The 144,179-nt window shown below is 46.7% G+C and overlaps 1 protein-coding gene across 6 annotated transcripts; it reads left to right on the plus strand.

Moving 5' to 3' along the window:
- The first annotated feature begins 5,801 nt into the window (after positions 1–5,801).
- On the plus strand, positions 5,802–70,604 carry LIN28A (lin-28 homolog A). 6 transcript variants are annotated; one of them, XM_069224038.1, is made up of 4 exons: positions 5,802–6,062; positions 11,828–12,012; positions 50,365–50,549; positions 64,195–70,604. In XM_069224038.1, exons 1-4 carry the CDS (start codon positions 6,053–6,055, stop codon positions 64,409–64,411), a joined length of 597 nt encoding a protein of 198 aa, XP_069080139.1. In that variant the 5' UTR covers positions 5,802–6,052; the 3' UTR covers positions 64,412–70,604. The 6 variants fall into 6 exon arrangements, with proteins under 6 accessions (XP_069080139.1, XP_069080140.1, XP_069080134.1 ...); XM_069224039.1 differs by having other exon boundaries at positions 11,831–12,012; XM_069224033.1 differs by lacking the exon at positions 5,802–6,062 and adding an exon at positions 6,511–6,738.
- The last annotated feature ends 73,575 nt before the right edge of the window (positions 70,605–144,179 follow it).

A 144,179-nucleotide genomic window follows, 5' to 3' on the forward strand; every position in this document is an offset into this window, starting at 1 on the left:
ACTTTCATTCTGCTCATGGGCTTGCCTTTCAAAAATCCCTTGTCATCTGTAAATGCTTTATGTTTGTCCCTTTTTTGGGGCAGATTTGTTACCGCCTTGGCCATCGACCCTGTTACATGGATAATTGCACATTTGCTGATACATTTGAAATCGAGCAAACTTTTTTGTTTTGTATCTCCCCTTCATGCTCAAGGCAGCCATGGCGCATTGAATTGGCTTGCTTATGTCAACTTTTTTCCTTTTCATTTTCAATTTAAGTGGCAAGAAAGGTCCAATTAGGAATTTACAACGCTAATAGCTCTAACTTGAGCAAACGAGAGACCAATTGCATTGCAAATGCTTGTTTGTCAATGTTTTCATTATACAAATAGTGAATATCATTCACTATTTGTGTAATAAAAAATGGAATACAATTTGCTGGAATATGACTATCTGGCAGCTAGGGTATGTAAAAAAATGCTTTCAAGTTTATGTGGCAAGCATGTTTGTGGTGAAAGGGTATGTGAGAGTGTGAATGTTTGTTTATGTAAGCATGTGTGTGTGAATCACATTGAAGGTCACATGGCATGTGATCTAACTTCTGCTACTCCTGGTATTTTGGTGAATTGATGCCCATAACTGATTTCCCCATATGCCTCTAGCTATCTTTCCTGTGTCTCCAATTATTTCTGTAGGGTCTGTGATCTGGGCTGCCTTCCCTGTACATTCAGTGATCTTTCATGCTCCTCAAGGGAGAGGATGTGGCACAAAGGCCAGAGCTGCCGACCTAGGAGGTGGGGAACCAGCAGTGCTTAATTTGTGCTTGTTGTTTCCGGTGCAGAACACTAGCACTTACTTTTCTGCCTCAAGCATTTACTGCGAGCACAAGACACACTTGGGAAAGACGGAGGAAGAGAAAAATGAAAAAGCGTCACAATATGAGAAAGCAGAAATCTGCAAGAGTGAGCTTAATGGGCAGGAAGTGGCTGTAAATCGATTCAAGAGGCCCGAGATGGCTTCAGGATTATGGTGCCTCAGTGTTCCCTGTTTGAACATTTAATTGTAGCAGTTGCATGTTTAAGAGGGGGGGCTTTGGGCACTGGCACATTTGTATTTGCAAACTAAGCACTGGGTACTAGGGTCGAGCATGGGCGTCTGCTTAGCATCATGTGATTCTGGGCAAATCACTTAATCTCCCCCGCCTACTAAAAAAATTATTGTGTGGGAGAAGAGCGTGAATGCTTCTTCCACCCCTTGGCAGAAGCAGAGCCACCTTTGTAAGGCAAGGCATGTTTCCTCTCCTTAAATGCCTTGAAACGCATGGAAGGCAAATGATCACTAAACAAACTACGCCCTTCAAAAGGCAGTCTCAGGAGAGCAGATTTCTCCCCAGGATCCGCCTTCCATGACTTCAACCAGAGGGACCTCCGAGCCCCAATCAAAGTTCCCGATGCCAGAGTCGAAGTACGGACCACATCAGAAGACACGTCAGCCAGCAACCTGGCCTGCTGCTCCATGACAGCCAGAAGTTCTGAGCACTCTGAACCTTCCTGAACAGCCACCACCAGATTGTCAAAATCCTGCACCAAAGATTGGGCAAAACAAGCCGAATATATACCCGCTCTGAGGGCCAGATTCTCTGCCGCAAAAGCCCTCTTGAGACCAGAATCCACCTTACGGTCAGTGGCATCTGCAGGCACAAAATCCTCCGGATTGACCGCCGTCTTGCCAATCAGTGTGGCCAAAATGGAATCCAGACGAACAGAGGGAGGTAACACATCCTCCCCTTCCAGTAAGTAAAGTTTCTGAAGGAATTGCGGCACTTGAGCCTTATCCACATCTTTCCATTCCCGAAACACCATATCCTTCACAGGTCCCTGAAAAGGCATGGCAAACTTCGAAGGCGTTTGATACTGAGGGAACAAATGCAAATCCAAACCCACAGGCTGAAACACAGGAAAACCTAAATTGTCCTGGACATGGGACATCACTTCCCACATCTCTTCCCTGGAGACATATTTCCCACCAGAAGAAGTAGATGGAGCGTCATCATCCTCATCTCCCAAAGAGGACCTCTCCGCAGTCCAAGGAGGACGGGCCCCCTGAGAACGACCAGGCCTGCCCACCCCTGCCTGGAGAGCCCGAGAGACAGCCACCTCAATCATGTCCTGAACCTCTTCTCTGGACATGAGTGGCGCAGAAGCCCCTCCCGGAACCTGACGACCCCCAGGCATAGAAACAGGAGCATCACCCTCCTCCCCTGATGAGGAGGAAGAAGAAACAATCCTGCGACGTTTAGCAGGTACCTTCGGCATGATATCCTAACATAAATGCCATCTACAGGACCCCAACCCATTTAAATACCAGAGAAAGGGCCTCCTTCTGAAAAAGAACCAGCAAATGAAAACACTCAAACAATTACTAAAATGAGTTAAAAATGTGGGCAGAACGCCCGTCCTACCTCCCGATTTGCCGAAAATTCAAACCGGCACCTCAGCGCGGCTCCGCGAGCTGAAGAACCAGAATCTGTAGCCCCAGCCGCAAAGAGCCTACTGACCTCGTCAGTCGACTCCTAGTACGCGTCTCCAAGGCAGCCCCGCCCGCCTCTCAAAGACGCGACCGTCAGGAGCCCTCCCCGAGGAGCTCCGTGCCTCGAGGAGGGCAGAACCGAAGACCCCCAGGCCCCGCCGTGGAGGAAGGTAGAAGGTAAGTCTTAGCGGGGCTAGACAAAAAAGAACAGGAGGTGGTGGGGGTGGGGGGAGTTTAAGGGGAAGGGAGGGTCTATGGGGAGGCAGGAAGCCTCATTGGTTTAAAGGAAGGCGAGGGAGGGGTGAAAGGTAATGAACTGAATACCCACCACGTCACCCTTACTTGTTGCAAGAGAAAAAAAGTCTAGTTTCATTCACAAAAAGAAATAGCAAGAAAAATAATAGCAGCTGAGACCCCTGGCACTTCCTTTGCGACCCCTGGCATCAGAGGTGGCAAAATCAGTCCCCAGAACACAGGGGTAACTTGTCCTAATGGGCATCAGTTGGGGCTCCACTTACCTGCTTTTTAGGTCGAGCGTGCAAGCGCTTTGGCCTGTTGTTACAATCGTGGGCTTTTAACCACGCCCACCACTTTCATTCTGCTCATAGGCTTGCCTTTCAAAAATCCCTTGTCATCAGTAAATGCTTTATGTTTGTCCCTTTTTTGGGGCAGATTTGTTACCGCCTTGGCCATCGACCCTGTTACATGGATAATTGCACATTTGCTGATACATTTGAAAGCGAGCAAACTTTTTTGTTTTATATCTCCCCTTCATGCTCAAGGCAGCCATGGCGCTTTGAATTGGCTTGCTTATGTCAACTTTTTTCCTTTTCATTTTCAATTTAATTGGCAAGAAAGGTCCAATTAGGAATTTACAACGCTAATAGCTCTAACTTGAGCAAACGAGAGACCAATTGCATTGCAAATGCTTGTTTGTCAATGTTTTCATTATACTAATAGTGAATATCATTCACTATTTGTGTAATAAAAAATAGAATACAATTTGCTGGAATATGACTATCTGGCAGCTAGGGTATGTAAAAAAATGCTTTCAAGTTTATGTGGCAAGCATGTTCGTGGTGAAAGGGTATGTGAGAGAGAGTGTGAATGTGTGTTTATGTAAGCATGTGTGTGTGAATCACATTGAAGGTCACATGGCATGTGATCTAACTTCTTCTACCCCTGGCATTTTGGTGAATTGATGTCCATAACTGATTTCCCCATATGCCTCTAGCTATCTTTCCTGTGTCTCCAAATATTTCTGTAGGGTCTGTGTTCTGGGCTGCCTTCCCTGTACATTCAGTGATCTTTCATGCTCCTCAAGGGAGAGGATGTGGCACAAAGGCCAGAGCTGCCGACCTAGGAGGTGGGGAACCAGCAGTGCTTAATTTGTGCTTGTTGTTTTCGGTGCAGAGCACTGGCACTTACTTTTCTGCCTCAAGCATTTACTGCGAGCACAAGACACATATGGGAAAGAAGGAGGAAGAGAAAAATGAAAAAGCGTCACAATAGGAGAAAGCAGAAATCTGCAAGAGTGAGCTTAAGGGGCAGGAAGTGGCTGTAAATGGACTCAAGAGGCCCGAGATGGCTTCAGGATTATGGTGCCTCAGTGTTCCCTGTTCGAACATTTAATTGTATCAGTCGCGTGTTTAAGAGGGGGGCTTTGGGCACAAGCCCATTTGTATTTGCAAACTAAGCACTGGGTACTAGGGTCGAGCATGGGCGTCTGCTCAGCATCATGTGATTCTGGGCAAATCACTTAATCTCCCCCTGCCTACTAAAAAATGATTATGTTCTTGTGTAACGTAACTGGTGCTAGTGTAAGCGCCCCAGAATCCTCGGGTCTAGTTTGCGCTACATAAAACTGCAAACCAAAAATGTGAACTCTTCTAAACTATTTTACATTCCCAGGTGCTAGATGCAGGCTCTCCTGTTTCCCTCGTTCCGATGGACATTCATTTCCTGTCCCTCCCGAGATATGGGTTCAGCGAACGCTTCCGGGAGGTCTCTCTGTTTGCCCCGCCCCTTCATTGGTCGCCCCCTCGTGCCACCGGAGATCCTACCTGTATTCCCCTGCGATTTCTGCTGTTTCCCTTTTGTCTCTATTGGTCAACCCTGTGCTTCCGGCGTTGCCTTATGCTTTCCCCCCGTACCTCTGCTGATCTCTACATCCCCGTTGTCTCGCAATTGGTGTTGCCAGGCGACCTCTGTGACCTGCACTGGATTTCCTGTGCATCCAGATATGCCGCCTGTATTTCCGTCCTTTTTGTGATTTTTCCTGTACCTTCAGTGGGCTTCCTTGTTATTACCCCTTGTCAGCCATGATCCCTCTGTTGATAATAGTATGTTTTCTTTGACCACTCCTGTATTGACCCTGTGTCCGCGGAGATCCTGGGAATCTCCACTGACCCCAGGGGTCTCCATTAGTTTGCCCGTTGCTTCCGGTAAATTTTCCTGTACCCCTCCCATGCCTCTTGCGATGCTTGCCCTGTATGTACCTCGTCTGACCCCACCTTTATTTACTCTGTGCTTCTAGAGATGTCTGGGTATGTCCAGAAGACGCCCCTCTCCCCCCGGCCTCCATGGGCTTCCCTTGAGCGGTTTCCTCATTGCCTCTAAATAATTGGCCTGTGCCTCCAGAAATCACGCCTATGTCCCCAGCTGCCTCTTCTGATGTTTGCCCTGGGCCTCCAGTGGTCTCACCCCTACAACCCTTGTGTCTACAGTGGTTTTGCCCGCAATCCCCTTCTGCCCGTTTATTTATAATGCGCTTCTAGTCTCCTCTCCAGTATTTACTCCGGTGATTTCTCCTGTACTTCCCGTGCGTCTGGCGGAGGTCCCCCAGTGTTTCGCGAAGATAATAACTCTCTGCCTTTTTCTCCAACGTCCCCACCCCGCCCATTGCCTGTCTTGTGCTGTGGCCCAGGATGCAGACCTCCATAAAAGCATCCTTTGTGCAGCTGATCCGTCACCTGGATCTGCAGCCATTAATGGCCTCTTGTGTGAGTGATTAAGGCCCGTCTGCGGCTCCCACTGAGCCCGGCGCTGACAAGTGAGCACACAGCACTGTTATCTGTCCTCTCCTCTCCCTCCAGATAAGACCCCCCACCCAGGGCAAGCCTGCCTGCAAAAAAAAAAAAACACTTTCCCAGCCCAAAAAGCTGTGAGCCCTTTCATGTCCACTGCCTCCGAGGGGGAGGGGCAGGTCATGTCAGGCTGGTCAGTTTGCAGCCAAATTGGCCAGGGAAGGAAGGAGCCATGGGGGAGGGGGCTAGGAAGGGAGGGGTAATCCATTTCTGCCTTGACAGGTAGCCTCTGCCCCCTGATTGGCCGGTCCAGGCCCCCACCCAGAGGAACCCCAAACCCCTGGAATGTGAGATTATTCCCAGGACCGGCATCACGTGCCTTTGACCGACAGGGAAAGGCACGAGGCGTGGGAGACCCAGGATATGAAGATGCCCAATGTCCATGGGGGCCTGCGTGTTAAGGCGTCTGCCAGAGGCTCCTGAGCTGAAGAGAGCAAAGAAGCCTCAAGGGGGGCATCATGGCAGAAGGTGACTGTTCATGGGGCCAGCATCTCAGAAGGGGGGATCTATTGGGAGAGGAGGCAGCCGGATAGAAGGCTGTTTTTTGGGGGGTGAGTTTGGGAAGACAACATTTCCTGTAGGTCAGGGTGCTTTTCAAGAACGATAAGCACGTATTGCAGTTACTCGGGTGGGGGTACACATTTACAGGTACGTCGTCTGTGCAGAAGGATTGGAAGGCATGTAAAGATCATATGAAACGGGTGCATCCAACCACGCGGGGTTCCCGACTGGTTGGGGTCTTCTATATCAGGAAGGGACCATTTGAAATCAGCATTGTTGAGGTGTCAGCAAGTTCTGGGTGTGGCGGGGTCCGAGGACGAATTGTGGAATGTGCGGGGCTCCCGAGGCTTCTTCACGGGTGGGTGGGGGTCTCCCTGGTCCAGGAAGGGGCGGGAGGCGGAAGCATGGGCCTGCCATTGTCTTGCAGAATTTAGGATCCTTTCAGAGCCGGGCCCTCCCCCCTCCATTGTGCCAGTAGAGATGTGATCAGGACGGGCCTGGGGTTTTCAGTGGAGAAGGGTGGAGCGCTGGGAGAGCCCGTAGGCTGTGAAGGGGGAGAGCTGGAAAAGGCCCGGGCTGTGGAGGGCTCAGGACCCCGGGCTGAAGAGGGCCAGGATGGGCTCTGTCTCCAACCAACGCACAGGTGAGGGTCTCTGACCTCTTGGGGGTACGTGGGGAGATACTGTCTGTTTAGGGTGGGGCTTTGTATGTATCCAATGGGAGGTATATGGGTTCTTGTGGTAAGGACCGAACTGAAGTCCTAGATGTACTAGATAAGAATGTGTACTTCCTGTACAGGAGTAAAGAGCCCTATCTGAGCATTCTTGGGGACGTGTTAGACTGCATTGGGGGAGGGGTGTTCTAATCACGCATGTGTTTGCTTTTTGGGGCCTGGGGCATAAAAGCAGCTTTAAGTAAAAAGGGTCAACTGTGGCAGTGTGAACACAGTATTAATGTTGCGGTTTATGAATGTTCCTGCAGTGGGTTGGGGGGTACCTTTTCGGGGATATTGGAGTGTCCTGGGTCGGACCGTCTGCTGATAAAGAGGGTGGCCTTTGCTGAAAAGTAGGCAAAGGTAGCGGCTGCTTCTTGGCCGGCGCGATTCCAGAGGCACGCCTATGTAAATTGGAGTCAAAGGGGGAGCATGGGATTTGGGGTAGAGTTACGTATGAAGAGATGCATGGGTAGCTGTATATCGTACGTTAGCAGTAATTGGCAGTGTCGGGCCGGGCAATCTTCTCCTGGCTGGGCTGCTGAGACGTGGACTTGGATCTTCGGGGTGCAGTAGCGCGCCCCCTGTTTGAAACCAGCGTCCAGACGGGTTCCACCCCACTGTTGGTGTCTTTGTCGGCGATGCGCCTTTTGGTGTAGGGAGACTTGCCAGTACGGGGCTTTGCCTAGCACACTAGTGCATTCTGGGACTCATAGTCTTGGGAGACTATCGCGTCAGCACTGCACACCTGAGGGCAATGATGGGAGGAAGGGAAGCCTTGGACTGGAGGCTGGTGTCCCATTGATCTGGAGCACTGGGTTCTGGCTGAAGACAGTTTGGTTGCAGCAGAGCAAGGCACAGTGGTCCCGGGCCAGAGAGTCCGCACATATGGAGCTCGGACTTACCAAGGCCCAAGGTATGCAAACTAGTGGTGGCGGCCCTTAGTGGGCTTCGGAAAGCGGGGTTTATAGGTTGCTTGCTACCTTCAGCGCCCTGGCGCATGAGTTTATCGTCCTGTTAAAGAGAAGGGCGAACGAATTCGATGGGATCTCCTTAAGAGAGGGAGTTGATCAGTTAGTGTAAGTAAGGAATCTAGGTCAGTTTGGCGCCGTTACAGTGTGGGAATTGAAGGGTATTTATTTTTTGACAGATGTTCGAACCACTGGATAGAAAGGTGCACTTTTATCACGAAGAAGTACAGTCAGTGGCAGTGGAGGCGTTAACCAGCAGGGCTGACATTACCCGGGAGTGTGGATTGGCAAGGGTCTAAACCTGGGAGAATGGTAGGTAGCTGAGGGCAGTACGTAGCCGGTAAGTTAATGTCATGGGCTTCTAGACAACCGAACGATAGTTTGTAGTTTCATCTTTTACATTGTCAGGGTGGGCTCAAAGTGAAAATGCTGACTGAAGGTGTCACACGTGACGCGAGACAGCACTGGTCGCGCGCTTTTATTTATATTTCCGGGTTCAACGGCGTGCTAGGCTGTGGGGTGCGGAGGCCATGGAATGCCACCACCCCTGCATGATTAAGAGCTTTAAAATACGCTGGATAAAACTTTGGCCTTCCTTGGACCCCTGCGCTCAGGTAATACTCCTCACCTGCCACACTGCGGTACTCCTCTTCTATTTATTGCCCCTGGTTATTATATATCTTTGCTCTAGGTAACCCTGGGGTCAGGGCCACTGGAATTATGGATTAGATGAGGACCACTTTATGGGGCAATGTTAACTTAATTATGCGTCAGGAAAAGCCAAATAACGCGGCTTAATGCGCAACATTTAGTGTTAGCATTACTTCGTTGTTTTGCAATGTTTACACGTTAACACAATCTGGGCAAGAGTTTCACCTCGTTTGTATCACTTTGACATCGCCTCCAACCAAATACAGAAATAAGTAACAGAAAGATGACAAGCCAACCTTTACGAAGGGCCTTCCACTGCGCACTGCACGGCAGCGCTTAGATGCCGCATTTTTTGTCACATTTGATCTGTTTGACCTAGAAACATTTTTTGCTGAAATCTACATCTGATTATGTGGCACATGAAGCAAATACATAATAATGTGCTAAATGCCGCGGCTGCAAAAGTCGCATAATTCCAGCGGCCCCGTTTATGGTGCTGTTCCCGTTTTGTAACTTGAGAGATACAGCGCTGAACATGCCCTCGTGGGTAATTTGACAAGGCACAGAAGAACATAAGATTTGCCTCATATCACACAAAATGAAAAATAGGAAAGGGAAGCCAAGATCGGACCACAGCTCTCCCAGTTCTTTACGGAGCAGTTTAACAATATGGCCACGTTTCCCACACGAGGAATTCACCTCTCTCGGTGGGCTCAACCTCTGCAGTCTCGGATGTCTGACATATAGATTGGGTTGTTTCTGACAAATAGTTAAGGGCCTTTCCTTATTTCGTATATAGCAGATCTGTTGTCGCATGCAGATAGTGGGGGCGAGCCTCCTTTCTTACCATGTAGATTGTGGTTTTATTTCGAGTCGTGCGCTAAGCATTACATCTCCCACATTTCTCCCCTGTTACATTTTGGCAGGTCAAACCAGACAAAACCTCCAGTAACTAGGACTGTGTGTATTTAGGTACTGTAAACATTAAATCCCGCATTCCATGGCCCACTGTGACACAAGTAATTGTAATTGGGTGCTATTTCTCCCACCTGACAAATTCCCATCCCTTTGGTGTCATATCCGGAGTAATAAATATTACACCATTTTGGGGCATTCGTAGGGGCCACAGATGGCAGATATGTTGCCATATGAGACTGTTTCTTCTTAGCCGATATGCTGAGGATATTTATTAACAGTAGACTGGAGGCATCCGATCACCCTAAAATTGGAACCCCTCCACCAAACTTAGGGCTGGAGGTCTTCGCTCTACCGGTAGGGTGTGAACCACATCCAGTCAAATGAAGAAAATCTATTGCTACAACATACATACATACATACATACAAGCACATTGCAAGGTACAATCTAAAAAGGAGTGTGGGCAAGGGCAGAGTTAGTAGGATGTTCCTGGACTACAGAAGAGTATTGGGTAAGTCCGAGAAGCGGCGAGGAGCTAGGTGTTTATTTAATGTTGGGTTAGACATTATTTTATTCTTCTCTTGACCATGATGAATAAAGGTGCCTTCATTTCTAGGGGACTGTTGTTCCAAATCTTCTGTGCTGTCGTAGAGAATGACTAGCGCAAATGGTTTTTTTCTTCTTCTTCATTGTGTTGTGGAATTTCAAGCATCTACCCTTCTTTGTTTCAGGAAATTAAATTCCCCTGGGATATGGAGTTGAGCTAAGTAACTTGGCATGCTGTGGAGTAGTTATATAGGTTACGCATGCCATCCTAGGTGTGCCATGTTTTATCAATGGGGAGCCAGTTTAAAGACCTCGGGTTGGGCAAGATTTGCTTGTGTTCTTTGCAAGTAGTTGGAGGACCTAGGGCATGGGTACTCACAAACTTTTTCTCGCAGCCAAAATTGCAGTATGGTTTGCGGCCAAGGGCCGCACTGAAGTGACAGCGGGGGGGGGGGCTTATAGGGAGCACAACCACCCCGCCCCCTTTTTCAAAACATTGCTAAACAATGCTGCATTTTGAATCCAGGTGTAACTACAAACCTACCCCAGAAACACACACAGTGCACACACACACAGCGCCATCTGCTCTCACCCCTACCCCAGTAACACACACAGCGCGCACACACAGTGCCATCTGCTCTCACCCCTACCCCAGTAACACACACACAGTGCACACACACAGCGTCTTCTGCTCTCACCCCTACCCCAGTAACACACACAGCGCCATCTGCACACAGCGCCGTCTGCTCTCACCCCACCCCAGTAACACACACAGCGCCATTAGCTCTCACCCCTACCCCAGTAACACACACTACATTAAAAACAAATAAATAAATAACCAAAGAGCCTTACCTGCCTTAATAAAGCACTGTAAAGATGCCACAAATGTACAACGGCATGGCAGGCGGGCGGGCGGGCGGCAGACGTGGAGACGGTGACAGGAAGCAGACAAAAAAGCCCTGTAAAAGTTAGCTGCAAGCGCTAACTTTTGATGGGCTTTGGCTTCCCACCACTAGCCAGGATCGTCATTGAAACGCCATAACTAATGGCTGCCTTAGGTAAACATAGAGGAGGGCCGCGGGAGCATGCGCGAAGTAGCCACTATTGCGCATGCTCCCGCGGCCCTCTTCTATGTTTATGTACTGTGGCCATTATTATATGGCGTTTCTCGGATGTCCGCGGGCCGCCAAGATAGGCCCGTGGGGCCTCTGGCGGCCCGCGGGCCGTACTTTGAGTAACGTCGACCTAGGGGATAGTGATTTTCTATTGATCATTGTGGAGAAACTGGAAGTAGAGCTTGTGCCACAACCAACCTGCAGGCCTCATCTCACCCTTTTTCACCACTGCACACATCACCCCCAGCCAAGCACTTGGTCTTACCTCCTTGTGACCTCTCCCACACCTTGTCTTCCAGACACTTCTCCAACTTTACAATTAGACCACATCACCATATTAACTGCTAGAAAGTACCACCCCACCCCCAAAGCAATCATAAGACCACATACTCACATTAACCAAAATCTTGGTAATAGCTACTCAACTTATTAAACTTAATCATTAGAGACAGCGCCCCAGTGTAGTTTTACCAGACCGCATCTCCATGGTAACTACCAACCCGCATTGCCAAGTTAACCACAATGTTCACACATCACCTTCAAGTAACCACAAGACACATCTCCAGCTTTACTATATACATCACACCAAATGTAATCACTCTACACTTGTCCATACTAACACCAGACGCATCACTGAAAAGCGACCATTGTCTTCAACATAGCCACCACAATACACCTCATCCTAGGTGCATCACCAATGTAACAATTGGGTACATGTTTAAACTGACTACTTTGCTATGTCTCTTTGTACACTGGTAAAGGCATTGTAGCCTGAAGTTGGTTATGCACCCTCAGACCTGACTGATATCCTCTTTCCTCAGCAGGAGGCTGCGTGAAGTCCCTCGATGAGCCAGAAGACGCACCAGAGGGTGAAGATGAGGAGCCCCTGTCGCGGGGCTCGGGCATCTGCAAGTGGTTCAATGTCCGCATGGGATTTGGTTTCTTGGCAATGACCAGCAGCGATGGGGCTGGCCTGGACCCACCAGTCGACGTCTTTGTGCACCAGGTAGGACTAGTGGTCAGTGGTTCTAAGGGAATTAGGAGGTGTGAGACAGGGGGCTTGTGCTTGATCATTAAGTTGGTGGGGCAGCTCTGTATCCAGCATACCAGATTCTCTGCGCTTCTCGACAAGGATATGTAGTCTTTGACTACATCTTCTTTAGAGGAGCTCACCTTAAAACCGACCATACCGTTCCTTCGTGTCCCTTACGCTTAACACCATATTAATTCAATGGTCATTTTGAATTGTGTTTTTTTTTTCCCCTCATTTCATTGTCTTTTGTGTTTTATCCATTCTTTTTGTTTGTTTTTGTGTTTTTTTTTGTTACAGAACCTCTCAGATGAGGTTCAGAAATTTATTAGAGAGCCCTTTTCTGTGGTGTGGAGAGGCTAAGCCATTGGGAATCTTGATGGCCATTCCTGCGAAGAAGGGTTGCTACTACATTTTACTTGATTTGTGGGTGCCGGCTGTGTATTGCATTTTCTCTATTTCCAAAGGATTTGTGAAAAGAGCTAGAGAAATGCAGTGGCTTAGATGCCCGTTTCCCTGCAGAGAAACTGTAACCACCACCCTGCGCATCTCGCGGGCCCTTTTTACACCTTCTGGACTACTGTCCGTGTTGCAGCAGCCTCGCTCATATTGATTGGTAATTTGATAGTTTCCCACGATAGTCTAACCACAGTGCACTGCCGGTGAAAAGAAATCATATTTAAACCAGACTGCAGGCTGTCTGTGTCGCAGCTTGGTTAATGTTCCAAGGCGGTGAGCTGAAGGAGGAGACTCGGCCGCTTTTCAGTATTTGCCCATTGTGCGCCACACATGGGGGCAGTACGGAAGCAGTGCTCGGGTGGCTAAACCATCCCTCACAGCCCGAGGGGCGAGATCTTCTGCTTCAGTCCCTCTGCTGTTCGAACCACCGGTGTTAGGAGCGGGAGGACCTTGATTTCTACTTCCTCTCACTAAGCGGAGCTATCTCCCAAATATTGTGCCATGCTGCTTAACTGTAAGGTTTGTTAGCGCAGCAGGTAGAATGCGCAAGCGCAGGGTGAGGATACCTGTGTGGCGGCCATTTTAAAGGCTCTCATCGGTCCAGCGCTTGCCCCGAAAATTCTACGCGGTTGTCAACAATAAAGACCTGTTGAAACAGAAGCCGATCTCTGAAGTATTACATTCTGTTCTGCAAAATGGGCCTTAATTAGGTTCTCTTTGAAGGCTCGCCGATTAGTAGATAGAAAAGGTAATTGACAAAGTGCATTCTTGTAGGTTTGAGGGTCGTAGTCGTATGCTTGTGCTCGCTAATATTGCTGATGTTAGCAAATAATCTTAAAACCTGTTCCATCGAAAGCAGGGCTACTAACTGAGGAGGAAGCACTGAATATATGGATTAGTGTGATACAATAATGTCAGCTGGCTGTTTTACTTTGCATAATCTGGACATTTCTCTCAAAATAAATAAAAGGTGGTAAATACAAATGCGATACTAAAGGAGGGATCGCTGTTGAGATCTTTAATATCCAAAAGAATTGGAGTGGACGCCTCAGCTACTAATAGCCTCAGGGTTTACTGGGAGGTATTTTTAATAAACTTTTTGTGGATCCCTGCTTCTATCCAGTAAGATACTTTATATAAGAACGCCCAAATATGGTTATGTCTTCATGGTGGTATCATCCACCTAGGGTGTGGATAGGAGCTTATGATGAAACTATTAGTGGGTAAGGTGTCTCCTCCAGTTATTTTTGGATATTAAAGATCACAACAGTGATTGTTCCTTGTTTATTGCTTTATTCCCCCCTCAGGCCTAGTTACCATTTTGTGTTTGTCTGTGGTTTCCACCACATTGTCCTATAAAGGCCAGTGATTCATGTAGCTTTACTACTCGAGATACATAGAAGCATGTGAGTTTCCCAAATGTGTGCCCAGAAGTGCCTACGAAAATCTGTCCATCGGACATCCTGTGTAGGGATGCAAAGACGTGGGTTAAACTTCTGTACGTATTGGCTCCCTGACACGTCTGGATCTGGGATATCAGCAGGGACATCATAGAAAAAGTGACTCTACGGATTGTTGTAGACTCCAGGATCTGCCCAATCTTTACCCCCTGTGCTTTACAGGCATGTGTGCAAATCAATGACGTGATTTAAGTGGGTGTTTACTTTTGTAAAGATAAAGGAATCTGTCCACACTGTCCTACTAATACTGTCCAAATCAGTGACCTCTTATGGACAGGCTCCCGCTCACAGTACCCTACGGAATCGTGCGAGCGGGATTAGCGGTGATGTGATGCCAAAGAGGATGTAATAACTGAACACATACAGGGGTCTGGCGTTTGTGCCATCACTGCCCTGCTGATACACGGTACAGATCGGTGACGTTGTGGGCACACGTGAGACTTGTTTGAACGTATCCTACTGAATCTACCCTTTTGGCACAAGTCCAGATCAGGGACGTCATCGATGTCGTGTTGGGGGGGGGGGGGGGGGGGGGAGGGGGAGCTGTCCGATTATTGCTGCCTGATCGAAATAGGTAAAAAAAAAAAATGCATCTCTCCATTTAAACAAGGGATCAACTGATTACACTACATGTACCTATGTTTAAATGAAAACTACTTTACCCCACCCAAGAGTACTCCTATTAGAAACAAAACATGCCGTTTTACTCCCTAAAAGAAGTCATTTTATTTCCCACGCCCATAAGGGACAGTAAAATGTTCAAACGTTTATCTGGTTCCCTAGTTGGGCACGAGTATTTTAAAATGACTTCATTGAAAGTGCAGGACGGGGGACATTAGGGTTTTCAAAAGCCCATCAAATTGCAGGCGAAAGTCGCCTTTAATAAATAACTGCCTTGTAGGACGATTGCGCCTGGTAAGCTGTTTGCTTGTAAAACGCCTAATGCAGTCCAGATGGATCTCAAAGCGCTATGAGTGGTTTTAGAACGCCCACCCCTCGCACCCCCATCAAGCCCTCCCCCTTTTATGCAGCTTGTTCTGGATACTGTGCCATGTTAGAATAGTACCCATTTTGAAAAGAAGGGCATGCTTTGTAGTGTAATGGTTAAAGCCAAATACAGTAATTTACTACTATGTTCTGCAAACTTATGTCCTGTTAAGGGGGCGAATAAGTGGGTGAACAGTCCGTCGTTCGCACCTCACCCTTGTGCTTACAGGCCAGATCCGTCGTTCGCACCTCACCCTTGTGCGTACAGGCCCAGGACAGACGTACAGTCCGTCGTACGCACCTCACCCTTGTGCGTGCAGGCCAGACGTATAGTCCGTCGTTCACACCTCGCCCTTGTGCGTACAGGCCAGGACAGACGTACAGTCCGTCGTACGCACCTCACCCTTGTGCGTGCAGGCCAGACGTATAGTCCGTCGTTCACACCTCGCCCTTGTGCGTACAGGCCCAGGACAGGCGTGCATTAGCACATCTTTGCATGGCTCTCACTGCGGCAGCTTGAGGACTATCCGCAGGTCTGGCTTGAGATACATTGGCGACTCCTGCACTGCTGTGGTGGAAAGCTGCAGGACAGGCCTAATGTATATTGAAACAGGTGTGTGTTACTAGTAGGAGCGCTGCAGACGTGTGTGCGTCTTTAATACGGGAAAGGTAGAGGGTGCAGGTATAGACTGACGTGCACCACTCCAGAGCGGTATTGGGCAGAGAAGGTGTCAGGCATGGGCAGAGTGGGCTCTGGCCTAGTGCCCCAGCCTTTCACTCCAGCCCCTTCCCCACCAACTCCTCCCCCACCTCTGTTATGCAGAGTGTTTACCTGATGACCTTGAATAATTCTTAAGCAGATTGCTTTAAACACTGTTTTCCTTTTTATTTTTAATGTGGTGTGATGTGTGAGAGTCTATTACAGACTTAATGCAGATAAATATTGTGTATGTTACATCATGCAGTATCTATAAAAAGTTTTTTAGATTGAAACGGGACCTCACACATGAGAAGTGGAAGGGTGTCATAAAGATTATTTGCACTATATTAGTGAGCTGCAGGTATGTTACAAATATTAAAACACGTCACTATCTCTGAATATTTGATGTGAACACATTTGGAATTTGGGCAAGTGTGTCTGTGCAGTGACCTGCCCAAACAGGGCATGCAAGAGCTCGAATTGGGTCATAAATTCAAAGCAGTTCGTAACAGGGCCCCCAAAATACATTTGGCCGAGGGCCACCACAATCCTTACGATGTCCCTGGTATTAGGGCCCCAGTTGTGCAGAGCTAAATCTGGGCGATGGAACAGCAGGGCTTGGCAAGGGCTCGGTTCATGTAGCTGTATGCTTGCTGCTTGAGGTGCATTGGCAGTGTCAGTTGTGAGTGGGTTCTGTTCATCTGGGTTAAGGTTAAATGTAGGTCTATCGGTTAGAATGTTGGGGTCTGCAATAAATGCCCCATTCTCTACTGAAACCTGGGTTGCGCGCTTTTGATAATGTTTTGGGTTGCTTTACTAGGGCTGTGTGCTGCCCAGGGGTGCTGCGGACCTTGGTTGAGGTGCTTTGGGCGGGCTAGTGTCCACGTCCTGAATTCATAGGAGGGGCTATTGATAAACACTGGGGGTTACATTGGATGAGTTATGCGTGGCTCTGAGGCCTTGAAAGAGGTGTATTGGCAGAGCTGTCTGGTGGTCACTTGAGGTCCTCGCGAACCCTTGATTCTCCTTTGTACCACCCCCCACCCCCCATTCGGATGTCTGGGGTCAGATCAATGACAGCCCATAACCCGCAGGAACTGGACACAGGCAGATTGATGGACACATCTGCCTGGGCTCCTAGGGGGGAGGGTCACACGAGGCGGGGGTAGGTCCCCGACAATGGCTCAAACCATCTGCTTCAGAGGCAGTCCCCTCTATTTACATACGTGACTGAGAGCTGCAGGAAGCGGTTACAGCCCAGGACACTGGCCCTTCAGCCCTTAATGTCTTTATGACAGGAACCTGGAGTGAATAAGCCCTCACAGGGGGTCAACCACCCCCACCGCAGTGCCTTTATCTGCTCTCAGAGCATTAACATCTCCATGGCAGAGAAAACCCCTGACAGCCTATGGGCCTGGCCGGCATCTGCGCCAGGAATGCAGCCTTGGTGGGGGCTGGGAAGCCCCTCTCGAGGGAGGGACTGTGATCCGAGGACGCAATGATAGAGGAGGGCGCACCAGGCACGTGGCGCGCGAAAGGAGGGGGGCTAAATCGTGCCCGGGGCACCCCAAACGGACGCTACAGCCAGACACGCAAATAGGGTAGACACACTACATTTGAATGAGTTACAGAATGATATACTCTTGTAGCGCACACAGTTGCTCCTAGGAGTATCCTAGCGCTAGCAAATGTGGACCCATGAAGTGGTCGTTATGCCCCATGCACAGGCCACTCTATGGTATGAATCAAGATAAAAGGTCAGATTTAGGGTTGCATCTGAGAAGGCCAATCAGTCCCAGAGTGTGCAAATACACAGCCAGCGTAAGTACGGGTCATAACATTTTGTTGGTTTGTATACTACATAGAAGTTTTGATCAAACGCTGAGATCTAATTAAGCTTATCTAAAAGACTGAAAAACAGAAAACGTACGCAGAATAAGCGAAATCCAACAGCTAACGTACGGAACAATAGTAATAGGATTCGGCCTAGTGGAGTAACGCAAAAGGATGCCCCCTGCGGAATGTGCTCGATGCGGGCCCCTGGGCGGTAGCCCCCCCACTTCTCCCCTTACTCTGCAGGGACCTGTTCGGTAAAGTAGAGTGGCTTTCCCAGGCGCTTAGTTCTTTTAACCTCTGTCTGCAGTTCCGCTTAAAGGAGTTCTGCGCCACAGCAATCACCTTGAAATGTTCCGGAGGTGGAAAGAAGGCGCAGTCCCGTCGGGAGGTTTAATTCAACCATTCCACACTGCACATGGCCAGAGAACGGGACAGCCAGCCACAGTCACAAAAGCTGGTACTGCCTGCATCACATCCTGTGGGACACGCAGATCTTGCAGGACTCTAAGCTTCATCGCAGCGCTACTCTGCTTTAAAAGCCCAGGTGGGGCACACTAACTAGGTGACGTCTATTCATCAAAAGAACCAATCCAGGATATGATGCGACATGCAAGGCTACCTGGAGTTTAGCCTTATTCTAAGCTTCTGTCGTTTTTGGCAGATAAGAGTTGAAAAACAAGTGAATGTAATTTGCCAAGGGTCAAACAATTTGGTCCAATGGGACAGAGTAGTTCAGTACTGGTCTGAGAATTCTATGATCGACTGATTGTTCGCATCCTCTCTTAATATCCGACTCAGCACCCTACATTCTACTCAAGTGAGACAGAAAGGCAAGCCAAAGGGCTTAAGGAGGGACAGCTGCTATCGCATAGGCCTTTTAAATGGCAATCTTTCAGTAAATAGAGCAAAATGACCCCCCTCAAAACACCCACTGCTGGTTGCTCTTCTAGACGGATCCTGCATCTGTTCACACTAGGAGAGTAGATGAACAAAGGCTAGGTTAACCCAGACGGAATTCAAATATGTGGCTTGATGATGCACACCGGTCAATTCCACTAAATGCACCAAAGGATTCTCCTAGGGTGTGCACCATACAGTGTTGCCAAGCAGACTTGCCTTTGCTCCCGATTTTACCCAACTTGCCTCCCTGTTTTTGAGACCTGCAGTATATTAGTACAGCAGGTACATCGCCTTATGTTTTGTTGCGACTCAGTGCTTCGGAAAGGGAAGAGAGAGGCAGAGACAAAAAGACAGACAGGAAGGGAACAGGGTATAGAGATAGAAAGTAAGTGAGAAAGCGGAGAAAGAGAGCGAAAAAAACGAAGGGGAGAAGTAAAGAGAACAAGAATAAAATCAAGAAACCGAAGTAAGACTGAGAAAAGAGACTGCGAATGAGAAAAACAAAGGAATATAAAGAAGTGAAATTACACAAGAGAAAGAAAAAGAGGGGGTAGGAGAGCTACCTTTAGCTGTTGCTAAGAACCAAAAGAAGGCATATAATGCATCCCTAGTCCCCAGTGAAATTACGGACAAATGTTATTCCTTTCAGAATTCGTTACGACATTGCACTTCTGTCCAAAATAATGGACAGATCGTGAAAATAATGGCCCGGTGGCGGGATTTTACTCCTAGATGCATGAGGTGATGGCAGAGAGACGCCGTCCTCTGACAGCGCACCACAGATGGGACAGCATCTACCCCTGCTTCGTGGCACCATGGAATAGTGGCACATTACTCTAGACATGTCACCCTAGACTCGAGGAGGGACAGTATCCCTAAACTTGGCATCTCAATTCGAATAGGGAACTGTGTACTTACGCACAGCATCCCGCAGAGGGAGACACTTTACCCAAAGTATTTTTGTGAGGAAAGGCGGCTCGGACATGAGACGACAGTAGGCTATATCAACGACTGGGCAAGTCAGTAGGGAGGTGGGGTGGTTACTGTAGCCAGGCACACAGCACCCTAAAGGTCGGAGCGCTATACTGCGATGCATGGTAGCTGCTATATCGACTGGATACTTTAGATGAGACGTTATATCTCAAACTTAACTTTTATTTTTAATTAAAAAAGCCTTGGGGTGGGAGCTGCACCATATAACAAGGCATATGGTACCTCAGGGAAGCTACACCTTCCGGGGACCACTCTGGGACTTCGGCGATACTAGTCAGTAACCACTCTGCTGCACCTCCGAGGAGCCTCTGGCTCGTGGAGTCTGGGCGCTATCCTCCAAGCACACAGCCTCATGCCGCATACTGATGGCATGTCACAGCACAAGGTCTTCTGATGGCATAGGGGCTAAGGCACGGGGGCAGGGCACAGGTCACTGGCAGGATAGAAGGTGGCACAGGGCAGGGATCTTGGAGCGGATTATAAAGTATGGAGATGCGGGGTGGGGATGTGCTGTGACATGGCATTGTCTGAGACCAGCATGAACCAACAGGTTTCATTGGATTTTCCCATATTTGGACCGGTGTAATGCAGTCTGTTGGACTGGAGGGGCGCGGTACAAGTGATGCAAGATAAAGGAGTTTCGCCTGCAAATAAATAGCTGGAGAGCCCACTGAACTGTGAAAATGGGAGTTTCACTGACTGTGTCCTAAGTCACCCACACGGCCTTGGCCAGTATTAAGACTACTTCAGACTTGTCGGATACCTTTGCAGGGCTATTTGTAATTGTGTTTGCCCACAGTGCTTGTAAAAGAATAAGTGCTTGGGCCCACAGCTTATTCAGGAGCCGTCGGCCGGAGCTATTGAAGATTGGAGTGCTGAATACCGAGGCTGAATAGATTTGATTTCGCCTCCGGCCGCTTTAATCCATCACCAGCCACTCCCTGCCTCTTTATCTCACTCGGGCATGTTCCTTTTCATCCCTGCTGTCTCCCTTTGGCACTGTTTTTTGCCATCTTTATCTTCTTCCTTCTTTCCATTTTTTGTGTTTTCCATTCTCTTGCCCTGGATCGGAATCTGTTGAGGAAAAATGAGTACCGGGCCCCCCAAAAATGAGTAGCAATGGGTGCAACCAGAAGGTCAAATTATGCACTGCCTCCCTTTGGAGTCTAATAAGTTGAGACATAAATTGATGCAATTAGAGGTTTTTATTACACACTAACCTAGCGCATAGCAATTGACAAGCAGTTTTCCTAATAGCTAGTAATTTACTAGCCCAGGTGATTATTATACATGTGAACAAGGATAAGATTACTTACATTTTAGATAGGAGCAAGTGACATCCTTTATTTTATTCTCTGATATTTAGGAATGTATCCCATTGGCTCATACATTTCCCTTGGTAACTGGGCACAGCGTAGTCCGCGTGTTGCCAATGCTCCATGTTCATGGGGCACCCGTTTGTCCATCTTGATGTCTCCCACTATCACCATGGTTATATTATGTTAGTAAGTTTATGACCACACTGTCCTACGTTTCCAAGGTTGGGTAGGAGAAAATGCATATTATTCCCTCGATCTACAAAGATATTAAGCAGCTCTGTGAGAATAATTGTTAGGCCCTCTTAAAAGACATAGTATTTTGCTTGATCAAATGTAATTTTGTATACCTTCCTAATTTTATGACTTTTTGCCTGATGGTTGCCTTGTGGAAAAGTTTATGCCTAATACTGCAAGCCTGAGTTGGTTACAGTGACAAAATATATACCTGATTGGTGCACTGGGAAATGTTATGTCCAATGGTATATATCTCGTCTGCTGATTAAGAAATGTTATGACAAAGACAGTTGGCCTAGTTTATTTATTGTGAAAAGCACTTGTTAAAGCTGGTAAACTGTCAACAGTTGGCTATCTCATTGTGTTACAGGCTACAGATGTATTTTGTTACAACTAATCTCACAGATTACCACAGTAGGCAAGGGTTTTGGTGTTGGCCATCCTTTCCAACACTCTGGTGGTTTTCACTGTGAAGATTCATGTTAGGTCCTGTTGAGAGGGGTTGTATATTGTTTTGCAAGCTGTATTTTACAACATGTTTGTAACTCTATAACTGTATGCATGATGGTTTGGTGGTTGCCACTTAATGTGCACTTGAATAGGTTAGTGATGGGTGAGGAGTAAAGCCAATGGTAGAGTGTAGATAGGGCCGCTGGAATTATGCGATGTTTGCAGGTGCTGTATTTTCTGCATAATATTGGATTTGTTTCATTTGCTGCATAATCTGCTGATTTTAACCAAAACATATTTTCTAGCTCATATTGATCAAATGGAAAAGGTAAAATATCTTTAAAAAAAAAGCAACAATACAAGTTGCCACGCAGTGGAAGGCCATTTACAAAGGTTGACTGGTCACTTTTCTGTTGTTTTTTGCTGCATTTGGGTGTCAACCTTTGACTGCTTACTGTTATCCTGTGGAAACAAAAGATAAAATAGTAAGGTAATACTATAACAAAATGTTCTACATTAGGCCAAATAATTTAGTCAACCTGGCTGCATAATCTGGCTCCTCCCCTGCCACATACTTTCAGTAGCTCAGGGTATGGGAGTCATTAGTTCATTGGGAAACGTCATGCCCGATTTCATAGGTATTGTCTGTTTAGTGTGAAATGGTTTCACAAAGCTGGTAGGCCTCCCTTACTTATTGTGAAAAGCATCTGTTAAATACAATCGGCTTTTAGGGATTGATGGTTATTGCACTATGCTATATCCTGCAGGGAGGTACTTCCATACGAGGAATCTCGCAGATTCCCATAGCAAGCAAGGGTTTTTAGTGTTAGTGAACCACCAGAGCAAACCGTGGAGATAAAAGAGATGCACTACAACACTCCTTGTTGGGCTCTTAGGAGAGATCATATATTGCTTCAACAACTGTAATTTTGTACACATTTGTCTCTTTATGACTACATACCTGATGGTTGCCTCGTGGAAATTGTATGCTCAGTACAGTAGTTGTGAGTTGGTTATGGTGATAAACCAATGATAACAACTGTAGGCTTGTTTGATGAGCAAAGGAATGTTCTGCCAGGTGCCTAGGTCTGGTTTATTATGAAACGTTGTTACAAAGGCCGTAGGGCCGGCGTTCTTTATTTTGGAAAGTATATGGTAAAGCCAATAGGCTCTTAACAGTAGTTTGGTATCATATTACGTTACAGATTAAAGGGAAGGCATTTGGTTACATGTAATCTCTCATATTACCATGTTAGGCAAGGGTTTTGGTCATCCACTCTGAAAACAATGCATGTAGAATTTCATTGTTAATATTCTTGTTAAGCCCTATTGAGTAGGATTGTATATTGTTTTGCCAACAGTAATTTTATACCTATCTTGTAATTTTATAAATGTATGCCCGATGGCTGCCAGCTTATGCACACTTGAGGATACCTGAGTTGCACATAGTGTCAAGTCATTGGTAAACGCTGGATCCTTAAAAGTTGATTAGAAAAAGTCATGTCACGTTCTTTAGATGTTATGGTGAAATATCATGACAAAGCAATCGGACCTTAATTTTTGTGACAACCACGTGTTAAATATAATCTGTTTTTAAGGGTTGATTGTTATTACGCAGCTGAAGTCTATAGGCAGGTATTTTGTTATATGCAGTATCACAGATTACCAAAGTAGGCAATGTTTTGGTGTTTTTGACCCACCCGAACAAAGAGTGGGGATAGACAATTTGCACTAAGGTAATCCTTATAAGGCTCTACTAGTAGAGATTGTATATTGGATAGCATTTTGTACATATTTGTAATTTTATCAATATATACCGGTGGTTGCCTTTTGGGAATGCTTAAACTCAGTACAGGAGGCCCCAGTTCATTATGGTGACAATCCAGGGATGCCAGGTAGGGGACTAACTGGTTCTCTAGGAAAAATATTTCTGATGCCATAGATCTGATCTGTTTATTATGTAAAGTTCTGATTAAAAAAAAAAAAAAAAAAGAAATGATGCCTGACATTGACTGTGAAAGTTGTAGGTTGAAATTCAACAAGTATTTAAGAGTGGATTGTTATTTCTCTCTAAGGCCTACAGGTAGGTATTTTGTTGCATAAAATGTCAGATTACCTTCCTAGGGACGGATTTTGGTGTTGGTTACCACCTCTGACAAATTCCATGGGTAGAATATTTGCACTGTAATAGTTCCTGCGATCCTGAAATGAAAAATTAAATTATATAATGTGTACATATCCACTTAGAAACAGAGGGCCTTTTGTTCCGCTCGGTTCTTCTACTTGTTTGTGTGTTATTTACACTCTGCTTCCAAGCATTACCATGTATTGTCTATGGTAATGGTTCCATCCACATCAGTCATTGGTTCACTTGTACTGTGAATGACAGCATTTTACGATCAAATGTGTACACCCACCTTAAAATGAACACACTTCTGATTCGGGGCTGGTTAGTCCTTTCATTTTCAATGTTCTTTTATAGTTCCCCTTTGGTTTCCTTACTTCTCCTCTTTTTATTTTAATGTTTAAGAGATTACAGCTCTCCATGCAGAGCTAACTGATCTCTTGCTTGCCTGCTGCTCATTTCATCTGGAGTGCCCTGGCCGCAAACCATGTGGCCACTTCCTCTAAACCAGGAGACCATATGGAATGCTGCTGCCCATAGCAGATCATTCCTTTGCCATTCCAAGGTGGTGTAGGAGAAAGAGTTTTTTCAAAACCTACTCCTGCTTTGTGAATTATTATAATTTTCCTTTGGCATCCAATTTAAACATCCATAGAGCCTGTCTCCGCTCTTCACTTTACCATCCTGAACTCTAGTATTTTCAATGTTGGCCAGATTTCCACCTCTACTGGCAATATTTTAAAAACATGTGAAGACGCACTTATGCAGTGCAGTGGTGTTTTTCTGATAAAACACGTGAGTGATTCCACACGTGGCTGGGCGGTGGAAGACTGGCCTGGAGTTCCCCCAGTGGCACATAAATAATAGTGAAATTAAATTGTAGTCTAAGCAAGGTGCAAACCTTTTGTTTTTTTCATGTTTTGTGCATGTGTGACTGTGTATGAATACTTTAGTTAAAAGCCAGGTCTTGAGTTGCTTTCTGGAGTCTGCCACTGAGTATGCCATTTGGAGGTGGAGGGGGAGGTAATTCCAGGCTTTGGTGACGAAGTAGGAGAATGCGCGAGCCCCGCTGAAAGTGTGATGAATGTGGGGGAACACAGGTGAGTGAAGAGGAGCACAGGTGTCTCGAGGGAAGGTAGAAGTTCAGCCTGTGGTTGAGGTAGGATGGTCCCAGTTTATGGAGGGCTTTGTAGTCATGTGTCTTGAACTGGCATCTGTTTCTGGACAGGGAGCCAGTGGAGTTTCCTGGTGTGAGGAGTGATTTGGGGATGCTTCGGGAGACCCAGGATGAGTCTAGCTGCTGCGTTCTGTATTGTTTGGAGTCTTCTGAGGAGCTGGGTGAAGATACCAGTGTAGAGCGTGTTGCCAAAGTTGAGTCGGCTGGTGACAAGGGCTTGTTCGATCTTTCTGGTGTTTACTGGGATCCATCTGAAGATTTTGCAGAGCATGCTGAGGATGTGGAAACAGGAGAGGGCAACTGCATTGATTTGTTGTTTCATGGTCATTGGCATTGGGCTGTCCAAGATTATGCTGAGATTGCAAGTGTGTTCAGTCAGTGTGGTAGTGGGTCCGAGTTCTTCTGGCCACCAGCCGTAGTCCCAAGTGGAGATGTTATTTCCAAAGATTAGTACCTTGATTTTGTTAAAGTTCAATTTCAGGCAGTCGTCTCTCATCCAGTCGGTCATGGCTTTGCAGAAGTTGTTTTTGATGTTAGAGGGGTCTTTGGTGAGTGAGAGTATGAGCTAGGTGTCCTTGGCATAGGAGATAATGTTGAGTCAGTGGGATCTGACGATGTCCGCGAGGAGGTCCTGTAGATGTTGATTAGCGTGAGGCTGAGCGATGATCCTTTGGGCACTTGGCTTATGATGATCTTGGGAGCGGAGGTGAAAGGAGGTAGGCAGATTCTCTGGGTGCATCCTGAGAGGAATGGGGGTAATCCACTTAAGGGTGATCCACTTGAGGGTGTGTCGGTGAACAGTGCTGTGGAGTATGTCAATAAGGATGTGGTTATCGACAGTGTTGAATACTGCGGACTGTTTGAGTAGAATCAGAGCCACTGTTTCTCCTTGGTCGTGGAGGGTTCTGATGTCATATGTTGTGGTGATGAGCATGATCTTGGTGCTATGGTTGGCCCAGAAACCTGATTGATATGCACTGAATAGGTGGTTCCTTTGGCTGGGTATGCAAGCGGTGAGATCGGCCGGTAATTCTTGACATCACTGGGGTCGCCCGAGGGCTTTTTTTTTAGGAAAGGTCTAATGTCTGTGTGCGTACATCCGTCTGAGAAGGATGCTGTGGAGATGGAAGCATTGAGGAGGTTGGTTAGTTCTAAGTGATTATGTTGGATACAACGTTGAAGAGATAGTGGGTGCAGGAGTCAGTGGGTGACCTGCAGTGAATGGAGGACATGGTGGTAGTGGTGGTCTGGACGTCGAGTGGGGACCAGATGGTTATGGCTAGGCTGGGGGTTCACTGATTGGATGAGGTTGTCGATTTCTGATCGAAGTGGGTTGAGGGTTTAAGTTGTTGAAGATGTTTGCAATCTTGCTATGGAAGTAATCGGATAGTGAGTCGCAGAGTTGTTGGGGAGGGTGTACTCTAGTCTCTGTGGCAGTCGGGCTGGAGAATTTCTTGATGATCTTGAAGAGCTCCTTGTTGGGGTTGATTACGGCATTGATGCAGTCCGTGATGACTGTTCTTCTGGCCTTCTTGATGCGCTGGTGGTGGTTGTTGAGTGCTGTTTTTATGTGTGGCTCTGTGTGAGGGGTGTTTGGAGATGTGCCATTGCTTCTCGAGTAGAAGACAGTCACGTTTGATGGTTCTTGGCTCTGAGGTTTACCAGCTGGCTTATCTTGATGTCGGTTGGCTTTTGCTGATTTCAGGGGGGCGACTTTCTTGACACATTTGCTGATCCAGGCGGAGAAGTTGTGGATAGCCTGGTCGAGGTTGACTGATGTGTCAGGTGGTTTGGTGCTGAGAGCCTGAGTCCATTGGCTCTCAGTTACTTTTCCCCAGCTGCGGTGGGAGGCACTTTTGTGCATAGTGATGGTGTGCTTGGTCTTGGAGATTGTGAAGTGGACAATTGTGTGGTTCATCCAGGAGAGTTCTGTGGTGTGGGTGAATTTGATTCTGTCACTGGAGGAGGAGAGGGTATTGGGGGGGTGTCTGGCTCTGTAGATGGGTTTGGAGACTAGTTGGGTGAGTCCAATGTTGTTGAGGTTCTCCAGTAGGGATGTGGAGTTGGTATCCTTGTGATCCTCGATGTGGAAGTTGAGGTCGCCAAACAGCATGTAGTGGAGGGGGTCAATGGTGAGGGGGGGTGATGATGTTGCTGATGGCATCGCAGAAAGCTAGTCGGGGTCCTGGTGGTCTGTATTTGAGGTTACCCCTTATGGTTGTCTTGACGTTGATATGTAGTAGGAAGTTAAGGTGCTCCAGGAACAAAGTTGGGTCGTCATTCTAGGCAAAGCATTGGGTGGTTTCCTTACAAAATTATGGCGAAGCCTCCGTAGTGCTTGTTTGGGCAGTCCCAGTGTATCATCTTGTATCCGTCGGGGGTAGCAGTAGCAAAGGCGGTATTGAGCCATGTTTCAGTGATGAAAGGTGGCGTCTGGGGTGAGGGTGGTGATGGTGTCCCAGTTTTCCATGGTGTGTTTTGCTGAGGCAGCGGGCGTTGAGCAGGATGAAGTTTAACTACTCTGGGTTGATGGTGGTCTTCTGGGAGGCAGTTGTGATGGGTCCTCTGTGGGTAGGTGGTCCTGTGAGGCAGGGGAAGCTGCAGTGGCGGCAGCTGAAAGGTACTTCAATGGGGTATGTGGGAGGCGTGCAGCAGAGGGAGTCTTTGTGTCCGGTGTTGAGGACTAGGGGCTTGTTCAGGGAGTAACAGCAGATGGTGGCATGGTCACACAGAAACCGATATTAAGTAGGTCCTGGAGTGGTATGGGTGTGGGGGCGACGGGAGGGGGCACAGAACGGGAAAAACGGCAGGATAGGGTGGAGCCTGAAGCGGTGGCAAAAAGGGCGGGAAGAGCAACGGGAGGCGGCGGGCCCTGAAACATGGCAGCAAAACAGGGCTGGGCAGTAGGTGCTATACTGCAAGCGCTATAAGCACTTAGCAATAAATGCAGGGAGAGCTGGAGGGACCTGATCAGTGGGATCACGCAGTGACTGCCATTAAGTAGGTCTTGGAGTGGGAGGGGCTCGGGTGGGGGGGATGAGAGGAGGTGCTGAATGGGCGGGACACAGTGGGGCCTGAAACAGGGGTGGGGCTGTGCCAATGCTTCTGTGTGCATCTGCCCCAAACAGTATGTATAAAATATTATTAAAAAAACATGTTTAACACATATTCGATACGAGCAGTAGAGTTAGCCTCCTCAATTCTCTCCATACTAACCAGGGTTGCATTCTTAGGAAAGTTATTAAATGATTGTCATACGAGCACCGTCATTGATGTGAACTATACAAAGTCATGTGATCACTGCTAGAGAATTCTTTAATTTTGTTGGCGATTTGCATTTATTTTCCTAAGAATTTTGCAATTTATCACGTATTAATGTTTTCATTATTATATTGTGCTATGCATTATTAGGAATTATCGACCGCTATAAATTTTAAGTTATAGCTTTTACGATTTAATAGAAAAAATAGCAAGAAAGTAAATGGCCCACATTATGGGCAGAATTTATGTGTAATTAAGAACCTTACTTACTTTCATTTATATAGCCCCACAGTAGGCCTCTTCAAAACATCATTAATTGTTAATAATTTTACTCAACGGCAATTTTTTATATGTCTGTGTGAGTATATCATAAATTACACTATGAGATCATAATCCTCACTATTCAACAACGTTCACAGCATGAAAATTGGTACAATAAAGACATTTCTCAGTGCTTAATTTGAGCCGGTGGTTGCCGGTGTGGGACACTGGCACTTATTTTTGGGGGTCGGCACTTATTTTTCTGCATCAGGCGTTTACTGCGAGCAAAAGTCCCTTATAGGAAATACGGGGTTAGAGAAATACGGAAAAGCGTCACAAAGGGAGAAAGCAGGAAGCTGCAGGAGTGAGCTGAAGTGGCTGTGAATGGATTAAAGACGCCCAAAATGGCTTTAGGATTACGCTGCCTCAGTATTCTGTGCTCACACACTCAGTTGCAGCAGCCGCGAGTTTCAAAGCTTCGGCACGTTTTTATTTACAAATTGAGCACTGCTCCACCTGGGAGTAGAAGCCAAAAGAATCGTTATGCAGGGAGAGATGGATCCTTGGTTTATGGCACAGAACCGCCCCTAGGAGCCATCCCTTCATGCACAGTGTACAAACGTCCGGCCATCCACAACTGGATTTGCCCTCTAGGTGGATTAATCTCAGTCCAGGAGCTAAGCAAGTTACAAACTTGGAGCCAAAACAGCTAACCGGGGAACACAAGGGACCAATGCAAAGGACTCAAGTAATGTAAGAAATTAAAGAGAAGGTCTGACCGCAGGAAACCAGAAAATGAGAAAATAACGAAGGTGCAGGGATGGATAAACAGTGCGAACTAAGGTGAAGCAGGGAATCGCTACGCCGGGCGTCTGCTTCGCCTTGAAATGGCCTTAGATGCAGACGCTCACAGAAACGGGGATATCAAGTGGAACAGAGCTGTGGGGTCTACTGTTAGCGTCCCAGGCGTCATCAGAGCCGCAAGTGACCCAATGTCTGATGTTTCAGAATCCTAACAGCAGCACTCTTGACTCCATAAACAGCTGGGCCCGGTTTCTGTGGCAGATGTTTGTGAAACATCTGCATCAATCTGGGGGCTTGAACATAATCTGTAGGTTCCCATATATTTCTGAAACATTCTAACCCTTCCAAGCAAATAGATGCTGCAACTGTGCTCTGTGTACGATGGAATAAATCTCACAATCTGGAGAACCGCCTAGTAACACTGCGGTAGCAGTGCAAGAATTGTTTATGGAGGCTTTTATGGCCTGGAGACATTGAACACTTGTTGAATGTGCCAATGTGAAGGCAGTAATAAACGGAATACAAAGGTTCCTATTTGACCATCAACTTCAAGGAGCCTACAAATAGAGGAATTGCATTTGGGGTAAAACCCGGGACCTGTCAGATGTCTGGTTGGAAACAGACCCTGTCCCTTTTCTGAAATGTTAGGGCAGCTTTCCAATGACAGTCAGCAAAGTGTGTATGTATACTTTTGTTTGATGAGTTGCCATTTGGATAGTCTGGATGTTTGTGTACTTTTCTTTGCAGCAGATATTGATAAATTTCCATTTTGGAAAGTCTGGATGCGCTCTAGAAGACTGACAACATTGTTTTATGTAAAGTATCCAGGAACAATCCCTCTATTTCAAGCCTTTGGGTGGCTCATGAGAATACACCTGAAGCACTGTGTACAATGGACTGAGGCAGGCATTCAGTTTGTACATCTGTTTCAGGGTGGTATTCGGCTGAGTTGAATCCCTCGGTCCCTATTCTTTCCAGAAGTTCCTTCGACAATAAAGCTGTACGTGAGTGCCTTTGTAACATTTTTTTTGGGCAGCGCATACAGACGAAAAATGTGGACTAAAAGATTCTAAGTTCGCTACTGTAGATAACTTCTTGAGTGACATTAAGTGCACTATCTTGGTGAAACAGTCTACTAGCAGCACCGGGGTGTATCCTTTCACCTATCTTGGTGAAGTGTCTACTGCTACCAGCACCGGGTGTGTCCATTTACCTATCTCAGTGAAACAGTCTACTACTAGCAGCACCAGGGTGTGTCTTTACCTATGTGGTGCAGAGTCTACTGCTACCGCACCAGGTTGTGTCCGTTTACCTATCTTGGTGGGGGGGGGTCTACCACTACCAGCACTGGGGGTGTATCAATTTACCAATCTTGGTGAAATGGTCTACTACTGCCAGCACTGAGGTGTGTCCATTTCAGAATGGGAGTTACACAAATAAATCCATTGACGTCATGGTCCATTGATGAGCAGGAGTTGGCAATGGCTCTAGTAGTCCAGTTGGTGGAGTGTGTGTGGTGTTTGCTTGTGCACATGCCGAGCATTGCTGACCGGGCCGGTTTCAGGGCGGTGGACCCAGTGCAGCCACACCTGGCCCTGACCTGGGGATGTGAATGCTGTGTTTAAAATAACTTTTTTTTAAAGCACATGCTTCAGAGGTCCTTGTGTGTCTAGCAGTTTTCAGGCACCAATGAAATGTCAAGCTAACGTTGATGATTAATGTTCCTGCTGGAGTGTTGGTGTGTTGTAGCAATTTTGACACATCATGAGGTAGCACAGAGGGTTAATATGTCAGCTGCAAATAGCGTTTACCATGCAGGTCACAGAACTGAGTGTGAGTGAATTAGGTAGCGCTATAAAAGAAAATGAAATGTATGTTAGAGAGGAGCTATGGAGAGATGAGAGGCAATGTTGGACGGTTGTAATGAGAGGATTCGCGGATAAGGAGGTTATTGGGGGGAGGGGCGCAGGGGCACACAAACAAAAAAAGCTTGTCAGACTGGGCGTCCCCAGTGCAAAGCTGGCCTTGATTGCTGAGCCTATTGCTTGACAAGTTGTTTGGAGTGAGGTCACCAAAAGTGACTACCTTGGCGGTCGCTTGCACTTTCCTCTTTTCCGGAAGTCCAGCCCAGGCACCACTTCATAAGCTGCTGTTTGCTGTACTAGGAATGTAGAGTGCTTCTTTCAGCTACAACAACTGGTTTGCATATTCCTGTGATCTGGTACTTTCTGAATCCTTTGCTTGGTATGCATATCTAGTCGTGCCTGTTTACCTGCTTTAAAAATGTGGGCAGTTCATTTGATTCCTTTATGGTATCTGAAAGAATGTTTTTTTTTTTTGGGGGGGGGGGGCGGATTGGAGGAACTTGTATATGTGGCGAGAGAGTATCTGCCTTGTAATGTATATTACCAGGTTGGCAGGTGACTATGTAGTGAAACATAGATAAAAATAATGTCAATCTAGGATACCTCAAAGTGGCACGTTTCGTCGGGCGGAGGCAGTGCTTAATTTGTGCTTGGTGTTTCCGGTGCTGAGCACCGGCACTTATTTGTGAGGGCCGGGGCTTATTCTTATGCCTCAAGCATTTGCTGCGAGAAAAAGACACACATGAGAAGGATGGAAGAAGGAAAAACTAAAAAGCATGATAAAGGGAGAAAGTAGACAGTTGCAGGGTGAGCTGAAGGGGCAGGGGTGGCAGTAAATGGATTGAAGAGGCCCGAGATGGCTTCAGGATTACGCTGCCTCAGTATTCAGTGCTGGCAGATTTAATTACAGCAGTCTCGTGTTTAAGAGAAGGGCTTTGAGCACCAGCACCTCTTTATTTACAAATTAAGCACTGGCCGGAGGAATAACGTTTTTATGCTCTTTCTATGGTAAAATTCTGTGATGTGCCCCTCTAAAGTCCTCTTCATTAGCCAGCAGCTTTCTGCCATTTATCATATAATTCTACCCCTTTTTCTTCCTGAGAATAAGGCAACAGGATGCACCTTTGGACATCCAAACGAGGCACCACTGCACCAATGGCAAATGAAAATTCATTTTTCACCACTACAGCAGTAACAATACATTAGGCTGCCCCTAAATGAATGCTGTTGTAAACTCATTATTTCATATTAGGAAAGCCTGTCCCTGATCTTCTTCCTTGTGATATGGCACATCTTTTCATTCATTTTATGGCGCTTGGCTTATTGTTGAAAGTCCTGCATAAATTACCTGGAGAAGGTGACGAATACAACAAACTTTAGCACCTTTTTTGAAAACCTTGGGAGTGGGGGGCATTTGAAGAACGCTTTTACACCATAAGCATCCTCCAGACATCTCGAACCCTAAAAAGGATATACTGGGTACTCTGAGACCTTTTCTGCCTTCGCATACAAAGCATGTTTTCAAAGGCGCAAGGGCACCTCTTAAATAGGACCGCGCCAGGGTGTTTAAGTAGATACGTATATCATCTAGATACACTGCCATGTAGAGATCTAGTAAATCGGGAAATCTTGACAAAATGCTGCTGCTGGCAACCAGTGTTTGAATGACGAGGACAACCCTATCTGCCCACGCGGGCAGGATAGGTGTAATATTAATACAGTAACTGTCCCATGGGCCTGATTCAAAACTGGCACCTTCTTATGTGTCTTAGAAGGAATCCAGAGTTACAAAGACTCTGATCCAGTCCAGAACAATCTGCCCCATGCTAGTCTAAAACAATCTTCCCCACTCAATCCAAAATAACCTGCCTCACTCAATCCAAACTAACCTGCCCCACTCCAATCCAAAACAATCTGCCATCCCAATCCAATCTCATAACCCAATTCAATCCACCTCACCCCATCGAAGTCACCCCACTCCAATCCAGTGCAAAAAATCTGATCTACTCCAATCCAAAAACATCTGCCCCAGTCCAGTCGTCCCTAACCAAATTCAACCCACCTCACCCCTATCTAAATCACCCCACTCCAATACAGTCCCAATCCAAAGAAATCTGCTCCACTCCAATAAAAAAATATGCCCCACTCGATTCCAAAAAGTTCTCCTGCACTCTAATCCAAAACAATCCACCCGCTCCAAACTGCCCTGCTCCAATCCAAAACAGTCTGCACTACTCAAATCTGCCCTACTTAAATCCAAAACAATCTGTCCCGCTGCAATATGACCCACTCAAATCCAAAACAAGTCCAATCCACCTCATGCCAATTCAACCCACTCCAATCCATTCCCACCCAATCAAATCCATTCTATGTCATTGCAACCCAATCCACCCCTCTCCAATCCATCCCACTCAATTTCAATTCACTTTAACACACCCCACTCCAGTTCAACCTAGTCCACTTTATTCCGCCACATTCCAATCCAATCAACCCCACTCCAAACCACCTTAATCTGCCCCACTCCAGCCCAATCCACCCTACTCCAATCCATCCCACTCCATTTCAATTCACTTTACCACACCCCACTCCAGTTCAACCAAGTCCACTTTATTCCGCCACATTCCAGCCCAATCCACCCCACACCAATCCAGTTCACTCCACTTCAAAAATTCACCCACTCCAAAAGATCTGCCCACCTAAATCCAGTCCACTCCACTGTAATTTAATCCACGCGACACTAGTCCAATTCATCCCACTCCAACTCACCCCACTCCTCTCCAACCCACCTCACTTAAATCCAGCCGAATCCACCCCACTCCAATCCACTCTACTCCAATTCACTATACTCCAGTCCACCCCACTCCAAAAATCCACTCCACCTGACAGCACACTCTGCCACTGAACTCTACTAGCCTCTACTCAACTCTGACAATCCACCACAGTTAAGTCTACTCCACTCTAATCCAATCCACCCCACTACAGTCCAATCTACTACAATCCAGTCCACTTCAATCCACCTCACTTTAAAAGTCCATCCTACTCCACTCAACGTCACTATCTGCCACTGAAATATACTCCCCTCTTCTCCACTCTGACAACCCACCCCACCCCACTCCAATCCACTTCAGTGCAATCCACCCTACTTCAATCCAACCTACCTGCTCCATTCTACTCCACACCAATGTACTCCACTCCATTTAAATCTATCCCATTCCAATGTATTCCACTCCATTTTAAACTACCCCACTCCTTTCCAATCTACTCCAATCCACCCCACCGAAATGTTCCCCACCCAACTCCAATCCACTCCACTCTAATTCATTCAAATCCACCTCACTCCAATATATTCCAATCCACACTGCTCTTATCCAGTCCACTCCAACCTAATCCACCCCAGTCCAATCTAATCGCCCAGTTCCGCTCCACCCTACTCCAATTCATCCCATACCAACCCACCTAATCCAAGTCCGATCCACCCCACTCCACCCACCCCAATCCAAACTAATCCACACCACCTCACCCAATTTAATTCAACCCACTCCAATCCACCCCCACAGTTCACCTAATCCACCCCACTCTACACCAATCCACTCCACCCCATCCAGTCCACGCAACCCACCCCAATCCAATCTACCCCACTCTACTCCAATCAACCAGACAACTTCAATTCACTTCAAAACACTACAGTCTATTCCACCCGTTTCCACCCCACTCTGCACCACGACACTGCACTCTGACACTTTGTGCCACTGAACTCTACTCCTTTCTACAACACTCTACTCCTGCTACTCGACTCTGACGCTCTACTCCAACACATCCACTCTACAACACTACTTCCCCACTCCACTCTACAATCCGCTACTAACTTTTAGCCATGCTGTACAGCAGACACAATAGTGTACAACATGGCAAAAACAGGTTGCCAAGCCAATCGCTCATGTATAGGCGAGATTTATTGGCTCTGCCAATGCTTGGTTTAAATTAGTCCACTACTTCAAGGTGTTGAAGGAGCCAAAAGAAAAAAAAAGTTCAGATGCACTTGGTAAATGTCACGTTCGTGAATATGTACTCCTCTAATTATGAGTACAATGAAAATGAGGTCTACAACCATATTTCACTTCGAACCCCAGGAAGTCCTATTTAATTAGGTCTTGTCAGTACTAAATTGTGTAAAAGGAGTCCTGGAAAACATGCATGACTGGGATACTTGCTCGAGAGAGATCTTACTGGTAGCAATGTACACAAAAGCCGATGGCAATATCAATGGTCTTGAATTGTGTCATTTTCTCCTGCCCAGTTTGGCTGGAAGAAACGCATCCCTTGACACTAGACTAGATAGTCTTTCCAAGATCTACCTAGGCTGAAAGTCCATGAAAACACTTAGTCCAGGCCATTCAAGACGTCTGAATTTTTAACAAAGTTATATTTTCTGTGGGCGCTGGAGCGGGGTTCCGTTTATCAGAACGGCGCAACAACATGGCCCCTGTAATTGGCACTTTGAAAATGCCTTATCATGAAGACCTGATGACGTCTTTTCTGAATGTGTACCCGAGCGGTGCCAACAACTTCTCCTCATGGACCCCCCGCCCCCCACCCTTGTAGCCCAATAAGTGCCATACCTTCTTTTATTAAAGGATGCTTCCAAACATAGGTCTTCTCTTCCTAAAGGGTGCTAAGGCAGGGGATGACCTGTGTGCGATACCAAGGTGGGGTATAATTTGTGAATCCTCTGGGGTACAGAGTTCTAGTTTTACGTACAGGTCATCATTTAACCAGTTCTTTTACTGTAATTCTACAATATGTATTATATCTTAAAAGCACCATTGACCCGTTATTTGTGACCCCCTGCGTTACACTTGGTTGGTTTTAACCTTTCCACTGCGTTCCAGGAGTTGGGCCTTAACTGGGCAACCACAGTTGACACTGTCCTGTCAGGCCACTGCAGACCTGGTGCATGCACATGATTCTGGACCAGTACAAAGAACAAGATCTAAAAACAAGCATTTGCAATGCGTCGGGTCTCGCATTTGCTCGAGTTAGAGCTATAAGGGCTGTAAATTCCTAACTGGGCTTTTCTTGCCACATAAACTGAAAATGAAAAGCATAACAGTTAACATGAGCGCGCCTATTCAAAGCGCCATGAGCGCGAAGGAGCGGCACAAAAAGAAAAATGTTCTCGCAGTCATATATATCGGCAAAAGTGCAATTATCCATGCAGTAGAGTGGGACAAAGGTAAAGCATTTACCAATGATAACAAAGGATTTTTGAACGAGTGATAGTGATGGGCGTGTGGTGGGTGTGGTTAAAAGCCCACAAACCTTACAACAGGCCAAAGCGCCTGCGCGCTCTAACTAAAAAAAAACTGGTGACTGTATGCTTGACTTCCGTTACTGTTAGCTTAACGGGGACACGTGGCATTTATAGCTTATGTTAAATGTTGCACTTCATACCACACGTCTGTCGCTTGGAGGTGCTGTAAATTACATGGGTCTCACAGATGTGACTCAGTCTGTGTCTTCTGTTGTGTTCCTGGACACAGAGGTAGTTTTTTGTGTCTATGGACTCAGATGTGCTCAGTTTGTTGACTTCGTGTGCAGAGATGGGGTTCTTTGTGTCTGTGGGCACTCGTGGTTTAGTTCGTATCTTCGGTTGTTTCCAGTGCCACTGAGTGGTACAGTTTGAGTTCGTGTCTTCTATCGTGCACATTGGCATATGAGGCTCAGTTCATTGTGCCATGGTCACAAAAGTGACTCCGTTTGTATTGTCAAGGGGCACGTTTGCAGGTTGACCCATTGTATCCATTGGCACAAATGCAGCTCAGTCTCTGTCTTATATTGTGTTCCTGGGCAAAGATGGGGTTCAATTCATTGTGTCCTCGGGGACAGATCTGGTTCATGTCTTTGTGTCCAAGGGCACAGACGGGGCTCAGTTTGTTTTGTCCCCCGGGCACAGGCACGGCTCGGTTTGTTGTACATGGGCATAGATGTGGTGCGGTTTGTTGTGTCCGTGGGTCACTCAGTGAGCCGACGGGCACACATATGATTCACTTCTCTCCATGAGTACAGATATGTCCCCGTTAAACATGCCCCGAGCTCTTTCAGCTTGGTGTAACAGTATGTATGGAATGAGTTGTGCTTACGGTTTTTTGGTTGGACACGGAAGTTAGTCAGTTCGTGCCCCTCGTGGGCAGGGTTGTGGATCATCTATTGTCTCTAGCGGAGAGGGGGGCCAGATGACCTAGACACTTGATCGACAGAATTAAATACTGTATTTATGACCCGACCTTGATCTGAGAGTGGGTAAGGTGAGGAGGACGCGCCCACGGCCACACAGAAAATCAGTGGGGGAGCCGGGATTCCCTAAATGTCTTGTGTCAAGTAGAGAAGGAAGTGTTTCAATTATAGAGCTGTAAACGTCCGACCTCCTCGGATTTCCAATTGCAAGTCTGTGCCGCCCTCCCCTCCTCCCCCACCTTTACTCTGGAATTGCAGGAATGTCGCAGCAGCCTGGGACTATAAAGCCTGACTGTTGTTTTAGGGCCGCTGTAGGGGGGCGTCCCATCCATAATTCCACCCGGGAAGCCCCGCCATACCTCTTCTCTGCTCTGCAACCACCATGCACCTAAGCAGTGCCTTTAAAATTATGCGGTAAGGGTGGCCCAAATAATGCGACAGGGGTTACTACGTTATACGGCGAAAACAGGCGAATAATATGGCATGTTTTGAAGCAGCATTACTTATGTTTTGACATTTCTTTTTTACGCGTAACCACTATATAGGCCTCTTGTTAGCTTAACCTAAATACAGCCAGCTGAAAGGGTTCTGCCGCTGTGCGACAAAGGCATGCCACTGTGCGGCATCACGTGTCTTATGATCGGTTGAGTTAGAAACAACACTTTTTTTTGTTATCTGCAAATTATGCCGATGTTGCGTTATTACTCTGGCCCTGCCTATATTATTATTATTATTATTATTATTATTATTTATTATTATTGTTATTCCTAAAGATTTGTATAGCGCCCAGCTACCTCAAAAGGTTTCCCAGTTCAAGGGCATCGGTGGGGTAGAAAACAATTATAGTTTAAAAAGCCACATATTCGGCCTTTACCAAAATCGAGCAGTGAAGTGCAAGCTCTCAGGTGCTCAGGGAGAGAATTACACAATTTCCGGCCCAGATATGAGAAGGTGCAACCTATCATGGATGAATCATAGAACTGGGTACTGCTGAAAGGGATCGAGAAGAGGATCGCATGGGCTGTGAGTTTTTATGGGCGAGCGCAAAGCGCTCAGTCCATAAAGTAATCTCTCTTTGGGCTTCAAACCACGCCCAGGTCACGTCAGTCTCTTTGATTGGTTCCTGGGTTTACCCTTTAAAATCTGCTTGCTTTCATTTGTGAAAGGCATGCATACCTCATGTCTTTGGTGTTTAGCCTGCCTACACAGCACCAGTAAACTACTAGAAACATACGAGGCTCGATGTTTTGAGCCTGGTTTCTGGACTACTTTATCTGTTAATTTTCCCCACAGCGCGATCACACTGCATTTTACATAGCGCGATCGCGCTGTGTTTTTTTTCTTCTTCTTTTAATTTGTGTGGCAAGAAAAAGTTAGGTTAGGAGTTTACAATGCAAATAGCTCCAACTCGAGCAAATGCGCGCCCTGTTGCATTGAAAATGCTTGTTAATTGTGGTGGGGGGCCAAAGCCAGCATTAGCTTTGAACATGAAGCATAATGATTTAAATGCGATGCGTTTAGAGCAGAGGTCTTCAAACTTTTGGATGCCGGGACCCCCTTGTCAAAGTTTTCAGGTGTGAGGACCCCTTCCTGTCAAAAAAATTTCTAGAACTTGATACTCCTCATCAGCGACAAGCATAAATGCCCCCAATATCCATGGCAAATCATTTTTATGGTAAGGGAATATTAGTAGACAGTATTTAGCAAATCAAAGGTTTGTGGGTGACTGTGGTTTGGAGTCAGAGACTTACTACACAGATCAAACAAAAAAATCTAACAAAAGAAGTGCCCCAAAATATGCAATGGTACTTTATTTTTCTCAATCAAAACATAATTTAACAAAACGTATTTGGATGATAACACATTTCTGAACTAGTGTGATGGGTGTGCCTGTTTTTCTCCAGAGAGACGGTCAATTTGTGGATGTATTCTTGCACGGTACTTCGTCTTTAATACTGCCAATGATGAGAACCCAATCTCACATAAATATGATGAGCTAAAAGGCAGAAGAACCTTGACTGCAATTTTTGACAAACCTGAATGTTCTTCAGACATTGCCAGCCAGAATTCTCCCAGTGAGATTTTGTTGAACTGCATCTGGAGAATATGGTCACTCTGGACCTCAATTAGGTCTCCCTGAAGGTGCCCTGGAAGAAGAGTACCTGCACCCACTAGGAAAGGTTGAAAGACCCAGTCATTGACATGATCAGTTTTCCTCAGGAAAGTACTTTTCTAAACTGTCCCTGAGAGAAGTCAAGTGATTTATTATGACCTCAGCAGCACTTTCAAGTTCATATCCTGTGTCCTCAAGAGCTTCTGCTAAACAGGGGAATGCCTCAAGCAGGCCATCTTGAATTAGTCTTCTCCACAACTCCAGTTTCTTCTTGAAGGCAGATGTTTTTTTGTACATGGTGAAAGACGTACTTTCAGCTCCTTGCAAAGACAAATTCAAGGAATTTAATTTATCAAAGATGTCTGCAAGGTATGCTAAAAGCACAAGCCAACGGGGATTCAGAACCTTCCCTCTGGATAACCATCGGACTTCTGTATGGAAAAGCAAACCATCATGTTCGGCTCCCATTTCGGCACAATTGCAAACAGACGAGCTCTAGTTGGGTGTGCCTTTATGAAATTAACAATTTTCACAGCAGAATTCAACACTTCCCCAAGTTCTCTATCCATGTTTCGGACTGCAAGGGCTTCCCGGTGTATCATACAGTGGGTCCATAGAATATGAGGAGCCACTTTCAACACTTTAGCTTTTAGGCCTGCCCTAGCCCCACACATGGAAGTAGCACCATCTGTATAGATCCCAGCACAGCTCTCCCAATTTAAGTCATTGGAGCACAGGAAGTCATTGAGAATATAAAACAGGGCTGCTGATGTTGCATGTCCCTTGATTGGTTTACAGAATAAAAAATCTTCCAATATTACAGTTTTGTGGCAGTATTGGACATAAGCAATTAAATGAGCTTCCTTGGATAAGTCAGTTGCTTCATCCAATTGCAAAGCAAACAAACTGGATTTCAAGCGTGCTATGAGTTGTCTGTGGATGTCCTCTGACATGTCAGCGATGCGACGGCAAACTGTTGTGTCTGAGATGGGTACCATTTTAAACTTCTCCGCTGCTTTTTCACCAAGCATTGTCCTGGCCATGTCAAGAATTGCTGGAAGAATCACCTTTTCCCCATCTGTAAAAGGCTTTTTGTTTTTGGCAATGTGTTATGCCACTTGGTAAGATGCTTTCAAGGCATTTGTTGGCGTGGAGACCATATTTTTTACAGTGTCTTTTTGGTGGATGATGTCTTCCAGCTTTCTGGCAAAAAAATCTGTATTTTTTCCTACCAGTAACCCATGTGTAGTTTCCAAGTGACGCTTTAATTTGTTTGGTTTCAGACTTTCGTTAGCCAAGGTCATGCCACAAACCACACACTGTGGCCTGATTTCGCCATTTATGGTGATTCAGGTGAATCCAAAATTCAGGTAGGAGGTATCATATGACCTAATTTTTTCAGGTCTTTTCTCACCGTCTGTTTCAGCCTTTCGTTTGAATGCCCTACCATCTTTTTGCAGCAGGAAACGATCCATGGAAAATGTGTGTTTGACCTACAGTACAAAATTCCAAAGTTCAATATTACTGAATAGCTCAGACTTGCTGCTACATGCGGTATAGCTGTCTTTTTTCAAAAAACTCTTTGCAGTTCTCAGAATGTCTCAAAAAATCTTCTTATTTTCTTTAAAAACACAAATAACACAGGCAGTTCCTTCCACGTGATTAAAACAGAAATTGCAGCAGCTGCATGTTGAAGAGGAGGGCTTGGGCACAGACACGTTTTTATTTACAAATTAAGCAATGCATAAGCAGGTTATCTGGAGCAGAGGTGGATGGGTAGCTGCATGCAGGTGATGTCCAGGGGCAAGAGGTCTAGATTTTGAATGTAAAGAGCCAACCCAAAAGAAAACTACCAATCTATGCTGGTACTCTGTGTCCTCCATAGGCAGGGCACTGGAATTAGGCAATTTTGTTTTTCTACATTTCCACATAATTAAGAATTTTACACATTTGCAAGACACATAATTATCTGCTGCATAATCTGCAAATGTTAACAAAAAATGCTTCCTCTTGCCCCTGGACAAGCTGTTCAAAAGTTACAAAAAAATACAGCCAGAGTCTTGCCTTGCAGTGAACCCATTACTCCAGACGGTTTACTACATGTGCATACGGATGTTTTCACATTATACATCATAATATGGCACCAAACAATGCAAGGGTCTGCACCTAGTGACCCAAAAAACCATCACCTATGAACTCTGCAAAAAAAAAAAAAAGCACATTCAATAAAGAGAAATGCAGTTGTCAGCATCAGTACACATAAAAGCAGCAAATATCAATTCAACAACTAACACATAACAAAATATCAACCAGCACCTAACACCCTGGTATTCACAATCCGTAACCAAAACCCAACACCTGCACTAACAACCCAAAGTTTTGCTCCTATCTAAAGGCCAGCATCCTACAATCCTAAAAATAGCAAATATACCTTGCCACAAACCTCCAAAGAACCAGCAATCTGCTACTGTTTTTTTTTTCCTGATTGAAAATGTACTGCCCACAAATTGAGACCTGTTTTTTGCTAACGTTAAATAGTACATCTGTGCCAATCTGACTAGATTTGTTTCCTCTCTTGCCACTCTGCACGTGCAATTTTATTGGTTGGGATAGTTGGCAAGCCTCTCTTCTTTTTTAAGAACTCCCAGAGATCTCACTTTCTCAGTATGTATTTCCCTTTCTTGAAATACCCCCTCCTCCCAACAACCAGGTGAGGACTCAGGCTGTCAGCTATATTTGTCAATGTACAAGCTGTCCCCTGGTTTTCAGCACAGCGTTACACATGATTTATTAGGTGCTGTCAGTTCTGTGGTTACCTTGTGAAAGCCACATCTGACCCCCAAACCGAGGCAGGGAGATAAAACGGAGAGACAGCAAATGTACACAGAAGGGGCCGATAGACACCTGCATCGACACTTGGAAGATTCTCGAGCGCAGTCCTATGACTCATCGATGCCTTATTATGGGACAAATCAGTTGGGAAAGGAAAAACGAACATATGTACAACTGAAAGCAAAAACAAAATGCAGTTACAAGTAAGATGCCGCCTGTTTGTGTTTTCTAGGACGCCTTTGTTAAACTGCTGCTCCTTTCAATTGGAACAGGCATACTCAGGCTTGGCAGGCTAACAGTTAGTTATTGGCCACTTACGATATGATAAACTTGTTTCTGCTTGACAGCTTTAGTCCATCTCTACACATTTGGAATGACTTTCACTCCCGATAGAAGCAGCACACATCAGATCGAACCTAGGCCCATATTTATACTTTTTTAGCGCCGCATTTGCGTCATTTTTTGACGCAAAAGCAGCGCAAACTTACAAAATACAATTGTAATAGTTCTGTTTCGTTCCCTCAAATGTCATTGATACTCTATTGGGCAAAAGTGAGTTTTGCTGGCAAACTCATTCATTTTTATCTAGAATTTTCTTCATATAAAGCAATTGTGTCCCAGTGCTCCCTCTACTGTTCTGCCGGCCCTCATGGTCATCCTTAGAAAGTGAAGTGCTGGTAAAATCATCCCCTCTACTGTGAAATTCTGAGGCAAATCCATATAATGGGGAATTACAGCATAGGGTGGATTTTTCTTTTTCTTCTCTAGACCATAAAACCTTACTTGACTGCATACAATTACCACCTGCTCTAAAGAGTGGTAAATGTATGCAAGAGCCAGGGTTTGTCGTTGGAAAATTGGTGAAGAAAGTAGAAGCTGTGGGTTTTTGTTGTTTTGCTTTTAAAGTGGGTGGAACCACTGTATGCTTCCACCGTTAGAGAAGCGAGCATTTGCAATGGAATGGGTCTGGCGTTTGCTCGAAATAGCTATTAGCGTTGTAAATTCCTAACTGGACTTTTCTTGCTACACAAACTGAAAATAAAAAGTAAAACAGTTGACCCAGGTGAGCTGATTCAAAGAGGAGAGAGACGAAAGGAAAAAGATGTTTACTCGCAGCCAAAGTTATCGGCAAATTGCAATTATCCATGGGGTTGATGGCCGAGGCGGTAACAAAACCGCCATAAGAAGGGACAACTGTAAAGCATTTACCAACGGAAACAAAGGATTTTTGAAAGGCAATCCAATGAACGAGTGATAGTGATGGGCGTGGTTAAAAGCCCAGATACATACCAACACATCGGAAAAAGTCTCATGCCTTTTTTTTTTATTACCCTTTTTGCTTGGAAAAATCTCTTGGGTTCTTCTAAAACCTAACCACTAATAACCAGGAATCAAGCATGCGTTAATTTCATCACACCTTACTTGTTATCAGTCCCATAGTAGTTAAATGACTTATTCTTCTTGTAAGCTGTTAACTCAACCTTTGCATGCAGGGTATTCTCCTCTGACATTGAGGGAAGTCCTCACCCTTCCATACCCTTGTTGTTTGAAGGGTCTAGATGGCAGGTTCTCTTCTGTTGTACTTGCCACCCTGTTGGCCTGTGGAGAGAAATGGAGTATGGCTGGCGTATAGAATACCTCTTCCAACCGCCCTGCTGTAGTAGTTCTGGCTTTAAGTAGGGGAAAAGTAGCTCATCTACTCCTTGGCTGGACCTTAGACAACACTTGATTGGGTAGAGGTAGTTTCGACATACCTCTAAAATGATCTGGCCATCAATATGTATTGAATGCTCTCTGGAAAACAATGGGGAACTCCTACCCATGAGGTCATAGTAACAAACTATCCTAAATGATATAGTAAGTGTGAGAAAGTAGCCTTTTTTCTAGCATGGTTACCCCCACTTTTGGCCTGTTTGTGAGTGTGTGTCAGTGTGTTTTTACTGTCTCACTGGGATCCTGCTAGCCAGGACCCCAGTGCTCATAGTGTGTGGCCTATGCGTGTGTTGTCATTAGTGCTTAACTGTGTCACTGAAGTTCTACTAACCAGGGACTCCAGTGTTTATGCTGTCTCTGCTTCCAAATTAGTCACTATAGTTTAGTGACTTCATATTCCAATTGGCACACTGGACCCCCCTTATAAGCCCCTAGTATATGGTACCTAGGGACCCAGGGCATTGGGGTTCCAGGAGATCCTTAAGGGATGCAGCATTTCCACAAATAAGGAGCTCAGACAAACCTTTCTTCAGGACTACCACTGCAGCCTGCGTTGAATAGTGCACACACTATTTCACAGCCATTTTCACTGCACTTAAGTAATTTATAAGTCACCTATTTGTCTAACCTTCATTTACTGAAGGCTATGTGCAAAGTTACTGAGTGTGAGGACACCCTTGCCCTAGCAAAGGTGCCCCACGGTGCCAGGGCCAATTCCCAGGACTTCGTGAGTACGGAGATACCATTACACGTATGCACTACATATAGGTCAATACCTAGATGTAGCTTCACAATGGTAACTCCGAATATGGCCTTGTAAGGTGTCGTAAGATCATGGAATTGTCCCCCCATTCTAAATCTGGTGTTGGGAAGCCAATCCCATGCATCCTGGGGGCTTCACCATGGACCCCCAGTACTGCCAAACAAGCTCTCTGAGGCTTGCACTGCAGCTGCAGCTACAGCTGCTGCCACCTCACAGACCGGGTTCTGCCCTCCTGGGTTCTGAGCAGCTCAATCCCAGGAAGGCAGAACAAAGCATTTCCTTTGGGAGGAGGGTGTCACACCCTCTCCCTTTGGAAATGGGGGTTACAGGCTTGGGAGGGGTAGACTCCCAGAGCCTCTGGAAATGCTTTGAAGGGCACAGATGGTGCCCTCATTGCGTAAGCCAGTCCCTGCTCAGGTGCGAAACTGGACATAGGAAAGGGGAGTGACCACTCCCCTGTCCGTCATCACCCCAGTGGTGGTGCCCAGAGCTCCTCCAGTGTGTCCCTGGTGTTAGCCATCTTGTTTTCCAAGGTTTGGGGACAATCTAGAGATCTGAGTAGCCAGTGCCAGCAGGTGACGTCGGAGACCCCTTCTGATAGGTGCATACCTGGGTAGGTAATCCCCCCTCTCAGGGCTATTTAGGGTCTCTCTTGTGGGTTCCTCTTCACATTCAGCTTGCAGGACTCCTCCTGGAATCCTCTGCATCCTCTGCTCCGGCTTCTGACCGTTGGATCAACCGCAGACTGCTCTAGGAACTGCTGTAACTGCAACAAAGTATCCAGGACTTCCTGTGACCTGCAACTTCAGCTCCAGCAAGCATTTGCAACAGTTTCCAAGGTGTGCATGCTCTAAGAACTCCCTCTCTTCACCCTGCACCAGAAGAACCGAAGGAATCTCCCATGGAGTGACAGTCACTTCCCTGCTCCTCCAGGCACCTTCCAAGACAACGACCGGTTCTCTGGGAATCCTTTCCTGATGACGAGCATGCTCCCTGGAACACAGGTGGTGGACCCATCCGACTCAGGCTGTCCTAAGGTCCAGCTGTCCAAATTTGGAGGAGGTAAGAGGTTGCCTTCCCGGTTTGCAACAGTATCCCTGTGCACTGCATCATCTCCAGCTTTGTGAGCTTCTGTGCACTTCTTCCAAGAATTCTTTGTGCACAGTGTAGTCCAGGTCCCCAGCACTCCATCCTGTGATGCACAGCTCGCTGAGTTGTTCTCCGGCGGTGTGGGACCTTCTTTCTTTGTGCTGCACCAACCGCAATTTGTACCTTGTTTGTCCCCATGTCCTGGGTCTCCCGTGGGTGCTGCCTGGTCATCTGTGGGCTCTCTCCAGTGTCGGGAGCCCCCTGTGCCTCCTCAGTCCAAGTTGAGGCCCCCAGGTCCCTCCTGGATCCAGGCAGCGCTAGTTTAATGCAAACCATGACTTTGCTTGAACCAAGGCTTGTTGGACAAATCCAGTGACTCAAACAGCCTGCATCCAACTTCTCGACGTGGGACATCTCCTGCACCACACAGAAACCCACAGCCATCTTCTTTGGTGCTCTTCTACAGACTTCTTCTAACCGGAGAATCCTCTTTCAAATCATCTTCTAGGTTGGCAGGGGCTCCTGTCCTTCCTGGAATCTTCTGCAACCTCTGGATGTGGTCTCCTCTCTTCACAGGTCTTCAGGTCCAGGAATCCACTATTTGTAGCTTGCAGTCTTGCTTGGTTCTTGAACTAACTCTAATCACGACTTGTAGGGTTAGTGTATCTTGAGGAAGCATGCAATACTTTACTCCTACATTCCTGGGCTCTGGGGTGGGGTATTCTACTTACTTTTGGTGTTCTCTTACACTCCCAGCGCCCCTCTACACACTACACTTGCCTAGAGGGGAATTTGTGAATCGCATTCCACTTTCTTAGTATATGGTTTGTGTAGCCCCTAGGCCTATTGCATTCTATTGTATTTTCTACTGTTTGCACTATCCTATGACTATTTACTTGCCTTAGTATAAGTCTAGTGTATATATTGTGTCTGATACTTACCTCTAGAAGGAGTATTGTCTCTAAGATATTTTTGGCCTTGTGTCACTAAAATAAAGTACCTTTATTTTTGGTAACACTGAATATTGTCTTTTATTGTGTATACATACTGTTTAACTGTAGTGGTATTGCAGGAGCTTTGCATGTCTCCTAGTTCAGCCTAAGCTGCTCTGCTACAGCTACCCCAAGACAGCCTAAGCTGCTAGAACACTTCCTACATTTCACTGATATGGGATAACTGGACCTGGTATAAGGTGTAAGTACCTTAGGTACCCACTAAAAACCAGGCCAGCCTCCTACAGTAAGGAAAGGACACGCTGGAGCAGATTAACTATTGATCTATTTTTGGACACTTACTACTAAATTAACATTATAACACATTGCCCTGACGTCAAGGTCACCTAGCTCCAATGACAACAAGTCTTGGCTAGAGGGTGCATGAAGAATTATTGGAGAAAATAAAACCGCAAAGGGACTGACACAAGAGACTCGTGCTGTTTATTTCATTGTTATCAAGTGCTCTAAGGTGTAATTTACAATACAAAACGTGCTGTTCCCATTGGAATCCCATATCCAACTACTTGGATCATGACATGTATGTGTCATATATGTGCATAAACCACATGGTGCATATCCCGAGTTACAGCGGAGATCTCACAGAGTCTTTTGGGGTTTTGTTGTGACCCATGGTCTGGTGTGTGTCGCCACATCATAGATGTTTTTCCCTCTTTCCAAGAGAGCAGAGGTTTGGGTAAATTGGAATCCCCTGTTCGAATAGATTGTCCAATTTTTAGATAGTCTCAAAAATGTGGTCATAGTGAGTGTTGAGTCTTTTGGCTACTCGTCTAGTAATACATTTCTATTATTGTTTCTGGCTTGTTTTCATGCCTTGTTTACCAATTTAGCTGGGTAGCCTTCTGCCTCAAACATTCTAATGATGGTCTCTACATCTTTTTCAAAGGTATGTAAATAGGAGTTGTTCTGTCTTATTCTCCACCAAAACCTCTCCCTGGTGAAGGAGTAGTGCAAACAATATTTATAGAGTGAAAAAAGAGTATAAAGAGGGAGGCAATGAACTGGGATATTGTGGGTAAACGCTTAACATCCTATCCCTTGCTTATGGTTGCCCAAAAAAGAAAACTTGTGTTTAGTCGGGTTTTTTGGACCCAACCATTAAACATGTGAATATAGAAGAGTTCCACACTGAAAAACTACAGTTAAAGGTCAGTAACAAGTTTCTTTTCCAAAGCACAATCGTAAACATTCCAAGTTTTCACAGTGCAGTAGAAGACTTAGAATAACAAGCGAATCTCTAAGTTGCTCTGGGAATATTATTGAGTTGTTTTTTTCACTTAACAATTCTTGGTATTTCTTGAACTTGGCACACATTTATTTTTGAATTTCTACTTTTTGTGTCATTGCTACTAGGGGTTGAGGAAGGATTTTGTGTTTTGATGTAGCCAGAGTGGATTTATTAGGTTGGTAAGCGTACCCCCTTCCAGCACCCCACCCCTCCCAAATTAATAACTGTACTGTTGACACTGATGTAAGGACAAGAAAAGTCCTGACATGCATTGAGCAGTTGTATGATATGAATCATTACATTTGTTTTGAAATACTTTGTAAGCCAAAAATTCTTAAAGTGTAAACTTTCAATGGATTTTAACATTTATTAAAACTGATTTATTCTACCCACATAAGAAGTGCTCTTGTTTTTGCATATGCCTGGTTCCTATCTAAGGTGACATTGTGGACGAAAAACATGCTGGTCTGGAATGCAACCCGAGTAATGACAAGTGGCTGAGATAAATTCAAGCATTCAGCCTATCACTTTTTTAGGTCTCGGCTCCAGATGGTGCACATGCGCTGTCTCAAACCGAGACATGCTGTATCTACTTCATGAGCTTCAGCCCACCCTTAAGCTTCTGATTTGCTTGCTTCATTGTCCTTCTCCTAATTTTACTCCTCATTTGTAATGGCATGCATGCGTCATGCCTCTTCCTGCCCCTCTCCCTCCCCTGAGAGGAGGAACCAAATGCTACCATTCATCTACTCCTCCCATTTTAGATTAGTGTTTAGGGACTACTTTTTTAGTTTGTTTTCAGCACCCAACACAAGCGCCTGCGTTCCTAGCCAGTCCGTGCTCCCACATGCATCCCCTTGTTTCTTTTGAGCACTCAACACAAGCGCCCGTCTTCCCCATCATTGGACGAAAACACATGTGCTCGTGTTAAGCGCAGAAAACAAAAAAATAATGCACGTCCGAGCACGGAGCAGCTAAAAATACAAACGCCCGCGCCAAGTGCTGAAAACAATCCAAACACTGCAGAGAACTTAAGTCGATGCCTTCAACCAGACACTTATCAAGCCTGAAGCATCTGACTCGCACACCTTAAGTCACATTTGAGGGGGTCTTCAGTTACTCTTCAGCAGGTGGCATATAAAAAAAGCTGGGCTGCTTTCTAATATCATGGTGTAAGCACTCCTTTGTCTTAGTCTGGCAGTCTCGCACTGCAGTTTGGGCTTGTTTGGGGCTTCTTTTGGCAGGAGGTGGCTCTAGTTGCCCCGACAGGGCCTGTGCTCCTCAAAGCACACACTGTGCCTCCCATCACACCCCTTGTGCTACTGCTGGCTGCAGTGATTCCCGGAGACCGTGTTGCTGGATTTCTGCCATCTGTAGCTTTTATCTGCGTTCTGTGAGGCCGGGCTTGTTCGGAGAAAGTTTCGGGTCCCGTAATCTTGCGGATGGATCACTGAAAAGAGAATGTGGCTGACTAGGATTTAGGATCCAAGAACTATAGGCGTTGACAGTGTTAATACATTGTGTATATTAACACCAGCCCCAGAGTCGTACACAGATGCATTAACATTGACAATACCTATAGCTACTGGACTGCTGAGACCTACAGCCAATGCTTGTTACTTTTTTTTTTTTACTGGAACTGTGGCACAGAACCATTTCAAAGGACACCTTTCTCTTGGTTTCCCACACTGAAGGGGTGCTCACCCAAAAGGTAAGCTGATGTCAACACTGATCTTACAAGAACGAGGTCAGTCTTTGATTCCTACCATGAGGCATAATATGATGAGAAACTAATGCTCTTTGATGCATCTTAAAACCAAACGCACTTTATTTCCACTCTGTGCGGGCAATGGGATAGTCTCATGCTTCAGTGGTCAGGGTGTGTGAAGTAGTTATGAATGGTCTCTCTTTTTCATGCTCTTAGTTTCATTGCATGCCTCTGGGGGGTGTGTGTGTGTGTGTGTGTGTGTGTGTGTGTGTGTGTGTGTGTGTGTGTGTGTGTGTGTGTGTGTGTGTGTGTGTGTGTGTGTGTGTGTGTGTGTGTGTGTGTGTGTGTGTGTGTGTGTGTGTGTGTGTGTGTGTGTGTGTGTGTGTGTGTAGGGTGGCACGCCTGGCACTACCCTCTCTCTCACGGGTAACTAAAAGTAGTGACAGGAACAGAAAGTAAGCAGCTGTGAAAGGCGTGCAGCTTGCGTCCTACACTTCCCACGCCTTGTCCTCCCAGCCTCTCGGTAGTACATAGAAGGCTGGGTGGTGGTTATGGGTGGAAGAAAAGGCCAACTCTGTGATGTGATTGGTAGATGAAGGTGCCAGTGCAGATATTTTAGTGAATCAAAACCCAAGTTGTACTGCTGCCTTTGCTGTACCCGGTCTATGGTGTGAGTAAAACTTACATAGCTACTTCCCCTGCTGTGCCTGTTCAGCATGTGTAAATGATGCCTTGCTTGCTGCCGCTCATGCTGTGCCTGCTCTTTTGCTGGAGTAAAGCTGACATCCACTCCATCTCTTTCAGAGTAAGTTGCACATGGATGGCTTCCGCAGCCTGAAGGAAGGCGAGCAGGTGGAGTTCACCTTTAAGAAATCTTCCAAAGGTTTGGAGTCTCTGCGTGTGACGGGACCAGGGGGAGCTACTTGCATCGGAAGCGAGAGAAGGCCCAAGGGCAAGAGCCAGCCAAAGAGAAGATCCAAGGGAGACAGGTAAGGGATAGGGACAAGGAGGGTTGCGGGCAGTAGAACTCTGAGGTGCAGACACATGCAAGGGGTGCCGTCAGGATAACACGCATGCAGCGTCTAGGGAGCTGTCAAGAGCAGGAAGTGGAGGAGTGGGGCCATCAAGGGCATGGGAAATCAGAGGAGTAGGTACAGGCAGGGCCTGGAGAGCTCCTACCTGCATGTGTATATGTCTGAGTTTTCTATAGGCTTAAAATTGGCCACGTCACTCCTTTGAACAAGTTATTGTACTGGCTCCCCACAAAGCAGCATGTGAAGTGTAACCGTTTTCTTATGGCTCACAGGTCAAGCTAGGTCACCTACTACAATATCTTGAGTTGATCTTCAAAAAGTACTTCTCTTTTCGGTCAGTTGAATTCTAGGGGTTTGGTATGGCTAATAATGCATTTAGGGGCTCCCATAGAAATGCTTGGCACAGTATGCCTTATCTTCAATTCAGAAAGGCCTTGAAGACATGGCACTTATTAAAGCATCTTATTAAGAAGACTGCCAAAGACCATCAGAGCAAGACAAAGGTAGAGATGGACACACAATGCTATGGCCTCACCACAAGGAAAACTGGAGAGTTTTTTTAAAGACCTCAGATTGTCAACCGATGAGGAAACTACACTCTGGGACAAAGATGAGGCCCAAGGAAAGGAATGGGGACTACAGGACTTAGTCAAAGTACCAGGAGAAAAAGGGCATAAGAAGATGCAGAGAGATGACATCAAACAGATGGTAAACCCTCAGGGTCGATCGGTAATCAAACTAAAAACCAACAGCAACATCGGAAACCGTGATGCTTAAGGTCAGGCCCACAAGGCCACACAAGCTAAAGCAAGTCACCTGGAGGCAAGCCCTCAATACCAGCTCTGACCTTGAGAAAGGATCAAATGCTTGAGTGGGAGAAGAGCTCTCCAGGGGCGGAAAAAAGGGCTTGATGCAGAATTCGGAGACCTCAATGCCTAAGACCACCTTAACGTCCACCCCAAAGGGTGGCGGGTCCCCAGTACCTAAGAATAGCTCGGCGTTCATACCGAAGAGCCTTTCGATGTTGAAAAAGCAAAATGGGAATGCCTAACTTTACTGTGAATCAAGATTACTCGAGGTCGCAAGAAAGAGGAGATGCCTGGAGGCAGAATTAGAGGCCCTGATAATAAAGAAGAGAGAGTTTGACAACTCTCTGCAAGTTTAGCAAATTCCTCTAAAACAGCACCCTGAAAGACAGAGGAACTAGAAACGACCCTACACCAGAGCCACAGGAGGAACTGGAAGAGGACTGTAGCAGGAATACTCACAGATGGGAGAATCCACAGATGAGTGGCAGGACATCTATGGTGAATCTCGAGATGAGGCAATCACCACCAGATGAAAGCACTGCATATAATGCAGTTATTAAGAGCAGCAACTACATATGGGGTGCATTAGAAAAGGAACAGATGGAAACAAGCTTACTTCTAGAGCCATGCTTCAGGACCAGAAGAGGCACCAAGTCCTCCAAATGTTACCCAGTGTTCTGGACCAGGGTGGAGATGCCTCCAAAGAGTCCATTGCAATACAGCCTAAAATCCCAAGGGTGGAAAAGAAGTACTGTTTCCCTCAGAGTCCACCCTACATCGGAGGAAATGTGCTGGTTGACTCCCACATTGTGGCTACAGCACACAACAGAGCTAATACACCAATATGTAAAGGACCTCCTCATGTTAAGACCAGAAAAACAAGAGGCTAGACCTGGTGGGAAGAAAGATGCAACTCAATGGCACATAGCCAGTTTGACTGCCCTACTCAACAGGTACACCCACCAGCAGTGGGATAATATGGAAAAACTCATGCAACACCTGCCAGACGAGTTTTAGAAGAGGGTGAATAATGTGTTACAGGAAGGCAAGACTATCGCCATCACAAGTCTGCATTGGCCACAGCAGATCTAGCCAGTAGGCATCTATGCAATGCTACTACCCTGTGCAGGCGCTCTTGACTGAGGATCTCTGGGTTCAAGCAAGAGGTCCAATCAGCGATAATAAACAAGCCCTACAAGGGGGACACCCTTTTTGGATAGATAGTTGACAAAGTGCTGCAGCGCATGAAGAAAGATAACGAGACCACCAAGGCAGCCCTACGATACAAGGGACCATTCAGAGGTGGCATTGCACAAAGAAAGCATGCCCACACAAGGATCCGTGCAGCTGCACATCACAAATGCAGCCTTCGGTCACCAACGGTGCGATGCAACAGCACCACCACAACGGCAGTACATGGCAGCCCTTTCATTGATGTGGAAGAGGAAGTACCCCATGGAGAACCCATTCAAACAAGTGACTGCACACAAGAGACCACTGATCAAAGGAAGAATCTGAGGATTTCTAGACAGATGGAGAAAGATCACTGCCATCAAATGGATACTAAATATTATAAGACATGGTTATTGCATGGAGTTAACAAAGCCACCTCCAACGATTTCACCAAAAACAGAAAATCCAAAGGGAGGCACACATTTGGCTAGAACACGAAGTTAAAGACCTATTAAGCAAACAATCTATAGAATTATTACCACCGAGGCAAAAAACTCAGATGAGTATACTCAAATTATTTCCTAGCACCGAAACCGGACAAGACACTAGGACCAATAATGAATGTAAGAATACTGAATAAGTCAATAAAAACACACACATTCAAGATGACATCCCTTTAAGAAGTCAGTTCCTTTATAGGGGAAAGGGGACTACATGGCAACTATAGTCCTCAAAACTCTTACCTCCACATGCCAACGAACAAACGGACAATTCCTACAGTCCACACTGGACAAAATACCCGCCAATTCAAGGTCTTACATTCAGGATAAAATCGGCACCGCTGGTATTCAAAAAGTGCCTAGTTTCCTGGCAGTGCACCTCAGGCGTAGGGGAATACATGTCTACCCATACCTAGAGGACTGGCTAGTAAAGACAATTACATTCAACTAGTGCAAGGACAACATCAAAAAGGTCATAAGGACATAACACAAACTGGGATTCTTCATTATCTATGAAAAATCACTCCTAAAACCAAAAAGGAAAAATACCTTTCTGGGAGCTATCCCAAATTAACAAACTACAAGAGCCTTACCAGTGGACAAGACAGTCAATGCAAGATTAAGCAGTCACTTCTTTCGCAAGGGGCTGCATCTGACACTGAGGAAACTGTTATGTGCATTATGTCTTCCTTCATTCCCCTAGAACCTCACCCTCGCCCTTCCCATTTTTGTTATTTGAGCCGCTGGCCACTGTGATGTGCACAGAGTATGCTGTATCCTAGTTTCTCTAAAAACCCAATAAAGTATAACTGATTCTAGAACAAAGCACTACAAAGATACACCTTGGGGAGGAATAACAACATGAATTTTGTAAATGCGGGGGATAAAGGGATTTGTCCTTAATGGTAATAAAACGATTTCCTTGGAGCATACAATTCGATCCAGCAGGGAAACTAGGATTGTTTCCCCGAAGTGCTAACACTACAGAGCAGAACTCCTTATGATTTTTAGAATCAGTTATTCTTTGAGATTTTACGAGAAAGTAGTAAACTGCATACTTTGCTCACATCACAGCGGCCAGCGGATCAAGTAAAAAGAGTGGGAAAGATGAGAGAATATATTTAACCAAAGAAACATACCAACGGAATCCATAACCAACCCTCCTCCCCTTCTCTTTCCTCCCTCCTGTGGCAGTGCATCATCCTCCATCCCACCGCCAATACTCCGATATTATACCCCATGGCAACCTCCCCATGTTACCACTTGAGGCCATGCAATGCACATTCTCCTTTCCCCTGTTCGGCTAGCCTTAGGACCCTGAAGAAATAAGGGTAAGTGAGTTCTCTAAATTCAGACGTGGGGAGGTTTATGCCGTGTTGCCAGCGTTCCGCAAATTAATCTCCTTTTTGGTCAATTGTCACACAATATTTTTTCCATGCTTAGCAGTTTCCAATTCTTATATAGCCAATGCCAGCGTTCTAGTGTGTGAGCAACCTCCCTCCCCCCCCCCCCCCCCCCCCCAAGTCCTCAATATCACCCTCATATTAGCTGCACTCAGCAAAAATGTCATCAGTTTGCCTCTGTTGGAATGTAGAGGTCACGTAAGACTGTCATCCACCCCCAGGATTACATAGGCAGGGAGTCTCGTATATTTGTGTTAAATGTGTTAACCATATAACTCAGTATCTTCTCCCAACATTTCTTAGGTTTGAGGCAGTGCCAAAGCAAGTGAAGCAATGATTCAGCCTACCCATACTCCCTCTGGCAGGTGCCAGCTTTGTTGGTGTTCCAAGCGTGTAGTGCTGCAGTACCAGCAGGATGCTAGTTTTATAAGTCTCTATTTGAAGGGGTGCTGTGCGATATAAAGGATATCAAGTGAAAAATCGCTAGCTCAGCTCCTACTGCTCCCATAGGGTTCTTCCTAATTCCTTTTCCCATCACAGATGACCTGTGGTCTTCCCTGCCAGGGTCCAGTGTATTGTGAATTTCTATAGTTCCAAAGGTATCCGCCTGCCCCCTGCTTTAGTTAAGAGCCATCTCTGCACCGGCATACCTCTCCACTGGGTGCATCTGGTGGCTGCCACACCAAGCCACAAACTTTACCCAGTGCTCTGATTTCATAGCGGAGCACCTGACTGCCAGGATTACTTCAGGTACTTCAAAAAGGGAAATAAAGAGATCAACTGCTGCCACTCCATCTCCACAGATGGAGGTGCAGGTTGCACTGGGCAGAGATCAAGTCCCTGATGCGCTACAGAAGATCCTCCCAAAGCAACAGCCTGATCAGAGGACAGGTGCACATGCCCAGAATATCTGTACTCAATCCATAGCCATTAAAGTGACTCTGCCCTCCTCATTCCTAATCACATTCTGAAGTTCTGTGCATGAGAGGCAACAGTGAGAGGCATACATGAGTCCTGTGCTCCACTCTACATGGAATGCATCTGAAAGAGGCTTCTTAGAAACTCCAATGTGCAAAAGCACTGACACTGCGCATTCTCCAATGTGGCAAAAAAGATCATGCCAGAGCAGTTATCCACTGCTGAAAGTACACCCCCTCCAGATGTAGCTACCATTAATGGACCAGCAGGCCTAGTCAGCTGAGTTTGTCCACCCTGATATTTAAAGATCGTGCCAAGTTGTGTGCAATCAGGAAAATGCCCTGCGATTCAGCTAGTTCCAAAGTCAAAAGATCCACCTGGCATAGGACCCAGGTTTCCACCCTGCCATACATGTTGCAATACAACATGGTGGTGGTATTGTCTGTGATAACCTGCACCAGCTTCCCCTTTACGGATAGCAGATAGTCATATAACGCCAAATGAATTGTATACAACTCCTGCAAATTGTTGTAGAAGCAGGCCTCTGGTCCTCTCGCAGATGACCTCCCCAAACCACTAATGATGCATCTGCCACCACTGACCACTCTGAGTGGTGTAGGGAAGAGGGGGGTCTGCCATTGATCCACTTGCATTCAAACAACTATTGGTGCTAAGCCCACTGAGACTTCAAATCCCACTGCAAAGCTCCATGTGCCGCCTGGTACGTTTAGGATGCAGGAAGTCAGAAGGCCAAGATCCCTCAGTCCCATCTTCACTCAGACCCAGGACAGAAACTGAAACATCTGGATCATAGCCTCAATTTCCTGGACTTGATATTCCAGAGGTGATTTGTGACTGACTTGCAAGTCCACCTTCAGCAGCCAGCCCTCAAATAAGGGGAAGCCCAGAGACCACTGACCTCCAAAGATGGCAGCGACTACCACCATTGCCGTTCTGAACACCTGAAGGGGCACCGGTGAGGCTTAAAGGGAGCATGGCAAGCTGAAAGTGCACATGGCTCACCTTGAACTGGAGGTAGCTTCTTTGGGCCTGCAGGACAGGTATGTGAAAATAGGTGTCCCGTAGGTCCAGTGCTACCATGCAGTCTTGGAGACACAGTGCAGAAAAAACCTGGGCCAGCATGGCCTTTGTCCTTCTTCGGCACAAGGAAGTAACAGTAATAACATTCAGTCCCTACTTTTGAGGCCGGTACCCTCTGTAGGGCTCCTTTGAGGAAGAAAGCCTGCATCCCCTAGAACAAATCAGACAGAAGGTCCTCCAAAACCTGCACTGATGTAGACCTTGGATGCAGTGAGTCAAAAAGGAATGGCAGGGTTTAGCCCTGTTAGACAATTTAAAGGACTCATGTGTCAGATATGATGTTCTGCAACTCTTAAAGCAAATAGATGGCTTGCCTTCCACTGGATGATTGTGGGCTGCTTAGGGTACACTAAAGAGGTTTTGTAGTGGATGCTGGAGGGGCAAGGAGTTGGGAAGTATGCTGCCCTGGTGGCGCGGGCAAATGTGTTTTTTTTTTTTTTTTGCTCACATTCCCAAAGCTCGAGAGGGCTGGAATGCTGTTGTATGCACAATGGGCCCGGTGCTACTGATATACCAAGCCCCTATCGCTACTGATATACCCCTGGCATAGCCCAGAAAAGGACAAAACTGATGAGGTTGGGCGGTGTTGGTGGACTGGTGCTGAAAGGCCTATAGAGTGTGCATAGCCCACTCTACTCAAAATTCTCACCAAACAATTGGGAACCATTTAAGGGCATGTCAATGAGGGACACTTTAACATCCTCATGGAAGCCTGTGGATTTTAACCATGTGTGGCTCTGAGCACCTGGGTTGTCCCATTGGCCCTTCCTATAAAATCAGTGGTCTCCAGGCCCAACTGGGATGACCAATTTAGCCACATCCATTTTAGATGATTTGGGCTAATGAAGGCACAAGTCTTCTGGGACTGCAAGTAAGATCTCACCAACCATGTCCCTCAGTGTGTAGATGTAACTTCCAAGGGAGCTGCTGACCTTGGCCAACTTCAAGGCAAGTCTGGCATTAAGAACATTCTCTTTCCAAACATCTCCATACCGTTGGATTCTGTCAGGAGAAGTTGAAAAGGTGTGGTAGATGTCTCTACCACCAAACTTTCAGGAGTAGCATGTTGGGTTAATGTCAGAGTCTCCTGGAGCTGTTCTTTAAGGATGAGTGACCTGTTGATTGACCAGTTCAGCCTGATGATGGGATGAGATAGGTGCAATCGGACCAACGCTCCTTTTGGCGAAGGTGTGACTACAAGGAGCATTGCCCATCTCATGGACCAAGAAACGAGAGGCTCTCAATTTCAGGGTGCCCTGTGAAGCATTAACCTTACCGAAGGTAGGATTTTATGCTGATGGTTTCCTGCACAATGTTTTATTGGGTGGGACTAGAGATGCAGAGTTAGGTGAGTAATGATCCTTGGTCCTTGCTAATGCCCGAGACCCTTAGTGGCTTATAGAAATGGGCAGAAACATGTTGGCTTAACAGGTGACACAAAAAACTATTATTGTGATTTCACCATATGTTGTTTTTAACATATATGTTCCCCACTAATAAAGGAAATACCAGGGGTAATCCACAAGGTATTTTCATGAATCTGGATCCCAGTCATTTTATCCAGTAATTATTTATCAAGAATCCCCTTATGCTCAGAGGAGACAGGTGGTTGAGCCTGCCTTGGTGGCATTGGTCCTGCCAGGGTGGGGAGTAGAAGCCAAGGAGACTTCTTCTTCCATAAAAGGAAATGACCCTAGTGAAGCCGTGTGAGAATAGGAATCAAACTCAATGAGTGTTTCTGTGTGAAGTAACAGAAAAGGCGGCTTCCCGATAGAAGCAGTCATATTTTTGTGTTGTATGTCCATAAAAGGGGTGTTGTGACTGCTCCTTTATGCTACCCTCCTCTCCAATTTTGTGTTTGACTGTTCTTTGACCACAGGGCCAAAACATGGCTTAAACCACGTGCCTATGAATGTATCAGTGAGAGTCTGATTGAAAAGTAGGGGTTCAGTTGGTGAGTAGTCATACTGAGCGATCTCAATAAGTACGCTGTTATTTACCTCCATAGTGGTGAATCGGAGCTCAAGGACTTAAGCAGCTTGGATGTGCTTTCTTCTGTTGATAGTCCATTGGAGAATCAACCCTGTAAAGACGACAATTGGGGTGATGGAGACTAGCCTGCCCCACCCTATGAGGGGGACACCTAGTGCACAGACTTACAGGATGCCAGTGTGCTTGTTACCTTACCAGATACTGGTTCGATTCCCCAATGGACTATGTACTAGGTGTACCCCTCAGAGGTGGGGCAAGCTTGTCTCCATCACCCCAGCTGTCGACAAAACAGGGTTGATTCTGGTCAGACTAACCAAAAAGTTGACGCAGTGCCTGGGCGCGACTGTGTGGTAGTAGTATGATGTCCGCATCGGAGGAATTAAGTATTGGCTGTGCCACAGCTGGATCTAAATGTGGCTAAGGGTGAGATGGACTCGGCTGAGTCACACACCCTGGTTGCTTGGGGACCCTCTGCCAGCGGTTTCGCTGCTGGCATTGATATTCAAGGGAATGGCGCTGATTTCCGCACCAGACGCAATGCTCGTAATTATGCGGAAACTGAAGCAAGTTTCAGGGGGCACAGACGAGCAGAGAGTGAATCTGCTGGAGGTAACCCAACTGAAGGTCTTTGCAGATCCTTGAGGCCCAAAGGCTTGCCGGAAGTGTGCCTCACAAAAGGCTTCATCCTGCTGCAACATCACTGACGTCCCCGGAAACTCTGTTCTTTGGGGACAAGGGTAGAATTGGCTCATCGTTGAAATGGAAACGAGACCTGGAGGCACATTAATGCCCTTGTGCCTTCTTTGGGGAAAGCGGCGTGAAGGGGCTAAATCGCCCTTGGTCGTCTTGTGTTTCTATTTGGATTTTCCTAAATACTTTGACCGAAAAGAAGATCTGCCACAGGAATTTCAGGAGCGGGACCTGCGTAAAAATCTTCCAGTGTCCTGCCACACGGACATTTGCATAATGTTTTTGGATGGCTTTAAGGTTCATCTAGGTGCAGTCATCATAGGGTTTGGAGTCATGCCTCAACTCCAAATACCAGACACACGCCTCGTGGGCATCTGTAACAGCCCAGAAAATGTTTAATCCCTGTAGCCTTCGGAAGGTACCTGTTCCCTTGTACAGTGGAACATTTTTGAAAGACTCATTCTCTTCGAGGAATGAAGGGAAAGAGGAGTGGATCTGAAGGTATGGAAATAAAGGAGGTGGCGTCAGCGTGCACGTTTTGCGCTTATATGCCACTCTGCTCGTTCACTCGGGTGCAGAACATGGTCGGCATGAAGTCGCATAACGCACCCTGTTTAAGGCTCCGAGGTCCAGTCTGACTCCAGTATATTGGCAAGGCAAGGAATTGGTGGTTAGAAGTATCAGATAAAGTGAATGTGAGTGGATGTTAACGTGTTAAGGTGCCTGCTAATATAGTTCTGCAGCGTACCACATTCATAGATTCTAATGCTTGCATGTTGCATTCTACCACCACCTCGTGGCTTGCTAGGGAACAGTGACTGAAAGTATCAAAACATTTCTTGCTATCAACGGGCATTTCAAAACTTCGTGACGTTTTCATGTATGATGTATCCCAGAATCCTTTTCGCATTGATCAATGCTATTTAACAGATTTTTGTTACGCCTCCTCCGCCGCTTGGATTTAACTGCACTTCACACGGACATTTTGTAACACGGGCTTGGGTAGAGTAACGACCTGTTACTGGCTTGCTCGACTCGCAGTTCTGGACTTAATATTTTAATAAGTTGAAAGAGCTCCGTTTAGATACTGCATCGCCTGGTTGGGAAGAGGTTAGTATCCGACTCGCACAGTTGCTCTTTTCTAAGCAGCTTTATGTCGCTTGCACTCCACCCAAAGGATGACGTCCGAATTCAGCATATACAGCAGATTGCTGTGAAACATAACATTCTATTAAGCCAACTGCCATCAGTTTGAAGGTGATGTCCAAGCTTGCTCATAGAAAGATAACTCGATTGAAGTTCAGTTTAATTTATAATTGCGATGTGTTGACATCTGCATTGAGTGTTGCACTCGTCCACGTTATGCCATCTGCTTTGATATGGAGCACCTGTGAATCTGCGACTAGAGGTATCAATATGGAGGCGATGCTTGATTTCGAAGCCTGCTGTAGACTCTAAATGCCTCTCGGCGGTGATAGCATGCTCCCCAGCTCATCAATGGGAGGAGTTACACATATGAAAAAAAGATTATTCCAGCAGAAACGGGTAAGAAGATATGGTTAAATCAACTTTCAGGGGAGTTTACCATCTTCACTTCCTCCTCCGTCTGATGACTCGGTGGCTTTCGCTAACCTCACGCTTTGTGTTAAGAGGGCACAAAATATTCCCTACAAGAAAAAGTTGAGCATCAAAGATTTTTGGTAGACTTTGAACCAGCAGCTGCACTGGGATTCACAGTTTACTGCTGGGAAACCTCATTGAGCCTGGTAAAGATAATCCCCTTCTATATATGTCGGTATGTGCGCTCCACGAGTGGAACAAAATACAAAGTCGTTCTCAGTGACCAACTTATGTGATGCTTTCCAACCCTTACTGTTCGTCTAGAAATTCTGTCACCTAATGCTGGTAGCAAGAGGTTATGCGCCTGCTGAGGAAGAGTTTGGGCATCCACATGTTTAATGTCACAAAAAATGCACATTTATCAAAACTCAGATTGTGATCAATCATGTAGGACAGGATGGTGGTTCTCGTACACTCCTTATTAAAGGAGTGAGGCACAATCACTTATTCTGTGACACTAGAGGTGGACGATACCAGGCCAAACACATAGCAGTTTCTGCCAGATATTTAATTTGTAAATGTTTCTTGTCTGAATATCTCAGGGTTCAGTACTGCAGATATAGCAAGGAATAGGAGGGAAAAAGGAGATCCGTAAAGATATCCTCCCTAACTTAATACTTTCACGCAAGTAATTTAACAGAATCATTTTGATAAAGACCTTCACCCACAATTTGCGGTATTCATCATTTGATGATGCATGCATCATTCCATTCCAAAGGGAATCCATGGCTCTGCGGGGCTTGAATTAGTCCCTTAAGTAGGTTGAGGTTCAGTCCTGAGGTCTCACACTTCAATGTTAAGACGTTGCTCCAAGCAGAGAATGATATGCATTGGAAAACATGAAGGCAAAAACGGAAAGCTGTGGAGATGATGGATGCATGCCAGCATTCTTGATTTCTCAAAGGCAACATCACCAAAGTCTCTGGTTTCAGCACAAGCAGTGCAAGTTGGTGCGGTGCTGATCCTCTTTATCAGCATTACCATCTCAGGAAAGTCCACTCCACTGAAGACAAAGGAAGAGGTCCATCTTCTGCAAGCATTGGCTCCATCCTACCTTACACTGTTTTTCCTGTTATCCTCACATGTTCTTTTCCTCCTCCTGACTGGGTTTTCCCTCTGATTTCAAAAGGGGCTCTTGAACATAGTCCCCTTCATGCTATAGGCCAGAGATTGCATTCCTACAACTTCCTTGTTCTAAAACTTCCATTACATGAAGGGCCATGTTCATCTAAGTTTTGCATTGCCCTTGCACCATGCAAGGTAACACAAGGAGGACGCAAAACCTAGATGATAATTACCAAGCCACGCAAGGCCACCTTGCCTTACTTTACTCAACGAAGCAGTTTTATGGGTGATGTGTGCCCTACACATCCACCTATGGATTTTGGCCCGTTCCCAGATTTACCATGAGTGGGAGACCTAGGATTGCATCAAAATGCTACACCTTCCCAGGGGAGGCATAATGAAGAGAAATATCTTTATTTCTTCTCATTTTTTCCTCTTCCTAAGTGTGCTGCTTTGTGCAGCACATGTAGAAAAAGGAAAAAGCTTCAGAGGATTGTTTTTGTGCAGTAAGGTGTCCCTTCCTGCACAAAAACAATCCTGCCTCCAATGCAGGAAACCTGGCACCACCGCAGTGGGCCAGACAGGCATGGTATTTGGACCTAACTACAAGGGATGTCCAGGGGGCAAATAATACCATCAGAGCAATATAGGACCTGTTAACTATGCATAACTGAAGTGTGTGTCACCCAGAACCAGCGACACTCAAAGTAGCAGCATGGCTCCTGAATGCCCAGAATTTAGAAACCTAGAATCCCCACCACCCCCACATCAAATCCTGAAGGAGGCTAGAGAGTCAAGTCAAGCACTAGGAAATGCTGCACTCCCAAGTGGATCAGCTACATTCATTGGTGCACAGGTTCACAAAAAACAAGAGACTAGGACAGAGCACGGTACAATGTTAACATACCTCACCCACCTACTAGACAGTAGCCTGATCTATGCATCACTAAAGGTCCACCCGACCACCATAATTGCACACACCAAAGGAAACGCAGGGAATAATCGCTTCACAATACCAATAGTGTTCCTTATAGCAACTATGTCACCCTGCAGAGTCAATGAGCTACAAGCGCTCACGATTCAGGAATCATAGCTTTAAATTAGCAAGGCTAAGTTGCCCTCCGAACAAACCCACACTTCCTACCAAAGGTGGTATTGCAATTCCAAGTCAACCAACGCATTCAACTAGCGGCATTTTTTTAGGAGCCAAATTCACAGGCAGAAAGGGCACTGCACACCTTTGACATATGAAGAACACTCATGTACTGCCCACAGAGGTGAAAAAATTGAAAAAGGAAACCACTCTTTGTCTTCTTTGCCAAGGTAAGCAAAAGTACACCAGTAACTAAGGAAACAATCGCACAATGAATAGTGGAAATGATTCAAACATGCTACACTAATGCAGGAAAAACTTTACCCACATTCCCCGGGGGGCACTCTACCAGGAAGAAGGACACACACATATAGCATTCCTAGCAAACGTACCCACGGCGACATCTGCATGGCTGTACAGGTGGGACAGAGTGCCTCAACTGTTTGCCAATTCATCCACATTTCAATCCATCCTTCCCAAGGAACCAAACACCACTACGTAGTCAGATGAAATGGTTATTTACCAGTAGGAGTAGTTTTACAGGCAGAAGAGTTTTCTGGATTCCCATGCGACCCATCTGCCTCCCAGGAAATAGCGATAAAGCAGACAGGCAAGGCGAGCCACACTTCAAAACAAGGAAAGTTCCAATGAAAACAGATGCCAGAACCTTCCAGGGCACTGTCTGATGTCACACCTGGGATGGACTTGCCACCAAATGGTGGTCGGTGATGTGGACACTTTTGAAGAAAAAAAAAAAAGCAGGAAAGAGAGAAGGGCAAGACACAATTCCAGACCCAGCCAATAGATGGTGGAATAGATGCACATCATGTGAATCCAGAAAACACTTCTAGGTGCAAAACTACCACTACCAGTAGGTAACCATTTTGTTTCCAAACAAATCGGACGAAAATAGTGTTCCCTTTTCTTTTTAACTTACCCAGGTTCCTGTGTTTTAGGGAGAGGGGGAATAATGTAATGTCCTTTTCTTATAGCCCCAAACTGCAAACCATTTGTTACACAGAAGTATCCTTTTCCTTTCTGGTAACTAAATTACAGTGCAAATTAGGGGGGCATCAAGAATGGGCCAATTGTGCCAGAACATTGCCTCATTGGGCTTGAAGCCTAAAAAGGACATGGTAACTGTTGTAGACTGCACTTGTTATCACGACTTGCAAATTGAAATGCCAATATTTACTAGGGGATAGTAACCATTGGTCTCCCTTTCTTTTTCTCCAGGTGTTATAACTGTGGTGGGCTCGATCACCATGCCAAGGAATGCAAGCTCCCACCACAGCCCAAGAAGTGCCATTTTTGCCAAAGCCTCAATCACATGGTGGCAAATTGCCCAAGCAAGGCACCGCTCACATCTAGCTCTCAGGAAACTCCCAACTCACCACCAAAGGAAGATCTGCAAAGTGAAAAGCTCATGGACTACACCGAGATGGGTGAATAATGCTGGAAGACATGGGCTTATGAGGGCATTGGAAGGTGTCTGCTCCATCCCAGCCTAAGTGGCTCTGGGGAATTTCTCATTAATTCTGTACAAAAAACTCTCAGATTCGCTTTGTCTCACACCACCTCATGTGCACAATGTCTCTTGACACTGCCTTTTACACTTCATTCCAGAATCATGCAAACTCTACCCTGGCCGTTCACTCCAGTTGCTGTTGTTCTCAGACAAAGCAGATGTAAGCTTTCAGCTGTGCTTCTCACATTTGGAAATAGTCCTGAACAATGAAGGGGTTCTAGGTGACTGGGCTATAAGCTGCTAGGTTGGCTGTGCAATACCTGAAGATAGAACAACAGTGAGGGCATCCAAGAAGAGTTGGCCTCCTGCTAGGCCTGCAATTTAGCTGTAGGAATATAAAGTTAACTTGTGCCAGGATAGGTGATGGAAGGTGTGCTCCTCTGGCAAAAATAGGAACTTGATATCAGGCGGTGGTCTGGGATGTTAGTGCAGGATTCGGGTTTCCTTCCTGTGCTCCTGCGAAATCTACATTCCAGTTGTGCTTGCAGTTTGTGTTTGTATGATTTATCCTTAAAAACTGATTCTTCAGACTCAGTGGTGGTCCTTGCCTTGTTCCAAGGCCAATTTTCGCCGGGTGTTTTTTTCATGGTTCTGGAAAGGGGTGTGTGGCCTTTACCTCTGTGAAATGCCGATGCAAATAAGTCTTTGACAATTTGCCAGCCTCGGCTAATAGTGATATACTCTTAGTGGAAAGCTTTTGTCAAGAACCTTCAGCAACAAATCTACAAGCAAGGCAGTCACAGTGTCAGCATTAACACCCTAACATGGAAGGCCAGGTACTGTCAAGGAAGGAATTGTATGTTTTTTGATGATCCTTGTTGAAGATTGCATGAAATCTTCTCTTATGGTGAGATACTCACATTGCTTAGGCAAAGGAAAACTGTCCAACCTTCCCATCCTTGAGCGTGTTAAGTGAAGGAGTGGAGACTGGCCAGGTGTGTTCGTGGCCGCAGAGAACAAGGGAGAGGAGTGGTAGGTGTTTGTTTTCAATGTCAGTGGTGTCTCATCTGGTGAAGGCGGCAGCAGCAACTAGGACACCAAGATTTGTGCCCAACTCTGCCAATATGTAACCGCAAAGGTGAGAGGGGTGAACTTTATGATGGGATTGGAAATCAGGAACTGCTGCTTCTGACATCTGAAAGCAAGCCCGCGCAGGTGAAGCTGGTGCTGCGCTCCAGAAACTTTATTCCATGTCTCACCTCTGTTTTCTTTGTCTAACGGTTAACCTATTTCATCATCCACACACCCTTGCACTTTCTGTGTTAGTGATAACTCGCTGGAAGATTCTCACACTGTCCCCGATTTCCCCCTATATCCATTTGCGCAAACATAATGCTGTGACATGGGTCTGTTTCATCCCGTGAAGCCTCTTCGGAAACTCTTGCACATTTAGTTTTTTTAACTGCTTTTATTTAATTTAAACAGATTTTTTATGGTTTATTGTAGGACTTGCCCTGTTCTTGTGCATTTCAGATCAACCATTGCTGCCACCTCCTCTATTATTGGTGAGGGCTGGTCTCCTGGGGACTAATGTGGAGGAGACAGGACACTGAATTCCTCTGAGAGCCTAATCCCTTCCCACCCACCCATCCCACCCCCATTGACCTCTGGCACCTCCTGTGGACTCCATGGGTCCTATTGTTGGCCCATGGATTCCAGTAAGAGCCACAGGATTCCTTTTTAAGCTCTTAGTGTGGCCTTGCTTCTTCCCATGATTCCAGTAAGGTCAACTCAACTCCAGTGTTCATAGAAGGTTGTGAGGACGTTCCTTTAAAGGCCAATGCGTGCTCCCTTACATCCTTTGAGCATTATAAAGTTTCGGCATTGAGTAGCTAAGTGTGGTGCTTTTAAAAAAGGATCCAAAGCTGATCCCCCGGAGAACACTGAGGTGTCCTCTAATTATGTTGCAAATTACCAGACAGGGCAGCTGTATCCTTACTAACATTATCTGAGATGTTTACTCAAAATGCCCAGGAATGGCGCTATTTTCTTCCTGCATGACTTTTTTCCAGGTGCAGCTCCTGCTTCTTCCTTGCCATCACCATCTGAGGTTTTTCTACAAGGTCCACAGTGTGTCTCTGGCTTCATTACTAACATTATTTGAGGTCCCTCCGTCAACAATTTCGTTTCTTACAAACACACTAGAAGTGACTTTATCATCTTACCTAACATATCTACAGGTCTAGGAGTGATCTCGTTTGTGGGACATTACCAACTAACATTATCAAATAATTCCCTCTAGGGGTGCACATGTGGCCCCTTATCTCTTCCTGCGCCTTATAATTTATTTGTTGATTTTTCGTACAAATCTTTATTCTTAAAGTGAAGATGCGGTGACCCTTCTACCATTTCGGACTATCACAAGTGATTTTTACTACGGGCCCTGGTATGGCCGATATATCCGTAGTAATTTAATTTGATATTTTTCTACCAAGGCTCCAGGGTTGCCCTGGTCCTTACTGAACTCTATCTGAGGCTTCCCACCCCAGGGCCTGGGAGTGGCCCTATGTCTCTGCTAACTCTAATCGATGATTTCCTCGCAGGGCCTAGGTGTGGCCACTGTCTTATGAACATTCTTTGATATCTTTGCCCAGATGCGACCCCCTGAACCATTTGAGTTCTCTGGCCCACTTAACTTATTTGATGTTCTGCCGTCCTTTCAGTAAGGGGACTCGTTAAAGGGTCATCCTACTGAGGCCAGAACACATTTTCTTGTGCAAAGCGTACTGAAGGCCTGCTTTTTATTTTGTATATTTTTAAGTATAAATATTACATTTTATTTTTATATATTTTAATCAAAGGGACATCTATCCCACAATATATTCTCAGGTTTGGATGATCTCAGGGAGCAGTATTTTGAGTGTGGTCCATTAAGGGGATGGATGTCAGGCCGCTGCCTAGCACTGGATGAACGTACATAATTTCGGGGTGCAGGCTGTTTTGTTTTTGGCGGTATGAGTGACTTTATGTATGTCTGTGTTGAGAAAGGATGTGTTTTGTGTGTGTGTGTGTGAGAGCGAGGGGAGGGTTCTTGTACATATTCCTTTAGATTGGCTAAGGTGATTTGAAGGCACCAGCTGAGTCGCAGCACGTGGTTCTGATGCAAGTCACACACAGCCCTTTGCTTTATTTAATGTAGCCTGGGGATTAGATTGGTACATGGCTCACTGGTCTGGTACAGAATTCCCTTACAGCCTGATCCTCGCAGAGGTGTGCAACACAATAACCTTGATCACCTTTCGCAGTGATCCATGCATGCGCACACAGGATCCTCCCTCTGCTCAATTTGATAATTACAAGAGGTCTAAACAAGTTTTGCAACACATCTGACTGTTTTTTTTTATCCCGTAATCAGGTATTGGTCTAAAAGATTACTTTAGAAGTTGAATTTAGGTAACTCAATGCTGATCTGACAAAGTGTCGGTGATCTGGCTACTTATGGCATGGGTTGGACCCCTGTTATACCCCTTACAACATGCAATTGTTGTGTCTTCCCCCAGTGTATAACTTGAAAAACATTTGTGCCTAAGAAACTCAGACTGCAAAGTTGGTATGTCAACAGCTGTCGCACTAGGGTGGCTGCCCACTATGATTATTCAAACTGAACAGAACATTCCAGAAGGTTTTGTACCAAGCGAAATCTGAAATTGACGTCCATGTAAATAGGACTGCCAACTCCAAAATGGCCCAAGCCCTGCCTAGAAGAAAGCTCAATGTGCAACATTAAACTAGCTTTCCATCTAACCTTTTCTTGACACTTTTACAGCCTAAATAGTCCATTGCTTAAAGATCTCGGTCTATGGAAACCTGCAGGCTGTATACAATGTTGTCTGGGGTCTCTCATGCCAAAAGTGCAGTCGGAGCCTACAGTCACTAGGCCCCTCTCCATGACTGTTCCCACCATCTTCCCATTCACAAGTTCACCTATAAGGATCCGCTAGTCCATCTTCTGTTATTCTGCTTATTGGGATCTAATATGTTTCCTGGCACAATGGGTGTATCAAGAATGGGTGACTGATCTCTTCACTCATTACTATTGCTGATGTGTGGCTTGATGTGTAGTGACCCTTGGTGAATCATGAACAGAAGTGAGTGGATTGACCTGGTAGTCCCCTTTTGTGCTGTGACTGTTTCCTTCTCACTCTTACATCTAGAAAGGTGTATCGCCATCAATTTGTACACGTGCAGAACCCCCTCCAGTGTTATAGTTTGAGCAGGGAGGTAGATGTGCCCCTCAGGGAAGGCTTGACTACATTGTTGTGAAATGTATGGGCTGTCTCAAGTGACTGTGGCAGAGCATAAAACCGAGAGGAGAATTTGTGGCGAAGCATAACTAGGCTCAAGAGGTACTTTAAGAGTTGCTGCACCAGAAAGCGTTTCTTTAGTGGCACCAGCCCTTAGTGGGACACCACTGTAGTGTCTTTTTTTTTCTTTTCTTTCTCCTACTCCCTTCACTCCCTTAACCCTTTCACAGTGCCTTCTCTGCTGATATCAAGGCACCAGATTTCGTACCTAAGAGGCTCCTCATCGTTTTCTGCTCCGTCATCAGCACAGACTTGGTCTTTCTATGACTTCGAAAGGGCAACAAAAGCTCAATAAACTACTCTGCAATCTGTACAAATCTACCTCATTGGGGTTGGGGATGGGCCATGTGCTATCAAGCACTGGGTGTCCTACAGTCCCAAACTGCCCTTTCGTTGCCATAAAGAACCATGCTTGCCCACTTAGTTTAATGTCTCTGTCGAGAGAATGAATGAGTGTTGAACTTCCTGAATGTGAAGCTGGCAGCTGAAATTCTAGTCTTATGTTCTGTATTCCTAGCCATGTTGACCTCCAACTCAAGTGTTAACGGATGTGTAAATTAATTTGCCAAAAACACAGTTTTTTAAAGAACACAATTGCACTGAGGAGATCAGCCGTTAAATGTGGCCTCACTTGGCTTCTTCTTGCTGGATATGCTGTATGTCCTGGGAGAGAATCTATTGATTTTTCTTTTTGGTTCTTGTTTTTGCTGGCAATCTAACAATACAGCACACAGGTTTTGGCCAGGCCTTGGTTGTAGAAAGCATAACCAAATCGAAGTTTTATCACAGTTCTATTACAGCTGTGATCAGATCAGTAGAGACTAATTCCTAAGAGTACATATCTGCCTCTACCAGTACAAAATCTAATTCTCCTACCCAGTACTGATAAGAGAGAACCAATAGTCTAAATCCTATTGCTCTAGACTTTGGTCTAGCAATGCAGATCTAGGTTCCTTCTATGTACAATCCATATTCAGCCACCAGTACACATCAGGTCCTACTGGCGGACAAGGTCAAAGTGACTGAGATGACGACACACTTGGGCTAACTGTAGGACTAACAAGATTTCCTACTATAGGATTACCCAAGACTTCAACTAATTGTTCCAAAGTGACCACTGACTAAGCCGTGACACCAGGGGGAAAACCACATTCTTGTAATACAGTTATGTAATTGTGCTGATTTTTAGAGCTGGTAAACCAGAACTATGACAATCGTAAGGCGCATCTCTCGAACTCAACAATCCTTCCCTGCTTCTGGTCCAGGGGTGGGGTGAAACCAGTAACGTTACATTTAAATGTGGCAGAAAAATGTATCAAAGTTGAGAGTCGGGGTGGGCTCTGCAGAATTGGGGTGCAAAACACTCTTCTTCTGCATCTCAGGGAAGCTAACCTCGCTGCTCAGGACATGATGTACTCAGGGTCTTTGTTATAAGGAAAGTCAAAACAGACTCCAGGCCAAGAATGGTGAGATCTCCAACGGTGCACAAATCGAAGAATAAAACAGCAAAAAGATTGTAGTACGGAGTTTAAAGAATGTATTGTGTTTATTGCTTGAAACCAAAGTTTGTGTACAATGCTTAAGCGTTTTGTGATGGAGGGAGGAAGAGGGTTCCTTTGTTCCTATGTTCCTTTAATTTACTTTATGCAAGTGCAAGTTCTTCTAGTACACAGGTACTGGATGTTACAGCAACATTAATGTGCAGCCTGCGGGATGGCAACAGCAGGTATAGATATTTGTCTGTTTTCTAATCAGTAATATAAAAACTTGAATTTTCTTTTGTCTTTGAAAATAAAGATTATTGGTACCTCCTAGTGTTGTCTCACCTTCCATTTTTAAAATTCACAGTGCCCAAAGTGTACAGATGCAGAGCTTGAGGGGGGTCAAAGGTCCACCCCACAGTCAGACCCTCCGCCTATGGTGTCCCAAATTCAGAAGCTTTCGGAACCATCAAGCTTCTAATAAAGGCACCCAAGTCAAACAAACATAATGGATAGCACATGCATAAGGACTCAATGACGGAAAAAATCATCCATCAAATAGTTATTCTGATTTCCATCCTACTGGGTCAAATGTTTAAAAGTTACTGAAAAGAAGTGTCTAAGGGTGTCGGCTCAACTTCCACGGTAAGCAGAGGAGTACAGCCTTAAAAGAAAACTCGAATGAGGACAAAAATACCTCTGCCACAGTTAAGGTTGATAGGAATAAAAGAGTGCTTAAAGAGGGAACAGCTGGCAATGAAAGATTCTTCAAGGAATCTATGACTGCACACAAGCTACCTAAGCCATTATGGTTTTAAGAAGCCCAGGCAAAAGGCAACATTTTTGTAGCCTGAATCTTTTGGGGATTCACATGCTGTGCATTATTCTGCCTTCTAGTGGTTGGGTCTGGAATTTGTGTTCAATAGTAGTCCTTCTCTTTTTTTTTTTGGTTTGGAGGCGATGTTGGGAATTGACCACCTCCACTATTTAGCCCTCCCCGGAAACATTCCCCTTGGTCATCATATCTTCAGATTATTTTTTCCGCTGTTAGGTCTGGAAGCATCTACAGTCTCCATGTCTGAAGAAGATTGATGGAAGAAAAAAATGTTTTTCCTCAAAGGACTAGAAGAAAAAAAAGCTTAAGGACCACGGGGAAGATCAGATTGTCGACACAAGGTAGGTAATTTCTATCCTTTTTCATAAGAGGAAATCGAGAATGCTCAAAGAGACCACGGTTTGACCTGAGATGGAGAACACACTGTTCCATTTCTGTCCTCCGTGCCACCACAAGTTTGCACAGAAAGATGACCACTAGGTGTGCAATCTTTGTCGATTGACCGAGACTGAAGTTCATGTGAGGCCTGCACAGATTTCAAGGCAAACATGTTGAAAACCCGCAAAAAAGGCAGGGCCAGAAGGACACCACTTCACTTTAAGAATTGAGGCTGTCAAGTGAAGAAGATAATGCCACAGAGGAAGCGGAAGGTAAAGATTCTGACATTCAAAAAGGCATCGACTTTGAAAAGAAACATCAGACGGAAGAGAAGGAGAAACACACACGGGTAACCCCGAAAAAGATTGTGGTGGTTGAGTTAAAAAACAACGCCACATAGTAAGCCTCTGCGCTGAAGATCTCACTGACCGAAGGCATGACAAAGCACAGAGACCCCCTCTTGTCCCAGTCTAAGGATAGCGCAGGAGGTAGAAGTGCAGAGAAAACTTCAACGTCAAAGTCGAGAAAGAGAGAAGACTGCAGCTGCAACAACAGAAGCCGAAGCCTCAACATCTACGTCATAAAAGAGAATCCACCAAACTCTCGATGTCGTTGAACGCACACCCAAAGTAGAGGCAAGAAAAGCAGGCTTAAATATGAAATGGTGGATATGCTTCAAAGAAAGACAGAATTCAACACTGCAATGCAGGCTTTCAGGATTCCACTGAAACCTTTGATGGAAGGGTTGAGATAGGGAACAATCACAGGGGAACTCTTACCACCCTTTTTGCAGTGTGAATCTTTTCCTGGATTCACATGCTGTGCATTATTCCCCCATTTAGTGGTTGGGGTCCGGATTAACTAGTATTTCTCCTCCTAAAAAATGTCTGTCCATCTTTCTACTTTTGTTTTGTTGTTGGGTGTCGACGGAAGTACCATTTGGTGTTTGTGGTGATGTCACACTTCCTCCAGGTGTCTCCGCCCCAATTTGCCGTCTTCAGAGTGGTTTTGTCCACCATTGGTTCAGGATGTTTTTCGTGAAGACGTCTCAAGTGTATCAAGAAATTCAGGAAGAAAGTCTTCAGAGAAGAGGATATTTATAGAAAGAATAACATTGAGGAATACGTGAAGTGACTCTGAGGAGTTTGTGTTTTTTTCCACCGATGGATCGCCGAGAATGCCTGAATTGGGGGGCAGGAGGGGAATCTCTGCTTGGCATGATGGAAAAGACTCTATTTCAATTCTGTAAAAAAATGTCACCATAAGTACGCTCAGAAGGACAAACATCCGGTATGCAATCTTTGCCTTTCGTGCGATCACCCGAGTGAGGTCTGTCTTGCCTGCGCAGTATTTGCGCTCAAAATGCTGAGGGGGCGATATAGACATAAGATGGCCCACCATACACTGAGGGGGGGGGGGGGGGGGGGGGGGTGAGGTGGTTGCCACTGTCTTTAATAGATCTGGGCCTTTCCAGGGAAGATTAATAAAATATTGCCGAGGGCATCGAAGGTGAGACTTCAGAAGACCATCGGGACATTGTGGAGATAGGAGAGGTGGCGTCAAAGAAAAGCCGCAGAGAGGTAGGAGAATCTCAGGCCTGTACTAAATCTCGAGTTGAAAAAAATCTGACTCACGAAATTGGACCTCGCATCGAACCGCTCGCCGTCCGCAAGCAAACCCAAAGAAAAGGTATCCCACAGTGCCCTCAAAAAAGTGTCCAGTGGAGATGAAGGCTCAAAGAAGCAAGAGTCGTCAAAAGAAGGGAAGGTGAAAGACGCCGCACCCCTATTCAATGATATCAGGTACCACACGAGCCATCAAAGTGCACAGCGAGAGAGGACTGCGAAAGAGGCTTTAACATAGAAAAGGAACCCCATCACAACAATCCCCGAAGACTGAGCGTCTGAAATGAAGAATAAAAGGAGGAGGCTCGAAGCAAAATGGCCGCACTCGTCCAGAAAAAGAAGGAATTTGACGAACTTCTTAAAACTCTCACAATACTTCAGAAAACTTTGACGTCGAAAAAACTCCATGAACATGAGGTGGAGGAAATTCACCCCCTCACACACCAGATTATGAGGAGGAGGAAGACCAAGGTTATTTTCAGCCTTCAGAAGGAGAGTATGTTGAGAGTCAGTGGGAAGACCTGGAAGGAGAGTCCTCTGAAGAAGAGGACGACAGACGGCATAGGAATGTACAATCTGGTTATAAAAATGCAGCTGACAAATTTAACATTCATTTGGAGGAAGACACCCCACAGTTGTGCTTCCTCCTCGAAACACTACCACCTACACAAACAGAAAATCAGTATCTGCCTGCTTCCTAGTGTATTAGAGCAGGGTAGAGATGCATTTAAAAGGCCAGCTACGTGTAGAGCTGTAACACCCAGAGCAGAGACAAAGCATACATTCTCCTCTAAGGATCCGCCTTATATAAAGGGAACGATTCCAGCAGACTCTTTAATCCTGGCAACAGCACGGAAAAGAGCAAATGTTCCTTCAACCATATGAGCACCCCAAGACAGAGCAAGAAGATGGAGCTCACGTGGGAGAAGAATAGAACGCAGTCCAGTGAACCAATGGCCCAGTGCAAATTCAAGTGCTTGTCAAAGTAAAACACACCTATCAACACTGGGATGAGCTAGAAGAGCTGATGGAACACCTCCCTGAACACTATAAAAGGGAGGGGCACACCTGGTTGCATAAATAAATTAACGACAACAAAATCTATAAGAGCTTTGCAGTTTCAAGGGAGTTTTCCGAGGGGCTCCTTTCCATCAAGACGACCACCAGCAAGAGTTACCTTTCAGACAGGAAGTACTGAGGGTTTCCAGGGGAGCACACAGTCAGTACCTTTGCAACAAAGCTGGCAGTACCAACATCAAGGAAGAAATACATTTAGGGGTACAGCTACACCCAGAGGTCAATCAGGAAGAGGAATCTCAATACCAGCAAATAAATGACCGCACTGCAGCACCAATGATGAAGACAACCAACTCCAACATCATCAAAACAAAAAGACATTACAATTTACCGGTAGGTGGAAAAATTCAACTTTTTCTCCATGAGTAGAGAATAATAACTTCAAATAAATGGGTCCTAGATATAATAAAACATGGATATTGCACAGAATTACTAAAATGTTCACCAACAAGAAGACAAAAGAAAATAATTCACTGGAAAGAGTAAGGGGTTATATTTAAGAGCCCCTGGCGCCACCTGAGCATCACTTTACGGGCTGCCCCAGTGGTACTAACCTCTGGTCCATATTTACAAGGAAGTGTAACACTACTTTGTGTGCCGTTACCCCTCCTTGTAAAATATGGGCCCCTCTGATGCCCCTTTCTGCGTCAGAGGGGTGTGCAATGGATGTTGTTGTTGACGTGCACCCGCAACACCCATTTCATTTTAATGCTGCCTCAGATTAATGAAATTTCGTAAACCTGAGGCAGTGCCAAAATCTAACACCACCTCAGGGGGTGGCATTAGTAAGGTGCAACAAGGAGGAATACTTCTATTACTCCTCGTTTTTTTGTTGTTTCTTTTTCTATGCGTGCTGTATTCTGCGGCATGCATAGAAAGAGCAAAATGCCAGGCATGATTGTTTATGTGGGGGAAGGTGTCACTTCCTGCACACAAACAATCATTTCAAAATGAAGCTTTGGCACTTGTGTGTGCTTTATTCTGCAGCACACACACAAGTGCCAAATCACCATTAGTGATTGTTAATGTGCAGGAAGGGATACCTTCCCACACATAAACAATAAAATCCTTCAACGCAGACATCCTTGCATGATGGAGCGGGTTAACAGGGACAACACGGGTGCACCGTATTCAATTAAATACTGTGCATCTCTGTATTAAGATAATGACAAAGCCCGGCGCTGCCAATTCAGGCGCAGTGTCGCAATCTGTCATTTGCTTTTACATATGGGCCTAAATCTCCCCCTGAAGGAAGTCAGAGTTGTTACACAAGCAAGCTATAGAAAAAGTGCCAAAGCAATATAGCAACAAGGGAAATCACTCAAAATATTTCCTAATTCCAAAAGCGGACCACTCTTTGTGTCCAACTGTAGACCTCAGGTACATCAACAAAATCATAAAAATTCAAAATGACAACCTTACAGCAAGTTCTCCCTCAACTTCAAAAAGGGGATCACATGGCAACTATAGACTTAAAGGATGCTCACTTGCACATCCCAATGAATGCAAAACACAAAAAATATCGAAGGTTTGTAGTCAACACCAAACATTACCCATTCAAAGTACTGGCGTTTGGGATAAAATCAGCACCAAGGGTGTTCACAAAATGTTTAGCAGTGGTGGCAGTGCACCTCAGAAGGAGAGGTAGATGTGTATCTTTACCCAGACGACTGGTTCGTGAGAGCACACATCAAAAAAATGCAAACAGGAGATTTCAAATCTAATGGAAACGCTGCACACACTAGGGTTTTCCTTAAACATAGAGAAGTTATAAACCAAACAAGAGAAGGGTGTATTTGGGAGCAAGACTGAATTCAGTTCAAGAAAAAGCATTCCCCAGAGAGGAGGACTGTTGGAAGAACCTCTCCATTACCAGAGGGAGCAAGCTCTGAGAGAAAGGACTGTGTGGAAAGCATTAGGAAAGATGGCATCTTACATTCCATATGTGAGAGTACTTATGAGACCAATCCAAGAATAGCTTCAAAATCAGTAGTCTCAAGCAACTGGGAGTTAAGAAGATTTAGTGGTTGTCGCGCAGAAGGTTCAGGAGGAAATGGCTTGATTCAACAGGGAACACAACTTTGGGAAGACTGTTTCTGCAACTAACTCCTACAGTGACCATAACAACAGATGCTTCACATATGGGATGGGGAACTCATATGGGCTCTACAAAGATAAGAGGGATATGGAATAATTAGGACACAGTAAAGCACATAAATTGTCTGGAACTAAAGATGGTTTGGTTAGTCATGAAAGCGTTTCAGAAACACATTCATGGAAAGACTGTTAAAATTCAGACGGATAACACAATTGCAATGTTCTATATCAACAAACAGGGTGGGACCCAATCACCCCCCTCTTTCAAGGTTCTCTCTCAACAGAACTGGAAATGTGCGATCCAGAGAGATATAGAGATTTAAGCAACTCACTTACCGGGGAAGGAGGCAGACAGGCTGAGCAGGTTGGCTACGGGCTCGCACAATTGGGAGTTGAATCAAAAGTGTGGTACACAACATTTCAAACCATGGGGGACACCATCAATAGACCTGTTTGTGACCCCTTGGAATGCAAAATGCCAAAACTTTGCCTCCAAACTACCATACCCGCAATCTCAAGGGAATGGCCTTTTGATAGACTGGTCAGGAACATTTGCTTGCACTTTTTCACCAATTTGCCCTCTGCACAGAGTAATCACCAAAAGCAAAAGGAGCCACATGATGCTAACTCTAATAGCGCCACCATGGGCAAGACAAAAGTGGCATTCAGAGCTGATAGTTAGCGCAGGGTAATATACAATGCCTGCCAAAAAGACAAGACTAGATATCCCTAGGAAAAGGGAAAGTTCTACATCCAGAGCCAGAATATTTCATATTAGTGGCACGGCTCCTGAAGACATGGAATTTGGGCACTTACAACTCGCAAAAGACACATTAGCATTTTTAAGAGAGGCCAGAAATTCTGTAACAAAAAATGTTATATGCAAAATGGAAGAGGTTTACAATCTGGAATAAAAAGATTACAAAGGAGAGAAGAGTTCTATAATATTTAACTCAGTTAATACAAGAAGGACTAATTTATGCTTCTTTAAGAGTTCATCGTGGCTGCGATAGTGATATAAGAGGTCAAACAGGGAAACTTTTTTTCACATCTCTGGTGGTAAAACAATTCTTAAAAGGAGTGAAGAGGATAGCACCATCAAGTAGGGTTCCAGCACCGACACTGATCCTAAATATAGTTTTTACTCCGCTCATAGGCAAATCATTTGAGCCGTTACACAAAGCAACTTTACAAATGTTAACATTAAAGATGGCCTTTTTTTTAGTGGGGATTACTTCCTTATGCAAAGTAAGTGGCACCCACTGTTCAAGAACCCTATTGCCATATACATAAAGACTGAATTGTCATGAGAACAGGCCCTCATTTCCTTCCAAAGGTGGTCTCTCAATTTCATATTAATCAATCTATTCGTATACCAAGTTTCTTTCAAAACCCAAAAATGCACATTGAAATAAGCCTACATATATTGGATACAAGATGTTGCATCATGTATTACATGAAGAGAATTAAACATTTTAGGAAATATCAGCAATTGTTTGTTGCTTTCTCCAAAGATTTGGGGAGAAGGCAGTATCAAAGAACACAATTTCAAGATGGATTGTACAAGTAATCCAATGATGTCACAAAAATGCAGGGAGAGCCTTACCTAGAGCACCAGCAGAGCACACTACATGGAAGAAGGGAGAAACCGTAGTTTTTATGTCCAACACACCGTTACAAGAAATCTGTATGGCAGCAGCTTGGGTTTCAGTACGCACCTTTACAAAACAATGTTGTATTGACATACAAATGAGTAAATAAGCTCAGGTAATACAAAGAGTGTTATGACATTTATTTTTGAATCAATATCCATCTTCAAACCAGCCACCACAATAAATGCTTTAAAATCAATGCACAGCATGTGAATCCAGAAAAGATTCACACTGCAAAACAGGAGGTTTCTTGCCTGTAGGTTTGCAGCTTAAAGATTCTCTGGATTCATATGCGACCAACCTGCCTCCACCAAGAAGATGGAGAGAAGAAATAAAAAAAAGGAATCTGAAGCTGGGCAATTGGGGCAGAGACATCTGGAGGAAGAAAGACAACATCACCATAAATCACCAAATGGTACTTCTGTTGACAACAACAACAACAACAACAAAACAAAGGTAGAGAAAGGAAACTGACAAAAACATTTTAGGAAAAGAAATCGTAGATAAACCGGACCCAACCACTAGATGGCGGAATAATGCACAGCATGTGAATCTAGAAAATCTGCGTGCTGCAAAACTACACTTACAGGTAAGAAACGTTCTGTTAACCCTGAGCCTCAAGAGGAGATAGAACAAGCGATCCTTTACAAGGAAGTATACAGAGGCACAGAGCTTCTATCAATAATTTAAAAAATATGAAGGAGTTGAATATCAATGGCAGGACCTAGAGGCAGACTCCCTCGAAGAAGCCATTGACTCATACTTCTCAAGACCATCGCCCCCAGATGATCCAACAGTGTAAAATCAGATGGTGAAAAAAAGCAGCAGCTAAGTATGGGGTCCTAGTGGAAGAAGAAAAGGCAAAGACTTGTTTCCTACTTAAAACCCTGGTACCATCACACAGCAAAGTGCAGTACCTCCTTATGCTACCAAGTATCATATACCAGGGAAGAGAGGCTTTTAAAGAACTAGCTACTTATAAAGCATTTACTATGAGTGGAGAAACAATTTAGACACTCCTCCAAATGTCCACCATGCGTATATGGCAATGTAGTGGCTGATTCAATAATCGTGGCCCCAGCTAGAATGCCGGCAAATATTCCTTCCATCTCTAGCCCCTCACCAGACAGGCAAAGCAAGAAAATTGACATGGTGGGTAGAAAATTTGAAAGAGGAGCTGCTACACAATGGAGGATAGCAATCTCAAATACACTTCTCAACAGGTATGCCCATCAGAACAGGGAAGAAATGGCAGAGCTTATGAGGCACCTACTTGAGCAGTACCAAGAAAGGGCAAATGCATTAGCTGAAGACGGAAAAAGCACTGCCAATACATACCTAAAATCTGCGCTAGATGCAGCAGACACAGCAGCAAGACAAATGTTGACTTAAACAACAAATGATGACAGGAACAACTGTAAGACTTCACACATGGCTTTGCATATCAGGCTTCAATAGCGAAGTACAAGCCAACATTGGCAATAGCCCCCTTGATGGGGAGCACCTGTTTGTAAAGGCTACAGACGATGCACTGCAACAAATCAGAAAAGATGATGGAGCAAGACCTACGGGAGCACTTCAATTCAGAGGCCAGACAAAAGGGGAATGCCTCCAAATAGGAGACCTACAGAATGAGGAGCTTTTCATACGGAGAGACCACAGCTGGGATTCCAAGGTACAAGTCAGACGCAGCCTGTCTCAAAAAAGTGGCAATTTAAAACACCATGAAGGCATTCTTTTCAAGGATGAGCTAGAGGGAGAAGCCAGACAGCAAGAGGGGAGGCAACACCATCAAAATGACAAATTAAATTGGAACACCCACCCACATACAACACCAGTGGGGCGGGAATTGGAACTTCTTCCAGGAGTGATGAGAGATAACAGAGAAGTGAGTACTCAATATAATACAACACAGATACTGTATAAAGTTGGAGAAACACCCACCAACTCGTTACTCAAAACAAAGAACACACACAGAAGAAGAAATAACATATCTACAAAGGGAAGTAAAGGAACTGTTACAAAAACAAGCAGCAGTAGAAGTACGCTCCAAAGAGAAAAATCAGGGAGTCTATTCAACATACTTTCTGGTTCCAAAACCAGACAAGACATTGCGACCTATACTAGATTTACATTTCCTAAACAAATTAACAAAAACACAAAAGTTCAAAATGACAACTCAACAAGAGGCTATATCCCAAATCCAACAAGGAGATTTCATAACAACCATAGATCTAAAGGATGCGTATCTTCGCTTTTCAATAAATCCGAAGCACAAAACAGTTCCTGCACTTCGTTATAAAAGGATAACATTACCAGTTTAAAGTGTCACCCTTTGGCATAAAGTCAGGACTAAGAATATTCACAAAGGCCCTGGCAGCAGTAGTATCGGCACATTTGAGAAGAACAGGAATACATGTCTACCCATACTTGGATGACTGGATGGTAAGAGACAAAACAAAACATAAGTGTGAGGAGTAAGTAGAAAGAGTAATGACAACACTACACAGGTTGGGATTCATGATAAACATAAAAAAAATCTTGCCTATAGCAGAAGGACAAATGCTGCCCTTAGGAGCAACAATAGACACAATTCAGGTGAAAGTCTTCCTTTGCGACGAGAGGGTACAAGCCTTAACACAAGAAGCTCTCCAGTACTAGAAGGGTCAGTCTCTAACAGTGAGGAATGTGGGGAAGCTACAGGGAATGATGGCATCATGCATACCATTAATTCCTCATGCAAGGCTACCCATGAATGGTTACAGAGTAAATGGTCACAAGAAACAGAGAGCTGCGAAGATCTAGTGGTTGTAACACAAAAGATACAGGAGGAGATGAGCTGGTAGATTAAGATAAAAATAATAGCAGGAAGACCATTTATGACCACAGCTCCAACAGTGACCAATACCTCAGATGCCTAACATATCAGACGGGAAGCACACATGGGGAGGCTCAAGGTTAGAGGATTTTGGAAACCCACAGAGGCAGTCCAATATATACATTTGCTGGAGTTAAAAACAGTGTCCCTAGTCTTAAAAGCGTTTCAACTACAGTTGTGGAACAAATCAGTACAAATACAGACAGACAAAACAATAATAAGTTCTATTTAAACAAACAGGGGGGGAGGGGCGAAATCATTTCTCCTATCAAAGTTGGTACAACAGATATGGAAATGGGCCATTCAAAGACAGATGACACCAACTGTAATATTTCTGCCAGGAGTGGACAACATGCTAGCAGACAAACTGAGCAGACAAGTGTCCGTTTCACATGAATGGGAGCGAAAACAAATATGTTGGAGACCGTATTCCAAAAGTGAGTAACTCCAAAAGTGGACTCATTCAAAACGCCACAAAATGCAAAATGCCAGTACTTCGTGTTCAGGCAGCCATACCCCCTGTACATACGGAATGCACTGCAGATAAGCTGGTCAAACAAATTTGCTTACACTTCTACCCTGATACCACTGATCTCATAAAGAAGTGCAAACACTCACAAATTACACTAATATTAATGGTTCCACAGTGAGTGTGAAAATGTGGTTCTCTGAACTCATGGAGATAATGCAAGAAATTATAAACCTACCAGTATCACAGACCTACTTTCCATGCAGAAAGGAAGGATTCTAGAATCCAGAATCAAACAAATTGAGCCTAACAGCATGGCTCTTGAAGACATAGGGGCATATTTATACTTTTTGATGCAAAACTGTGCAAACACATGTGAATCGAGAAAAAAAATGAATGCTGCAAAATAAAATGGTAACTTACCAGTAGGAGTGGTTTTACAGCTTGAAGAATTTTCTGGATTCACTAGCAACCAACCCGCCTCTTCAGAAGATCCCAAAAACAGCCCCCCCCCAAAAAAAAACAGAATCTAAAAATGACGACCAAGAGGAAGGTGTCGAGGGAGGGCATATGATGTCACAGGAGGATGATTCAAGCAACAAAAGGAAACAAAAAAAGAGAAAGACTACTACTGAACACAAGAAATTCCGGAACCAACCACTAGATGGTGGAGAGGTGCACAGCATGTGAATCTGGAAAATTCTTCAAGCTGCAAAACTACTCCTACCATTAAGTAACAGTTTTGTTCTCAAACACAAAGATTCATAGAAAGAGGTCAAGCAGGAGGAGGGAGATGTGGAAGGACTTCAGACACAGCTTGAGGCAGACCCAGACAAAATTATCTTTTTTGTACAGTAGGAAGAAAAGACATAGGTTGATATGGAAGCAGATTCCCCACAAGAAGTGGTAGACAGTACATTTAAATCTACCTTGAGAGAGGCAGGTGTTAGCAAAAGATGCTCCTGGTCTATAAATGGAAGTGGAACAGGAAGACATATGCATCCTAATAGCGACATTAAGACCAGTCTAGTGCAACAGGGCAGTAGACACTCAGGGGAATAGTGTCAAGCCTTGTGCACCACAGAGCGTCACTTTTTTGACATTTCCGTGGCGCAGACTGCAAACCCATATCTACGAGGCCACACAAATACACTTTTCATGGCTTTTCATGGCCCTTTAGATCTGGAGTCTCTCTGCATCAGGGGGCATTCCATGGACGCTGCAGTGGGTTTTCCCATGCAACACCCATGGGTTTTGACACATTCCCAGATTTACAAGGACTTGTAAATCTGGGAATGTGTCAAAATCTTACGCTTCCCCAGAGCAGGTGTAATGAAAAGAAATATCTTTATTTGTCCTCGTTTTTCCTCTATGTGTGCTACAATGCGCAGCACACAGAGAAAGAGGATAATGCCTCAATTGATTGTTTCCGTACAGGAACTTGCTCTTTCCTGCACAAAAACAATCCTACATGCAACGAAGGCACCATTGCACCATGGTGCAATGGTGCCTGCGTTTGCACTAGGCTGTCAAAATGGCACCAGCACAAGGGGAAAGGACAGGAATGTACTGCATTTCATAAATACAGTGCAAGTTTGCCCTTTCCCCGTGAAACTGGGCAGTGCTGCAAGGTAACTTGCTGCGCTGCACCACTTTTTGCATAAATATGCCCCTCGATGTCCTAAGGATGTGACACCTTGTGTAGAGGAAAAATATACACGGCTTAACTAGAAGTTCATCAGAACACATGTAGCCCCTGTTTCGCTTAAAATTTCCACAACAAGGAAGAAAGCTTGGTCACCTGAAACCATATGTGCCAGATAAGGACAGCACGAGGTTGCAGACGGTTGGAAGAAAATTGGAGTGGGGCAGATTGGATTGGGGCAGATAGTTTTGGATTGGAATAGGGCAGATAGTTTGGATTGGAGTGGTGCAGATTGTTTTGGGTTAGAATGGAGTGGATTGAAGTAGGGCAGACTGTTTTGGACTGGAGTGGGGTAGATTGTTTTGGACCGGGGTGGGGCAGATTTATTTCGATTGGCGTGGGGCAGATTGTTTTAGATTGGGGTTGGGCTAATTGTTTTGGATTGGCGTGGGGCAGATTGGAATGGGGCAGATATTATGGAATTGGAGCTGGTTAGAGTGTGTATCATTGGAGTAGAGTTTTTATTGAGTAAGGCAGACTGTTTTGAATTGGCGTGGGGCAGATTGTTTTTATTGGAGTGAAGGCAGATTGGAGTAGGGTGAGAGAATTAGAGTGTGGTGAATTGTAGTGGACTGGGTGGGTGGTTTGGTTTGGAGTGGAGTGGGGTGGATTCAAGTGGATTGGACTGGAGTCAACTAGATTGAGAGGGGTGGACTGGTGTGGATTGGAATGGATTGGATTCGAGTTGGGTGGATTGTGGTGTACTGCACAATTACGTGTGAAAGCATAATTTTGGGAATTAGACATAAAAAAGAAACAACCAAGATAATCATCATGTTTTGAGAAGAGCGCCCACGAGCAAAAACAAAAGAAAAAACATAAGTGGAAAGTGAGAAAAGACAACTTAGCAAAATAAAAGAAAGTTAGCCTTAACAAAATATAACTTTGCTTGTCCTGCTGGGCATGGTTTTGTCAGTCATAAGCTTTCTGTTTGCAGGGCACTAGAAGCTAAAAAAAAACAAAATAGCACCTTGAGAGCAGCGGACGAAGCCTAATTAAGTTGAATGTGTCAGTGCTTGCTTCCTGCTCCATTACAAGGCTGTAAAGAAGAGTGCCATGCAAACCAACAAATGGTAAGTGGAGAGGGCCCTTTGCAAATGCTTCAAACATCCCCTGCATGGCTGGTAGCATCCTTCCAGGACAACCAAACCACTTGCTGCAAGAGATTGGTTTCAGACTCCTTGAAGACTGGACCACCTCTAACTCGATCATCCTCATTTACCAGCATCTCATGGTGGAGGAAACATCACACCAAGATTGTATGGTGCAGGTACAGAAGTATATTTGTTCTTCTACATACTTGGTTACAGAAGTAGCCGCATTTCATTAAGGCCATTCGACCTCGTTAATATAGATGTGTTGGCTCGGGGTGAATGTCTGTTGCTAATGAAGGACCAGTCAGTGGCGTATCAAAATGTGAGTGCCCCCCCCCCCCCGGAAGATATGCTGAAGCGTCCCCCTCACACACTCACAACAGTAGGGGCTGAGGGAGTCATCTCCAGTGTGAGTAAGCCTGGGGTCCTCCCCGCACCACAGAGGCTGCCGGGCTCTCTGTTATGCCTCTGGGACCAGTGTTTATCACTCTTGAACCTGATGGGATTTTCCACCGAGCACACTGTGATTCTCCTGACCTGACAGCATGACACATACACAGTGCTTGCATATGTCACTAAGACATTCCTGACAAGTTCTTGAGCAAGAGCGCAGTCTGGTGCTATTGTTGGCATAACATCTGTGGTAAGGCGTGGGATTCCGCACAAAGGGGCAAATATATATACTCTGTTTGCGCTGAATTAGCATCATTTGTTTACGCTAACTCAGCGCAAACTCAACGCCATGTTATATTTTGACGCTAGACACGTCTAGCATCAAAATACTGGTGTTAAGGTAATTTTTCGGATGCGTGAAACCTCCTTGCTTCAATGAGATGCAAGGTAGGCATTGCTGTCCCAAAAATTACTCAAACACGACAAAAAAGACACATGGGTGGGAGGCGGACCCAAAAAATTACGTTAACACCGATTTGTGTCAAACTTTAAAACCTGGGTCAGGGCAGCTGTTAAAATGACTTAAGGAGAACACACAGAAGCAACATTCCAACCCGCAGGATAAGATGAAGGTGATAATGATCCAGCTTGCTAGACGGCGCAGAGGACAGCAACAACTCCTGCACTCACCACCATGACAACGCAGCCCACAAACGCAATGCAGAAGGCAGGAGAGAGTCTTCAGAACCAGGACAACCCTCTTTGACCTCAGGGACCTGGACATTATTAGGACCTACAGACTGAACCGGCAAGCCATAGTATACCTGCTGCACCGCACTGAGCCACAAATTACAACCAGCCTGCAGACCCCACACAACATATCACCTATGACAAAGCTGCTCGCTGTTCTGCACATGCTGGCAAGTGGTTCCTTCCAAACAATGGGTACACTGGGTGCTGGATTTTCACAGCTGTCATTCTGTGCATTCCTGCCAAAGCTGTTAGACGCTATCATCTCCCTGACACCTTGCCACATCAGCTTCCCCAACACCCAGCAAAAGCAGGAGAACAAACAGGGGTTCTGTCAAATCCATGGCTTCCAGCATGTGCTCAGAGCAACTGACTGCACCCACGTCCGGCTCATACCACCTGCAGCAACAGAGCACTTATAACGGAATCACAAGCACACGCATCCCATTAATGTACAGGGCATAGTGGACCACCAGGAACTATTCATAAACATTTTGGCCAAGTATCCTGGAAGTGTCCATGAAGCCTACATATTCCGGCACAGCAGGATCAATGAACAATTCCAGGATGTTCACTTTGGAAATGGCCTACTTGTATGTAAGTCAACAAAACTAGCTATATACACACAAAACACCAAGCCTGTCGGACACACAAGACATACACCTCTACCGTAACACATGGCCAGGGTAGCACACATGTGCAGGTGATAACACATATGCACCATGCTGCAGTACAGCACAATCAGTGCACAATACTAATACATACACCCACATGTACGTAAAACACCCACAACATGACAGGCACACCACATGAAGGACAGGTGCAGACATGTACCCTTTGCTAACAGCAGAACTACACAGACCACTACAAGTGCCCACAGGTTGCCTACTACGTACACTTCACACACAGTACACCAAGCAAAGAATAGCACAGACATGTCAATGGCATACACCATGCCCATGTCATATGACTTCCAACTAGGCACAGATGCCTCAAGTCATGCCATGCAAATCACTGCCAAAACAAATATCAAACACCACACAACTTGCGCCTATATTAACTGCATCTCATCAACACATACATGACTTACCTGTAGTGTGCAGCACCATCTGCCTGACGCACTGGCTCACACACATAGAAATACAAGATCAATGCCCATCACATACCATGTGCCAGATATGTGAGAAGTGGTAACACACCTACTGCAGTGCAACCTCACATGCAACACTCACTGACTCACAACACCATCATGTCTGTACCAGATACAATAAATGGACCAACATGGGGCAGAGTCACTGTCAGACAGTGCAGGTCATGTATGCCATAGTGGGACCCAGTAGGAGAAAACAGGACATCACTGACCTCACATGCAGTGTGCCAAGGGACGCATTTGCTAAGTAGCTGAGCTCCATCCCATAGCTTGCACTGTGCATGTGTTGACAGTAAAAATGCACATTAATGTTTTGGAAGATACACTGGTAGTTATGTTGATCATCCTGTGACAATGGGATACACACCCTTGGACACCTCATGGCTGCCACAAACATTAGCTGTCACTCTGGAACACCCAGAGACATATGTAATAGCCCACAGTTCCATTGATATGGCCTGCACTGTATGTACAACTTGGCAGATGACCATTTCATAATGACTTGAAGGCACATTGTAAATTGGCCACCCTCCCATGCTGTATGTAGAGTGGAAGGAGTGTGCAATGTTTGTCGCTGCAGGTCTGTCACAACAAGATACATAGCATGATGATGCTGACTCACATGTAGCTGTCACCTAAAACCTGAGGAAGTGCCAACAACAAACACCTCCCCAGGAGTGATGTATGCAGGTTGCAATAAGAAGTAGAATGTGCTATGAACTCAGATGATTGTGGCACCAATGCATGCTGCATACTGCTGCCCACACAGAAAAAGCCAATTGGCCATCAAAACAGCAAATACGTAGGGTGGTGTACCTTCATGCACCGATACATCCACCTCCACAAGGCAGCTAGCCAAGTACCCTGGTGCAGGGTAGGTATTGTCGGTGCACGGATGCACATGAGCAACTGGGGCAGGGGACAATAAAGGGTTGCCAAGTAACATGTCACACATGGGGCATTCTTGCATAGTCGAAATGTTGCAGGACAATGCAGCCAATTTTGGAGACGTGTTGTGCATTGTCACTTACCAATTTCAAAGGCCCTAAGTGTCACACATCATCTGCAATGACACATGTCAAAAGGGATGGGATGTCCAGGATCTGTAGTGCTACCATGTCGCCACCACATCTGACCCCATTGTGTTGTGAGGATGTGTCATGTGCCCTCTAGTGTTAGCATAGTGAGACACAGGTGCACTACATAATGCAAGGTACATACATAATGTGGAATCCAAATCATTTGTCCCAGGTCCTTGAGCCAACCAAAAGATTGTCATGTCCAACAAACTAGTGCTGTGAAAACATTACACAAGGACGGAAACTCACACCATACCACAAATACATATGAGCCACAACCAGCTCTAAATATCAACTGCCATGCTACATGACATACCTGTTGCAAGCCCTAACAACAACTTACTCCTTTAATCTTTTGCAGCGGATCAGGGTTATAGCCTACAGCCATGGATAATGACCCCATTTCCCAGCCCAGGCACAGCAGCAGAGAGTGCAGATAATGAGGGACATCGTAGGACACAGACTATTGTGGTGAGGACATTTGGCATCATGAAGCCAAGATTCAGGTGCCTGGATCTCGCAGGAGGCAGCCTCCTATATGCCCCACACATCATCTGAAAGGTAATCTTGACATGTACCATCCTGCACAACATATGTGTGCAGATGAACGTCCACTTATATGAGCAGGTTGATGACCTGCCTGAGAAGGAGGAGGAGGAGGATGGTGGAGAAATAAATGAGGGGGAACAGCACAATAGAGCTGCTGGCATTCACCGAAGACTGCACATCATTAAAACTTCTTTACTTAATAATCACGTAACTCACCTTGTACATTTTGTCAGTAAACACCTCACTTAGGGGCATATTTATACTCTGTTTGTGCCGAATGTGCGTCAAAAAGTTTGACGCACAATCGGCGCAAACCCTGCCCCATATTTATACTTTGACGTCCGACGCAGCGGGCGTCAAAGTTCCACCATGTGCGCCATTTTTTGGAAGGGTGAACCAGCCTTGCATTAATTATATGCAAGGTAGGCGTTCCCTTCCAAAAAATGACTTTAAGGCCTGTGCGCCTTATTTATACTGTGACGTCATTTTGACGCACAGGAGGGGGCAGGCCTTAAAAAACGACGCACAGCCTGATGGATGCCGTTTTTTAACGCCTGGGTCAGGGCAGGCGTTAAGGGACCTGTGTGCTCAGAAGGAGCCCAGAGGTGCCCTCCCCTGCCCACAGGGACACCCCCTGCCCCCCTTGCCCAGCCCAGGAGGACACCCAAGGATGGAGAGACCCATCCCAGGGAAGTTGAGGTAAGTTCTGGTAAGTATTTTTTTTCATATTTGTTTTCATATTTTTTTTGTGGCATAGGGGGGCCTGATTTGGGCCCCCCTACATGCCACTATGCCCAATGACCATGCCCAGGGGACATAAGTCCCCTGGGCTTGGCCATTGGGCAATGGGGCATGACTCCTGTCTTTGCTAAGACAGGAGTCATTCCCATGGGGGTTGTGCGTAAAAAAAAATGGCGCAAATCGGGTTGAGGCCTGAATTTTGCCTCAGACCTGACTTGCCCCATTTTTTGACGCCCAACCTTCATTTTCCCCTGGTGTGAGTAATTTGTTTTGACGCACACCAGTCCGCAGCGCCGGCTAACGTCATTCCATAAATAAGGCACCCGCATGGTGCGTTGGAATGGCGTTAGCCGGCGGTAATATTTTTGAGGCACAACTGCGTTGGCGCAGTTGTGCGTCAAAAAGTATAAATATGGGCCAAAGTCACAAAAACCGGCTTTGGTCTCTTCAATCTACACAACATATACCACAGGATTGTGAGTTTAACCTCAGGGAGCATGTCACAAACATTAATCTGTTGAGTACAGTAGCAACATCACATGTGATGCACAAGATTGAACTGCTAACATCACTCATTTAACAAATAGCCTCATTACATGAATGTGACAACTGAAGGACACAATATATGGACCACAAAATATTATTTACATCCATGTTGACAACATGTAAAACAATAGTTCATCACACACAACTACAACATGTCCAAATAGGAGATAAACAAGGGACCCACACATGAGACAGTGGATGGCAAATCATGGTGAGACTGTAATGTTTGAACAGACCACTGAGACAACTCAGTGTGAGAGTTGCAATGGCTGCATGGAGTATGTGTGACAAGGGGGAAACAGCATTGGTGACAACGATCATCATAATTAGCCCAGGTATGACAAGCAATGGGAGAAATGGAGCCTGCACAGTACATCCACGGAAATCAGTCCTGCCACTGCCATGGGGCCCAGTCCTGTCACAGGGTACACATGACCTCTCACTTTGGACAGACCTGTCTGTGGAATGCACATCAGAATGGAAGAGAACATATGCAGCTAGGGCAGAAGGTCCATAACACAAAAATTATTATTACAATGCTAAATGTAATGACTTTGAACTGACTATTGTGTTCAATACATGATATGGTTGGAATGTAGGCAGAGTGTGTCAATCACAGTATATACCAAATATGTACACATGTCAGCCATATGTGTAGTCCACACACAACTCACCATATACTCAAGATCAACATATGAGACAGTTGTCGGGTAACATTTGCTAGATAGCATTCATCAGCTATCATCAACAATGTCCGAGCTGTGTATGTCGTCTGATATGTGATGCTCTGTAAGACAACTACACACAGCACATAAGTGAACACAATTCATAATCACATACCATTACTCTTGCATAGTACTGACTGCCATACATATGTGGATACGCTGCTGTCACATATACATACATATGCAAGTCATGAATACATTTGCATGCTGTTGATTCTATAACACACACATTGGTGTAACAGACCAATCACACCCAAATCACATTGTGCATGGACTACCACATGTAATCATACACAAAATGCCACGCTGCAGCCCAGCCCATTCAATTTGTATGTTTATACAGGGTGCATACATTGATAATGGACAAAATCATGCAATCAGGAATAGAGTAAAAATAAATGACGCAAATGCGTCAAAAAACATCCACAAACGCAAAGTATATGACACATGGGCCATTAGCGTGATTTCTACCTTCGCACTGATCTCAATGCTGATTTACTGTTAATTCGATGCATAAAGATAATGTATTAATAAAAAAGATGCACGTAAGTCATGCGTCAGAAACACTCACGCAAATATCAGATGTGTCAAATAAATGCACGCATTACAGAAAACGTGATGCATGGGGACAGGGAGTGATGTAATTGGAAATCCTGTTTACAGGCCTGGTACAGTGGGTGTATTTTCACTTTCTCTTTACAGCCTGTGCCTCTTTTGACTGTGTGGTTGTGTCTTGGAGTTGGTGGTGTGTTATTTCTCTGTTTTGTGTCTTGTGGTGTCCCTCCTGGTGTGTTTTCTGTAGTATTTGACTGTACTTTGTCCCAGTGTTAGTGAATTTGTGTGTTATTTGTATTTTTCCTTGTAGCTGTACTGTGGGGTGTCTGTCCGGGTTAGTTGTTAAGTTGCGTTATTTGAGATTGTTATTTTTGGGCATTAAGTTTCCTTTACTTAATTTGTTTTTACAATCTTTAGTTTTGTCAACCTGTACCCCAGTGGTATGTCTGGTAGGGGGAGTCAGACTAGGATGGGGGAGGAGGAGCTGGGAGGCTTTGTGTGTCTGGAAGCCCACTACCTCCCAATAATGTTGGAGATGGGGGGCTATGTGATACAGGGCTACCGGAGGGAGGCGAGGTGGCTGCGGTGGGTCAAGTTCTCTACCACCTGAAGAGGGTGTACCCGCAGCAGCCGCAACGACCACAAGCTGAAGTATCGCTGGGCAGATCTGGTGGCCAGGGAGCACGATCTGCTAGACCATCTTGGTGTGGTGATCAGACACCGCCAGCATACCATATGTAACTGGATTGTTCTTACAAAGTAGGGCAATCCATGTATGGCGCTACATTGTCATAATTTCACATACATCATCCCTGCCATTATGTTTGCAAAGTGGGCATACCCGGCCTTAGGGGACATTGGCATTGGGGCATTTGATACCATCAGACAACTGTGACATATCAGTCATGGATTACTCAAAGTATGAAAATTGCAGACTAAAAATGTAGCTGCTTGTCCTTCACCAAGTGCCTCTGTGTGCCTTGCAGGACAAGCCAGAATACCTGAGTCAGTTGTCTTGCAGAGCACCAGGGTAGTGTCATGTATCTGTCACCCAACTCCCCCTCATTCCATGGAGTTCCATCTTCTACAGATTGTCCACATATGGTTGTTGCAGGGTGTAGCACTACATGAGTCTCGGGCCCAGTGCAAGAGTGTAGATCTGTGGCTCTCACTCATCTGAGTGTCAGACTCATCGTGAGTTTGCAGTGGTGTGTCTGTTGCACTGTTCTCAACCTGGATAATTAGCTCACTCCTCTGAAATACTACACACTGTAATATGTTGTCCACTAGTAGTGACAGTGATATAATACTAACCATGGTTTTCCATCCATATCTTTCAGGAGTATCCAGTAACTGTGATTATGTCTATCCTGTTTAGTGATTAAGGCTTTTGTGTGAGTGAGTCATGTGTGTTGCACCCAATGCTAGAAGGGATAAGCTGTCAAATGATCAAATTTCAAAGTAGGCTGGATGGTGACACTGTGTCACATTTAAGGGGTCCCCATGCACATGCAGAGAGTCATATCTTGTGAGGCTTGTGGCGCTCAATGGGCAGCATCATGTAAACAAGGTGATGACAAGCCACAAGTAGGCCCATATGTGTCTAAGAAGTGCACTGCTGTGAGAATATTAGCACTGAGACACACCGTCATTCTCACAAGACAGTGATGCACCATTTTGAACACAAATTGGTGCATCCCTGTATTGTAATGTATACGTAGGACTGGGTGGGCAATTGTACCCCACCATAGTGCTCCATACTTTGTACTCCATTTACGTGACACTTATGTGAAATGTAATAGGTGTGCATGCAGGTCAATGCCAGACGTATGCTGGCATGGATATGGGTGTGTGAGGAATAGTATTAGCAGATCAGGTATTGATGGGTGTCTACACCTGGACACATAAATGTGGATGTGATAGACCTATGGATGCCAGCTTCCTAGTTGGCAGCCCTCTTAACATATGGTCCACTCCCTGACTCCATGTATGAATGGGCATGCCTTGGTGGATGACCTAGACAGTTGAGATGATGAGGTAGATGTGATGCTTACAGTGTAGGTGACAGTCATTTTGATCATGCCTGCATGTATACCATTAACACTGACCCCTTATGGTTATCAACTGCATCCCATACTCCCACTATCAGATTCAAGTTACTGGTGATGTATGGTTGAAATTTGACACAGATGATGAGGTATAGTGGCCCTGATCTATGTAAAGTTGACACTGCCTTTGCATTGTTACACATGGCACAAAATCAATGCACATCTATTTTTGTTTGTTTCCTAATCTTGTTGTGGGTGGCTATGGTGTCAAGGAAATGATGCTAAGGCACCGTTGTCGTTTCATCTATCAGGACCATTGTATTATCCGGAATGTGAGTTGGAGTGCATGTGCAATTTGATGTAGAGTGTAAGCTAATAATCTGTACATACTCCACACAATGCTGACACTGATAGTTGCCTGTCTCATTTTAACAGCTGCCAACAAGAACAACAAGGAACTGCGTGCCTTTCAGAAGAGGGCAGTCCGCTATCAGCACATACTGGCAGTGGAATCTAGGTTCAGGAGGATGGCCCGCCACTATCGCACTGAGCGATCCACCGGTTAGTGGTGGGCATTCACCCAAGGGGGACCCACATTGCCCACACAGGGAGGACTAAGCATCACAGCTGTGCGGGATGCCACAGCTGCCACCATCACAATTGCCCCAGCTGCTGCACCCTCAACATCCGTGCCACAGACAACCACACCTGCTGCCATGGACATGAGGGCTATCCGGGACCTACAGAGGGATGTCATACAGGTCCTCAAAAAGTTGGACTCTATTGAGAAGGAGGTTGAGAAGAACACAAAAAGACTAAGGCCCATATTTATACTTGGCTTGCACTGAATTAGCGTCATTTTCTTACACTAATTCAGTGCAAACCTAACTCCATATTTATACTTTGGCGCTAGACATGTCTAGCGCCAAAGTTACGGAGTTTACGTAATTTTCTGGACGTGGAAGCCTACCTTGCGTCAATGAGATGCAAGGTAGGTGTTCCCATGCAGAAAACGACGATATGACCTTAGCAATATATTTATCCCCCCATGCTAAAATCTACCACAGGGGGATGGGGGCCTTAAATAATGGCTTGCATTAATTTAACGCCTGGGTCAGGGCAGGCGTTAGGGGACTTGTGGGCCTTTTTCCATGGTCAGAGACCATGGAAAGAGCCCACAGGTGCCCTTCCCTAGCCCCAGGGACACTCTCACACACCCGCCCGCAGCAGGAAGACACCTAAAGATGTTGTCGTAGGTAAGTAGAGGTAGGTATAGGTAAGTATTTCATTTTATTTTATGAAGTGCCATGGAGGACCTAACTTGTGTTCCCCTACATGCCATTGGGCCCAATGGCCATGTCCAGGGGACATAGGTCCCCTGGGCATGGCCACTGGGCTGGGAGAGCATGTCTCCTGTCTTAACTGAGACAGGAGTCATGTCCATGGGGCTCTAACGTCAGAAAATGACGCTAGTCTGGGCAGAGGCATTTTGTTGCCCCTGCCTGTACTAGCATCATCCTCATACGCTAAACCCCCTGCTCCCCCTACGCCTCCCCCACCAGGCTAGCGTCTTTTCTATGATGCTAGCTGGGCCTTAACACCAGCTAGCGTCATACCATAAATATGACGCCCGGCTGGCGTCTTGGAATGGCGCTAGCTGGCTGTAAACTTTTTGAAGCTGAACTGAGCGCGGTGCAGGGTCAAAAAGTTTCGATATGGGCCTAAAATTCATAAAGAGGAAACTCAAAAGGGCCAACCTGTGAATGGCATAATGGGGGTGATTCTAACATTGGCGGGCGGCGGAGGCCGCCCGCCAATGTTCCCCCAACAAAATACCGCTCCGCGGTCACAAGACCGCTGAGGGTATTTTGAGATTTGCCCTGGGCTGGCGGGCGGCCGCCAAAAGGCCGCCCGCCAGCCCAGGGTAAATCTACCTTCCCACGAGGACGCCGGCTCCGAATGGAGCCGGCGTAGTGGGAAGGTGCGACGGGTGCAGTTGCACCTGTCGCGTATTTCAGTGTCTGCTTTGCAGACACTGAAATACTTTGCGGGGCCCTCTTACGGGGGCCCCGCGGCACCCCCTACCGCCATCCTGTTCCTGGCGGGAGACCCGCCAGGAACAGGATTGCGGTAGGGGGTGTCAGAATCCCCATGGCGGCGGAGCGCGCTCCACCGCCATGGAGGATTCCCCCGAGCAGCGGAAAGTCGGCGGGAGACCGCCGACTTTCCGTTTCTGACCGCGGCTGAACCGCCGCGGTCAGAATGCTCGAGGGAGCACCGCCAGCCTGTTGGCGGTGCTCCCGTGGTCGGTGACCCTGGCGGTCACCGGCCGCCAGGGTCAGAATGACCCCCAATGTCTCTTATCCCAGTCGAGTACCCTCCCTCCTCATTTGTTTAAATGTTTTTTAGTGGGCATTAGGGGGTTAGTTGTAGCGGTTTAGTTATGATTAGTAGGTTTGGGGGTGGGTTTTCTACTTTTTACGTTTTACAATGTGGGTGGGTGGGCGGGGGATGATGTTGGGGCTCTTATGTATTATTATAAATAAAATTAAAAATAAAACATACTAAAAATATATATATTTGTATAGTAGAATATGTGTAGTGTTTTATATGTTGTCCTGCATGTGTCTTGTGATATAAGGGGGTTGGGGAGCCAGTGTTTATAGTGTGTCGTTAAATGTGTTAGGTAAGTGTACCAAAGAATAGCGAGGGTCTGTTGTTAGTTATGTATAGTTAGGACAGGTTAGGTTAGGATAGGTGTTCTTAATTCTTTTTTGTTTTATCAAAATCTAATTAAAACATTTTGGGTATTCCCTAACTTCATGTGTCATATGCTTGGGTCTCAGGTTCTTTTCATGTGTGTACAGTGAAAATTGTGTGTTGTCCTAGGGATTCCCTCCTGCCTCCAGATCCCTCTCTTGACATGTTCATCACCTTCTTACAACTGAGCTGTCACATTGGCAGCTATAACACATCTACTTGTCTGTGCATCTGCCATCCACTGTACCCACAACTCAAGGTGACTATGTTGACCATGTATGGGAAAGGTAGGTGTGGTAATTCAGCTGTCACTGTATGGGTTTTGTGTCGGAATGTTGGGCATTGTGGGACATCTGACAACAGCCTACATTTCATTCTTATCCTGCTAAACTGACCAGTGGCAAGTACAGATGAGTTTGAGCCCCTCTGTTTCACACCAATGTGTTCTACTGGTACTCCCAACTGACGATATTGCCGGAGAACTGTTTCACAGCCATTCCTGCTGTATGTAGTGGGTGTAGCATATTTGTATTCAACATGTTTGACATACTCAGTGAATTGCTTGTAGGTTATGGGACCAGCATCAATGTTCATCATGTATGCACCATGTACATAGATATGTGTCTGCATATTCATGCACTCTTTTACTGACACTCTGTGACTTAAGACATGTTACACACATCACAGTTCCTAAACGTAGTAGATGTGTCACAAAAACATGGTGGTTGTGTAGGTGGTGTTTAATAACAAGTGTTATAGTTCAATATTTACAATGTCCAGGTCTGTGACCCCATTCGTGGAATCCATCCAATTGTTACACAAAACATGTCCAGGGTTGAGGGGCATGTCATGGGACATGCTTGGGTAATGTGTCTTCAGTGCAGGGGAACATAAATTGCCAATTGAAAAGTGAGAGACAATTGCAGTCCATATCAGAAAGGTCAACATTGTGTTGGCGAAGAGTGCATATCCCCAACAGGTCTAACACTGGCATGATGTCAAGCACAGGACAAAGGAGAATACTGCCCATGTGGCATGGGCTGGTGCTACCAGGAACTCCTACGGGTGAAGATGTTCTGTTCCACATCTTCATCCTCCAATGTATGTGGTGCCTCCTCTACTCTTGGTGGTGGTAGTGGGGAGGTAGAGGGGGCCACACATACTTCAGTGGTTGGAGATGTGGACTCCCAATTCCCAGCAGCTGCCATCTGTGGTACTACATATGGCATCACTGCAGCAAAGAGGAGCTGCTGATTTTTAAGTATAGCAGCAACATCCCTGTGGTATGCAGCCATGTCTGCCCTGAGGGAGACCATTTCCCGGTGAATGGAGACCATCTTGTCCTCAAGCACGCTGATGCCAGTTTGGGAGTGCAGTTGTTGTGGCCTCTTCCTCATGGCAACAGCTATGTCCCTCAGACACTCCTGGACTCCACGCCTTGGGGAGTATGTGCGTCAGTTGGCTGCAGTCTGTTCTGTAGCCGTAACCATGTACGTCTGCATCACCTCAAGGCTGGCTGCCATAGTTTGCATCCCCACCCGCACCTCCTTGGCCAGTTCCCGCTGGACTCCTAGCACTGTCCTCTCAAAGCTGGTCCCTGGGTCCTCGGAGTCCTCTGCTGTGTCGGTGCTAGCAGGTTGTACTATTGGGCTGCTAAGTGGGGCCTGTGGGATGTCTGATACATCAACGCCCCTCCTTGCAACTGGAGGTGGTGTCTGGAGGTTTACAAGTACTTCTTGGAGGGTCTCTTGGCTGATAGTTGCCAGCTCCAGGACAGGCAGATCTGAAGGACAGCCATCATCCTCTGCAATGAGATGGTTTAAAATCAGTCTATCTGTATTGTGGCAGTTGAGATGTCACGTCACTGACTTGATATTTGAGGCTCACTGTAATCGTAAGGCCATATTTATGTGAAAGGGGTGCAGCGCAGTGCTGTGCAAAAACTGGCAGCGCCGCGCTGCATCACTTTGGTAACATAAGGTTGGGCTGTATGTAAGTGAATACGCGGCACCCCAGTGTTGTCCCACACATTGATGCAAAATTCATCTGCTAGCACCAACGCAGGCATCCTTGCACCATTGTGCAAGGATGTATGTGTTGAGGGGTGTGATTGTTTATGTGCATGAAGGTGTCCCTTCCAGCACATTAACAATCACTAATGGCGCTTTGGTACTTCTGTGTGAAGTGTAGAATGCAGCACACACAGAAGAGCCAAAGCGTAATTTACAAATGATTGTTTGTGTGCAGGAAGTGACACCTTCATGCACATAAACAATCATTTCTGGCATTTTGCTCTTCCTATGCATGCTGCATAATGCAGCACACATTGGAAAAGCAAAAAACGAGGAGGTGTAAATGTAGTCCTCCTCGTTGCACCTTGCTAACACCACCCCTGGTGGTGGCGTAAGATTTTGGCACTGCCTCAGGTCGATAAAATTCCATTTATCTGAGGCAGCATCAAAATGCAATGGGTGTTGCTGTGGCATGCCCACAGCAACACCCTTTCCATGCACCTTCCACGCACAGTGATGGTTGGGAAGGGGCGTATAAACAAGGTGACGTTAAACCACAAAACGTGGCTTAACGTGACCTTGTCACTATGGAGCAGTGCTCAGCACCACAGGAGCGTCACTAAAAGTGACGCTCCTGTGGAGCTAGGGGCCTATGATGCACCCCTTAGTTCCAAAGGATTGTTCCTGAACATCATAGTTGCAGTCAACAGCCCTATGCCCCACCTGCATGTCACATGAAGGGAAGCCCAGTTGGCACAATTAGCTCTGTTATATCTTCTAAGTGTGTTGTCTATCCTTTTTGTGGCTTGACACTATATTTTCATGTTCTACTCTTCCTTTGCATCTATTTGCATGGTGGGGCCTTGCAATGGATGCTGCTGTGCTCATGCCATAGCACCACATATGGCAATTTTCACCTTTCACAGTTGTACATGTTTCACATACACCCATGCTGTGCTGAGACCTTGCACCACACCAGGGATGGGATTGCCAGGACACTATGCTCTTGTTGCCATTGATTGTTGTTTGTGTTTGTGTGCTACATTGAATGGCACTCATGGACCTGGTAGAGTTCAGTTTCATCTCCTGTCTGTGTAGGTGTGTTTGATTTACTAAACACCTATGTCCTCCCCCAATGCAGCCCTCCTTGCACTATGATACATGAGTGCAGCATGGTGACAGTACAGCTCATTTAACACAAGCACAGTGTTGAACCCAGGGATGGGCTGTATGGGTATTAAGGGGCATATTTATACTCCATTTGCGCCGGAATTGCGTCGTTTTTTTTTACGCAATTCCGACGCAAAACTAACTCCATATTTATACTTTGGCGTTAGACGCGTCTAGCGCCAAAGTCCATGGAGTTAGCGTCATTTTTTAGCGTGGACACCTACTTTGCGTTAATTATATGCAAGGTAGGCGTTCCCGTCTAAAAAATTGACTCCGAGGCATGTGCGTCGGATTTATACTCCCGGGCAAAATTCACGCCCGGGAGTGGGCGGGTCAAAAAAAATGACGTACGGCCGCTTTTGCGCCGTTTTTTAGCGCCTGCAAAAGGCAGGCGTTAAGGGACCTGTGGGCTCTGAAGGAGCCCAGAGGTGCCCTCCCATGCCCCCAGGGACACCCCCTGTCACCCTTGCCCACCCCAGGAGGACACCCAAGGCTGGAGGGACCCATCCCAGGGACATTAAGGTAAGTTCAGGTAAGTTTTTTTTTTTTTTTTTTTTTTTTGTGGCATAGGGGGGCCTGATTTGTGCCCCCCTACATGCCACTATGCCCAATGACCATGCCCAGGGGACAGAAGTCCCCTGGGCATGGCCATTGGGCAAGGGGGCATGACTCCTGTCTTTGCTAAGACAGGAGTAATTTCTATGGGGGTTGGGAGTGAAAAAAAATTACGCAAATCGGGTTGAGGCGAAAAAATTGCCTCAACCTGACTTACCCTATTTCTTGACGCCCAAGCCCCATATCCCCCTACGCCGGCGCTGCCTGGTGTACGTCGTTTTTTTTAACGCACACCAGACGGCCCCGGCGGCTAACGCCGGCTAACGTCATTCAATAAATACGGCGCCCGCATGGCGCTTCAGAATGGCGTTAACCGGCGCTAATTTTTTTGACGCAAAACTGCGTTAGCGCAGTTTGGCGTCAAAAAGTATAAATATGGGCCTAAATCTCTGCTGTGTACATCATTCTGTATGTGACAGTGCCTGATGGTAAATGACTCTATGGGCATAGCCATTTAACAGGAGTTGTACTTAGGTCAGGGCCTGAAGCAAGTTAGAAGTGATTCTGCAGGTAGTCATACCGGTCCCTCATTTCAAGTGCATCAGTCCAATGGGCATCTGACTGCCATTGTGTATTTGACCGCCCCCCCCCCACCAACAGCACAGGTGGTAGTGACAACTTTTGTCAATGCGGAATGCCCCATGGGCCAATTGCCTGGACATGTAGGTTTCCTGCAGCTTACAGACTGGCTATGGCATCTGTCCTGTGACACCAGACCAGTGTTACGTTCAACACTACCCTCCAGGTGGAATACCTGACTATGCCCCTCTAGAAGGTAGATTATTAATGGAAGGACTAGTCGCTAAATCAACATCCCTAACTTATAAGACTATCAATAATAATACGCCGAGTACGCTTATAAACCTGCACAGGCAGTTGGAAGTGGAGTTAGGGGAACTAGAGGATATAGACTGGGATCTTATAACTTTATCCTACTGGGAATACCCAACAATATTGATTTGCCCCGAAGAAAGCTCATGCTTTGTGGACTTGGACTGATGGTGGCAAAGAGAGATATTGCCCGCCTCTGGGGCTCTGAGATTTACCCCTCAGTTGATATGTGGAGGAGAGGAATGGATGGGTTCATGATGGGGTAGAAGGTGACCTACATAAACAGAGGCTGCCCATGGAAATTTAAGAAGATATGGGGAGACTGGATGACATACTATTCCTTAGATGTGTAGTCACTTGTCGAGTATTGACTCATGGGCTAAAGGGAGGGCCATGTGCTATTGAATGCTGAAAGGCCTCTGGGATATACTGGAGGTAGAGGAAATATGGAACTGGGGATTGCTCAAAGTGCCAATGGGGTTCTGTGTCCAGGGATGGTTTGAGGAGGAGGGAAGGGTTTGTTTGAAATATGTTCTTAGTTTTGGTGCTGTGCATAGATACTGCTATGTAATGTCTACTTGGATATGCTATGCACCTGTTGGAAATCAAATAAAAAGACTTTTAAAAAAACACTACCCTCCAGGTCTGTTTCCCCATTTCCACTAGCCTTTGCATGGCAGTGTAACCCCCATGAAATGGTTGTTGGTGATGTGGTGTGGTGTGGCCCTGGGTGCCCCTGCAGAGCCCATGCACTTGGCATGGGCAGTGCAGGGGGTCCCATACCCTGGCCCTTTACCCTTTCCACTGCCTGATTTGCAGGGCTGAGAGCAGCGTGTCCTGTTGCACCCAATGCAGCCAAAAACTGGCACTGACTCTATTTGATCCATCAACAATGTTTACTAAGTGCCCCACAGTGCTACCATGAGCAGACAGATTTATAGCTGCCATCCCAGCGTGTGACTCATACTGCCAAATGCAAAGGGTACACTGCACTGGCAGTCTTACCAACACCGGACTTGCCCATGCACCATCCCCCGCACATCAATATGGAATTATCCGCCATTATGTTCACAGTAATACCCCATGTGTTGCATGTGTGTGTTTATTTCCCCATGCCCATGTGTCCGGCATGGTTGTGTCAGAGTAGTTTTGAAATCACCCAGTGACTGTTGTGACCTACTGTTTGCTATCTGTGGTACATATTTTCTGTAGTGGCACATTTCAGTTCACCATCAATATGTGTGGTTCAACACTACTTCAGCTTAGTTGGTCTGGGTAGTGGCATGTTACCAATGATATAAATCCAGCCTGCTATTCCCCAAGTTCCTGTTCAGTTCATTGTTCCATGCACCCTCAGGACACCATGACTGCATGATGTAGGCTGCCTCATGTGGATGTGTTGTCTATGTGTAGTGTGGTGGTACCACGGGCACTTGCCTGGGCACTGTTGGGACAGTTGCAATGACTTGTGTGCTGTGAGATGCAGCACACATGTGTTTGGGCAACGAGGCAAGGCAGTTGCAAGGTGTTACTACAAGGGACACAACTATGACGTAACCCCAGGAATGATGTTGACTGACTACCTGGTCTCTGAGGTCTTGGTTGTGTGGTTGGTGCTGATGTGACTACATGCAAGGGATATTGTGATGTCACAACCAGTGGCACAGTGATTATATATGCTGTCCATCCCATGTGCTGCATATGTAAATGTAGGTATGTAGGCCTGGTGTTCAAAATATGTCCAGGTTATGAATGTGTCATACATGTGTAGCTTACGTCGGCATAGCGCAACTTGCTTAATACATTGTGTCCCTCTGCGCTCCTTTGACATGCACTGTGTGAGTCCCCCTTCTTGCATTTGACATTTTAGCATCAATTTCCCCAGTGCAACTTACCCTGCATTTGTGGTGTTTCCTGATAGTCTGCGCTGTCCTGTCCAGTGATTCCTGTGACAATTTCCTCCGGGATGACCTCTGCAACCATCTCCTCCATCTCGTCCAAGTCCTCTTGTGGTGCTGGACTCCCACCTCCAGTTTGCAGTGCTGTCTTCCTGTTCCGTGCCATTTTTTCCTTTGTCCTTCGCTTGCAGTCATGCCAGCGTTTCTTGCATTCAGTTACAGTTCTCCTGACCTCTGCCACACTGTTGATCTTATCCACAATCTGCTGCCAGATTGCCTTTCTCCTTACACTTGGCAATTTAAAGGTGACGAAAAGTTGATGTTGATGCTCCGTCACCTCTCTCACCAGTATTTCATGCTCCTCTGCGCTGAAACAATTCTTCCTCTTTTTCTTCTCTCTCCCCTGGGTCTTGTATGTGTCCTTGTGGCTGGTTCCTGGTTGAATAGGGTTTTTCCTGGCTTCCTGGCTCCATTTTGGCTCTCCTTTGCACTGTTCTCTCCATTAGTGTCTGTTTTTGACACTATTGCAGGTAAAAACGGTGCATTTGCATTTTGTGACGTGTTTACATGTCGTAAACCAGATTAGTCATTTTTCCTCCGTTAACGTCATTTTGCCTTATGACAAGGCACAATGGTTAACATCGGAAAAAATGACTCTAACCAACCAATTGTTAGTATAAATATGACACCTGGGTGGCGTGAAAAAATGGCGCTAGTCAGCACTAACCTTTTTGACGCAAAACTGCGTTAGCGCAGTTTTGCGTCAAAAAGTATAAATCTGGCCCACAGTGTCCTGCTGCTTGTACTGCACACTCGGAATGTCGGGAGACTCCTTGTCTGTCCCCTCACATCACTCTACAAGGCACTTCAAATCTAAAGGTTATAATTTTATTTTAATCTACAGTAAAGCTGCCTCTCCATATGGGGTTTCATTTAAACTTAAAGCTTAGCGGAACTGTAGGGACGGGTTCATTTATCATTCAAAGTGTGTTTTTTTAGGAAACTACACAAGAGAACAAATTAAAATAAAACAGACCTGATGAAACCTGGACTGCAGGCTACTACAGTGGTGTTCTTACTGCACAGTAATGTACTTTTCAGCAGTGTAAGAGGCGTGACGTTATTGAATGTTCTCTGTCTTACAAAGTGCCATTGTCGATAGTATGATGTAAAACTGAAGTGTCCAACGTGGGTAAAATCAATGCTAGATTTTCAGGGTATCCGGGTGAGATAAATGTGCATACAATTAATTTGAATAGAACATATTTGAATATAACGTGGTTATCATCCAAATCCGGCTTGGATCAGCCCTCCTGGACGTATGATGGATGGATATGCTTGATTTAAAGGAGGCAATGAGTAATAGCAGGTATAGAATATGCTTATCAAAGTGAGTACATTTACCGAGAACCTCAAAACAAATCCATGCTGAGAAAGCGTCTGGGTAAAAGTTCACTACTTTGATTCTGTGAATGAAATCTTGAAGTACAAATTGTTATTTAAATTCAGTTTCGATACTAAAATAACTTCATTTAATCTATGATCGCTTAAACCTGATCCCAAACTCACAATCGGTTAAACATTTCGTTAAACCATAGATATTAAATATTTATTAGTAATTTATTTAAAGTAATTTCTCATAGCGAACTAGAGCACAAGGGCATCAGAACCCCCTAAGGGAAGAATTAACAACTCTCATAACAACTGTCCAACTAAACTCCTGACACGTGGCCATCCTTTGTTTTTGTTCACTGCTTGTGTTAGAAATGGGAAACCATAGCTAGGAACTGGTCATGGTTTCAGGACAATTTACAGGAAATTTGTAGTCCAAATATAGCCTATACCTCGCAATAATCTGAATGGAGTGTACTTTAGGGAAGCCTCTTTACTTGTGCTGCTTGGAAAGTTTTCAAGATCTTTGTAAACATAGTCCCTCATTATGAACTTGGCGGTAATCACCACCGACCGCCAAGGTAACGGTGAACAAAAGACCGCCAATGACGGTGGAATGCACACCGCCGAATAAAGATGACAAAAGCATATACCGCTCAAAAAATTGTCAACCTCCTCTCACTGCCAGGGCCAACGACGGTGGAAAGGCAGCACACAGCACCCCGCCATCACCATTCCTACAAACCCCCCACCCACCAAATAATGATGCACAAATCAGCGCAGCGGACAGTGGATGCCGAATGACCATTGGCGGTAATGACCGCCGCAGACAGAAATGGGAACCGCCAACAACAGAAGTATACAGTGGCAAATTTGAAAAGCACACACCTAACACACATCCACGCCACCATAAAACACACACACATACACAACCCACAATCCTTTGCAACACCAACAACACCACAGAAATCAACACCACAACACGCATACGCCAAAAAAACCACTACACAAGTCACGCACACAACACACCACCCACAACACACACCATGACACTCCTTAAGCACCCCCGCTTCACCGACAGGGAGCTGTGGACCATGGTGTACAAAATACTCAGGGTCGAGCTGCAGCTATTTGGGGCAGAGGTGCAGCAGATGCCCTTGGTCAAGAAGATGGCGATATGGCAGAGGATTGTCAACAAGGTCAACGCAGTGAGAATCCATCCACGCACAAGGGGTGACATTAGGAAGAGCTGGAACGACCTGCGGGGGAAGGTGCGTTCCATGGCATCATGACACAACATCGCCGTACAGAAGACTGGCGGTGGTCTCCCACCTCCTCTCCCCGAATACACCGACTGGGAGGAGAGGGTCTTGGCCATCCTGCACCCAGAGGGCCTCACTGGACTCCCTGGAGGCCTGGACTCGGGTAAGTCAACCACACCTGGAATGCATGTATCACCCCATCCCTCTCACTACCACCATGCCCCCATCCCCTACCCAGCCCACAACACCCAGACACTCCTACCCATGTTCCCTGCATGCTCACAACCCCCCCACAGATCACCATCCAGCCCCCTGTGCACAGTTACCAACCCATGCATGAAATGGCAGGAGCACTACAACACCCAGAATGGAACCCCCCACACATTAAATGCATCCAAATGAACACCAAGGGACCCAGCATGCTACCACATGGGAATGGAACCACCAATAACCCGTAAGCAGTGCTGCAAGGGACAAGTAAGTGCAGGACACCCACATCTCTATTCTCTCACTCACAGGCACCACCACCCATGCCACCCAGACGGAGACGTCAAGGAGTGCCAGACTTCCACCTGAAGACGAAGGCCCCACTCAGGAGAGTGCAGAGGAATGTCTGGACACAGATGAAATCCCTGCCCCATCCCACAGCTCTGGACAGTCACCAAGGACACCACTGACACCCCTACCACTCAGGCACCACCATCAGCTCTGGCCCAACGCATCCACACCAGTTTCTCCAGGCCATGGACTGGCTGCTCACAAGTACAGAGGCCCGAGTCTCCACCCACCACCAGGCAGGATGATGATGGGCCCAGTGCAAGTGGGACTGCCAGACCTGTGCAGGGGACACAGGTACAGGGGGCTAGGGCCAGTGGGAGGGGAGCAGTGGGTCAGGGGGGTGGGCCAAGGAGGGATGATGCTGCCCAGGAGGCTATTGCTGATGTCCTGGAAGCATACCACCATTCCCAAGACAGGATAGGTCAGATCCTGGCCACGCTGGTGGAGAATAAGAGGCTGCAGGTAGCACACCATCAGGAGGCCATGGAGCAGTGGAAACAGCTCAATGCCACCATGGCCACTATTGCAGAGGTGCTGCAGCGCCAGTACCACAGCCAGCCAGAGTCCTTCACCCACCTGCAGGCCACTTCCACTAGCCAGGACAATGCCCTGCCATCCACAGCTGCAGCTGCTAGTGGACTGTTGGCACTGCCAGAGGACACACAGGACACCAGCACCCCTTCCCCTGCAGCCCATCTTCCCCCTTGCAAATGTGGCTTCAGACCCAGACATCTCTGTGAAACACCAGCCAAGACCAAGCCCACTGCCAGGAAGTGACTCTGCCCTGAACTGTCTACCTTGTGTGCCACTGAGCTACCTTGTCGACATGCCACTGCCATTTCACCATCTTTCAATGGGCCCATGGACTATGCCCCTGTGCTTCCAACAGCTGTGGAAAGGTACCTGAGTATATTGTACACCATGTGCCTACTCCCCCATCATTCATTGATGTTTTGACTTTTAATAAATACACTTGTGCACTCAAAATATCTGTCTTTCATCAAATGAGCAATCAAATGTAAATGTGGACCTATTAGCCTGTTTCCATCACAGTGCCATTTTTATTGCATGGGGGGGTCTAACAGACTGCAGTGTTTGAAGTATGTCACACTGTACATTCCATTGCTGTAACCCACATCTCCTTCTTCATTCATGAAGGCTATACATCACTGGTAAGGGACATCATAGCACTTTGCACATGTCACCCTGAAACAATGCAGTAAACCCATTGGCATCATAGAGCAGTACCTGAGCGTCACTGGAAGTATAGCCGGATTAGCTGGGTCCTGGAGCTGATGTCTTCCCCATCACTCTCATCCATCCTCAGAGGTGGCAAGGGTGGTTGGATAGCATCCTCCTCATCCAGTAGTGGGATAGCTTTCCTCAAAGCCAAGTTGTGCAGCATGCAGCAGGCCACCACTATCTGAAACACCTTGTCAGGGACATATCACGGGTATCCTCCGGAGAGATGGAGGCACCAAAATCTTGCCTTCAGGAGTCCTATGGTACTCTCAATCACCCTCCTAATGCGACCATGTGCCTCATTATAATGGATCTCTGCATCTTTCCTGGGATTACTCACAGGTGTCAGGAGTCATTGCATGTTTGGGTAGCCAGAATCCCCTGGAAAAGTAGGCGAAAGAGGGTTGAAACACACACTATCTACTTGCAGACAGCCTGCCTGTGAGCTTTGTAACTTATCCAGTGTCATACACACTCACTTATGAGCCAAGCTCTGTCCCCCTGTAGCTTTCCCATCATGTGTGGCACACTGCTGTTTCTCAGGACGAAGGAGTCATTGACTGATCCTGGGAACCTAGCACTGACATGAGTAATGGACTGATGAGCAGTACACACCAATTGGACATTCATGGAGCGAAAGCTTTTACGATTTATGAACACCTGTTCATTTACTCTTGGGGGTTTGAGGGCTATGTGGGTACCATCAATGGCACCTATCACATGGGGGATATTAAAAAAGCATCCAGTTTTAATAAAGGTGAGATCAGCCTTTTGGGGAAACTGGGCATAACTTTGCAGGTGTTGCACGAAGGAATAGAGAAAATTAGACAGGATATGGCTGAACATTGGCTGAGATACACCGGCTGCCATGCCCGCTGTCACTTGGAATAAGCCTGTGACCAGAAAATGTAGCACAGATAGAACCTGCACAGGTGTAGGGATGGCATGGGGATTCCTGTTTGCTGGCATCATGAACAGGCTCCATTTGTACACAGAGTTCCAGGATTGTGGCTCGATTCGGGCGGTAAGTGACGATGATGTGACATTCAGCCATGGTGGCCAGATCAACCAGTGGTCTGTAAACAGATGGGGCCCTTCTTTGCCACATGGGTCTGTACCTATCGGGGTGGAAGAGAGACACATTGAGTTGCAACAAACACTTCAATTACAATATTTCACCATTCATCTTGTACATGCAACACTCTTGTCCCTCACACAGACGCAGAGAACTTGGTGATCCTAATGTCTGGTGAGGTGTGTATATTTCAGTGCATTACAATGTAGCCACACTTCCCACTATGATTCCATGAGGAGGATCACTGATCATACCCGTACTCGATGAAGGGGGAGAGGTAATGGAGCCATGGATTAGGACCCCGGACAGGCTATGAAGGAGTGGTGGATGCAAAATGGCAGCCCCCTGCCCTAAAGAGTAGTGTAGGAAGTTACTTCCGCTGGCGTTAGTCGTCATGGTGGTAGGCTGTGTTCCCCGCCGTGCACCTCTTCATTGGATAACATTGGCTTCAATGGGGAAGCAGGGCCAATCACAATCACCGCCTGCGGTGACTGTGCAGAATGCCATGGTAAATGGCGCCATTTTGCAATGCCCTTGCCATTTGACTACTGCACCTCGAGAGGGACGTAACTCCACTGCGTGAGCTGCTGTGTCCTGACTCTGGTCCTTAGAATGCCACATGTTACAGGGGAACGGGCCCCGGCCTTCACAGCGGAGGAGCTGGAGAAGCTGGTGGATGAGGTTCTACCCCTATATGCGAAGCTGTATGGGCGGCCAGAGGCTCAGGTAAGTTGCCATTTGACCTCCATGGATGTGTGAAAATGTAGCGGATGCCTGTAGGCATTATTGTTGGCTGTGTGGATGCTTACCCCTGATGTGTCTGGCAAGTGGATGAGTACCAACACTATTGTGATGCTACTATACTGAATGTAGTTAGGTACCATGGGTGCATGCAGTGTAGTGCCAGGCCCAAAGACAGGTGTGTCCCTGCAGTCCGGCCCTCCCTCTACATCTGTGGGATAGTGTCCTTAGGTAGATATGGCTAGGAATGTAGGCCTGTGAGGGGTCCCCTGTTTGTGCTATTGGTTTAGATGTAGCCTCATGGATTAGCAGATTTGTTGTCTTGGCACTGTCTCTCATTGTATCCCATTGCACAGTGTATCAGAGTGGAGGGCCAGGATGGTCATGTAGTGTACTGTGGGATCATGCCTAGCAGTCAGGGGCACATTCATGTGAAATATTATGTCTGCTAGGGGTTAGTGCCTGAGATGGGTGGGAGTGTACGTGTGCCAACAGGTATGTTTGATATTGATTTGACATACTTTTTTCCTCTTTTGTCCCCGTGCTCTTGTGTCCTTGTGTGCTTTAGCATAATCTGGCAAGGGCGCTGAGGCACCGGCGAGTGGGGATGCTGCAGCCCATGGTTCCCAGGAGGCAGAGTCCACGGACACCAAGGGGACCAGTGGGTTAGAGGGTGAAGGGAGTACCACGGGGGAGGCAACTACCACTGGAGGTAGTGACTTCGACACCTCCTCCGATGGTAGCTCCCTGGTGGTGGTGGACCCTACTGGGCCCACCCATTCTCTACCATCTTCCGCCACCTCTTTGAAGGCAGCCAGTGTCCTTGGTCTTTTCACCCCCCTCCCACCACCTCTACCCCTTCCAGCACCCCACTCCCTTCTCCATCCCAAACACACATCCAGACAGCCATGCACCCAAATCAACACCCAAGAAGCAGGCAGACAAATATAAGAACCACACGTCCCACCACATGCAGGCACACACCGAACATTCCAAGGCAGACACAGCAGCATCCACCTCCCTCACTGTGTCCACCCCCCCTCTTCCCAGGACACAGAAACGCTCCCAGACATCCACTCCACACATATCCAACAAACATGGGCATACTGTACAGGACCTGCATCTAAGCACAGCAGACCTACACCACTCCCTCAACCTCCACTCCCAAACCTGTTTCCAAAACCCCTCCAGCTGGTCCTCGAAAGCTTTTACTCTCCCGTGTTGACCTGTTTGAACCCACTGGCCCACCATGTCTTGTCCCTAAACCTTCCCTTGGCCTCCAGAAACCCCCTCCTTCCTCATTGAAGTCCTCCCTAGTCTATCCTATCAATTCCTGTGCCCCTTCCCCAGAAAAGAAAAAGGCCTGTGATGCCCATGGTCCCTCTGCCACCCCAGGTCCAGTTCCACTCCTTTTCCTCCCAAGGGCAAGCCCAAACCCTCTCCACCTCCAGAGCCTACACCCCAGACCCCCCTTTCCAAACCTAACTCCCCACCCCCATCACCCCATGCCCTGAACCCTGGGGTGCCTGGCTGCCCCATTGATGCCTCTTCTCAGTGGAGTGTTCCTTTCCATCTTGGGAATCAAGTGTGGGCTATATTTGCCCTAAAAGGACATGTAAATGGACTGGCCAATGGCCTTTTTTGGACAGTTATGGATCACTTTAGAAATAAATTGTGATGCCCAGCAGACGTGTAGTTGCTATGTTGTGTCATTGTGCAGCGTTTCACTGTGGTGGTGTGGTGTGCACAGGTATGTGCATTGGTGCAGGTATTTGTTGGCTTGTGTCTGGTAAGTACATTTTGTTAGGGTCTCTATGGCTTGGGGTGCTGGGAGGGGTTGGGTGTGCATTGTGGTGTGGGTGGGGTGGGTGGATGTGTAAATATGCCCTTTCCTCCCTTGTGTGCTAGGCTCCGGTACTTACTGTCATCGTCTTCGTTGGGGGTCACGGTCTTGGAGGAATGTGGCAAGGAGAAGGAAGCACTGACATTATTTCCAACTCTAGCTCCATGTCGGCGTGCTTCGTGTGCCTCAGGTGAGTGTTTCCCTTTATATGTCTCGTTTCTGCCAGACTTTGAGTAGTGGTGGTTCCCACCCCAGAACTGATGGCGGTGTTCATAATATGGTGGTCGGGTTGGGCCTTTCAGCCGGTCTGAAGATGGCCTCCGCCGTAGTCTGCGCTGCTTCCAAGATGGCGCTAGGTGGATTGGCTGCTGCCTGTTTCTCCTATGCTTAATTATCTGGCGGTCTATAACGCCGGCCTGTTGGCGGTAGTTACCGCCACCACCGGAGGTGCGTTGATTTCCGCCAGGTTCATAATGATTGCCATAGTGTCTATTGTTGCAGAGCAACAAGCAAGCATTAACACGAAGGTGAATGTCTAGTCTCATTTTAAAGTATATTGTACTAAATTGTTTCACTTGCTGCGTACAATTTAGATCCGACTTGCCGAAGTTAACATCACTGAGAATTTAATAAGTTATAGAATTGGCTTCCCTTGCACCACTGGCACCAACAGTTGAAAATTACCAAATCATTATTTGTAAGGGCAACAGTTACCCAAAGTTGCATTTCTTGGCCCGCTCAAAACAATTTGCAGTTTTACAAAATGCCTAATTTCAGATTATGTGGACAGGAACATTTTTTATTTTTTCTGTAACTTTAAATTATGTATCTCCTGTTTGGGTGCAAAGGGATATGAATTCCAGACTAGGACGTCAACTGTTTCGTTGCAGATCTTAGGCATCACAGATTGTATTCTCTAAAATTTCTCTCCATAAATATAGGTTTCTTTCCATAATAGATATTAAACACACAAAAGGTGATGGCACGATGTTTGCAACAAGTCTCACCAGTAGCAATCACTCTGGGTACTATCGCAACCCATCGGTTCTTTTGCCGACCCAGCCATATGTAAATCAGTTTTGATTGCTCCAGTTGGAACAGTTGAGCTGGAACTGCCACACCAGGTACTCCCTGAGCTGGAGAACAAGACAAGCAACACAAGACTGGTTTATCCTTGATTGGGGCTTGTCAGTTGGGTGTAGCTTGGTTCCAGTGGCACCGTGAACATGGGACAGACGTCAGGGCATATCCTTCAAACTGCACTGTTTCACAGTTATGTCAAGGGGCAACTTAAGGTGTAGAGACCAATACTGGGCCATTTATAAATTAGACACAAATACTTTGCTCCTTACCTATAAAAAAGCAGGACAGCTTTTCAACCAGAACAGCAGCGGGAGCTCCTTTGTTCTGCAATTTGGTGCGAGCTGCTAAACTGTCACATGCTTTAAAATATCCCAGCTGTGCTTTTACCGCTGACTGGATCTTGTTGGAGTAGTAAGACTTTTTAGCAGTTCAGATTAAATAATTATACTTTCTTTTCATTCTCAGGTTGTTAGATTTATTGAGCGAAGCATCCATCTTTATTAATATTTTCACCAGATTTCTTAACATATTCCACTCAGGTCTTAACTTTGGAGTATTCCATTTATAGTTTTCAGACTTACGTTCATTTTAATAACAAAAGAAAGGTGCTAGCTTACATAGATGAGTGGAGATGGTTTTTATCAATTGTTTCAGCTGCACTGAAACTGGAAGTCCTGTTGACCACCACCAGCGACACACTGATTATCTCACTGTTTATACCCTGATGAGACTTATTGAACAGGGCCTCCTGTAGACAGCTGTCTATGCTCAGTTGCACCTATAGTTACCAAACCCTAGCAAGATTTGTACATCTAGTGCTACAGAGCCTGGCACCCCCTGAACCAAAATGGAAGAATTCCTAAACACAACACCCCTTTGAATCTCTGTAGCCTTCACAGAGTAATGGAGGCGGGCCCGAACAAACACCCAAGAGCAATGGTGATGTCAGCCGATTTAAAAAAGGTATTTGATATGCTTAACTGGAGGTATATAGTTGCCATACTCAGTTACATGAGGATTGCTGGGAACATTATGGCCCTCATTACAACCCTGGCGGTAAATGCCTACCGCCGTGCTGACGGCCGCCAACATACCGTGACCGCAGCGGTATTCCGCTACGGGTATTATGCCCCACACTGAGAAATCCGGCACTATACAGACACCCACACAAGTCCGCCACACCAAAGGTCAGTGTTAAACTGGAGATAGGAAAACCCACACCATTACGCCAACAGGAATACGCCCACAGTATCACGACCCATGAATCACCGTGGTAAACCATTGGCAGTACACACCGCTGCGCCCAAAATACACACACACTTACAAAACTACACCACATTGGACAATTCAAACTACACACACCTGACACACATACACACACCACACCCACACACCCAATCAAATATAAAACACCCACCCACATTACCCACAACCCCTTACAGCAAAAAAAAAAGCAAACAGAGACAAGCCAGGAGCACCCGCTCAATCATAGCCACAAAACACCATCACCCATACACCATCTACGCACATCCACGCACCTCACACAACACCCGCCAACACAGCACCCCACACACCCTCACAGATATCACTCACACCACATCCATGGCACCCCAAAGACACCCCAGGTTTTCAGAGGAGGAGATAAGGGTCATGTTGGAGGAAATCATCCGGGTAGAGCCACAGCTACTCGGATCACAGGTGCAGCAGACGCCCTTTGCTAGGAAGATGGAGCTATGGTGGAGAATCATGGTCAGGGTCAACGCCGTGGGACAGCACCCCAGAACAAGGGATGACATCAGGAAGAAGTGTAATGACCTACGGGGAAGGTGCGTTCCATGGTGCAAGACACCAGGTAGCAGTACAGAGGACTGGCGGTGGACCCCCACCTCCTCCCCCACAACTAACAACATGGGAGGAGCAAGTCTTGGCAATCATGCATCCTGAGGGCCTCGCAGGAGTAGCAGGAGGACTGGACTCTGGTAAGTCAAATCTTTACTACTATATCCCCCCCAACCTGCATGCCATCACATACCCCGCCATCAACCTCACTCCCATCACTCCACCACCTCTCACATACCCCACTATCACAACCCACCCATCCCTATACCAATCCCTGCATGCCACTACAATCCATGGACCCCCATCACAGACCTGGATGGACACCCACCTCCACAGAATGCCCAGTAGAGAGAATCACCTAGCCCACAAAATCGCCACGCACACAAGGCAAAGCTGACAGGAAAATCACAACCTTACAGGGCAACACACCCATGCACAAGATGGCACACGCAGATACAATAACACTGCATCTGCATCCCCACAGGACCCCTACTCACCGTCACCGATGAGGACTTGCCAGCAACTTCAAGTCTCCCCCGAAGAGGCCCACAGTGACGACAGCAGCTCTGCACAACTGAATCACGATGACCAACCTGGCCCTTCAGGGACCTCTGGACAGTTGGTTACCCTTCCACAGTCCCAACCCACCACAGAGTCTCCCCCCTCAGGAAACACCAGCACAGCACCCACCCAGCGGGCCCATGCCACTGTCCCCAGGACACGTCAATCAGCAGTGTGTCCACCACTACAGGGACCCCAGGCAACCCCACAAATCCAGGATGATCAGGGACCTGGGGTCAGTGGCAGTGGGCACACGGTTAAGGGGACAGAGGCACAGGACAACAGGGAAGCTGGGAGGACTGCTGTGCAACAGGGGAAGGACAGGTCCAGGGAACCCACTGTCCAGGAGGCACTCAGCAACATCATGGGAGCATACCACCATTCCCAGGAGACAATGGGCCAGATACCAGGTAGCAGTTGCAGGAGACCCAGCGGCTGCAGGAGGGACAGTACCTGGGGATCAGGGAGGACCTCAAACACATCTACACCATCCTGGTCACCATTGCAGGGATGCTGGCTGACATGGCCAACACCATAATGGAGGCAGTGGCACACCAACAAGCCCCTGACAATAGTTGCACCGAAGAACAGCCCTCCACCTCTGCCGGCACTAGTGGACAGGAGGCCCCTCCACAGGAACAACAGGCCACTAGCACCCCACCCCCTGCAGAAGAAGAACCACCCCACAAACGGTCCCTGCGATCCAGGCAGAAGCCAGAAAACATTGCCAAGACCCCCACCAGGAAATGAGACTCTCCTGAATGTCACCCTTCTGTCCCACACTGTCACCCTGTCCACCTTGAAATGCCATTACTCCCCATCCTAAGCCCCATTGGACAATGCACCTGGGATACCAAGAGACTGGACTCTAACTGGACATTCCTCCACCATCACCCCAGCCCATTGCACATCCCCCTCTACTTATGAACACTTAAATAAACACCCCTGGAAATACAAATCTGGAGTCTGTCAAATGATTCAAATATGTATTAGTACATTATCAAAGCATTGCAAGTCATATGTACAGTTAAATTTACATTGGAAGGACCTTTAGTGGGCAGCAGTAAACATACCAGAAGCCTCAGTGGGCCACAGAGATCTGAAAATAGAGATGCCACAGGGTACAGTAAGTGGCCATAGACATAGGGAAATCAGGCTGCCATGTGCAATGTCCAACAGAAAACTGAAAAGTCAAGTGAAGTGACAGTGTTTTACCTGTGTGTCACTGGAATTACTGCTGTATTATATTACTTCTGTTGTCCATGTCTTCTTACTCCTCTTCCTCACTGTCCACAGGCTCCACCACTGCCACAAGACCATCTCCAGGCTCATCCTCCTGCAGAAAAGGCACCTGGTGTCTTAAGGCCAGGTTGTGCAACATGCAACGATGATCTGGCACACCTTCTTGGGTGAGTAGTACAGGGATCCACCTGTCAGATGGAGGCACCGGAACCTGGCCTTCAGGAGGCCAAAGGTTCTTTCAATTATCCTCCTTGTTTGCCCATGTGCCTCATTGTAACGTTCCTCTGCCCTTGTCTTGGCATTCCTCACTGGGGTCAGTAGCCATGAGAGGTTGGGGTAACCAGAGTCACCTGCAAATATCGAGGGATACCTATTAGACACACACTAACCCTTAGGGACAACCCCATACCCAGACACCAACTTATACTGAGTGGGGACCTTGTGCTCACCTATTAGCCACACCCGGTGCCTCTGGAGTCAACCCATCACATATGGGATGCTGCTATTCCTCAGGATAAATGCGTCATACACCGAGCCAGGATACTTGGCATTCATATGGGAGATGTACTGGTCCGCCAAACACACCATCTGCACATTCATAGAGTGATAGCTTTTTCTATTCCTGAACACTTGCTCATTTCTCTGGGCTGGTGGATAGCTGAAATCAGGTCTGGCTCCAATTGGGCACACAGTTCTTTGATTCTGGCCCGATCAAGTCTGTACGTTATGATAATGTGTCTGTCCTCCATTGTCGCAAGGTCCACCAGGGGTCTGTACACTGGAGGATGTTGCCATCTCATATTCATCTTCAACGGTTGAAGCCCCTGGAGGAAAACAGTGAGCAGAGGGTCATATTTAGACAATTGTAATAATGATGCATCTCTTCCTTTACAGAACCAGTATATGAATCCGAGAGTCAGTTGCTGTCCAATGCCTGCTGTAACGCAGTTAGGTGCCATGCCCCCCTGAAATGGAGGCTGCCTGACCTGTGAGGAGGGACAAGTGAAAATGAGGTAATTCTGCTGGCATTGTGTGCCGTTGCGGTAGGCGGTCGACGACCACCGCACAACTTCGCATTGGTTATCATTGGGCCCTATGGGTTCCAGGAGCCAATGGCGATGTATGACAGATTTTCTATCTATTCGCGCACTTGCTATCTGACCTTCAACAGGAGAGGACCTACACTGCAAGTGCTGCTGTGACCTGTGTCTGGAAGCGACAATGGCTCATGTGTCTGGGGAAAGGGCCCCTGCCTTCACTGCGGAGGAGTTGGAGAAAGTGGTGGATGGGGTCTTACCCCAGTACACGTTACTCTACGGTCCTCCAGACAAACAGGTGAGTACACTGTGAGCATGATGAGGGGGCCATGAATGTATGGATTGCTGTGTGTGTAAGCCACATGGGAGGGGGGCTGAGGCGTCCTGGCCAGAGTCCTGCATGTATGGTGGTCAATGTATGTGTGTCAGGGGATGGGAGGGATCTGGTGGGCCATAAGTGTGACGGTCCAGAAATTCCCTTTTCTGCTGTCTATTCCATGCAGGTCAGTGCCCACCAGAAGAAGGGTATTTGGCGTGCCATCGCCAAGGAGGTGCAGACCCTGGGGGTCTTTGACAGGCAGAGCACCTACTGCCGCAAATGGTGGGAGGACCTGTGCCGCTGGGCAAGGAAGACGGTGGAGGCCCAGCTAGGGCTGGCCTCCCAACGAGGAAGGGGTGCCCGTCGTACTCTGACACCCCTGATGTTCCACATCCTGGCGGTGGCCTATCCGGAGTTGGATGGGCACTTGAAGGCATCACAGCAGCCACAAGGGGGTGAGTACAGATTCACAATCATGACTGTGCGCGTGTTAAGGTTTACCTGGGCGGGGGATGTGGGCTGTGGGTGCCCCTACGACAGGGCGAACTGGCAGGGTAGGTCCCTTGTTGGGCAGGCTCTGGTGCACTCCTACCCCAATAGTGTTAGTGGGCATCTACTAATGGGCAGGGTCCTGTGGGTTTCAGGTGTGCAGCTAATGGCGTTAGGCATTGTACCCCATGGGCTGGTGACTAACTTAGTAGCTGGTAGTGCATGGCCTAGTGCATAGGGCTGCTCCCTGTGTGTTGTGTACGCCAACAGTAGTGGTGTTGCTGGAATTGACCAAGTGTATCCTCTGTTTCTCTCCTCACTTTTTGTTTGTCACCTTGTCCTTGTGTGCATTAGCATAATCTGGCCGAAGAGCAGAGGCATCGGTGACGGAGGGAGCTGCATCCCACATGGACCTGAAGGCCGAATCCACTGACTGTGAGGGCACCAGTGGGACGGAGGGCGAGGAGAGCACCACGACGGGGACAGGAGGGGAGACCACAGACAGCGACTCCTCCTCCGATGGAAGCTCCCTGGCGGTGGCGGACACCTATGCGCCCACCCCAACTAAAGGTACAGCCGCCACACCCCCTACCAGCAACGCCCTCCCAGCAGCCCTTCAGCGTGTTTCCCGTGCCCGCTCACCCAGGAGGGTGGGTATTTCCTTCGCCCCAGACACCTCAGGCCCTGCCCCACTCAGCCCTGCTGCCCTCAGTGAGGAGGCTATTGACCTCCTGAGATCCCTCACTCTTGGTCAGTCAACCATTCTGAATGCCATCCAGGATGTCGAGAGGCATTTGCAACAAACAAATGCATACCTGGAGGGCATTCACTCTGGTGTGGCGGCCCAACAGAGAGCATTTCAGACTCTGGCCTCAACACTGTTGGCAGCCATTGTCCCTGTCTCCAGCCTCCCCTCCAACTTCCTCTACCCAGTCCCAATTTCCTCAAACCTAGCCTATCCCAAGCACACCTTCAGACCAGCATTCACCCAAATCAACACACAAAAGTGGCTCAGGCAAACACAAGAACCACACTTCATCTCACAGGCACTCACACAAGCACCATCCCCATGCAGACACAACATCCACTGCCTCCACTGTGTCCCCCTCCTCCTCGTCTTCCACCTCCCTCCCAGTAGCATCTCCACTCACACCTGCATGCACTACATCCTCATCCACTACCTCCATCACCAGCACGCCCATCACAACACACCCCTCACTTGCTGTCACCACCCCCACAACCATGCACATGTCCCACTGTGTCTGTGACCCCCTCCTCCCAAAGTACACAAACGCAAGCACCCACCCAACAGCCATCCACCTTACAACAGCATCCAGCCCATGCACCTGCACCCAAACTCAGCAGACACCTGCTACAACCACTCCCTCTTTCTCCACTCCCAAACCCTCACCCTCTTCCTGCCCCAGTGTCCCTAAGAAGCTTTTCCTGGCAAACTTTGACCTCTTACCTAAGCCTTCCCCCCCGTCCTTCCCCTCCGGCCTGGGTGGCCAGAACCCAGCCCAGCACCTCAGCCACCAAGTCGACGTCCGCTGTGGTTCCTGAAGCTATCAGAGGCTCAAAGGGTGCAACTGTCAGCCCAGCCAGTGTGCCACCAACCCCTGCCAACGCCAAAACCATTCCACCACCTGGCAAGGTGAAGAGGGGGACAACATCCAGCAAGGGGAAGGAGCCACAACTATCCAGCAAGGCCACCTCAAAGACTCCAGTTGTTAGACCCAAGGTCACACCACCATCTGGCAAGGTGAGGAAGGGGCACAAAACACCAGGCAAGGCACTTCAGCCATCCGAGGCTGCAGGTGAAGGCCTGGTGGCTACCAGCACAACCGCCAACACCACCACCTGCAAAGCGGCCAGCACCACCAGTAGCCCCGCCTCTAGCACCGCTGCAAGAACCACTACTGTCCGCAGCAGCAGCCCCAGTAGGCAGCTGTCCGAGGCTGCAGGAGAAGGGCTGGAGCCTCCCACCACCACTGGCAGCACCGCCACCACGGCCAGCACTGCCACCGGCACTGCCGCAGGCACCACCGCAAGCACTGCCACCTGCACCGCTGACAGTAGCACCACTACCAGCAGCAGCAGCCCCACTGGGCAGCCGTCCTAGGCTGCAGGAGAAGGGCTGGAGCCTCCCTCTACCACTGGCAGCACCCCCATGAGCACCGGCACTACCACCAGTTTGCACCCGTAGCCACCCCTGGATGGAGTCTAGCCCTGCCTCCATGGACTACGATGCAACCTGGTCCCTGCAAATCTCGTGCTTCAGAAACCCAGGTGAGGGACTGTGAACTGCCACACCCCAAGTGTTGTATCACTGGGCACAAAGCCCTCTCCAGAACCAGTGTAGATATGCATCCACTCACCCTATCCTTGGCAGGATGAAGCACACTGGGCACAAAGCCCCCTCCAGAACCAGAGATATGCATCCACTCACCCTATCCTTGGCAGGATGAAGCACACTGGGCACGAAGCCCCCTCCAGAACCAGTGGAGATACGCTTTGTAACCGGACGTCTCCCGACGCCGGTTTTCAGTAAAATGCGGAAACTGACGAGGAATACCCCGGGGGCACCCGAGGAGCTCTGGACGTCATGACGTCGAACGTCATGTACGCCAGAGGAGAAATTGAAAAAAAGGACGCCGCCGAGGACCCGGAAGACGCGAGGGAGCGAAACGCTCACGGAGCAACAACGGAGGAAGACGAACGGCAAAACGCACACCACAACGAAGCGAGTCCCCGCGAGGCAGACGAGCGACGTGGAAGAGGAGAGATACTCAGGGAGCCTCCCGCCCCTGATCCAGTGAAGTCGGGAGACCGCCAGGAAGCCGGCCGCGTCCCTGGAGGGGCGTGGCCACCAGAGGTACGATCGTACCGCAAATGGGAGTGGGGCGCCGGGTGGTTATTGGGATTACGGGGAACTAAGGGGAAAGGGCTGAGGTCCTATAAGGGAGGGGAGACGGTGTAAAGGGAAAACATTGTACCCTCTAACCTCACGGAAACCCAACCCTAAATAGCTGCTACCAAAATAAAAGGGGAGCTCCACGAACGCACTGGGGCAGGGAGAAAGACACGGTAAAAAGTAACCCCTCACCTCCCTGCACTCCTACCTATCCCCCACCACCCTACTAAACCTAAATAACTCTACATATTTACTTAATCCCCACTTACCTGTTTTCTTTTCTTCTTTATTCTGGGGAACCTGGGCCGCTGACATATGGGAAGACCAGAACCTTCTTAAAGCCGGACCAGACCACACCAGGAACCTTATCCGAACCCTGAAAGAGAGAATAAAAAAAAAAAGGGGACTTTATTATTTTCATTGAGAGACTAAACCAACCCTGACATTGTGAGAAGATGATAAGTTCATCTTAGACCCAAAACCGAAATAAATTAGTTAACCCCTTGAGCACGCATCTGTCGCCTTAATCCAATATCCTTTCAACCCGGGATAAAGAACCCGTCACACACTTCCACTAGAGAGACTGTGGTTTGCACTCCACAGGACCAAGCAGTGGGCAAAGGACCCACTTGAGAGACTGTGGCTTTGCACTCCCCAGGACCAAGCAATGGGCAAACCACCCACTAGAGAGACTGTGGCTTTGCACTCCCCAGGACCAAGCAGTGGGCAAACCACCCACTAGAGAGACTGTGGCTTTGCACTCCCCAGTACCAAGCAGTGGCCAAACCACCCACTTGAGAGTCTGTGGCTTTGCACTCCCAGGACCAAGCAGTGGGCAAACCACCCACTAGAGAGACTGTGGCTTTGCACTCCCCAGGACCAAGCAGTGGCCAAACCACCCACTTGAGAGACTGTGGACTTGCACTCCCCAAGACCAAGCAGTGGGCAAACCACCCACTTGAGAGACTGTGGCCTTGCACTCCCCAGGACATTGCTGTGGGCATGGAGCCCCCTCCAGGAGCAGTGGCGTTATTCCATCTTCTGGCTGAGGTGCCCCCACTTCCCCGGCCCCCTGAGGTGCCTGCGTGTTTTCGACCTGATGCCCCTGCAGAGTTCTCTCCATGTTGAGGCAAGAGTTAAGTGTGGGCTTGGCCTATGAGTTTTGGCCCAGTGGCCCACGGACATTTTGAGTGGACAATGTACCGCCTTATGTACATATTGTATATTTTTTTAAATACTGTTTTTACATTTATTACGTATATCTGACTATTTCTAAAATATTACTGATTTGACTCTATACTTTTTGTCCTTGCCTTCTTCCAGGGGATTCCAGGGTGGAAATGTAAGGTTGATGCTTGTGTTTCTGTGTATGGTGTTGTGGGATAGGGTGGGGGTGTTGCGAGTTGCGTGTGTGTGTCACTCTTTTTTTCCTCCCCATCCCCTGTGTACTAGGTGCAGTACTCACCGTGGTAGTAGCCGCCACCGTTCGTACTCCTGGTAGATGAGGAGGCAGACCAGCATGGGAAGGAGTGCAGCCCGGCTCCATGGCGTCCTGGTTCTTCGTTGAGTGTCGAGAGGTGAGTGGTTTTCCTTCCAAGTACTGTTTCCGCAGTGCTTTTGATGGCATTGGTACCGCCCCGGAAAAGCTGGCGGATGGGTGGGTTGTGATGGGGTGGGCGGTACATTGACTTCTGCCTGTCTGTTGGCAGTTAATGCTGCAGTGTTTGTTGCTACCGCCGGGGCAGTCGGAGTGTTAAAGTCGCTGGCTGTGTTGGCAGTTTCCACTGTGGTCGTGATCCCATTTTTTTTACCGCCGGCCTGTTGGCGGTGTTACAGCCCCTTTCTTACCAACCGCCAGGGTTGAAATGAGGGCCTATATGCATATATTGTTACTATTTCATAATAATAAATTATACACATTATCTTTAAGCCTGTTTAACAAATGTATATTTACTCACAGTTAAATATGTATGTATGTATATTTATATATATATATATATATTTATATATATATATATATATATGTATTTGTGTGTATATACATATATATGTGTATATTATTCTGTGCTTAACATGTTCATATGTCATTGCATAGCTCCTAGATAAGTTGTTATACTAGATACTTATGAATCCCTGATTTCTTTTTTATATCACAAAGATCAAATGTTATCTTATCTATTTAACAGCAAACATTTGGCTATTCAAAAATTGAGGAAAGATAAATGAATGTCAGAAAAGTACACTTATTAATTAACTTCAAATATCACAAACCTTGAAAGTCTGTGTTTATACAATACTACTTTTCTTCTCATATTATTATACTGATTATTATATTCCTTGCACATATATTCCCATACTATGTATTTACATATCAATTTTATTACTCTAGTCCTACTTTACTAGAGAAAAAGAAATACAAATACATAATATTAAATCTATAAATAAAATTCAAATTATGAAAAAATAATATATATATATATATATATATATATACAGATACATCAGTCCATTTTGAGCTATATATACTGTTTATCCCAACATGCCTTTATGTGGCATTCTGGGATACGTAGTTAATAAAAATAAACTTGTGAAAAAAGAAAGAATCCCAAGTAATAACGGAAACGTAAGTGCAACTACATAATTCTTATATACATTTTTTAAAAAAGTAAATAATATAAAGGAAAATAAGGAAATTAAAAATCTACTTATTGCTTGTTCTAGCCACAACCTCTATTATTATATGTTGCTGCATCTATTTACAACACATAGGTATCCACAATAACATTGTACCATTTATCGCATCATTCTTATGTCATGACCATTACGTTGCTATTACATTTCTTGGTCAAATTCAAATTGCGGGTCTAGTACCCCATCAACATACATCAATTTGATTTCTCCTATGTTGTAATTAGTAACAACCCTATTCTCAGCCAATGGTGCAATTCATCCTTTATATGAAAATTTCTCTTATCATATTTCTGTGTGCTATTCATATTTACAGGTGACAATATAATTCCTCATCACCATTAATTCCAAATGGAGTCTTTGTTTTTAATCTAATGATGTACCTGGATTCTAAACGTCTCAATTTCTGAACTCTGTCCCCTCCACATTCTTGTTTTTTTATTTGTTGCAATGCCATAATATCTCATATGTAACCAATCTGATTCTGGGTGACTTTTCAAATGTTTGGTCATAGCATAGTTATTGTCATCTCTTTGTACTGCCCTAATGTGTTCCAAAATACGCTTCTAAAGGGGGCAGATGGTACTACTAACATATCTTAGACCACACAAGCATTCTATGACATATACAACAAAAGTTATTTCACATGTAATTCTATCTTTAATCGGGATCTGCAACCAAGTTTGCAGGCTTTGCACTTGTTGCAGCAATAGAAGCCCTTATTACCATCTACTAACCAATTGGAAATTATTGGGGTATCAAAATGACTTCTCACTAATATATCCTTCAATGATGGCACTTTTCTATATGTAACTGATGGACGAGTACCAACTTTCTTTCCAATGTCACCATCCCTTTTGATCATATGCCAATGCCTATTTAGAATATTCAATATCTGTTGATTCTCTTTACTGTAATCCAAGATAAGTCTTATCTCATCAGTTTATATCACTGTCTTTTTTGTTTTTCACCAATACCTGTGCTCGTGTTTTTTACTCTTGCCTTTGCCTCTCCTTGGTTCACCTCTCTCAATTTGTATCCTCTCTTTAAGAATCTCTGGTTAGTTTCCCTAAATTTGATGTCCATATCTTGTTCATTTGAGCAATTTCTTTTGATTCGAACAAATTCCCCATATGGAATACTTTTATAAGTGACCTCGGGTGAAAACCCGATCCATGTAGGATACTATTGGTTGCTTTAGGCTTTCTATGTAATGTTGTCTGTAAAACGTTCTTTTCTATGTACACCAATACATCTAGATACTCTAGGGAAGCCTTACTTGTTTGACATGTAAATTGTAATCCAACATTGTTCATATTTAAACCAATGAAACATTACTTAAACAATTACTCAGTTTCATTCCAGATCAAGAATATGTCAACTATATACTGTAACCACATCACTACTTTTTCCATGTATTTCTCATTCCCCTGACCCGAAGCTATGCATTTTTCCCACCAATCCATCATAAGGTTTGCATAGCTTGGAGAAAAGGAAACTCCCATGGCTGTCCCAGAGGTCTGCTTATAAATCTGATGGTTGAATATGAATACATTATTCCTTAAGCACAGTTCTGTAATTTCCAATAACATCTCAGAATGTCTTAAAAAATTAATACTTCTTTGTCTCAAGAAAAAGTTCACTGCATTCATACCCAATTTGTGCAAGATTGAGGTATATAGGGAAACAACATCTATAGTAACCAGGAGATAATTAGATTGCCATACCACTCCATCCAGTAGTCTGAGAAAGTCCCCTGAGTCTTGTATATACGAATTCAAATCTTTGACCATGGGTGCCAAAAAGTAATCCACATATTTCGACACCCCTTCGTACAATGATCCACAACTTGAGATAATAGGTCTACCTGGTTTTTTTTTTTTAAGTCTTATGAATCTTCGGTAAAAAAATATATGGTTGGCATAACCGGATTTTCATTCATCATGAATGGTCTCTCATCAAAACTTATCAATCCTTCTGAGTACCATTTTTCCAATCTCTCATTCAACTCCAACACTAACTCATTCATAGGATTCTTTGTTAATTTACAGTAGTTCGACTCTGCATTAATTGACTGTATGCTTCAACCATTGAATCATCTCTTTCCCAGATTACTATATTTCCTCCTTTGTCCGCCGGTTTGATTATTATTGATTGATTTTCCATCAAACCTTTGAGTGCATCTCGTTGAATTTTGGTTCATTTCTCTTCTCTTCCCTTCCTATAAGCCTGTATTTTTTCTAAGTCATTATTGACAAGATCATGGAACACATCTATTTTGTTGCCTGGTGATAGGACTGGGCAAAACGTAGATTTAGGTTTAAATAGTGTATATTCTTTTTGCCCTATATCAATACCTAAAGTAGATAGTATTTGTGTTTCTGTCATCTGGTCATCTTCTAAGTCATGAGTCAGGTCATACAATGTTTTCAAATCAGTACTTTGTTCTATAGTCAGTTTCAAATCACAAGTATTAGACACTTCTTTTGATGTTCCTGCAGGTCCCATTTTTGAAAAATATTTAGCTAGTTTCAATTTACATACAAACCTATATATATCAATCCATTGAAGGATATATTAGTAAGAAGTCATTTTGAGACCCCAATAATTTCCAATTGGTTAGTAGATGGTAATAAGGGCTTCTATTGTTGCAACAAGTGCAAAGCATGCAAAATTGGTTGCAATAAAAAGATAGTGACAGACTTTCGGGGTAAGGAGATCCCGATTAAAGATAGAATTACATGTGAAACAACTTGTGTTGTATATGTCATAGAATGCTTGTGTGGACTAAGATATGTTGGCAGTACCATCGGCCCCCTGAAGAAGCGTATTTTGGAGCACATTAGGGAAGTACAAAATGATGATCATAACTATGCCATGACCAAACATTTAAAAAGTAATCCAGAATCAGATTGGTTACATATGAGATATTATGGCATTGCAACAATCAAAAAACAAGAACGTGGAGGGGACAGAGTTCAAAAATTGAGACGTTTAGAATCCAGGTACATCATTAGAATAAAAACAAAGGCTCCATTTGGGATTAATGGCGATGAGGAATTATATTGCCACCTGTAAATATGAATAACACATAGAAAAATGATAAGATAAATTTTCATATAAAGGATGAATTGCACCATTGGTTGAGAATAGGGTTGTTACTAATTACAACATAGGAGAAATCAAATTGATGTATATTGATGGGGTACTAGACCCGGAATTTGAATTCGACCAAGAAATTTAATAGCAACGTAATGGGCATGAAATAAGAATGATGCGATAAATGGTACAATGTTATTGTGGCTACATATGTGTTGTAAATAGATGCAGCGACATATAATTCTAGAGGTTGTGGCTAGAACAAGCAATAAGTAGATTTTTAATTTCCTTATTTTCCTTTATATTATTTACTTAAAAAAAAATTATATAGGAATTATGTAGTTGCACTTAAGTTTCCGTTATTACTTGGGGTTCTTTCTTTTTTCACAAGTTTAATTTTATTAACTACGTATCCCAGAATGCCACATAAAGACATGTTGAGATAAACAGTATATATAGCTTAAAATGGACTGATGTATCACCGTAATCAAGACCTTGTAGGTTGAAACGCGTTGGTGGTTGTTGGAGGTATCACTTTGCACATTAAAAGAAGAATTGACAATCCTGTGAGTGCCGCGTCGTTAACCGAGTGTCAAAGTTGTGTGATGATTAATGTAGGGGAAAGGTCCTGTCGTGGGCACCGACGCAAAGAACGCGCCTCAATTGGACCTTTTGGAAGGAAAAAATATATATATACATATATATATATATATATATATATATATATATATATATATAATAAAATAATAAATACAAATTAATATACATTTTACTCTCTTGTAAGCTTTACTCTTTCTCCCCTTCACCCTATGTCTCTATCAATCTATCCTGCGGCCCCACTCTGACTCATCCCAAACCCATTCTACTACCTTCATCTCCAAAATAACCCTGCCTAAACTCTTCCCTCCTCTACCGCATCTAGCTTACGCCAAGCCTCAGTTTACTACCATGATCTACCAAACAACCCTACTAACTTCTCCCTCATTTACCTCACCTTTGACTCATCCAAAACCCCTCCTGCTACTATGATCTCCTTAACCCTTTACACAGATTCTTCCCTCTTCCATCTGTCCTTTACTCATCCCAAGCCTCATCCAATTACTATAAACTCCCAATTAACACTTCTGGATTCTTCCCTCCTCTATCTCTCCATTAGTTTAGTCAACCCAACTAACAAACTCACATATCCTCTGCTCAAATTAACTCATAATAATACTAATACTGTATTCATATTTCCTTAAACAAATCCACCTCTAATTTCTCTTGGGTTCCGGAGTAGCATGCTTACTCGCAGAAAAGCGCTTTGACACCTCATCATGGGTAGTAAGCGCTATATAAATACAGTTACAAAACTTACAAAGTGACAGGCGGACTCCAAGCCCTTTTAAGCTAACAACAGTCTTGCTAACGAGATGCATGTGCCAGTGCAAGCTATTGCAGGCTCGACCCTAAAAAAACAGAGGATTTCTTTTGTAGAGAGATAAGACCAGAGGTAGCACTTCTAGAGGATTAAGACCCCTCCCTAAGGTGACACTACCATTCCCTTACTTTGCATGCAGTACCTTTGGGAGAGGGTACTGGACTTCTGGAGCCCCTGGGAGTCCAGAACTGCAAATACTGACAGTGAGACCAAAACAGCAAAGGTACAAAAATACCAAAGTACAGATACTTCAGAACACAGTACAAAAATGATTACACAAGAATGTAATAGAGGAGTTACCTCTGGAAAACAAAAACGTGAGAAATCACTGTTTACGTTCTAATTCCAAAGCAAGGCCCATATGTTCAAACACATTTTCCCATAGACACAGAATGGGTAAAACTCTTTGATACATCTGGTTCCAAGAGCAATGTCACCAATTTTGAACCTGTAATTTGTTAACAGATTTGTCAAAACACAATGGTTCCCTCCCATTAATGGGGAAAAAAGAATACTTAGCAACAGCCGTTCTAAAGGGTGCCTGCCTTCTTTCTCATTCCTATCCACCCATCACACAGGAAATCTCTGATTTGTGATGATGGGGGTACATTACCAATTGAAGCATAAAATCTGTGCCAAACATGTAAACCAAGAATCTAGTAGTTGTAGCGGCTCCCTTCAGAAGATAACACATTCATGTGCACCCTTACTTGGACGAATGTCTGGTAAAGGTGAACTTTTTCAAACCATGCGAAAGGAACCTACAAACAGTGGTGAAACTGTTGTATTATTTGGGGTTCACAGTCAGCTGGAAAAAGTAATCCTCAGTAGCACAGTACCAGAGATTGGATTATAGGGTCGGCTTTAGGTCGGTGCGACTACACCGGATGCTGACCTGGATTGGGGGCGCTGACCTCCGGGGGGTGGGAACTGTGTTTAGAAATAAGTAACGAAACCTGCCACTTAAAAGCACCTGCTGAAAAGTTCCTTGTACGTCCAGCCTTCAGGAAGCAATTAAAATGTCAAGATACCACTTATGAATGATGTTCCTGGTAGGGAGAGAAATGGGAGTTTTGTCTAGCGGCAGCTTTGACTCGCCATAAAGTAGCATAGAGGGTTAATGTGCCTGCTGCAAAGCACATAACTATGTTTGTTTGGATAGCTGAGTTGATTAGTAAAGCCAGCCTTTTCAAGCATGTTAAAACAAATAAATGTATGTTAAAGTAGGGCTATGGAGATATTAGGGGTACATTTGCCAGGGGGGAGTGAGGGAATCCGAGGAGGTGGGCATGGGGTAGGGGACGCCACCAGCACTAAAGCCTTCCTTGTTGGATTAGATTGTATTTATATAGCACTTACTACCCTGACAAGGCACTAAGGGGGTCATTCCAACCCTGGCGGTCGGTGTTAAAGCGGCGGTCAAACCGCCAACAGGCTGGAGGTAAAAAAAATGCAATTCCGACCCTGGCGGAAACCGCCAACAGAGACCGCCACTTTAACACACCGCCCGCCACGGCGGGACAAACAAACAGCGCAGCGGTCACCGCCAACAGACAGGCGGGAGACAATGTACCGCCCACCCTATCACAACCCACCAATCCGCCACCTTTTCTGGGGCGGTAGCCCCGCCGATAAAAACACGGCGGAAACAGACATTTCAAACGGAAAATGCTCACCTCCATACACCCCACGAGGAATCAGGACAGCATGGAACCCGAACTACACATCCTCCCAGCCATTGTCTTCCTGCTCCTCTACCAGGAGCACGAACGCCGGCGCAGAAGACAACGGTGAGTACTGCACCTACGACACAGGGGAGGCAAAAAATTACGGGGACACACATATGCGACACACCCCCCTCACCCTCAACCACTACAACACACACATCAATGCATAGCAACACATCACAGTTACACCCCCAAACCCCCCGGAAGAATGCAAAGGCAAAAGGAAATGATTATAAATATAGAATTTTATTGTAAGACTGAGTATAAAATATATCACACATCTATAACTTTATATACATAAATTGTCCAGTCCGATATGTCTATCAGCCATTGTTCGTGGGCCACTGGGCCAAAACACATGGGCAAAGCCCATACAGGATACCTGCCTCCAACGGAGAGAACACTGCAGGGGCATCAGATAGGAAAACTACAGGCACCTCAGGGGGAAGGGGGGGCACCTCAGCCAGATGAGTCCACGACGCCAGATCCACGAGGGGCCTCCATGGCCACTGTGCCATCCTGGGGAGTGCAAAGCCACAGTCTCACAAGTCTCTACAGTGGGTGGGTTGCCCACTGTGCCATCCTGGGGAGTGCAAAGCCACAGTCTCTCAAGTCTCTACAGTGGGTGGCTTGCCCACTGTGCCATCCTGGGGAGTGCAAAGCTACAGTCTCTCAAGTCTCTACAGTGGGTGGCTTGCCCACTGTGCCATCCTGGGGAGTGCAAAGCCACAGTCTCTCAAGTCTCTACAGTGGGTGAGTTGCCCACTGTGCCATCCTGGGGAGTGCAAAGCCACAGTCTCTCAAGTCTCTACAGTGGGTGGTTTGCCCACTGTTCAATCCTGGGGAGTGCAAAGCCACAGTCTCTCAAGTGGATAACAGTCTCCACTGGTACTGGAGGGGGACTAGTGCCCAGAGTGCTTCGTGCAGGCCTGCCCGACACAGATGCGGGCCTGCCCCTTCCGCCAATGGGCCAACGGTGCTTGAGATGAAGGGCCCAGTTCAGTGGTGCTTGAGACGGCGGTGCCCAGCGGAGCGGTGCTTGAGATGAAGGGCCCAGTTCAGCGGTGCTTGAGATGAAGGGCCCAGCGGAGCGGTGCTTGAGATGAAGGGCCCAGTTCAGCGGTTCTTGACACGGCGGTGCCCAGCGGAGCGGTGCTTGAGATGAAGGGCCCAGTTCAGCGGTGCTTGAGATGAAGGGCCCAGCGGAGCGGTGCTTGAGATGAAGGGCCCAGTTCAGCGGTGCTTGACACGGCGGTGCCCAGCGGAGCGGTGCTTGAGATGAAGGGCCCAGTTCAGCGGTTCTTGACACGGCGGTGCCCAGCGGAGCGGTGCTTGAGATGAAGGGCCCAGTTCAGCGGTTCTTGACACGGCGGTGCCCAGCGGAGCGGTGCTTGAGATGAAGGGCCCAGTTCAGCGGTGCTTGAGATGAAGGGCCCAGTTCAGCAGTGCTTGAGATGAAGGGCCCAGTTCAGCGGTGCTTGAGATGAAGGGCCCAGTTCAGCGGTGCTTGAGACGGCGGTGCCCAGCGGAGCGGTGCTTGAGATGAAGGGCCCAGTTCAGCGGTGCTTGAGATGAAGGGCCCAGTTCAGGGGTGCTTGAGACGGCGGTGCCCAGCGGAGCGGTGCTTGAGATGAAGGGCCCAGTTCAGCGGTGCTTGAGATGAAAGGCCCAGCGGAGCGGTGCTTGAGATGAGGGGCCCAGTTCAGCGGTGCTTGAGATGAAGGGCCCAGTTCAGCGGTTCTTGACACGGCGGTGCCCAGCGGAGCGGTGCTTGAGATGAGTGTCCTGGTCAGCGGATCCGGCCCAGGCATGGATGTCACTCGCCACCTGACCTGTGGCTGGCGGGGCCTTCCTGCCCATCTGTCTGGTGGCTTGCGGGGCCCTCCTGGGCTGCAGTTCTCGGCCTGTGGGTGTCCTCCTGCCCACCTGGGACGTGGCAAGCGGGGCCCTCCTGGGCTGCAGTACCGGGCCTGTGGGTGTCCTCCTGCACACCTGGGATGGGGCTGGTGGGGCCCTCCTGGACAGCTGTCCTGCTGCCGGACTTGTCGGGCGTGCTGCCCTTCCCACCCTTCCCTGCACGCTTGTGGCCCTTTCCCACCTTTGGCGGTGTGCCAGGTGGCACCCCACTTCCTGACGGAGCCAATGTAGGGATTTTGGTCCCTGGGGTCTTTGGTCGCTCGCGCCAGGCACTGGCAATCTTAGGATCCTTTTCCGGGGGTGGGCTGGCCATGCCGTGGCTCCTAGCTGAACTGGATGCCCTTGAGGGTGGGGGACTCCACACTCCATGGACAACAGTCTTCACAGGTCCCGGTTTTGTGGTGGCTGAGGTGCTGATTGGAGTCTTATGAGATGGAGGGGGTGGGGGAGTTGTTGGAAAGAGGTTAAGGTTGGCAAGGAAAAGCAATTTGGAAAGAGAGGGACGGGTAGGTGTAGTGGGTATGGGAGTGGAGGAAGAGGATGTGGTTGTAGGAGTGTGAAGTCTGGTGTCTTTGGGTGCAGGTGCTTGGGCTGGAGGCTGTCGTGAGGTGGATGGCTGTTGGGTGGGTGGCTGCCTGCGTTTGTGTAGTTTGGAGGAGGGGGTGACAGACACACTTGGAGAGGACACAGGGGACGTGTAAATGGTAGTGGGGTGGTGACTGCATGTGTGCGGAGTGTTCTGGTGGGTGTGCTGGTGATGGACGTAGTGGCTGAAGATGTTGTGCATGCAAGTGTGAGTGGAGACGTCACAGGGAGGGAGGAGGGAGACGAGGAGGAGGGGGACACAGTGGAGGCAGTGGCTGTTGGTATGTCTGCATGTGGATGTTGCTTGTGTGAATGCTTGTGTGATGTGTGGTGCTTATGTCTGGATGAGCTTCCCTTGGGTGTTGAGGTGTGTGCAGGCTGGTCTGTAGGTGTGTCTGGGATAGGCAGAGATACAGGGGATTGGGTCTGGGTGGAGGACGTTGGAGGGGGGAGGCTAGAGACAGGGACAATTGCTGCCGTCAGTGCTGAGGCCAGAGCGTTGAACGATCGCTGATGGGCAGCCTGACCCGAATGAATGCCCTCCAGGTATGCATTACTCTGGTGCACCTCTCTTTGTACACCCTGGATGGCATTCAAAGGGTATACTGCCCAACAATAATGGTCCTTAGGAGGTCAAGGACCTCCTCACTGAGGGCAGCAGAGGTGACAGGGGCAGGGCCTGAGGTGCCTGGGGCGAAGGAGATGCCAACCTTCCTGGGTGAGCGGGCAGGGGGCAAACGCTGAGAGGCTGCTGGGAGGGCGGTGCTGGTGCGCTGGGTGGCAGCTGTACCTGTTGTTGCGGGGGGCACGGATGTTGCCGCCACCACAAGGGAGCTCCCTTCAGAGGACGAGTCGCTGTCACTGATATCAGCACGAGTCCCCGCTGTGGAGCTCCCCTCGCCCTCCGTCTCACTGGTGAAATCCGAGTCAGTTGCATGGCCCGCCATGGCCATGTGAGATGCAGCTCCCTCGTGCTCCGATGCCACTTCTCCTCCACCTGATGATGCTAATGCACACATGAACAGGAAGACCACAAACAAGGGGGGGGGAGAAATAAAGACATGTTGAGTGCATGGATTACCGCTACCGTTGGCGGACAAGACAGACACAGAAGCCCCCTGCACTACGCCGCGCACTTGGGGTCCACTACGCAATCCGTGGGACATGGCCTACAAGCCTATGGACGACAACTGCACACATAGATGACACAGGGCCATGGATACCTGTACTTGGCACCCTACAGAGGTGGGGGGCGGGGGCACAGGGCCATGCCTTATGGAGGGGCCTAGCCTACAGAAATCGCCCTGGCCTAGGGATACCCACAGCCCTCGTCCCCCACCCAGACACCTCCACTGCCTGAAAAGTCAGCAGAATGTATTTGTACTCACCCCCTTGTGTCTGCTGTGATGTCCTCACGCGCCCATCCAAATCGGGGTAGGCCACCGCCAGGATCCGGGACATCAGGGGGGGTCAATTGACGACTGGCACCCCTCCTACGTTGGGAGGCCATCCCCAGCAGAGCCTCCGCCGTCTTCCTGCTCCCGCGTCGGATGTCCTCCCACCTCTTCCGGCAGTGGGTGCCCCGTCTGTTGTGGACCCCCAGGGTCCGGACGTCCTTGGCGATGGCATGCCAAATATCGATTTTCTGGTGGGCGCTGACCTATGTGATATGTACAGGGAGAGAAAAATTGTCATCACCTTCTGCATGCTCGATGTGAGTGGCCCCCCATCCCCACCCTTGCCATGTGGCACATGCTCTCATCTGTCGTTTGATGCATGCCTCAATCGCTCCCCTCCCCACCATCTTTCATCCACCCGACTCAACCCAGGCATTGCCCACTAAGCATGGTCCCAGTGTACTTACCTGTTGGTCTGGAGGACCGTAGAGTAGCGCATACTGAGGGAGGACCCCATCCACAAGTTTCTCCAACTCCTCCGCAGTGAAGGCAGGGGCCCTCTCCGCAGTCGCATGAGCCATTGTCTCTTCCAGACCGAGGTCACAGCAGCACTTGCAGTGTAGGTCCTCTCCTGTCGAAGATCAGGTATCGAGTGATTAAGCAGATAGAAAATGGCGGTCACGCCCGCGGCGGTGCGTACCGCGACCGCCGGCGCACATCGTCATTGGCTCCTGAAACACATAGGGTTCTATGTTAACCAATGCGGCTTAGCGCCGCGGTCTTCGACCGCCTACCGCCGCGGTGTGCCACGTCAGCGCATTGACCTCACATCCCACTGTCGCACTTCACAGGTCAGGCAGCCGCCATTTCAAGGGCCCACATGGCCTAATTACCAACTGCGTCACACATACCTAGGCCATGCACCAACACTCATACAAGCCATTCAATGCATTGGGAATCGTGCTATGTGCAACCTGTGGTTACGTACCTGTGGGTTGCTTGACTCTGTGCTCGCTGTTGTCCTTCATAGGCACCGTCTGCTGGGACATGCGAGGAGATGGAGGAATCTTCCTGTGTACAGACCGCTGGTGGATCTGTCGACAATGGAGGAACGACATGTCATACTGACATACAGGCTTGACCGAGCCACTATACAGGAACTGTGTGCCCAGCTGGAGCCAGACCTGATGTCACCCATCCGCCAACCCACAGGGATCCCCCCTCTAGTGCAGGTGCTGTCAATACACCATTTCTTAGCAAGTGGGTCATTTCAAACAACAGTGGCAATATCATCAGGGATGTCCCAGCCTATGTTTTCCAAGGTGTTGTCCAGAGTGTTGTCTGCCCTGCTGAAACACATGCAGAGCTACATCGTTTTCCCTGAGGTGGGGGATTTGCCTACAGTGAAGGGTGATTTCTATGCCCTTGGACATATCCCCAACATCATAGGTGCCATTGATGGGACACATGTTGCTTTGGTCCCCCCCAGCAGGAGTGAACAGGTGTACAGGAACCGGAAGAGTTATCATTCGATGAATGTACAGATGGTGTGTTTGGCTGACCAGTACATCTCCCATGTTAATGCCAAGTTCCCTGGGTCAGTGCATGACGCCTACATCCTGCGGAATAGCAGCATCCCGTATGTGATGGGTCAACTCCAGAGGCACCGGGTGTGGCTATTAGGGGACTCTGGTTACCCCAACCTGTCATGGCTACTGACCCCAGTGAGGAATCCCAGGACAAGGGCAGAGGAACGGTACAATGAGGCCCATGGGCGGACTAGGAGGGTGATTGAGCGAACCTTTGGCCTCCTGAAGGCCAGGTTCAGGTGCCTCCATATGACAGGTGGATCCCTAATGTACTCACCAAAGAAGGTGTGCCAGATCATCGTGGCCTGCTGTATGCTTCACAACCTGGCTTTGCGCTGCCAGGTGCCTTTTCTGCAGGAGGATGGTCCAGATGGTGGTGTTGTAGCAGCTGTGGAGCCTGTGGAGAGTGAAGAGGAGGAAGCCGAAGAGGACGACATAGAGAACAGGAACACAGTAATACAGCAGTATTTTCAGTGACACACAGGTAAGAGTAGACACCGGCATATTACATTTACTTAAAGACTCCTACCTCTCTACTGTCTGACTTTTTCCCCCAGTGTATGCTAACTGTGTTGTGACTTTCCCTTCCGTTTTCAGAGCTGTGGGCCCCACTGCGTGACATCTGCTTTGATTCCCCATGGACTACAGCTGTGTGACAGCGGTTTGTTACCATCACAATGTGAATGAACGTTTTGGCACGGTCATGTCTAATACATTTGTTCTAAATCACAGCCAGACTCCAGATTGTTTTGTGCAATAAGTGTTTTTATTCAAGTGCTCTAAATTGGATGGGTGTTTGCAAATCGGTGAGGGGTGATGGTGGAGGATTGTCCATGGCAGAGTCCAGACTATCAGTTTCACAGGTGCATTGTCCAAATGCCTGTGGGAAGTGGAGCAGGGGCAGTTTAAGGTTGGACAGGGTGACAATGTGGGACAGTGGGTTGACAATCAGGGCGGTATCCTTTGCTGGCGGGGGTCTTGACATCTTACTCTGTCTTCTTCCTGGATCTCAGGGCCCGCTTGCGGGGTGGTTCTCCTTCTGCAGGGGGTGGGGTTCTGGTGGCCTGTTGGTCTTGTGTCGGGCCGCCTGTCCACTAGCGCCGGCGGAGGTGGTAGGCAGTTCTTGGTGCATGCTAGTGTCAGGGGCCCTTTGAGGTGCCACAGTGTCCCTCAATGTCGTGACTACCTCATTCAGGGCCACTACGATGGTACCCATGGCGGAACTGATGTTTCTTAGTTCCTCCCTGAACCCCATATACTGTTCCTCCTGCAGAAGCTGGATCTCCTGAAACCTGGCCAGGACCGTTGCCATCGTCTCCTGGGAGCGGTGGTATGCTCCCATGATGGAGGAGAGGGCCTCGTGGAGAGTGGGTTCCCTGGGCCTGTCCCCCCCCTGTCGCACAGCAGCCCTCCCAGTTCCCCTGTTTCCCTGGGCCTCTGTCCCCTGTACCGTGTGCCCACTACCACTGCCCCCAGGTCCCTGTTGTTGTTGGGGTGGTGGGTTAGCCTGGGTTCCCTGTAGTGGTGGACACACCGCTGATTGACGTGTCCTGGGCACAGAGGTATGGGCCCGCTGGGTGGGTGCTGTGCTGGTGTTCCCAGAGGGGGGAAGGTCTACTGTGGCCTGTGGCTGTGTGAGGGGAACCGACTGTCCTGAGGTCCCCGATGGACCGGGCTGGTCATCTAGATCCAGGGAGACAGAGCTGCTGTCCTCACTGTGGGCCTCTTCTGGGGGTGGAGGGGACATTTGTGGACCCTCCTGCGCGGTGACGTGGCGTTCGGGTCCTGCAGGGGTATAAAAGCATGGTTATTGCTTCTGTGTGTGTCATAGCGTGCAATGGGTGGGTGCCCGTGTACCCCAGTGCTGTCATTCCTTTGTGGGGGCTGTTGTGACGGTGGTTAGGGGGGTGGGGGGGTTTGTATGTGTATGTGCAGTGGGCATGCCTAGGTGATGGGTGTCCATGCTTTGTGGACGCATGCAGGGCTAGGTGTTGGGATGGGTGGGTTGTGATGGTGAGACAGTTGCAAGGAGTAGGATGTGATGGGGGTGAGGGTGAGGGTGGGGGTATGAGTTGGCATGCAGGTGGGGTGGGGGGGAGAAGTAGTTAAGATTTGCCTTACCAGAGTCCATTCCTCCGCCTACTCCTGCGAGGCCCTCAGGATGCAGGATGTTCAAGACTTGCTCCTCCCATGTTGTATATTCTGGGGGAGGAGGTGGGGGTCCGCCGCCAGTCTTCTGCACCGCGATGTTGTGCCTGGATACCATGGAACGCACCTTCCCCCGTAGGTCGTTCCACCTCTTCCTGATGTCATCCCGATTTCTTGGGTGCTGTCCCACAGCGTTGACCCTGTCGACTATTCTGCTCCATAGCGCCATCTTCCTGGCAATGGTGGTGTGCTGCACCTGTGCCCCGAACAGCTGTGGCTCTACTCGTACAATTTCCTCCACCATGACCCTGAGTTCATCATCAGAGGACCGGGGGTGTCTTTGCGGTGCCATGGGGTGGTGTGGGTGATGTGTAGGGTGGATTGTGTGGTGCTAAGTGTGGTGATGTGTATTGTTGTGTTGTGTGAAGTGCGTGCAAATATTGCTGGGTGACAGTGAATTGGGCGTCTGGGTGCTCGGATGTCTTCACGTGTTCACGAATCTCTAGGAGTGGAGGTTTGTGGGTGATGTGGGTGTGTGTTTTATATTTAATTGGGTGTGTGGGAGTGGTGTGTGTATGTGTCTCAGGTGTGTGTATTTTGAATTGTCCAATGTGGTTGTATTTTGTAAGTGTGTGTGTATTTGGAGCGCGGCGGTGTGTACCACCAATGGAATATCGCGGTTGAAAGACCGCTGCGTGGATTCGTGTGTCGTGATAGTGTGGGCGTATTTCTGTTGGCGTGACGGTGGAGGTTTGGTCATCGCCAGTTTCTCGCTGCCCTTTGGTGTGGCGGACTTTTGTGGATGTCTGTATTTTGGCGTTTGCCTGTTGTGGGTCAGAATGACCATGGCGGTTTACCGCAGCCACGGCAGTTTTATGGCGGTCTTCTGAACGGCGGTAAGCGCCTTTTACCGCCGAGGTTGGAATGACCCCCTAAATCTTTTTAGTGTGAGTAGCATGCTACTCTGGAACCCATATTTAGGTTAATCCCGTTGTTGTTGCGATTAGTCATCCATGCCATTAGTCCAGTTACTTTGTGAAAGAATATATTAATACCAGATACACATTAATAGGTGTGATCATTAGTGGGGACTACGCAGTTTCATGTGAATGACTAGTGAGATAGATAGTCTGATGGAGATTAGGTAATGTGATAGGGTTTTAAATATGAAAGGTTGTGATCTAGGGAATGAGGTATCAACCAATTGCAAAATTTAAAATAAGAGACATTAAGGCAGACAAGAGTGAGACTGAGAGGATGCTATAGTCAGAAATAGAAGGCATGCAGAGAATGGAATGTAAGAAGATGGTTACTTAAAAAAAAGTAAGGCGAGAAATCAAGCAGGAGCAAGTCAAGATCAATTTTTCATCCAGGATTTTAGGAGTGTACTGGGAGGAGCCTTTCTGAGATAGCAAGCAATTGGGGATGTAAGCTGTAGAAAGAAACATTATACATAGCGCTCCATATTTGGGGCAGACAGTTTAAACATGGGATACCAAGTATACACATCATGTAAATGTTAAAAGCCCTGGTATGTTATATCCTAAGCTTAGGACATCTCTTTTAAGCATAGACTGGGGTATCTCAACTTTGGTACAGGGTCTGTACACCGAACAAGGGCAGTTGGCGCAGAAAAAAGAAGTCTCATTTAAAGATCTTCCCTCTATTCTGTAATTAAAGGTTTTTTCACTCACTCATAAAAATGAGATTTATGGCACTGACGGAATGTGTCTCTCCAATGCATAGTCAGATTTATACATTGTCATCTAATCCCATCCAAGGGTATATTGTGTGTTTGTGGCCATTGTAGTATCTGCTTTGTATGGAAAATCAAGTGAAGCTGAGTGATGGATGCCAGTGGGTTCCATTTTGAAAGCCCATGGCCTGTTCCTGTGCACAAGATGGCAATTATGTTGTTTTCCCAGACAGTGGAAGTGTATCATGAGTGATGCAAGAGGAAGGAGGCCTAGACATTGGAGTGAGGGCAAAGGGGACAAGGATCCTAGAGAAATTCGATTAGGTCTTTTCGATAAGAGTGGCTCTTGATAAGTCTTCCAATAGCAGTGCCTCTCGGTGGATGGTGGGGATGAAGGGCACTGCAGTCTTTGTTTAGAGTGAAAAGGATCTTTCAGCAAACCACCCTTTAGTCTTTCCTGATCACTGTCTTAGTAGCTGTTCACAGCCAGGTGCAGGCACTGCACCCTTATTTTGCCTCTATTGCATAGTCATTCCTGTTAGGGAAAACTGGACACAGTGCGGGAAATGGCATACCTACCTATGAAAAGGGTTCAAGCATTACAAGATCAGGTGCACCTTTAGCAGATGTCTCTATATCTGACTGTGTTTGCAATTATGACATTTTGGGGTCTGATGGTTTCCTGTATTCATTTAATCCAAGACACACAGACCTCTATTGGAATGGGTGCGCAACACATAGGGGGTCATTCCGACTCCCGCTGGCGGCGGTAACCGCACGCCCGGCGGGAGCCGCCGAATGACCGCACCGCGGTCAAATGACCGCGGCGGCCATTCTGGCTTTCCCGCTGGGCTGGCGGGCGACCGCCAGAAGGCCGCCCGCCGACCCAGCGGGAAAGCGCCTTCAACGAGGAAGCCGGCTCCGAATGGAGCCGGCGGAGTTGAAGGCGTGCGACGGGTGCAGTGGCACCCGTCGCGATTTTCAGTGTCTGCTTGGCAGACACTGAAAATCAATGTGGGGCCCTGTTAGGGGGCCCCACGACACCCGTTACCGCCATCCTGTTCCCGGCGGTGAAAACCGCCAGGAACAGGATGGCGGTAAGGGGGTCGGAATCCCCATGGCGGCGCTGCAAGCAGCGCCGCCGTGGAGGATTCCCTGGGGCAGCGGGAAACCGGTGGGACACTGCCGGTTTCCCGTTTCTGACTGCGGCTGTACCGCCGCGGTCAGAATGCCCATGGAAGCACCGCCAGCCTGTTGGCAGTGCTTCCGCGGTCGTTGGCCCTGGCGGTCGGTGACCGCCAGGGTCAGAATGACCCCCATAGTTACAAAACCCAGGGAAAATCGAAGAATCTGGTGATGGTAAAACTGGGTCAGCAAAGAACTAAAATGGTAGAATAAGACATATGTGCGGAAGGGAATGCCACTACCAGAAGCCATCATAACAACAGTTTTGCAGCATGAATCCTTTTCTGGATTCACATGCTTTGCATTATTCCACCATCCAGTGGCTGGGTCCAGAAACATTCTAGTCTTTTTTTTGTGTTCTGGGTGTCGTCGACCACCGTTTGGTGCTAAGTCCATCCTCTGTGTGGTGTCAGACAGCACCCAGGAAGTTCCTGTGCATGGTTGCCGTCTTCAGATTCTGTTTCCACTGTTGGTCTGAAAACATGACGGAGGAGCTCTGAAGAATTTTTGAGGAATGTTTTTTCAGATTTTTCCTGAAGCAGGAGAAAAAAATAAGTAATTGTCAAGAAAGGTGAGGAAAACTACAGAGAAGAGGGGCAACCTTCTCCACACTGATGGGGGACCCCATCCGTAAGATCACCATAACCGGAGAATGAAGAGAGAAGGGACAGAAAAGGGTAATGGAAAAAAACCTTTTAAATGTTGTCCCAATTGCCATCGTAAGTTTGCCAAGAGAGAGCTCCCATAAGGTCTACAATATTGGCCTTCCAAAGGACCATAGGGGCAAAGACCGTGAAGCCTGTGCAGAATTCATACCAAAGACACTCAAGGTACGATGCCGACAGAGGCTAGAACATTCACCATGGCAATGAGACAGAGGCAGGAATCGCTCAGATACCTCAGCCTCTCAAATGGTGAGGAGGAGAACGTTGAGGAGGCTGAAACAGTGAGAGGAGGAGAGCCGAATGTCAAAATCTTCGATACCTTCTCTGAAAAAACACAGGTGCCGAAAAAGGGGTCAAAGGACGCTGACAGAAAAAAAGATAAAGCTGCTTTAAGACACAGATACTCAGGCCCAAATTTATACTTTTTGACGCAATACTGCACAAATGCAGTTTTGCGTCAAAAAGTATAGCGCCGGCTTGCGCCATTCCAGAGTGCCAGCTGGGCGCCATATTTAAGGAATGGCGCAAGCTGGCGCTAAGGGTGGGCTAAACGCAAGGAAAATGGCATTAGCCGGATGCGGGAGGCGGTATGGGGGAAGGGTGTTTTGCACCAAAAATGACTTTAGGATGGTTAGAATAAAAAAAAAGACTCTAACCAGCCTAGCGTCATTTCTTGATGCAAAACCTACCATACCACATGACTCCTGTCTTAGAGAAGACAGGAGTCATGCCCACCACCCCAATGACCAGCACAGGAGACAAGGGTCCCCCGGGCCATGGCCATTGCACCCACTGCCATGTAGGGGGGCCCATTTCAGGGCCCCCAATGGCACTTAAAAAAACAATACAAAATACTTCCCTCTACTTACCTTTACTTACCTGGGATGGGGTTCCCCCATCCTCCGTTGTCCCTCTGGTGTGGGTAGGGGTGTCCCTGGGGGCTGGGGAGGACACCTGTGGACTTATTCCATGGTGTTCCCCCATGGAAATGGGCCCACAGGTCCCCTAACGCCTGCCATGACTCAGGTGTTAAAAAATGGCTCTAAGCAAGCATAGCGCCATTATTTAGGCCGGCCTCCCTCCTGTTCACCATTTTTGCACAGGAGGATAAATAAGGCGGTAGGGCCTTTAAATCATTTTTTGGATGGGAACGCCCACCTTACATCTCATCGACGCAAGGTGGGTTCACGCATCCTTGAAAATGACCTTAACTCCAATATTTTGACATTAGACTAGTCTAGCGTCAAATATAAATATGGAGTTAAGTTTGCGAGAATTAGCGTTAAAAAAATGATGCTAATTCAGTGCAAAGCAGGTATAAATCTAGGCCTCAGTCTTCAGGCTATAAGCCTTATAAAGCAGTCATCGACCGAAGGTCAGCTAAAGCCAAAAGAGCCACACGGATCCCGAACAAAGAATACCGAAGGGCTAAATGCAATGTTGAAAACCACAACACAAACCTCCACTCAAGAGGTAGCAAGAGAGAAGGCATAAGCGTCGGAGACAGGGTAACCGTTGACACCAAAAAGAAAGCCAACGCCGACACTGGGCAAAAAGTGCTTGAGGCCGAGAAGCAGAGGAGGCGTCTTCAGGCTGAAATGGCTGCCCTCATACAGAGGAAAAAGGAGTTCAATGACTCCTTCAGGGAATTTTGCATAACTTCGAAACCTTTGATGGCTATGGAGGCTGAAGATGACCAATCAGCCCTGGAGCCACCGGCAACCCTGAAACCCCATGATGGGAAACAGGAGGAATTCTTCAAACTAAAGGAGGTCGAGTATGCACTAGCCTTCGATGATTCTAACCATTTTGAAGACGCAGAGCAGGACCTCAATGCAGATTTGCCTGAAGTGGGTGCAGAAAATTACCCTTCAAGACCATAGCCTCCTGTTGACCTATCGATGTAGAACCTCAGAAAGAAAGCGGCAGAGACCTATGGGGTTCAGCTAGAGGAGTAGAAGGAGGGAGCATGCTTTCTCCTGCAGACCTTGATGCCTGCCCAAAAGGGAAATTTACACATACTCATGCTGCCTAGCATCTTTAACCAAGGTAAAAAAGCCTTCAAGAATCGGCCACTGCAAGGGCGGTCACACCTAGAGCGGCCGAGAAATACAACCATTCCACTCAGGATCCAAAGTACATTAAGGGAAATGTTCCTGCAGACTCTATTATCGTAGTGACTGTGAGGTAGAGAAACAATGCCCCCACACACATGGGGCCATCGCATGAAAAGAGAAAGCAAGAGGCTTGACTTGGTGAGCAGGAAGATGGAGAAGGGGGCTGCTACCCAGTGGAGGCTAGCCAATTCCAACACCCTCATGAACCACTATGGGCATTAACAATAAGAAGATATGGGAAGTCTCATGCAAGACCTACCTAATGAATATCGCAAAAGGTCCATGGCAGTCATACAAGAGGGAAAGAACATTGTAAACACCTGCCTCAAAACGGCACTGGATGCTGTAGATACAGCCAGTAGACAGATGTGAACAGGGACAACCCTAAAGAGGCACATCTGACTCATGGTATCAGGGTTTAAACCGGAGGTACAGGCTTCCATAGTAAACATGCCGTTGACAGGGGTAACCCTATTCGGACAAGCAGTGGATGACACCCTTCAGAAAATAAAGAATGATAATGAGACAACAAGGGCAATGGGAGCACACCAGTTCAGAGGCACACCCAGGATGGGAACTCCAAGCAGAAGACCCACAGTTAGTGCACCTTTCATGAGAGGGCAACAACAACAGCAAGGTAGCTCGCATCAGGTCACGCAACCACCAACATACGAGCAGCGGCAACACCCAGTGAGGCAGCACTTTTGAGGAAAGGCAACAGGAAGACGCAAGCACCCACCCCCCCACGGGCACTGGAACATCAAGCAAGTGACACATGCAACGAGAACACCCAACACAACACCAGTAGGAGGCAGAATAAAGGGATTCCTCTAGGAGTACAGGAAAATGACATCAGACAAGTGGATCTTAAATATAATCTGTCACAGATATTGCATAAAGTTAAACAAATAACTTCCACAAACACTTCTAAACCTGAAGGATTTTCAGAGGAGAGGAATTAACACAACTAAGAAAAGAGGTCATAGAATTATTACAAAAGAAGGCCATAGAACGTGTACCAAAACAAGAAGAAAACAAGGGGAACTACTCATCATATTTTCTGGTCCCAAAACAAGATCTAACCTTAAGACAAATTCTAGACCTCAGATTTATAAACAAATTCATTTGAATACAACATTTCAAAATGACATTGCAGGAAGTAATACCACTCCTGAAAGAAGGGGATTATATGGCCACTTTAGATCGAAAGGATGCATGTCTGTACATACCTATGAATCAAAAGATACTTCCGATTTGTCCTAGACAACAAGCTTTACCAAGTCATAGTGCAACCCTTCGGCATAAAGTCTGCACCAAGAGTCTTCACAAAAGTCCTTGCAGCAGCAGCAGCACACCTAAGAGGACCAGGAATTCATGTCTACCGGTAGCAAGATGATTGGCTAGTAAAAGCACAATCAATGGGGAAGTTTCAGAAGGACATACAAAGGGTCATGTACATGCTTCAACACCTAGGCTCCACAATAAATCACAAGAAGTCATCACCACAACCAGAGCAAGTGAAAGTGTTTCTAGGAGCCACCTTGAACTCCAAGACAGCAAGAGTATAACCTGTTCAGAAGAGAGCAGAAGCAGTCGAAAAACAGACTTAACTCTACCAGAAGTGTCAGTCTCTGAAAGTAAGGACTGTCATGAATCTCATGGTACGATGGCATCATGTATTCCCATTGATTCCGCACACAAGACTGCACATGCGACCCATCTAGGAATGGATCTGCAACAAATGGTCTCAAGCCACTGGGAGGATCTAGTGGTGTACAGAAGGAGATGCAATGATGGAACTTGAAAAACATAAATGTAGGGAGGCCATTCAAAACACCAGCCCTGACTGTGACCATAACAACTGACGCACCCCACAAAGGTTGGGGAGTACACACAGGAACTCTGAAACTATGAGGGTTATGGAATGACACAGATGCAGTGAAGCATATCAACTACCTGAAAAGACAGTCTACCTAGCCCTAAAGGTGTTCCGGGCACACATTTGACAGGTCAGACTGCGTTGGTACAAATGGACTTCACAGTCACTTTCAAAGCTAGCGCAAGGAATATGGCAATGGAAGATACAACAACAAATAACTCTACAGGCAATATACCTAACGGGGAGCTCATTACAGAAGCAAAAAAAAATGAGCAGACAGGAAGCCAGCTCAAATGAGTGGGAGATAAAGCAGGAAGTTCTACAGAAGATTTTCAACATTTGGGGCATACTAAGCATAGACTAGTTCTCTGCACCAACAAACACAAAATGCCAACAGTTTGCCTCCAGGTTTCTTCACCCCAGTCAAAAGGGAATGCCTGGTCAATAAGTTGGTCAGGTAAATTTGTATACGCCTGTCCTCCAATTCCCAGATCCTGAGGGTATTGGAGAAAGCCAGGCAATCAAGGACAAGACTCATCCTCATAGCCCCACAATGGGCAACGCAGA

The sequence above is a fragment of the Pleurodeles waltl genome, chromosome 3_1, assembly GCF_031143425.1.
Source record: "Pleurodeles waltl isolate 20211129_DDA chromosome 3_1, aPleWal1.hap1.20221129, whole genome shotgun sequence".
In the NCBI taxonomy this organism is placed as follows: domain Eukaryota; kingdom Metazoa; phylum Chordata; class Amphibia; order Caudata; family Salamandridae; genus Pleurodeles; species Pleurodeles waltl.

Bases quoted from the DNA above. Each gene is read 5' to 3' on its own strand.
- LIN28A (XM_069224033.1), top strand. From the start codon at position 6,711: ATGGGCTCTGTCTCCAACCAACGCACAG. The intron at 12,013-50,364 runs GTAGGACTAGTG...CATCTCTTTCAG, and splicing joins TCGACGTCTTTGTGCACCAG to AGTAAGTTGCACATGGATGG. The intron at 50,550-64,194 runs GTAAGGGATAGG...CTTTTTCTCCAG, and splicing joins AGAAGATCCAAGGGAGACAG to GTGTTATAACTGTGGTGGGC.